Source organism: Meleagris gallopavo, chromosome 1, assembly GCF_905368555.1.
Source record: "Meleagris gallopavo chromosome 1, MGAL_WU_HG_1.1, whole genome shotgun sequence".
NCBI lineage: Eukaryota > Metazoa > Chordata > Aves > Galliformes > Phasianidae > Meleagris > Meleagris gallopavo.
In genome coordinates, this window is record NC_139404.1 from 165,217,106 (window position 1) to 165,351,962 (window position 134,857).

Here is a 134,857-nt window from a genome sequence, read left to right on the forward strand (position 1 = left end):
ACCCAAGGCAGCTGAAGAATCAATCTTTAAGATGACCTAAAAATCTGGCTCAGCCCAAGAATAAGGTTTCAGAGAACTGCTTTCCCTATGCTCAGCTGATTGCACCCAAGCAGGTTTTGGGGGCCCCTTGGCCAAGTCTCACTGCTTCTTGTTCTCACTCAGCTCTCCTGGGGTCATCTCAAGGAACAACAACCTGGGGCTGAGCTTCAAGGAAAGTCTTCGCAGATTTTCTTTTTCTCTTTTGAACAGCTGCCCTTTTTTATGTATTTCCAATGTAAGGAAGCTAGTTTCTCCTCAGTTTGGCTTTTAACTTCATTGTTGAGCTTGGCCTTGCTCCTGTTGGAACCCAGACCCTGATTCAGGAGGGCAGTTGCCAGTGTCTGCTGGAAACTCCTTGCCCTGGGATTTTCAGCCACGCTGTTTATTGGCCTAGCTCGGTATAAAGTAAATGCAGTCGGAAGTCTCCTGCTTACTCATCACAGCAGAAGAGTTTGGCCAGTGGCAAGTGTTTTTTGGTCTCCTCAAACACACACACACACTTGCAGCTCCACAGCTTGTTCCAGGTCTCCCCAGAGCTCCCTCCTGCACTCACTCTCTTGCTCAGCTCAGTTCCATATATCTGAAGCCATGCTGACCGGCAGGTCTGGAGCTGGGCGGACTTCCAGCCTCACGTCTCAGACTTGCAATTTGTTTCGGGTCCATTCCAACAGAAAACTCTCCAGAATGTCAAAAAGCATCATCCAAAGGAGAAAAGCAAGAAGTATTTCAACACCTAAGACGTGAACTTTTGTTACTACTCAAGATGCTGACTTAACGCTAAACAAGCATGCCTGCAGCCAGCAAGCTGAGTACTGCTATTCCACCCCACAAAGAATAAATAGTAATTAAACTTGTTTGTATTAATCTCAATACGTTTGCTGGAGCTACAGAAACCAAGGGCGGTAATTCCCAAATAGCCTCACTGGGTTTTTTCTCCAGCTGGAAGATAGGAAGCTGCCTTCCAGGCACTGATTTCTTCCAAAAGAATTAGGGAGAGGCATCTCTAAGGCACTGTGCTTATTGCAGTATTGCAGGTTTGGTCTCCATGCTCTCTGGACAGCTTCAGACAACAATGGTGCCTACTTCTCTTTCTGAAGCATTTACAAAGCCTTCAGAACGCAGACAATCTGGACTTGTCTTGGAATTACTTGCCAGATCTTGGCTATTGAGGTCACTTGATTTAAAGTGCTCTGAAAAATGATTCGGCGTAGAACAAAAGCAAAAATCAAAACAATTCATTCCAGCAGTATTACAACACAAGAAGCTGAGAAGTCCACTCTTTGTTTTGGTCTCAAGTGAAATTTTGGTCAAACGGAGTCTGTTTCACTGAGAGGCTTCAGTTTTGACAGTGATTGCTAACATCATCTCCACACAAAGTTCTGCTGCCTAACTTTAGCAACTTAATAACCAGCTCCAGAAGCTGGCTCCGTGGTTTCAAAGCAATTAAAACAACCCTGCAAAGAACAAATGCCCAGATTTGCCAACAGTGAAGCACAGTGTACTAAAATTATCGATGTGTTATCTAACATAAAGCCTTCAAGCTTTTAGACACTGTATTAAAGAACAGATGACAAAAAAAAAAAGTATAATAATAATCCTGAATATGCTCAGGCTGTTCTTTAAATGAAATAAACCCAGAACTCGATCTTATTTCTGAACATAAAACATTGTTACCAAATTTTGGTGAGCGAAGAGGGTGAAAAGGCCTATCTGCACATTAACATCAACTTCTTATGTACTCAACATTACTGCCTGGAAGTGCTCGAGACATTCAGAATGTAAAGGCAACTAGAGACAATTAAGCCACTTACAAAGCACCAGAATTAGCATTCCTTTTGTCAGATTCAGATAATTCAAGTGCTGTTCTGCCACAAAGGCTATCATCAATTTCTAATTTTAGCTTAATCCCTCAGAAAAAAAGCATCTAGCCTTTCCCTCTGTTGTTTGCTCATTAAGAATCCTTTTTAAATTACATACTGAAACCTTGAGAATGCAAACTACAAATTAAAGCTCACATTCCCACAGGGACATGCTCATGTAGTTGCTTTGATATGCTGATCCCAGGGAGGGTAACACAACTCTGCAGCAGCACAGCAGAACAGTGCGTGAACTTCTACACGACCTGAACCCAACACAAGGATTTAGCTTTAAGTCACAGAAAAAAAGATGGTCTATCCTGACTTTGAACCCACTGCCTTCTCATTTCCTCTGCTACATCTACTTATTCCCAAAGACGGGACCTCCCCAAGAAATGCATCTCTTCATACTTCTATACGCTATCGTGTAGAAAACTCTCTAACAACTTTATAATTAACCTTTACATTTGAAGTCAAATTCCAGCACCATCCTGCAAGTTGGATGCTTTCAAGTGCCTCCATCAAAGAGGGATCACTTTGTATTTAATTTCACCAGCGATGAATACTGCAAGTACCTGGGATTCGTATCCTTACCACCACTGGATAGGACCCACTGTAAAAGTGCAAACCCCTCCACTATCCCAGTTGCAAGCTACAGCCATGCCATATCTGCAGTCTTTCACTTGTAGGTTTAAATTTGGCCATATTAGAATCGTGACTACCAAAGAGGAAAGAAGTTTTTTGTTTTTTTTTCCAAAATGGAGGAAAACTCTCTTATCTTCATGCAGAGCTGAAGTCCTCCTCCACAACCCAAAAATGTAGATGTAGCACCGTGCATCAAGTTCACAATTTCAGCTCACAATTTCACAATTTCAGCTCACAAACAACACCAAAGAATCAAGGTAAGAGCTATGGGTGTGGAAATGAGGTATCCTTGGACATCCACAAGCTTCAGCCCGGTCTCATCATGCTGTAGATATAATGCCCCCACACTGGCCACGCTGAGCTGCAAGGTGGCTGCCAGCATGGGCGCTGCTTGTGCTCTTCTGCTCACAGCTTGGGGAAAGCACTCAAGGCTCCTGGCATTTCAGCACTGCTTCCTGGTCTGCTCATGCCAAGCCCAATTGCAACATGTTGAAATGACTGCAATTAACATTATTACAATATGCAAACAGTGATTTATCAACATTGTATGCTTTATTGAAAGTTGACAAGTGCAACAGTTAAATACATTGACGTGTTACAACTGTTTAGAGAACATGCACAAAAACATATGCATACTACTATACAGATCATATGCAAAAATTCATACTGGGAAATCAAATTTTTTTTTTCTTTTTTTAATTCTTTGCTAGCGGGGCTTGGTAATTTTTGGAGTGGTTTTTCCTGTCTTGAACCAAACTACAATGAACAAAGATTTACTTCAAGATAATCAGCAGTCAGGGAACTTCAGAAGTTACACAAACAGCATAAATCTGCCAAATTCTGAACAGTTGCGTAGGTGCATTCTTATTTATGTAGCATAAAAAAAAAAACTTCCCAAACTTCTTCAGATCAGCCAATGAAACAACTAAACCTCAATCTGTACAACCTAAATAGTTACAGTTTGCTATTTTACAAAGTAATTACACTAAATACACAAATATACAGTAGGCAAATAACCTTCATTGTAATTCTCCTATGACCCGGCTGTACGTCACCTACCTGCCTTCTATATATAATACAGCTTTATGCACCTGTCCACTGCTTCAGAAAACGGTGCAAATATTTGCACTTAAGGTTTCAGGTGACAGTTAAGTGTTAAACACTGAGTTTACCTTTCTCCCTCTTCCTCTGAGGTCCTAATGCACCGGTCCTCACTCAGAACTCAGGTGCACTATGGGGGTTGAGCCATCACTTTTGGTTTTTCACTCCAGTCTATTTCTTCACGTTTCCGAGCTGGAAAAGCACTTGTATGGGTCGCGTCACTGGATGAGCAGATTTAAAAACAAACAAACGAAAAAAAAAAATTCAGGCATGCAGCTTCGTTTCTCGGCCACCTGTGGAAGCTGCTCGCGTCCCAGCATCCTCGTGCTAATTGTCTGGAAGAAGTTTATTTCACTCGATCAACCTAAGAACGGAGCCTCCTTCGAACCAGAGGGGAGGGAGGCAGGAGGGAGGCAGATGAGTGCGGGGAGCCCCTCGCTGCAATGCGAGGTGCGGAGTCCTGCAAGATGCCGGGGATGGGCCGCACGCCACCAGCCCTTCTGCAGGCAGTCCAGAGGCCGGTGGGGTGGCGGTGCCACCCATGGCTACGCCGAGGGCCCCGAGCCCTGTGAAGCCGGCTGGGCGGGCTGCTGCGCCGTGCCCTGCGCCTGGCCGGAGGACGGCGGGGAACCAGTCTGCAGCTGCGCCTGGAACTGAGCGAGCTGCTCCGGGCTCGCGAGCGTTTTGAGCAGCGTGTTCTCCTGTTCCAGCTGCGAGTTCTTCTCTATCAGCTCCTTGATCTGCTCCTTCAGGACCTCCACCTCCTCCCGCACGGCGTACATCAGGTGGCTCTTCACCAGGTCCTGCGGGAACGGGCGGGCAGGGCGTCAGGGGGCGGCCCGGGGGCGCGGGTCCCGCCGCACACGTGCACCTCGGGGGGACGCGCAGGCCCCGCCCCCGCCCCCCGCCGCCCCGCCCCGAGCCCCGCCCCCCGCGCACCGGCTGCAGCCAGTTCTGGGCGCAGGTTGCCGCATTTCCCTCCCTCCCGCCGGCCGTGCGCGGCCGCGAGTGACGTCAGAGCGCGGGGTGGCCAATGAGCTGCCGAGTTATTTATAGCCGAGAGTTAAAGGCTCGGAGTTTGCCTAGCAACAGTCGGCGGAGGCTCCCGTGAGAACGGCTCCGGGCTGAGCTCCGCCAACAAAGGGCGGCCGGGCCGGGGCGCTCCGCTCCGCGTCAGGGCGGGGGGATGCGCGATGCTGCGGGGCGAGTTCAAAAAATAACAGCCGTGAAAGCATTAAAGCACCGAAAAATAATCACAATAAAAAGAATGAAAATAAAGTAAAAATTGGGAGGGGGAAAAAAAAAAAAAACAAAAAATCCACAATAAGCGAAGGCACCGCTCCCCACACCCCGCGACCCCCGGCGGTACGTACCATGGCCTGCTCGATCTTGTTGTCGATGGCTACCACGCTCGCACCGGAGGAGCTGCGGGAAACACAGAGAGAAGCGCACGGGGCGCGTTAGCGGCGGCGCGGGGACGCGGATTCGGGCGCGGGCTGCGGGATGCTGCGGCCCCGCGGACAAAGGCACCCGCCCGCCCGCGGCGCGTATTTACCTACTGTCGAGCCTCAGGGAGGAGCTGTCGGTGCCCAGCAGGGACGAGAGGAAAGAAATAGAAAAATGCCTCAGTTGATAAACTCCTAGATCCATTGCCACCGGTCTACAACATTGGGCATTCATGCGACCGCGGCCGGGAGCGCTGCCCTGCTCCCCGGGCACACGCGCTGGGCGGGGCGGCGGCTGGGCTGCGCGGGGCGGCCGGCGGCGGGGCTGCGCTGGGCGAGCTCCGGGGTCAGCGCTTCGCCGCGCCGCACAAAACCTGGCCATCCCGGCCCCCCCTATAATTTATGCGAGGCCGCCGCCGCCTATTGGCTGAGCCGCCGCGCGGGCCCGCCCCCCCCGCGCATCTCATTAGCCTATCGCCCCGCCCACCGGCAGAGCCCCCTCCTCCCCCCCCCCCCCCCCCCGCCACCCCGTGCTCCGGCCGGCAGCGCCCCGCGGCGCCCACGCGGGACGGCCCCGCACGCGTGGGGGGCGCGGAGATGCGGACGGGGGGGAGCGGGGGCCGTGCCCACGCCGGGAGTGTTGGGAAGAGGAGCGCGGCTCCCGTGCGTGAGGAGCTCTTAATCCCTTCCATTCTCCCACCCGCGAGAATGGAAGGGATTAAGAAAAACAACAACCGAAGTATTACGAGTAATCATTAGAGAAATACCAAATAACCAACAGTAAGGAGGCGCGGGGAAGCCCGCCCGGCGGCCCGGCCCGTGCGGTGGTGGCCGAGCTCCTTCCCGCGCCGACAGCGCCACCTATCGGCCCGCGGCTGCACCGCCGCTCCCCTGGGCACGCGTGCGGGGCTTCTGCACGCCCGCATAGCGCCCGCGCTGCCCGCCTGCTCCGCTTTAGACGCACACAGACTGCTCTTACGGCCTTCCACATCACACCAAGCATCGATAACTCAGGAAAACTAAAGCCAAAGAGAAAACCCACTTCGAGTGTTTACAGGACAAGACCTCCGGTCCCGTGCGTATCGCAGGTGCTGCTCTCAGCAGGAAGCTGAAGGCACCCAATAATCACCTTAAGGCCAAATATAGCACTTGCGTAGCTGCATCATCCACCCCAGATTACTGCCCACGCCGGCATCTGCAGCGACTGCTGCTCTGAGGTTGGCACAAATGATAAGTGAATTATCACCGTCCTGCTGCAGGACATCAGCAGGCATTTGCATTCACTTTTCATTGGCACATGTAAAAATAGAGCAGTGGCTGCATTCTAGGATGATTGCTGCTACTGCCACAATGATTGATCGTTATGAAATAAGTGGAATGATGCCATTTAATAATGACAGCAAAATGACATCATCCTCGGGCTAAATTAACAACAAACAACACTGCCCCCTTCTAATCTATATTAATAAATCCTCACGAACAAGAGAGATAGGATCCTCAGTCCCATTCCCACTTAAAGGCATTAACCATATTCCATTAACTTCAGTGAGCTTTCAGCAAATTCCTTCCTTTATTTTTAGCTGCCTACAAGCCTGAGCTGTGATTCAACAAAGCTGTCAGCTGCGCAGGACTGTGTACCCACACACGTTCTGCTCGTCCCACCCCATAGAAAAGGCAGCCTCAAGTGTCCCTTTATGGCTGGGAAAGCAGCAAGCTCCCCGATCAGCCAGGGAACAGCAAACACGACACGTGCTGCCTCCATCCCAAACATCTGGTGGAGAGGAGGAGCAAGACAGCACTCAGAGAATCATACAATATCCCAGTTTGGGATATTGGGACCCACAAGGACCAATAAGCCCAACTCCTGGCTGCACATGGGGTCACTTAAAACTGAAACCCTATATCTGAGAGCGTTATCCAAACGCTCCTTGAGCTCTGGCACTCGGGGCTGTGCCCACTGCCCTATGCAGCCTGTTCCATGCCCACCACTCTCTGGGGCAGAACTTTTCCCTAACCCCTCCAAAGACTCCTCCAAACTCCCCTCCTCCTTACCTGTTCATCGATTTGCCTCCCGTCCTGCCATCCCAACACGATACCAGCACACACTGCACTATGAGGCTGCCGTTTGGACTCGCTCGCTATCCCACAGCACCAGAAGAGAGGCAGGGAGGTGACCGTGGTGTCACCCAAAGCCTTCTCACCATCTCCAACGCTTCACTCAGGGACACGAGGCAGCATTTTAGACACAGACTCCCACAGGCTGCCCCTGCTCCTTCAGCAGAGCTCCTGTCCCATGCGCAGCCAGGCCACCCTGATGCACATCCCAGGGCACACAATGACAGACGTGTGCTCAGCAGAGCACTCAGCAAGGAGCTCATACTCAGGCACACTTCAGAAAGAAACTAGCTGCTCACATTGAAACATATGCCACAGCCGAAGATTTTTTCTTAGCAGACTTCACCACTTGCAGTGTACTAGCTCTGTTGCTCCCATTAAGTTATTTCCTCTTGTCTCAATCACGCTAAGCACTCCTTGTGAAGTGCTTTTCATTGTAAGCATATAATGAGGTGCAGCACAGAACTACTTTGTCTCTCCACAGCTCTTCTTTGGTACACCCTGGGTGCTCATTACAAAGCGCTTTACCTTGCAAGTACCTCATGAATGGATGCTTCCTTCAGGTGCCACCTCTGAACATCCCATGCAAGCATCTCCTGAACTCCACCTACACCTCATCTTCAGATTATGCCACAGAAACCACACCAGGAATCACACAAGCAATCCCATCACAGCACACCTTCATCTTATGCCATACAGACAGGCTGACATCCTGCAGACTGCAGCTTTCAACTAGAACAACAGAAAAACTCAGAAGGTTAAATAAAAAATTGGTTAATTACTCAAGAGAAGACATTAACTGGATTCTACAGGACAGTAAATGACAAAGCAGTATTCTGCTGTAATATTCAACAATTCAAAGGTTTATGTTAACAGCAAGCCCTTCAGTATTAAACTTTGGGAAGCTGCTCAAAGTAACAACTTAGAGGACAGTCTGGCTGCAGTTAAAATCAAGGGTTATTTATTTCAATAGACCATGACATTTTCCCCATCTCAGTGAGGATAAAAGAGTTAAGAAGCTGCACAGAGAGGTTTTCCCCTCAGTAAGTCAGATTTTTTTTTTTTTTAAACACTAAGGACCATGAAAAAAAGCAAAAACATTCAGAGAGTCTAAATTAAGAACACAGAATCTCAGCCAGCTTCCTCTTCCAACTCGCAGCTATGATTTTTCTTTAACGACATCAAGCCAAGGAGAACTTATTGCTCAGCTCCAATGGCCAACAGGTACTTTATCTTCTGGTTTGACTTCTGCAGATTGCTATGCCCATCTCTCTAAGCAAAACAGCACCGAATACCAAGCAGTTCTTCCATTTTTCCAATGTTTTTTCTCCCACAAAGCGATAAAGATATTTGCATCTATAATTTGGTTTCTGAGGAAGTTGGTTTTACACCTAAGAAAAACACAAAAAGGGGGGAAAGCTACGCAGGATCTTCTGCTAGTAAAGTGATGTACTCCGTGTGTGCTTTCTTTGTTTTGTTGTTGCCAGATGTGCAAGCAAAGCTAAATAAATATTCAGAGGAAAGAATACATATGCCCCACTGGGATTCTGGAAATAACCCGGCAGCATCTCTGATTGCAGTACACACACAGAGGCATCCTGCTGTGCACGCCGCATGGGAGGCAGCAGGGTGCATTCAGAAGCAAGGAGAAAGCCATAGAAGATCAAAAGATGAACAAGGAGTGGTGCTCACTTGGCTCCTCTGAGGATATCATCTTTCTTTTTTACAGGGAACTAATTGCAAAGTCAAACCCAGTTGTTTTAATGAGAGAATTATAATGAATCTACTCATTTTAATGTTGGGAAAATAAAATATAAGGTTTGTGTTATACTTGGATATAGACAGAGAACCCACTCCTACTGCTCAGAGAGCGCTCTGCAAGAAAATACGATCCACCTTACAGCAACTCTGGTGCTGGGAGAGGGACTTGGGACATTTTATGAGCTCACCCACAGATAACTTACTAGCAGCACAGCTGGGATAAGGACTCTGTCCCACGTACATCCAGTGGCTTCTGTTTCAATTTCTCAGAATCAAGCAAGGTTTATCATAATCCAAATCCTGAAACTGGAACCAGTTGCTACTCACCACCTATCTTTCAGGAAATACACGTTTGCAGGAACACACAGTCTGGGAATCAGTCTTCACTAACTCTGTAATCCAAGCTTAAAATTACAAAGTGTAAAGTATTTGCTTTAATTAGAAGCCCTCCTTAGTCCTGCTCTTGACCAGAGACTGCAGCAGAAAGACATCCACCATGCTAGCACCTTGTAAGTTCCACATATCTAGGAATTGTTTTCTCCCACCACCAAAAAAGCTGCACACAGCCTCACACCTTGCTGCTGCAATCCTCACAACGGCAGAGAAGAAAAACATTTTGTGCTGTAAAGCAGCATACACGGAAAAGTCAGAAAACGTCACAATTTTAGGTTTCACTACTATAGCAAGTGGTTTGGCAGTGACACAAGGAGTGCTTGGAAAGCCCAAGTTCTCCATGCTTAACTGCCAGCAAGGGCTGACTGGGTAATGGCCAGGTCTCCAGGACAGTGTGACATCCCCTGACCCCAGCTGGCACAGCACACTGTGATCTCATCATCATCTTCAAAACCAAACAGCTTATTTCACCTGCGACTGAGAAGTGCCACTTTGTGTTTGTGTTTGTTTTTAACTCTTACTGCTCATTTCCCTTCAGGCTGCTGAAAAGTCACCTGGCCACAGCCAAGTCACACCTGTGGGAGCACTAGCTGGTGCTGAGTGGAGGGTGGGCCACAGACCTTATTCCTTTCACCTCCCTTGTCCCTAAGCCCTGCAAAGCCTGTGTCCCTTACATTTTTATTTATTTTTTAATACCACTAATCCTTTCCTTCCCCTTTCTTCCACCTCCTGTCCTTTTTTTTCTAATTATGCCCCCTGAAGCTATATTGGAAATCCTGGACAAGCTAATAATTCAGTCACACTCATCAAGAAGTTATCTGGCCTAACAGCGGGCATATACTTCTCATGGCACACTGTTTTTCCTTTGATGGTAACACTTCAACTCAATGCTTGAAACCAAGCCTGTATTTCACACAGAGATATCTTATGATACCTTCTGGAGACCAAAGTTAGTTGTAGAGATGATTACAGTTCTTCCTGCAACTTGCATTCAATGCTGCTTTTCCTCCTCACCAGATACACCGATAGGGCTTCTCTCCAGATGTCCTACACTCCCACAACTTCAGTCTCTGGTATATTCATACCTGAATGGAAACTTTCATTTACAGGAACCAAAAACCAAGTACCTCCACCCATTCAGGAAGCAGGAGGGAATTTCCACAAACATGCAAGAAATATCAGATTTACTGCGCAGTGCACCCTGAAGACTTGCTCTCCTCATCAATCACCGAGTCAGGCATCTGCTGAACGATGCCTTTTTCCTGCCCAGCCCATGCTTTTGTTTTCCCTTCCTGTGGGAATGAGGACAAGAAGAACTGAGTGCTGAGGATCAGGGGGCACAGCTACAGCCAGCACAGGGAAAGTGATCCAAGCACACCTTCAGGGGCTTGGAAGCACAAGTCCCACTGACTCACAACTGCAAGAAACCTCGTAGTACTTCCATTTCAGTTTTCTGTGCTGAAGGAAGAAATTGTGAAGCGATACTGGTATAGAAGAATGCAAATACCTGCAAGACCTGAAGACTATGAACTGAAGAGAAATAAGTTTTTTGATCCAATCAGACTTCGCCTTGGGGCTGATCACTCTATCGCAGCATTTTTTCCCTGCAGTTCTGCCTCATGTGAACCAAAAAGGAGCCAGAACACAGATGTGCAAGCTCAGCATATTCTGAATGTGCCCCTGTAGCCCCTTCCAGGCCAGAGAGTGCAAGAAGCCGGCACAGGTTCACGTAACCTACAGAACAAAGTCTAGAACACAAAGACCTCACTCTCCTTCAGCTGGGGGCTCAGCATCCCCCAGTACCCTACAGCTACACCAGAGGAACAGAGGGATTTCCTACAAAGCTCTCAGTTTACAAACTGGAAGATGGAGACCTGTAGAAGCAACCTGAGCACTGACATTTAGCCACCCTTGAGCCAGACATTCTGCAAACAGCAGAAGATAAACTTAATCTTTTAATACACAACTTGCGAAGGAAAGATTACAGCATATTATTTCATGCATATTCAACACCTGGGTAATCATCTTTGCGCAGAGCTGGCTGAGTTTATGAATGGTGTCCTGCTTATGAAGCAGTCCACTCCATTCCCTCAACACTGCTGATGACACTTTTCTGGTAGATACCTACCTAAAATATACTTTGTAAGCTATTTGAAGAGCCTTTTGCACAAAACAAGGTCTGAACTCATTCCTATATGGTACCAGGCATGAAGCAATTACATAATCCTCCAGAAACCAGTCATTGAGATGACACCTTGAATCTTTATGGCTGAAAAAACAACCCTCCAAACAAAAACCCCACGAAAACAAAACCAACTCCAGCATCAGAAGGGTGAGATGAGCAACCCACTTAGTCATGCATGAGAGTCCAAAACAGCTCCTGGGTGCATTTCCTCAATCTCATGCACCACTCGTGCCCTGCAAGGTGCAGAGCAGGGGAATTCCTCTGTCTCTTCCCTACTGCTGCCCAATGCTGGAGGCTCTGGGCGGGCAAAAGGATCCATCAATGAGTATGTTGAGTACAAGCAGGCACGACAAGTTACAAACAAAAATATTTGTAAGTGAATGTTTGAGTCACAGGGCAGCACTGGTGCAGCTGAGTAGGCTCCTGCCTTCAGTTCATTTGCCAAAACCTGTTTCTCAGCTCCGTTTCTGCAGAGTTCAGCATTCTGAAACAAGCCACTGAAGAAGAATCACTGAAATGAATCAGAGATTGGAGTTGGAACTGACTTAACACCAATGGACAGAAAGATGTCAGCGTGCCTGAAACAATCCTGGGAAGGACTGAGATCTGGTTCAGGTAGAGGGAACAATTTCCTTTAGAGAGAGAAGTTTAAGGGGCTGTCAGATCTTTGGGTTTATGTTTACATATTAGAGGGCATCCACTTAGTTTCTGTCTAATGATGAATTAAAGCCGTCCTTTCAAAACCAGTAGGAAGGGCCAGCCCAGAAGTACGGTGGGATTTCTATCCACTGATGTGTGACAGGGCCTATCACCACAAAGCCCGAATGCCCTTCACTGAGGTACACTTTAAACAAACTGAAGATCCTCAACTCCAGACAACAGCAACTGAAATATAACAGCACAAGACATACTGAAGCTTTTGACTCTGCCTTCAGGTGTTTTTTTTTTAAATGCATTTTAATCAAGCCACCACCTTAGCAAACCCAGCAGTTGAGTCCTGCACTCAGCATTCCCTTCATCCAAAAACCACTGAGTGTTGCACCCTGAGAACTCAAAATAAGACCTGGGATTTGTTGTTCTTAGCAAGCTGCAAACAACTTCAGCCTCCCAGAAGTTGCTGTGTGTAACTTGGAGAAGGCCAAATGCTTCCTTGGATTTGGCCTACACATTCAGTAGGGTCGGTCTAGGAAGGAAAATAACTGTACTTTGCAATATTAGCCAAAAACAACTGCAAAAGTGGTTAGGAATTTTTCCTTCATTTGCAACCCATGGTGACAGTCATAGTCTTAACCCAGAAAAACAATCAGAGCGCCTCTGCAAGAGAAATAAAGTCAATAGCACCATGAGAAGCAAACAGGAAATGGCTTGCTGAAAAATAACAGAGCATCCAAACTGCCTGTATGAAGCCAGTATGCTTCAGAGGTGTCACAGCATACTGCTATCTCTATCAGTGAAAATTAGGTAAAGCACTCCAACAACACAGAAAAGCTAAAACAAAAAAAAAAAAAATCACACCCCTCTATTCTACCCTATAGAATTACAGAATGGCCTGGGTTGAAAAGAACCACAATGATCATCTTGTTTCAACCCTCCTGCCATGGGCAGGGTGGCCAACTGTTAGACCAGGCTGCCCACAGCCACATCCAGCCTGGCCATCACACGTTTTCACTACGCACTGTGTGATACGACGACTTCTGGTAGGAAATCACCTTCTCAGAACTACATTTTTTGTTCAGTAACACAGTGACAGAGTTTGTGACTGCATACACACATTGCTCAAATATAAAAGACTCGTCATTATTTTCAATTGCTATTATAAAAGATTTCCATTACACTGGTTCCACAGGCATCCAGATGAATTAATGTAGCATAGCTGAACAACCATCTGAAAGCTCATGCGTATTTTCAGAAACTGTCAGCCGCAGTAAAGTATTAAAACTTAAAAAGGAGGCTTTCCAAGGTATGAACGTCTATTTTTTAAGAAGGCAGCATTCACAGAGGAAAGCCATTCTCTGCAGGCACTCACACAAACAGCGTGACAAGGCGAAACGCATTAACTATCCGTCAGAGGTTTCTGAGAGCAAGGTGTGGCATAACAAGAGCACCAGTGCGGAGGTCTGAAGCTATGAGGAACACATTCTGTGCTTCCTCCCACCACAGGCTGTTTGCCTTTTGTGCACACAACTGTGCAATGTGCAAAGCGAGGTATTTTCTCCCGCAAAATGTATTTTAAATCAGGAGCGTAAAGCAGCTCTTCCCATTCACTGAGTTACGTGATATTTCTTTTAAATGCTCGAAAGGCATCAGATCAAAATAAAATGTGCATTGCACATTTCATTACGTGCAAAAGAAGGTTAACAAATGTCATCTGCAGAAGAGCAAGCTGCATTTCATCACCTTTCCAAGCATCTAAGAAGGCTGACAACTAAACTTGGAGCATGTGACAGTAAAGATTTTTCAAGGCTGGTAAATAAGTAAGCCACTCTGTATGGCACAGTACTCTCAACCATTAATGTAGTTGGAAACGGTTTTTACAAGTGCCAAACTTGTTAAAGTCTAAACTAAAGTTTAGAAGAAGCATTTCTACGTATTTGCTCAAAGAAAATAGCTTAAAAAACCACTGAAATAATAAAAGAGAGACAAGTAAACCAAGCATCTAAAAACATCATAAATACCTCTTTAGGTGTTGCTGCAGTTCCACGAATAACACCTTCATGGTTATTCTGCCACAGCCCCGTTTCTGGAGAAATGTCACTTTCATTGATGTATCTATTTAGTACCTGCTGATTAGCTTTCCCAGAGCCACAGCCTGAAGAAATACCTTTCAATCCTTGGCAGCCATGAGATTAGCATTAGCATTCCACTATTAACCGCGAGTGCTGAGCTCTGCAGCACTTTCAAGAATCACAAAGCCTTGCCCGTTAAAGATTATCTACCTGCTTCTATTCAAAGTTGGCACAGTTTAATAGTGGTTGGTCACGATCAACAAAAACAAGAAGGGCAAATGGTGACGACACCACAGATCTCGAGCTCACGTGATTTTGTTACATAAAGCATCAAGAGCGATTAAAATCTTCTCGATTAGGTTTTCACATCTCAGAGCAACGCATCTGCTTGCAGCAGTGCCAGTTTCTCTAATGCAGCCAGCTCCCACGTTCCGTAAAGCAGATGGTAATTGCTACAGGTTGCTAACACTGCTTAGAGAAAGAGCTGAGCTACACTATTTCTCAAAGATCCAGCACTTAGTGACAACAGTGATTAGTCACGGAACTAACAGTACTGGTTCAGCCCCTCCAAAAAAACGTGTTACCCAGGCAAATCCCAGCTCTGCTGCTATCACCACAAGCACTATCGATGACAACTACAGACACGATGTGACTGAGCCTTCCGCAGAACAGATTAAGACGACTCATCAGTTGGGCCAAGCTGTGTATCAATTCAGCAGTCAACTGAATCACAGGTTCATAGAATGGCCCAGGTTGGAAAGGACCTCAAGAATTCGTGGATCTCCAACCCCCCTGCCACAGGCAGGGCCACCAACCTCCACATTTAATGCTAGACCAGGCTGCCCAGGGCCCCATCCAACTTGGCCTTGAACACCTCCAGGGACGGGACATCCACAACCTCTCTGGGCAGCCTGTGCCAGCACCTCACCACTCTCTCTGTAAAGAACTTCCCCCTGACATCCAACCTAAATCTTCCCTCCCTCAACTTCAAACCATTTCCCCTTGTCCTGCTGTTATCTACCCTTTCAAAGAGTTGACTACCCTCCTGTTTGTAGGCTCCCTTTAGGTATTGAAAGGCCGCAATGAGGTCACCCTGGAGCCTTCTCCTCTCCAGGCTGAACAAGCCCAGCTCCCTCAGCCTGTCTTTGTAGGTGAGGTGCTCCAGCCCCCTGATCATCTTCGTGACTCTCCTCTGGACCCACTCCAACAGCTGTCTTTCTTGTACTGAGGGCTTCAGACCTGGACACAACTGAATACTGTATATTCCTCCTCACAGAAATACACCGCCATAAGCAATATTAGTGCCTTCTAGCACAAATGTAACACTAAGCTGACTACAAACTTACTTTCACACCTACCACCATCTGACCTTGATTTAGTCATAGAATCCTTAGAGCTGGAAAGGACCTCCAAAAGCCATCCAGTCCAACTCCCCTGCACTGAACAGCAGGGACATTTAGCATTCTCCATCCTCTGTCACAGTGAAAGCTTGCGCTGCAAACAAGTTTGCTGCCAGAAACTACCCCCCGTGCAGAGGCCACAGGCTACTGAAGGCACAACAGCAAGAACCCCCATAGCACAGGGACAGTGGGCATTGATGTTACACACCTCAATCAGATGGAAGTCACAAAAACAGAGGGGCAACACCAGGAATCAAACCTTGCAAATGTTATTTGGGCTCACCTCTGCTTGCTAAATCAGTGTCAGATGCGTTTCCAGTAGGTTTGTCTTGTAAGACTAAATTGCAAATGAACTAAAAGGAAGGGCCAAGCAAATCAGCTCAGCGCATGGCTATCTGTTATTTAGCTGCATTTCTGCTCTGCCTTGCTGCGACACTGAAGAGATGACTGATGGCAACAGACCCAGGTATTACATGATAAAAACAAAATCTAGCCTGGCTCAGGGGAGGGAACGACAGGAAAGGGGAAGCCCAACCCAACCTATCTGCACCAACAAAACCAGCCATCGTGTAAAGGCAATATTTTGGCTAGGAACCAGAAAGGAAGCAAATCAACAAAAATAACACCTTGCTCTGGCCAGACGGGGGATTAGCTGTTTGTTTCCAAAGCCAAGAGGGAGCTCAGATCAGTTAAACTGGCATCAGAGCTGTCGTGTGAAACAGTGCAGAATATTTCTGATTGGGCTTCCCAGAACCTGGTAAGCCTTGCTTGTAAGGACAACAGGGCATCATGTTTCTTTCAAAGTATGCCAAGCAGATTGAAACAGGCAAGTCACACTTCAAAAAATTTTTCTCTCATTACACCAAGTCTGTCTCCCTCACCACAGCACTTAAATGGGAACACTTAAATGGCAAACCTGAGCTTCCTCCTTGCACTGCCACCAAAACTCAATTTGGTAGGGTCAGTCAGATTGCAGAGCATTGTACCTCAATCCCTAGAGAAGCAGCAAGGTATAAAAAAAGCTCCTTGCTTTGAAAGCACAAATCTACCTTCAAAAGCTTCAAATGAAAACTAACATGGTACAAGAGAGATGGAATAATTTTTTAGAAGTAGCTGGACTTTCAGCAGTAAACTGGAAACAAAAGTCAACAATGATTGACATCAACAACAACTATGAGGATGAGAAAGTCTGACAGGATTGTTGAATTACTTCAATAATCAGAATAAAGTATCTCTTTCTTTAATGAGCTGAAACATCAAGTTGACTAGAGAAATGTTCTAAATTGATTCCAGAAAGCTGAACTAAGATGGAAGTTACAGCTTAAGTGACATCCGTACATATCTTTTCATAACAAGATGCTCAGCACAGGAATGATTCCTAATGAATCATGTGGTACTAAGAACCATAGTTTAGTGGACAATATTGGTGGTGCACTAGATAATCTTAGGGATCTTTTCCAGCTTTAATGACTCTATGGAGCATTCACCACATCTCTGGGCAATTATCCTACAGCCTCCCTTCCCAATGCTGTGACCCACACAGTTCAGGGTTGGATTGTCATCAGTGGCAGGCAGGCTTGGCTGAAGCCATACCCCACAGAACTGCACCAAGACCCAAAGGCTTCAGATTTCAAGCTGCCCTTCTAACAAACTTCAACACTCTTCTTGCCATCTGTGCTGCCTGTTTTCCGTTCTCCAAAGTTACACTGTTGATACCAGCAAGGAAGACAGCCCACCTCTATAAGCACTGTGGTCACAGATGTTCTTCAGAATGTCTAAGCAAAGAAATACACATTAAAGTATGTTGGCATGGAAAAGAGATGAACACACCGTACTTAGCCTTCTTCGTGAATGCTCTCTGCTTCTCCCTTTCCTATTCCAAGATGTTTATTTGAACAGGAACTCCATCATCCTTGGGCTACACCAAGACCACTACAAACCAGGTCCAGCAAGTTATGCACATCTCTCCTAGACACTGCTTAGCTCCTCTGCAGCTCTGGCTCAAACCTGGGTTTCCTCAGTAGCCAGAAGGTTCACGACATGTTAGCTCTGAAAAATCTATTTTTCAGAGACCAACCTTAACGTGCTAAATATAATTCATGAAATATAAACAGCCATAGGTACTATCAACTAATGCCCACACAAATAAAAGGATACTGTACAAGTTATCTTTTCATCATCCTCCTCCTCGTGAGCTTATGTTAAAATTTGCTCTGATTATTAAAAGTCATGGCAGAGTCAGTTTGAAAAAAAGTGAAAAATAGATGTTAGATACACACGTAAAGATACAAATTTTTATATATAGATAATATATCTTTATACAGATATAAGAGATGCAGACGTATGATGCAGGACTACCGAATAAATTCAGCTGCTTTGTCCAGCAGAAAAGCAGCTGTGCTGCTGGGCTCACAAAGAGGAGTCACAGGCAGCTCCAGCAATGCTGCGTGCCTTCCCTCATGCTTCTGCCCTATTTGTGCTGACAACTTCACAGTACGGCAGCACTCAAAAGCTCCATTTGATACTAATTCTCCAGTTATTCCAAATAAAATTGTTTCTTCGTTCCTGATTCAAAAGCACAAATTCATCGTCCCAAGGCATCATCCTTTTTATTTGGGGGTGTTTGTGACCCAAAGGATGAATCGGTTCGATTCATCACCTTCACGAAAAATAGCAAAGGATTTGCTTTGTCAGTTACTGGACTGAGACCAAATTAAATTTTAAAACATAACTGCTTCAGAGGGAGGTATTCCAATAACTGATTTCTCTTGCAATCGTTCCCATAAATTTCCCGATTCTGGTTACACAACTAATTAAAAATATTGCTCAGTTACGTGTAGGTCAACAACTTACAGGTAATAGAAACCACAAAGAAATTGTAAGTCAACTGGATTAACTAAGTGATGGAACATTTTTACTGCTTTGAAAAATAGCCTCTAGCTGCAACTGAAAAAAAAAAAAAAAAAGCCTAAAGTACAAGGATCTTCTTTCTTCTCCTGTCACATTCAAGAACTCAGCACCAAGCTATGCTTTCCTTCCTTTGTCCTGAACCATTCTGGCTGTTATATAAAGTGACAGATTGCGCACAGATGAATTATCACTGTGGGTACACCAGGATGTCAGATATGGATAAGTTTTAGCATTTAATGAAACAAAAAACAACAAGATTTCATGCGTGATCGCATCAGGGTACCTAGTCTCCCCCCAGTAGCTGCAATACCCAAAGGGGAGGAGGCAGAGCGTTTCAAGGCATTTTGCTCGCTGTACTCAACAGTTTTGCTTTAAAAAAAAGAAAAAAAAAAAAAAATACAGCAGCCTCAGTTTGGATTCAACCTAAGTGAATTAATCTGGCCTTCAGCCAGCAACGTTTACCGTTTATGTCAGTCTGAATGAAGTTCAGCACTCAAGCGCCGATCCTTGCGCGCGTCACACATCAGCGAGGAGTTAGCTGCCCCATGCCAGCGAGTAAACACTGTGCAGGTTTGGTTTGTCTTCCATGCACCAGGGAGTGCTTTGAGACAGCCCTGATAATCCAGACTTTACCATAAGAAAATGCAAAACTAACTAAATACAAGCCAGCTAATCTTCACACTGCAGCACTACAGTAAAAAAAAAATACGTTACTTTTGATATGAAACAGTAAAGTAAGGAGGAATTTCAAATTGATGTGAACACTGGTGTACGTTCTGCTTGAACAAAGCATTCCAGGTCTTCTTGAAGTTTTAAAATTACAAGCTTACAATCCTTAATACGTTTGAGAGTTTTAACCATTATAAAAACAGTGATGGAAGACTGATAAAAGCCACCACTTAGGATCTCTAAAGTCTGTTGTGTGATTACAACAGTTTCCAGAGAACACTATTATAGAAGCTAGAAAAACATAATGCAATGAACTTGCAGTGCTTGCTGTTGTAAGAGGTGTTCTAGATACCATTTGCATCACAATTTATGCATTTTTTATGCTTGGTTCCCACTACACACCTCAATCAATTCTCATGGTGTGCTTCGGCACGTTGCGTTCCGCAAGGCTGCTCAGCAGAGACAGCAGCACACAAACAAACCTGACTTCAGAAAACATTCATTAGTACCCAGCAGCGAAGAGATGCACGCAGAAATATCAAGGGAAATGAAGCTGATGAGAAGAACTGAAAAAGCACAAGAGGCTGTACATTGGCACTGAAGTGAAAGACAAGCGTGTGGATGCCAAGTCTGGGCAGTGCCTCGTTCCAAATGCCAGCAGCAACACTCATGGCTGCACCTTTGCTATCCTTGCGTTTCCAGCTGATGTTACAAACTGCAGTTAGAGAAAGAGACTTATTTTACCACTAAGCAGCTCTTCCCCCCCAAAAGAGCTGTATCTTTGGCTACTAACATCTCAGTTGTGGATCTTAGCAATAGTCTTTTAACTCCTTGATAGCTACCAACTGATAAGGTAAGGCTTTGAGTTAAAGATGAGCATTACAATAGCACAAAATTAATCTGCTCTGCTGGGCGTGCTTTATATTTTTATCACACCCCATCTACCCCAGGAGATCAGCTGTCCCTGGCACCCGTGAAACTCAAGCCAGCAGCATCTCTGATTAACAAGGACCCTGATTAACAGACTGACACAGCACTTTCTGCTGCAGGGGATAGTCAATTTATTTGGCATGTTACATCAGCTGAATCCAAAACCAGTAATGAAGGATTTATGGATACCAAGTAGGCTGGAGTAGGCAATCCCCTAACAAAATGTGCAGATTTGCTTTTTGATCTATGAGGAAGCAAAGGTTGCATCTCAGTACCCAAAACATTCACAGCCTCTAATGCAGGTGCATCACTAGATGTGAGCTAGTGGTAACCAGTGACAAATATTGCTGGATACCAGATTTGTGAAACTAAATTGGATCTGATATTACTTGAGCACTCGGTAGAACTCACAGCACCACAGTTCCATGACAAAGGCTTTCCCTTTCCTTCAGACCCTGCTCAGACAGCAGTTCAAGCCCAAACTGCTGAGGCTCTGGGAGGTTGGCAACACGTTTTCAAAAAGCCAACCTTACAAAGGCCAAGCAGTGCAGCATCACCTCTGAGCCACTACACAGGCACAAGTTCCTACAGCAGTAATCCCCCTCCAGCATGGCAAGCTCAGGAGCTGCAGAGTGACCTCTGATATTCCCAAGAAGCTGCTGAGACTTGCAGAGGGGGGGATCTCTGCCATGCTGCCTTCACAGGCAGTGAGCTGTTAGTAGCCTCTCCTTACAGCTCTGCCATCCTGATCCTTCCTCATTTAGGGCAGAGGCTCTGCAAAGTGAGATGCAGCTAAAAACAAGTTCACCAATGTCTAAACCAGAGTGAAGTGCTGCCTTTCACCTCTAGGAACCCAGGCAGCAGCAGTGCAGGTGTTGCAGTCAGGTCTTCCTACAGCACAACCAAAGCATCACATGAAGGAAGAAGGGTGTAACTCACTGCTGAAACAGAAACTCTGAAAATTCACTCTAAGCAGGTAAGTAAGAGCTATGATTTTAGTGCGGACACAGGAATTGGACTCAAAGATCCTCATGAGGCCCTTCTCGTTTGGTTTAACCTGTGATTCTATGGAGGTCATTCTGGGGAGCTGAATGCATGAAGATTTGCAAGAGTATTACTGTACCTCACAGAGAATGAGAGATTATCTTTATATGCACTATTATGAATGAGACTGCAAAGTGAACGGTTGTATTTATGATTAAATTAAATATTAAGTAATAGTATAATAGAAAAAAAGCTACAGATGAGAAAAACATGCCAATGAACTAAAGAAAGACATAACAATGAGACAAGACAATAGAAATAAAAAGGCAAACGGAAGCAGGGAAGGAATAGGGAGAATATGTGGACAGAGAAAATAGCAAGGAGAGCAAGGCATTAAAGACAGAAGGGTCAGGAACTGTATGTGGGAGTGAAGAGGATAAAGGAATTACGGGCTAAAAATACCCAAAAGAAAGGTAACAGGGGATGTTATTTTTTAGTACATTTAATACAACAGCAGGAAAAAAAATAGAACACTTCTGAAAACTCCAGATTTTTCTGGGAAAGGCAAAATATAGGAAAGGAAGGATTAAGAAACTAAATCTACGATAAGCGGTTGCCAAAGCCCTGCAATTTCCCTTGGCAGAGCTTGGCTTCTTTCATTACCCAGCACCATGACATCACTGTCTTACAGTGAGAGCTAAATAGAAACACAAGTATGCTACTCTGTCGCCCTTCTTCAAGTGAGCAGAAACATGGAAGCCTGCTATGACTCCTTACTTCATGCTCCAATCCTAAAAACACACTTCAGCCATTATACTTTTGATACCTCAGGTTAAGTCAGCCAGGACCTCTGAATTGCTCTGCTTATCCCACCAGAAAGGGCTAATGCTTGCACAGCTCATCCCAAAATGCTTCACAGCCCATGCTGTCCAGCATTGCACAGCCACACACATAAACCCCTCCCGCAGCCTATTTTGGCAGCCCCACACCAGCAGACCTGGGCTTAACATTGCAGCTGCTGTCCTTCAGTGGAGGTGGCTTACACAGGGCAGCAATTAGAAGCTAAAAGCCAGCCTACACTTGTCTTTTCATAATCACAACCCATTTAGGCACAGCAAGCACGAGGATTTTCAAGAGAACAGCACTGTGTGAGCTCCACATAATACAGCATCATCTTAATTCCACGGGGAGGGAGGGAGAGAGCAGGTGTTTCCATGGGGAGGCAGACACAAAGCTTACAAACACATCTGCATTCTGGTTTAAGTTAATAATGGCTATCGCTTCATAACACTCAATGAAAATAAAACCTGACGTAAGGATTATATGTTCTAAACGCATTCCAAAAGCCTCCAAGCTTCTGGCTTCTGAATATCAATTTATCAAGTTATAAGGACTGAGAGTTCTTGTTTCCAAGTTTATTATTTTCTCCTTCGCTGAACTGCTTGATATCCCATTCAACATTTGCATGATCCCTGTAGGTCCATACATACAGACCTAAGGCAATCTGCTCAAGCATTCATGTCAACAAGCTTTCTATTGACAGAAGCTGTACTCCATGTTTTAGTAAGAGACATGAACATAGCTAGTAAGACAAGTTCAAAAACATTCTTTTCCTCTCGCTCCATCAATGTATTCCACTACTGTATTTCTCAACGGGCTTGAATTTGTTGCATATGAAAGCTTCTATATGAAAGCTTCTCCTGCTGAGGTGTTCTTGCCTTCTCCTTTGTACCAGATCCAATGGCAAAACTAGTCTACCAAAGGTACTTCATGCTATGTACCACGTGGATGGGACAGAAGTGAAGGCAGAAATGAGAGACTGACAGAGGGAAAGAGCAAATGCACAAACATTATTCATTCCAGGCAGGTTTGGTTTCCTCTTCCTCACACATTTATACCATCAGGGTAAGGTCTTCCAGAGCACATTGGATGGTTTTGAAAGGAGGGGGCGGGGGAAGGAGGTTAGAAAGAGGAAAAAGAAAAGCAGATAAGGAAGGAAACAGGGCATCTCCCTGACTAATCTTCTCTTCTAACAATGCTCATCATGGCAGGGGGATTGCCCTTTCCCAGTCTGCAGCTAAATGCATGCAACGTCTGATTAAAGATTCATTGCACACTGCAAGCAGCAGGTATGCTCAGTAAATATTGATATCAACAGACTAATATTTACATGTGCCAGAAGATTATCAGGACAGTTAAGAGCCACATTCCAAAGAAGGTAAGTAGAAAAATAGGCAGAAAGAACAGCAGAAGAGAGCAAAAACATAATCAAAGCTGTCATGTTAACAGAAACAAAACAGCAAGTATGAGTAAAATTAAGCCTGCTGACTATTTCAAAGTTATTTTACATGCGACTGAATCATCTCTGCCTTCCCAAACAAAGACATATTGGCATTATCTAATTAGTTTTTACTAAAAAACCATAGATTTTTCAACTGCTACACTGTCTGGTCCATCCAAAGAACCCCTTTAAGAACACAGTTTAATGGGTGTGGTAGTGATGGGCTGACAGACTGGATGATCTTAGAGATCTTTTCCAACCTTAATAGTTCTGTGATCTGTCAAGATCATAGAATCATAGAATGGCCTGGGTTGAAAAGGACCACAATGATCACCTAGTTTCAACCCCCCTGCTATGTGCAGGGTCACCAACCACCAGACCAGGCTGCCCAGAGCCACATCCAGCCTGGCCTTGAATGCCTCCAGGGATGGGGCATCCACAGCCTCCTTGGGCAACCTGTTCCAGCGTGTCACCACCCTCTGTGTGGAAAAACTTCCTCCTAATATCTAACCTAAACCTCCCCTGTCTCAGTTTAAAACCATTTCCTTTTGTCCTATCGAGGATAAGATAAGCCCACAGGTAAAAGAAAAAAAGTCTGCTTTTGATATTACTGAAGTAAATTAATATACTGATACCAGTAAGTGTTTCCCAAAGCTTACTTCAGCACATGCAAGGTCAGATGTTCAGAGGACTGAGCCCAGTCTAAGGCACTTGTCTCTGCTGTTTTCCTTACTAGACATGGAAGCAGCCCAATAAAAAGAAAACCTCCTCTCGTATAAAGCAGCTTCCCCCCCACCATTGTTCAGTATAATTCAAACTCTGAATGGGAAGCTCTTAAACTAATACCAAAAAAATCCGATCAATGAATAAAGTGAAACCTCTAATAGGCAAAGCCATCAGGCACAGAATCTAATGGCACTCTGCAAGGTAACTAAGGATGATGCCCTTTTTGGGAAGGAGCTGAGTCACACCTTTGCTGTTCCTCTGCTTTGTTCTCCTGGCTGTCAGCCCATCCACTTCTTCTCCACACTCTTCTCTATGTCCTTTCCCCCCCCCCCATTTTGTGGGCTGGCACTTACTGAATTTCCCAGGTGTTCCCTCCCACCCCAGGAGACATTCAGCAGTCACCTTGCTAGCATAAAGGAAGCAAAAGGCAAAGAGCAGAGGGGAGGGCAACGGATACCAAGCATGCATAACTCACTTGAGTTGCTGATATCTCCAGAGCATGGAGAAAAATTTTGTTCTGTGTTTGTTTTTGTTGTTGTGTGAAGGGTTGAGGCACAGAGCCTGCAAGAACAGATCCATTTGACACTCTTAAAAAAGCCAAAGGTAACAAGAGAAGGAGAAAACAAAAATAATTCCTTGTTATCCTAAGTCCAAAGCCATTTCAGGCTCAGTTTTTTTACACTCAACAGCAGTCTCAGCTGCTCCAAGAAGTGCTCCAAAGAGCTGGATTCTGTTTTTCAAAGACCCAGACCTTTGCTAAATCAAGTAGCAAAACCTATTTGAAGAAAGTACCTTGTAGTCCTTATTCTGTTTCATCATTAGTCTCTATTTCCTTGTCAACCCAAATTAAGAGGAAATTAGATAGCCTTCAGTCAAAAAACTGCTGCTCGTGTGTTTAAAAGAAAGCTTCTTCTAGAATTAAATGCTCTTCCATAAAACCCATTCTCACTCTGTTTTTGATGGCGAGTGGCTGCTTTCTCCTTCGAGGCCCACGTTATGTAACAGCTTGGCTGCCTACAGAACATCACACATCGCCATCCAAAAAAAGCAAAGAAAAAAATATCTATTTTTGCTGCGGATGAACAATCCACAAAATGTACAAAGCCAGCTTTTGGGGGGAGGGGGAGGTTGTTTTTCTTTACTTCTGCACCAGCTGGATTTTGTAGCACAATAAAATTGCCTCCGATCTCACTAAGCACATAAAACAACCACGCAGCTTTTAAATATTAAAAGAAGAGCCTATCCCCTTTGACCATGTGCACAACGTTTGAGGAGAACTGAAGAGGTAAGGCGCATATTTTCATGCTCCCCATACAGCACAAGGCACAAAAACAGGAATCAGCAGTGCACAGAGCTTATGTAACCAGCGAGCCCTTGGTCTCACTGCAGCACGGCTGAGCTCTGCCCGCAATGAGCCGCCCCCAAAGGCCTCCTGACATCCTGTAATTCACTTCTGCAAGCACACTATGTCAGCAAAGCCTCCTTGCTTACAGCCGGGAACCTGAAACAAGAGAAATAAAGCCGTATCAGCACAGATAAGATCACTCACCTATTTTTCCCCCAAGCATTGTATCGTTTGGGAACGTTATTCAACTGCAGTAATAATTAAGACTGCTTTAACACTATCATACCTAAGAGAATTCTGTTCAAATACGTTACGCTGCTGGTACTGCAGCCTGAGCTATAAATAAGCCAGCCCTGCCTTGTTAGAGCAGTGCCTGCCCCCCTCTCTGCTGCTTCCCTCCCTCCTGTTGGGGTCTGGGGGCTTGGGGAGGCACCGCTCTTCCTGGAGGTCCGACGCGGAGCAGCTTCAACGGGAAAAGCCAGGCATAAATGAAATTTAAAAAGAAAATCTTGAAGCAGGACTCTGAAGAATCAATCCCTAATAAGGTCAAACAATCACCATCATCGTGCAGAAGTGAAAAACAGACAGATTTGCTGCCTAAAACAACAGCATTAAAGCAGCCAGCACCTATTTCTATCAACTAACTGCATAGAAGCACACGTATGCAGCCATCCAAAAGCTCAAATGCCCCTCAAGCAACATTACACCACAGTGCCATACATCAGCAGAGCCTGCATCACAGAATGTCTCGAGCTGGACAGACCCACAAGGATCACTGAGCCCAAAATGTGGCTGCTCATCAGGCCACCAAAAATCCAACCCTATGTATGAGCACTGTCCCAGTGCTTCCTGAACCCTGTCAGGCTGACATCCTGTAGGATACAAAAGAGCACAGCCATCCTTTCCCCAATCCACTCCTTGCTAAGCTGGGCTTAGTAAAACATCAAAACCAAGAACCCAAGTCGTGCAAAAATCACAGTATTTTCTGCCCACTTTGTGCTGTGATTTCTGAGCTCCACAGCCTACTTTTTCCCCCAAGAAACCTATGCCTTCATCTTCTCTTGTACAAAGCCATTCCTCCGACAGCCCGCTGGGCTGTAGCTGCACTTTTAAGTTTACACCACATAAAACCTCGAATTACGAAGTTTCTCACGATTCCTGAAGGCACCACTTCCACAGGAGCACCATTTCGGTTAAGCAGGATTACCCTGCTCGCGCTCCCCCGACAAAGCCGCAGCTCGGGGCAGCGATGCCCGAGGCAAAGGATCGCCGAGCTCCCGGCGCAGCTCCCCGCACGCAGCCGGGCCGCGGTCCCACCCCGCCACCTGGCGGCCGCAGCCGGAGAGAAGCCGCGGCCGATCCCCGCTGTCCGCCGCGCCGCCAGGGGGCGCTCCGGGACCGGCCGCGGCCTCCCTACGCCTCCCGTAGGGCCGGGAATAGCACGGGGAAAAGAGCTTCACATGGAACCTACCTGATGGAAACACACGGGTTCTGGTACACCAAAAAAGCCAGAAATTCCCTTTCCCTAAAATCTAAGAGTGTTTACTGACAGAATTGCTTCAAATCAGATCTCACATTAGCTTTTTCCTAAAATGTTTCCCCTCCAACACACCATCATTTTCACCATGCTAGTGAGTACAATTCTGCGTTCTTCCTTCATGAACACCGAAACACTTGAGGTATTGAGTTTTGTTTTGGATTCCTTCCCCCTTTTGCTTTTTTTTTTGTTGTTTGTTTGTTTTAGAAGAGCATCAGCCAACATGGCAAAGACTTGTTCTTCAATTGCCAAAAGCATCACTAGTGCAAAAGTGATGTCAGCACTGTTTTGTTAGGGAGCTGGCCTTCCCTCGGAAGAGGCAGAATGCACACTTTGCCAGGTCAAGCATTAATGGAAACTATTGTTAGTTTACTTAGCCCAGCAGCGTGAAAGCTCGTAAAACAAGGCAGCATCAGAAAAGGTCTGGGATCACCTCAAGCTTCGTCACTCCGGCTCACTTCCTGAGATCAGGAATCCAATTCACAAAACATGCGAGGACGTTGAGGAGGTAAACACAGAAAAGTGATGAAACCTTGACTTTCTGGGGCTCCTGGACCCCTCCCAGTTGACTTACCTATACGTGCAATGGAACATGGAGTCCCGCAGAAAGTCTGGCCCCACAAGATCAAGAACAACAACAACAAAAAAAAGGAGTTTTATGAAATCTACACTTCAAATTTAGTAATGAATCAACTGTCATAACAGGAGCTGACACAAGAGTTTGAATCTTTTGTTACTGTGCTGAGCCAGAGCTTTGTCTACTGTTGTTTCAATACTGCACAGACTCCATGAGTTTTCCTAGCAAGAACATCTATGATTTCAATTATTACAGCAGTATTTTACTCATCTAAAAGAATTGCCTTGGCTTTCTTAATTACTCCAGTAATCAAGCTCTCTACTACTGTCCACTTCACGTGAAGTTACAAGAACACTCTGAAAATAGACCCTGACTGGAACGCACAAGAACATATGGGCTGCATTAAGAGGAATACTGAAGAGCAAGTATCCTTTTGTGCCTTTTGCTATAGGCTCAACAGGTGGGACAACTGCAGTGTACATCTTTAAGGTATGAGAGCCAGTAATGACACAGCAGGCCAAATTAAAGAAAAAAGCTATCAAGAAAATTAGCTAACATTGAAGTCTTGGAAACCACCTAGTGAAGTGCAACTCAATCAAGTGCCACTACAAACCACAGAGTAAGAAAAAGTTGGGTTGGAAGGTTTCTTTGGAGTTCATCTAGACCTATGCCTGCTCAAATGAGGGCTAACTTCAAAATCATATTGAATTGCTTCAGAAGGCCACGAGCAAGCAACAGACAACACAAAATTCACAAGTGCTAGTGCCCCAGCAGATTGTCACAGTTGGAAGGTGCCATCTAACAGACACATCCTTGGGAATGCTCAAGAGCAGCAAGGAGAAAACTGGTCACAACTCTGTATGGATCTTGTAGTTTAGGTGAGCAAAGACCATCCACCAACTGAACAGAACAAGCAATTTTCTGAAACCACTGAAAGAAAGAACAAATAGTTGCAATAAGTCCCCAGAATGTTACAGCTCCAGGACATGAGGACACAGGAGAAACCACATGGCTCATGAAAAGCAGTTCAGAGGTACAGCAAGCAACCCCTCTGAACACTCCTTACATTGAAGTTATATTTCCTTACATTAAAGTTATATTTTAAAAATTACTTCACCTATTTAACTTTTGCACTCCGGGGTGGAAGCCAAGCCACAAACTCAGCTCTCCAACTGCAGTAGCCTTCAGCCTGTGGCACACACTTTCTTAAACCAGTTCAAGCTAAGAGATGCTAACAGTCTGAAAAAAAAAAGGAAATATACACAGCTCTCCTGGCTGCTTCACATTCCTTAGGTCTTCCACTGATGAGCCACCAGCTGAAGAGAAGATGCTCAGCCTATGCAAGCTTTTCAGAAGGACACAAGTGGGATTTGAGCTTTGCAGACAAAACTGAAGTGAAAGATGACAACAAGTACCAAATACACCCATCAAACAGAACGAACGTTGGAGTACCGCCCCAGGTGACGCTCTGCTCATGTGCCTTGCAAATGGAAATCCAACTCAATTCTAGCTCCAAGTAACCCTGAGACCTCAAAAACCCAACAACATAACTGCAGCATTGGATCATGCTAATCAGGTCCAATCACCTTTTTAAAAACAACAGGCACAGTTTCTGGGAGTGCAGACAGCATTAAAAAACTGTCTAAATCAGGAACAGATATCTTATTTTAAAAAAAAAAAAAACCTGAAGAAACCGATTTAAAAGGATAATGCTTTGAAGACTGCAGACCTACTACAACATACAAAAACCCACTGACTGATTAACAGGGAACTAAAGGTAATATTACAATTTTGTTTAGCAGGCACAAATTAGACTTCTTTGGTCTTAACATTCAAAATCTATATGAGTCTTACACACTCTGCAAAAGCAGTCATTTTGCCATTACAGAATTTTCACAAAGTTCAACAGCTGCACAATTTGGGACTACTCTGTTCATCATCTGTTAGAACTGCTGCTTCAGACCAAGTGTTTGGATTAAGGTTGCCGAAATTAAGCCACCATTAAGAGTTTGTTACAATGCGACGATGCAGTTACCTTTTGAACACCACACACTGCTGCCTGCATGGACAGACAGGAGCCACTTGCTTAACTCAATCTAGTTTCCTACCACTTTTACAAGTTAGAGAAGATTGAAGTTTCCACACTTTTGGTAATTCTGTGGTCAGAAAAGCTATGACAGAGCTTCATTCAATGCCAGAAATCATACCCAAGCCTGATCTCTTCAAAGCAAGGTTAAAGCCATGCTAGAAATGTTTGCAATACATGTTTGCAGAGGTTAAGAATAGCCCAAAGATAAGCACTTGCCTAAACTTGGCAGTAATGAACTGGTACTGTACACAGGCACAAAACATTCTTCTGATGCTCAGACTCATTTGTTCTCGAACACTGACTGTCCTGGCTCCAAAGCCATGCAAAAGTTTAATGAGGTGACAATCCTCTGTTGTCACAAAGTTCTGAGAGATTCAGGCCACAGAAGAAAAAAAAAAAAACCATCATTTTACACAACAGGAAAGGACTTAAATAACAGGTGGTGGGAGCTGGGATTTTTTTTCCTCAATCAAGATAAAAAACTAATTTTATTTAAAATAAACATTAGAAGAGAAAGCTCATACTTGGTGTCAGAGAAGTTGTATGAATTTGATTCTTGAATTATTAGAAGGATTTAAAGAAAAGCTCAAGTTTACCCACTCTTTTGAGGACAGTCATCCCTCACAACTTCTCTCCTGAAGACTTGAGACGCTATAATTGTCACAAAGCAAGTCTTAACGCTTACATGTAAGCCATAAACCATACTGCATGTGAAGGGAATAGGTTGGTAGAGAAAGGAGAGGCACAGCAATGCATGTAAGACTGGCCACAGTGACTGTAATTGGCCTGCCTTTCACAAATACATCTGGCATACTGAACCTATCTCCATTACAACCACAGAATTTCCCACTGCATAATCACAGAATCACAAGGTTGGAAAGGACCTGTAAGATCATCTAGTCCAACCATCCTCCCATCACCACTGCTACCACAAGCACTAAGCCATATCTCACAGCTCCTCATCCAGATGCCTCTTGAACGCTGCCAGGGACGGCGACTCCACCACCTCCCTGGGCAGCCATTCCAGTGCCTGACCACTCTCTGAGAGAAAAAGTTCTTCCTTATGTCTAATGTAAACCTCCTCTGGTACAACTTGTGGCCATTTCCTCGGGTCCTGTTTGTTGCCTGGGAGAAGAGGCCAAACCCCTCCTCATCACAGCCTCCCTTCAGGCAGTTATAGAGAGCAATAAGGTCGTCCCTGAGCCTCCTCTTCTCCAGACTGAACAATCCCAGCTCCCTCAGTCGCTCCTCATAAGGCCTGTGCTCCAGACCCCTCACCTTAGGGCTTGCCTGCACTTGAACAGCCAGTCACACATTTCAGCTTAGAAACTCATCTAAAAACATGCACAGACACCCTGAATACAGACACTAACAGTGATTTAAGTAAGAGTGATTGCACCTGCTCCACATTTCATTTACCACCCGGTTGCCTAATGTGGAAAAGTCCATTCAGTTGAGGTGTTACCATATCAAAAAATACTTCAGTTCAGCTTCATAATCAACTAAACTGGCCTTTTGCTAGAATTGATGGCCAGTTTCTGAAAGCACACAAGGCACAATTCATTGGACAGTCAGCACCAAGCCTAGCCAGAAGCATTAAAATTCTTACACTTTTTGTTTGTAGAATGCTACTAGGCAGTACCCAGGTTGCCATCAGTGATAAAAGCAAAAATCAGAAACGCTGACATTTTCTGAAAGCAAAAAAAACCCCAAAAAACAAAAACACAAGATGTTTCTACATTCAATAAAATAATGCAGTTTCACACCAATATGCAAGTCCATTACATCATCATTACGTTGCACAGCCATCAAGAAAATGGATCTTCCAGACAAACACTTGGAATATGCAGACCATACGCAGGATATATGGTGCTATGCAAGAGATCAGAATTTCAAAAGCTTCACCTCAAAAACCATCCCATACTCTGCACCCAAGAGAAACTGAAGACTTCTCTAAAACAACTTCACCTCTGACTTTATTTCACTGCAAAGTTAAGTTAGTAAGTGATGGATACCAGCGCTAGTTATTGAAAATAAGATGTTGAATTAATTGTTAAACTAGATGGAAAACTTGTTTTCTTCCTTATTAGCTACCCGATTACTTGATTCTCAATACAATAACTATAATAAGCACTACGATCCTCGCAGATTAACTAATTATTTTTGTGACTTTGTTAGTGTTAAGAAAATAAAAGATAAAGTTGGGGAAACACAGCTGTAAAAGCATGCAAAATACACTGAAACAGAGGAAAGCACGGATCAACACAAAATATTCAAAGTTATGTTTATAGCATAAAGAAAATTTCCCAGATTTTTCTTCTTTTCTTATTCTAAAGAACCTATAGAAGAGATAATCTCATTTGGATTCTCTCCTCCAGGTTTCATGGAATACAAGTTTCATGTTTTCTTCTATACAACTGCTACATTTTGTGTGAGTAACAGTGTCACCCATTTCCAACTGAAACTGATTCATTTATTAAAACAAGAGGGAAGGATTTGGGCGTCAGGTCATTAAGTATTTCAGAAATATAGGTTAGCCTATCTATAATTAGCATTCCTGATGATTTAAACATGGTCTGATGATTACTAAATTCATCATCTTTAAATAAACACTTCTGACTCAGCATCAGTAGAATAGAGACGTTTTCATCAGCTAATTTAATTTAAGACTTTTTGGCAAGCAAGAATAGGAAAGAACCAATAGCTTTTATATAACATCAGTGAAGGCAGGAATAGACATGCAGGTATCTTAACAAGTAGAAGGGAAAATATTACCATGGAATGAAATCCAGAACCACTGCAGACAGTTGTTCCCATACTGTGATGTTTTGTATTTTAAAGTAATTAGCAAGCAGACACTACACTGACAAAAAGAAAAGGTCCTTATCTAAATATTCAGGATAGGGATTTACTTTTTTTTTTTTTTTTTTTTTTTTTTTTAAAGTGATGACTAAATGTTAAGATGCCTTAGAAGGCAAGCTGTATCTTGTAGAAGACAATAATATACAATGGAAAATATTTATTTCGGTACTTAGTGGTCAAAGAGGATGAAGCTAATGACTTCTGAATCAAATATTTAATCCTCTAATGTTCAACTGCTAAGGACGAGCAGGATTCATCTCAGCAATTCATGCGCTAAGCAAGCCAGGAAACAACACCAAACCAAGACGTGCCATGTACACATAGAGGAAAAATGTGAAGACCAAAGGGATGCACATCCCCCAAGGTCCTCAGCAAACCAACACAAGATTGGCTGTCAGAATTATTTCAGTAGCTCACTACTATCTAGAATCGAGGCCTTCCCAAAGCACTCAAAAGATCCTCCCCATATTCCAAAGACACAGAACTTCACCAGTCAGCTGAATCACATCATCACCTTACTCACAATCTACTGTGTCACACAAGGTCAAACGCCAGTCTTTCTAAGCACTCAAAATGGTTTTTCCAAGATTCATGTAACCCTTCACGTTAACTTAATGACAGTGCACATCTGCCCCAGTAACTACACTAGAAGACAAGCTATCTTGTGTATTCCAGCTCTAAGGTCTGTTTTGTCTACAGACTCCTTGGAAACTTGGTTTGTGTAACACATTCTTTTCAAAAGACTCCACTGCTGAAATAAACATATGGGTTTTTCTTTTATTAAAGATAAGGCTGTTGGTTTTCAGTTTCCAAAATTCAATTTAATTTTTTCATCTTAAATTCAGAAGATGACCCTTCCATTTTTACATTGCATGCAAACATCCTTCCAACCTAAACATTTTATCTGAAGCCAATTCTTTCAAGATTCAGGATCCCTCTCAGCTTCTATATGTCCCATTGACTTATTTATTCCACACTGCACATTAAGATATCAGAGACCTTTAACTCGTTTCTAGTGCTACATCAGTATGCAGTCACTGGGCTGCATACCATTCCCCAAATAGCATGAGTCATTCAGGGCTTTAAGTTTTTTTTTCTCCTCTCACATGAAGCAAATAGTGCTCCCCATTTTTCCCCTACATTAGCAGCTCTGAAATAGTTGAGACTCTAAAATAACGTGTTAACATCCCCCTTGAGCTTCTCCAGAGAGCTGAGCATGTTTTAAAGATAAAAAAGTGCTTGTTGAAGGTGACAAGAGTATGGTTAAATACAATAGCAACTTATTTACACAGTACCTGCAACATCTGGAAACAGCCTTGCAGCAAAATATCCAAGGCTCCATGCAGCACAACAGCATCATCTGTTCACATACTTACTGTATGTAGCCTCCCACTTTTTTCTTCAGACCTCCAGCCAAAGAGGTGGCTGAGAGAATGCACCAAGGTAAAATAGATTTGAAATGCTGTTAACTTCCATAAAATTAAATAATATTACTTATAAAATAGTTTAAGCATTTAGGTTTTATGACTAATGGCTTGTTACAGGTCAAATATGATTTGCAATTTCCACTAAATCAGAGCAGAAGACTATCCCAGAAACTGATGACACTTAATTGCAGTGCTTCTCCCATCAGCATAGCTCTATTTTTGTTTAGAATAAGCATGTAAGGAGAAGGCCTCAGGTCAAATTTGGGACCTTGAACTTTACTTAAGTAGTCCGAAAAAAAAAAACCAAAAAAAAAAAAACAAGTTTAATAATAACACATAAGTGACAATATGGTACCAAAAATATCTCCTGAGCAGGTTGAAAATCTACTTAGGAGAGGAGCAGCAGAGGAACGATGCTGTTGAACTCAGTACACCCATTTAGAGTGATATTTTAAATCAAGCTGTGAACATATTATTTGGAAGACAGTCAGTTGTAAACAGCGTCACCTCATACTTCTGACTTCTCAAAAGCCACAGCAGCTGCATATCTTTACATTTAAGCCATTTTCCACTGCTCTACTTGAGTAACATTTATAATACTACTACCAAGCTTCTTATCTTTCCCCTGCTTTTCATCAGCATAGCCTATTGGAAAGCCACAGTCAGAACCTTCTGAAGTAAATGGTCTCAAACATTCACTTTGAGATGTAATAGAAGAAACTTCTCAAGGAGCCTCAGCAACTCTTCAGAGCCCTTTGCTAGGAGCTGCTGAACTTAGCAGCCTGACAGAAGCAAGGCAACCACAACCTGACACCCCACAGTCTGACTCAACAGCGAGGCCAAGGTGGCCCTGGAGCTTCTTGTCCCCAGCTACTGCATGCACAAATTCCACACTTTGTTCCCCTGAAAGCCAGCTGTTCCTTACCCACAAAATCACCCTGATCCTTCCCTTTCCCAGCTCACTTTGGTCCTTCCCCTAAGTATCCCATACTGACTTGACTGTAGTCCCAAACATTCTTCCTTGCATCCCACAGCAAGACCCGTGTGGCCTCACCTGCCCTTCCCAGGCTGCAGGTTGGCCAGGAGAGCCTTGTGGACTCATCAAATCAGGTGGCTGCTGCCCAGGTGCCTGGGATCATAAGCCCCAGGGACAGCCTTGATGGGAACCAGGTCAGGTGGATCCTTCCTTAAATGAGGTTATGGGGGGGGATGGGATCATCCCTACCACCACCGTGCCTCTGGGTTTGTGCGTGTGCATGCCTAGGGATGAGCCTATTCATCACATAGCCCACCACTCTTAGTGTTCCCAAACTGAACATCTGAAGCTATTTCAAGAGCATTTATCAAACCCCTGAAAGTAACACTTCAAAGTTCAAAGCTAGTGTGTTTGGAAAATCACCATGCTCACCACTTGCCTTATGTTGGGGGCGGGAGGTGAAAAAGCCACAAGCACATCATCTACCGGATTTACTTACTCAAGTTGTTGCTCTTAAGTGTCAGGTGCTTGCTCATGTGTAATCCCAATAAACGTTTTCCAACAGTTATCAGGACACTTAAGCAATACAAAAGCACCACATACCTTGTTAAACATATCACATTGTATTTGCTTTATAAACACTCATGACTGTTAACGTTATTGCTAAGCAACTGGACTACGTACCACGCACTAATTGTGCAGTGCTGTATCAGCAAACAAATGGTTTCAAACTGTTCTAACTCACAATTCACAACAGAATTGCATGTAACTAACACTAGGCAGATGTTTGTTTGTTCTTGGACTTTTGATAAGTTATCTAAATCATCTCACAAAAACTCATTCACTGCTAGCATTTAAAACGTTGGGACTGTACAGATTTAAAAGGATGGGAGGTTTGAGTTGCATGGGAGATGACAGCTGAAGTTTTAATTATACAGCAGCTCTGCAAGGTAGAAGAAACAAAATCAAAGGCATTAGCAAAGCAAAATTTTACGCCTTGAAAGCGAGGGGTCTCGTGCTTGCCTTAGCAGCTGTTAGAACAGCTACAAAGGTGCAAATCTGTTCACACACAAAGGAAAGAAAAAAAATTAATCAGAAAATGGAAAAGGAACACGCAAAGAGGAACCACAGCAGCACTTATGTCACAAGTGAAAAACCGTTCCATTACCTCCCACATCTTACTTTCTCCAGAAACCCTAATACTGTCCTTTTCTAGTAATGCAAGGAGTGATGGCTTTTCCATATCCTCTTCATCTCCACGCTTCTGTTCTGAAAAGCAGAGATTCATTTTCATTTTTTATTCCTATTACAACTTCAATGTTGACTGACTTACAGACACTGACAAGACAGCTACTGTTAACTGAAGTGTACTCCAACACTCCTTCCTTCACTTACGTTCAAGAAATTCCAGTAAAGTTCACTGAGAGCAATGAACAAGCTGGTTTCTCACAGGGCTTACATAGGGAGCAGAGTCAACATCCAAATTTTGGTGAGGGGTGCTGAGAATCCAATGTATCAGACAAGATATGCTTTTGTCACTGCAATGGTAAGTTGAAACCCCATCAGTCACATCAAAGGAAAGGTCAAATATACATCGGGAGTCAGCCCAGGACGTTAAATGCCCTGCATCTCTGTGCACAAGTACCATCTCTGATGAATGGTGCAAGCAGCCATTCGCTAGCTGAACAGCAGCAGGAGGAGCTCACGTGTTTCTGTTACCATCAGGTCAAAACAGTGGGTAATTTTAGGACTACTCCACAAGAGAGGTATTTAAAATAGACAGATGAATGATACTGATCTGGAGCGGTGGGTGAGACTGCAAAAAATTCTGATTACCAAGCGTCTGGAATTGAATGCTCTACTAGCTAGAGATTAACCCAAAATATTAGTTAGGCAAGTTTTCTAAGCATGGAGCTTCAGAAAGTCGACACCACCCACACAACCATATGCTTAGCTTACATCAGATATTTCCAATAAACTGCCTTTCCTCTGGATTGATCCTTCTCTCGTCGTTTCTGATTTTTCACCTGTAACTAGGACTGGGGAAGCTGTGGCACCACACCACCACTAGCAGCCTACAGCTCAACATGGACAGAAGCAACGCAAAGAATCACATACAAAGACCATACAAGAGGATACACAGACTTAAGCCACTTTTCTGCAAACGCTGCCCTGTTGGAAACATCACAGAAACAATGCTAAGAGAATGTGGTTTTCATACCTAACGTGTGAGAGGAAGTTCTAGTTCACTGGTAAAGTCAACACTGCAACAGCAGAGCTAGAGGGAGGCAAATGGCAAAAAAAAAAGTGATAGCCACCAAGTGGAAGTGGGTAGCCAAACAGAAGAATATTCCTATACTTGTTAAAAGGGAAGAAAAAGGCTTTTTAAGTTCCAAAAGGTACGGGCAATAGAAAGAACTGGAACTGACAAAGGCTTAGAAGAGACATCCGCCTACTGTGCCACCCCTAGAACCTCTACTCAACACACAGTATATTAGTTAAAGAAGAATTGCCCAGTACAATGAATTGATCACTCACTGTTTCAACAGATGTACTAAATACACATATACAGTATACATTATAACAGCACCTGGAGTCACAGGGGACTTAAGCCTGGTAACAGTGCACACATCAATTCTGTATTTGCATGCGAAGATGTGAAGTATGAAGATATCTCTGAACTTTTCCAGGGATCACTTCTAGAAGGCTTCTAGAAGGAAGTGCTGCAAGACCCTCTTCAATGCATATGTATGTTTACTTAGATCATAAGAGGCTTTGAAATCATCACAAATACATTCTTTTTCAGTATAACAGTAAGAAAGGAGGAAAACAAAGTTCCTGCTATCAGTGTCAGCGGAGAACAGCTCACATACTGACAGTTCAAGGGTAATTTTAATACTTGAAAGTGAGTGTGTTAGATTTGTACAGGTTCGATCCTATTGCCAAAATAGTAATGCACTTGGTCCTATCTGACAAATTTTGGCACGTACAGGTAGGACGGAACTTGGATATCCCAGAAAAACATGAAGGCATGAAAAGCAGCCTCTCAAGAAGATGCCTCAAGATTTACAAAGCGGTGATACGTGGCCTAAAATTCTCAGAATGAAGCATTATAAAAGGAAGTAAGCAAATGTCACCAAAGTTAACGTTGTTCATCAGAGAAACATGAACTTAAAAATCCCTAATCCAACTTCTCATCAACAAGAGCAAGTATCCCATATACTTGGGGCAACATCCTTTTAATTGTTCTGCATGCAACTTCTCCTTTCACATAAAATCACAAGTATGGTTCTTAGCCCAAATTATACATATATAAAATGCAACAGCAAAGTCTTTGTGGCCCAAAGATGATTTCCTAGTTTCACTTATACTTTCAGTTTTAATGTAAAAGACAGTGAATGAGTCAATTTCAGTGAACCGTAGTTCATTTATCTTAGCAGCCACTTTAGTAAGAAGAACTTTCATTTGGCTTACACAACATAAAAATAAGCTCTAGTCAAAGCTTTTGTAAAGAAACAAGAACTCCAACCTTAGACCTGCGTTAGTGCAATTAAAAAGTCACAATTAGGCAGAATAAGATGCACATGTAAAAGCAGAAAGCATGTACTTCTGCATGTCACCCACCACCTGCAAAAGCAATAAGCTTCCCTATCTCCTTCAGGCCTCCTGGAACATGAATAATGGCCCTGCATACACAATGTAAGCCAGGGAGGGGAGGATGAAGCTGGTGTACTTGTGTTTACAGTATCAAGCCCTGAATGATCTTTAAGAAGATCTCTCACGGAAAGCCTCTCCTGGAAACTTGCGTCTTGCTTGTCCTTACACATGCTCTAACCACACCATCTCTACTCTGACACGTTGAAACAAAAACCTTAGTATGAAACAGAAACACACCACAAGACGAGAGAAAAGGCCTGGGATCTCCAGCTGAGATGCCAGAACAGCCGTGGCAGAAGGACTGCTCAGCAAAGCATCTGGGTAAAGGAGCTGACCAAACTGTGTCAGATCAGCACATTTAGGGCCAACAGTTACCTGAGAACTTGGGTGCAAAGTATAACAGCCAGTCCAGGGAAGTGGTAGAGTCACTGTCCCTGAAGGTTTTCAAAAAAAAAAAAAAAAAAAAAGCATATGTGGCACTGAGGGACATGGGTTAGTGGGCATGGTGGGGACAGGTCAACAGTTGGACTTATTAATCTTAGAGGCCTTCTCCAACCTTAACAGTTCTACGATTCTAAGGCTACCAAGCCACACCAACACACCTTTTGAGAGCACATCATTTCATAAAGTAAAATTGAGGCCCATGAGATCCCACGGGTTGGTTGCAGTGTTAGAGAGAATCTCTTAGTCCACGAAGACCAAAGGTGAGGGTGAGAAGGGAGCAGCCATCTCCCAGAGCCAGGCTGTGCTGCAGGAATGGTCCTTGGCTGAGCCCCGCAGGGGGCAAGAGATTTAGCTGCTCTTATGGCCCTGCCATGAACAGGAAATTAAAGTGGTATTAACGAATCCTCTTGAGTTCTCAGAGGAAGGAAAGATCCTTTATGAAAGTCTTTATAAAGGTAGCTTCAGGATTTAAAAGCATCTCCTCAAAATAGAAACCCTGAGTTGATACTCTTGTAAATATAATATACAAGTAGAAGAGCCACTTCAGCATTCAAACCCACTTCTAATGCAGAAGGATTTCAATACTTTCTTTCCCTCCCCCCCCCAGTGGGACCTTCAACCTTACAGACTGCTGTGGCTGTGACTGAGAAATACCCACTCTGCTGCATTTAAATTTTATAAACTGCTAAAGAAACAAGCTCCAGGTCACACATAACTCATTTTGTTACCATTTCTAGCAGGCATCATTCCACCTTCCTCAAGTCTGAACACACTCTATTTCAGTTTCCACTGAGCTGGTTTAGGTATGAGATACTCAGCCACAGGATTGGCAAGGCCAACACTTGATAAATAAATACTGAGTTGCTTTGTAACCTTATCTAAAAAAACGCCACAAATTTATGAATACTCACTACGAACCATGCTTGCACACTTCTGCATATACATTAACAAATGTTTTGTCTTTAAAATTAGTAGAATTTCTGCTTTTCTTCATTGCAATAGTTACGATGAGCAAGCAGATTCAGCACAGAACTGCAAACTACCAGCCACCACAAGCAGGTTAAAAAGCCATACTGCTTACATAAGCCATCTCTTTTCCTTAAAATGCAAATCAGAGGCTACCAAAACTATGTTAATACTTTATTTAAAAATGAAAGAATTAAATGACTTAATGCCTGTTAATCAGTCTGTGCTCAGCATTTAAACCTTGACAGGGCAAGAGCATTCAGGTCAAGTCAAAAAAGCAGCACACAGGAGTGACAGATGGCACAAAGAAGCTTCCTACAGCCGTATCTAATGACAAAGGAGTGCCACCACTGCAGTGACAGCACAGCTCCTTGCAGGGACAGAGCCATTAAACATTACTGCAGATTCATTAAGAAGTAGACAGATGTAACACAGTAACATTGCAGGAGGACAGAAATCAGTTACTTTAAAGGTTCTTTTTAAAAATCCATCCTGGTTTTGGTGGAATTTAAAAGTCAGAAAGAAGAACTACAAGTTGAATCTTCAAAGCTGCCCATAAAACAGTCTGCATCAGCACTGCATATGCACACAAAATATACCTGATACTCCAATACGCTCTTGTAGGAGTTTGAAGTTGCTGTCAATTCACATTCTTAACTTTTGAGCAATCAGAAGTATACACAGAGGAAAGATTCCGAAGCTGCAGGAAGCAACCATCTCTCTCACAATGCCCTCACTTTAAAAACAGTCATCCACACCCTTAGCTTGCCTTACCTATAAAGCTGTGGTGCAACTTCAGCAGGAATCCTCACAGCAGAACATTATCTCAGTCAGCTTTCTGCAAGTAATCACGTTAGGTGACTTAGCACGGGGTTTGGTTGCATTTAGCTTTTGTTTTAATGGTCATCACAAGCATCAGCATCTAATGCAATGCCACAGCAGCTCTTTAGGACAACTTAAATGGATGACATGTACCACTTCTGCCCTTCAGTATAAATCCCACACACTGTTCTGCCTCACTGTCAGAACTCTGCAGGGTACAAACATAACATACTACACTGTTACTCAACTGCAGATCCTTTCAGAACCTCATTGACACGTACTCATGCATACTGGCACACATGCACGTCCCTGCACAATATTCATGGGCTACAAAGATACTGACCTGCTCTGCAGACAAGAGTATAAAATGTTATGTAGAAGACTACAATAATATGCAGTTAGTTCTTTTAAATGTTTATCTAAAAGGCTTTCTGCTGCCTGAAAGGAGCAAGAAAGAATACCACAAACTTAGTCAAACAAATAAGATTGGTGTGATGAACAGACAAGCTAGGCAACAAGGGGAGGCAGCCTATTTTAAGCAGGTCTTCATTAGCAAAGCTTCACAACACTTGCAAGAACTACGTATTCCTTCTTAAAAATCTCAGCTATTTGATATAATAGAAAATCCCCAATCTTCAAAGACTTGGTCATGTTAAAAAGAGAGATCTATCATATTTTACTCTATATTTTAGGCGTCTACTGTCACCTTAGTATGATTTTTGTTTTAAAGAAGTGCTTGTACAACAGTCTGTCGTGCTGTCTGACCTAAACCAGAGCTTCAAGGGAACAATTTTCAACTTCAGGTATAAGGAAAGATGAGTTTGTCCAGAAAGTAGATAAAAAAAAAACTCTTGCCTTATAAACCAAGCTATTCTAATTTGTACTGAAATACCACCCATGGGCTCATTTAATAAGCAAAACCTCATTCTTTTGGGCATCATGCAATAAAGGGGGAAAAAAAAAAACATGCCTTAGTCACTTTATACAGACTAAATATAACTGTAGATTTTTGGGGAGAGATGGAAACAGCATTCACAGTATATTATAGTCACTGTAATTCTAGAAGAGAAGTTAAATTCTTGTATGATGAGGGGTTTTGTTTTGTTCTGAGCATCAGCGTTACTGTATTTCATAAACAATGTCATTAAATAAAATTCCATACGGTCAAAGACTTAACCAACCTGTTCAGACTCACAGAAAAGCAGGGAGAGTTTGCTACATAAATCATCTCTTCATTATGACAAAAATTGAAGAGCAAACAGAAAGAAGACAGGCAAAAGAAATAAGAGGCTCGGGCAGTACTGATGTAATTGCTTTTAGTTGAAAAAAGCTCCTTTGGGCAAGAAAGCACCTCGCCCTGCAGAAAGCCAGTCAGTCAGTACACTGACTACTCCAGTGCCATCAACTCAAAGTTTTTCCAAGGAGTGTCCTCAGGATAGCTGAGTATCACATGCCCATCAAACTGGTGAGACTAATCACTGAGCACAGGCCTTACATGTATGTGGTTCTCAAGCATCCCCAACTACACTCCGTGCAAAGAAACAAATATAAACAGCTCAAGTCACAACATCTTGCACTCACTTCAGTATTTCCTTAAAGGCAGACAAGAAAAATTCTCTCTAAAGTGCACCAAATCACAGAGTAAGCCTGACTTTGAAACAGCAGGAGTTCCAAGTGGGGGGGGGGGGGAAACAGATGGTAATGCAGGGGAATAAAGTGTGGCAACATAAAACCATTCATTTGCTTAAGTGTACAGGCAAGTGAAGATCCTGGATTTATCTCTGATCCATATATGGTATACAAGACCTTAGAAAAATGTTTCATTTGCAGTAAAGTCAGAAGGAATAACAGGAGCACAGTCCTTCTTAGCACTGTCACATTGCCTCCAAGTTTAGAATTTTTTAAAAAGCATCTTAAGGAGACAAAGTTGATGTCAAGCAGTCGTGGGAGTCCAACAATAAGCAGGAATCGGGGTGCTAAGATTACCTGGGAAGGAAAGCAGAACGCCCTGCAGCCAAAGCACTCCACTACAGAAGCACTGGTTTGACTGCTAGCCACAGGGAAATGCTCAAGTCTTCTAAGTTGGGTGATCTCCAAAAATACAAAGGAAAGGCTACCACGAAAAAGTTTCCTTGATTTTTCTTAAGCATTTATTCTCAGGAAAAATGTGGTATTACTGTTCATCATTCCCATTCCAATTTAATAAGAAGTGAAACAACCATTTTGAACTGGTTGAGGGAAGTACGAGACCTGACCAGCATACTCTTATTAAAGGAGGATAGATGGGAAAAGTCTGCATCTGCAAGTATCGGGGGGGAAAAAAAAAAAATAATCATAGAATGATAGAATGGCTTGGCTTGAAAAGGGCCACAGTGATCATCTTGTTTCAATCCCCCTGCTATGTGCAGGGTCACCAACCACCAGACCAGGCTGCCCAGAGCCACATCCAGCCTGGCCTTGAATGCCTCCAGGGATGGGGCATCCACAGCCTCCTTGGGCAACCTGTTCCAGTGCATCACCATCCTCTGGACAAAAAACTTCCTCCTAAAAATAATTGAAATTAATTTGATAAAATTTAGCATTCATACAGGGGAACGACACTTGGAAGATATTACCAATACCAGCATAATTTCAATATAGAAAATTCTTGCTGGAATGCTCCTCAGCATAATACAAGAAAGTGCTACTGCTCCCCAAAATACTCAAGGAAAACAGTGTCAGCATACTTTATTAGGCACCAAAGAAACTAACCACCTGGCCATTAGAATTATAGCAATACAGAATAGGAATCAAATGAGGAGAACAGACAGAACTCTCCAGTTTGATAGTAATTTCTGTAAAATCTGATATTCAGTCTTTCCAATCTTTCTGCAGCCCCACCTTGAAGGGGGGAAACAAGTATAGTTTACTTTGTATTAAAAAACCTTTCCAACAACAAAAACCAAAACGTTTGCAAAATTCAACTACCTAGACAGTTAATTTTTAGTCAGAGTAACATCTCAAAAATATGCAGAAGCTGCATAAAATTCCAACATATTTTTAACAGTATTAAAGCAACAGAACTAAGAAAAGTACCAAGCCATCCATATGCCTCTGCAGTCACTAGAACAAACTCTTACAACGTTAGAATAAATAAAGCCATTTCTGCCCATAAAGGCGATACCTGTTTGTTTAAGACAGATTTCTTCATTTACTGTTCTGTGACAGAAGCCCCAAACCCACACATTTTCCTGGCTTCACACTCAATACATAGAAAAAGCAGAAGTGTCCATTTCTGCTGATGAGAAGAGGCAAACCAACCACTTGTGAGAGCAGACCACAGGAATGAAATAACAGGACAGTTTGTTAGAACAGTAACGTCATACTCTTCAAGAAAAGGTGCTGGATCAAGGAAGTCTCACTGTCATTAGAAAAAGAAAAAAAAAAAACTTATTAAGGTCTTCAAATCCATGTTTCCAAGAGTTGGTTTGTAATTACTTGCATGCCATTTTGACAATGCAATTTCTTAAGCAGCAAAGCCCGACAGTTCCTGAACCAACCCATCAACTCACCTCGCACTGTTGATATCAACCTGCATCATTTACTGGCCTTGGCCTAGGAGCTGTGCTGCTTCCAGTTCTTCAGAAAGTCCATGTAACAAACAAACCTGGGACAGTTCAGCTGTTTGTAAGCACTGTTGTTCAGATAATGCCTTTTCCAATTTTCAATGAAAAACACTTTTCTCAGCTAACCCTCAAATCACATTCATTCTTTCAGGGATCACTAACAAGCAAACCAAGGTATCTGCTTTTCTCAATAGGCAAAAAAAGAAGCTGGGTAAAAAAAAAAAAAAAAAAAAACACACATTTTCATCATTTCTACTTGACCAAATCCCAACGCTCTGCAGACAGGGCTGGAGAGATGAAAGTGAGAATCTAATCCAGTTCACAGTACGCTACTGCTGACAGAGTCTGTCTGCTGATGGTTTTGTTATGCACCTCCCTCACTGCAAAGCAAGGAAACACACACACACACACACACACACAAACAGGTTTGGCTCTGGCAGAAGCAGCAGTATTAGCAAGTTTTTTTCTGGAATTTCTCAATCTTTACAGAAGGCTCCACTGCTTTCAAAGCATCCCATAACAGAGTTGCAACACAAAGTCACAAAGGGTGGAGATGGAAGGCGGGAAGAAGAAAGCAGATCTTTCATGTTAAACAAGATAGCTTTTCTGAGAGAGAAAAAAAAAATGAGATGTCAACAGGCAGGATTTTATTCACTGGATATAAAACAGTGAGGAGCTGGCATCTGGTAAAGAAGATGTAAAAGATTACACAAAATGAGTCAGGAAGCTCTAATGCTCAAGGAATCTTAAAGGGAGCTGAAAGAGGAAAAACAGAAATACTGCAAGCCTATCTTCTGAAATTCCATTAGTAGCTGGGATTAAAAAAACCTCTAAAACCATACACTCTAAAACCACACCATGCTTTTCCATGTTTCCTGACATTCTGGGGCAAATCAGAAAAGCGTCACTCAATGCTCATACAATTGCATTAGGTACAATATAAACAAGAAGAAAATGGTTTTAGACATCTTTATTATTTAATAAACACAAAGGCAGGAGTTATCACTCTAAACAACTTATTAAGAATCCAAGATGCCAGCTGCAAAGCCCAGAGCACAACAGTGGTACGCTAACAATGCGGATACACAAGTAGGATTAAAATGCTGACTTGATAAAAACAACAGATTTTGGAGAGTTTTCTGTGTGTGTGATTTTTGGTTGGTTTTTTTTTTGTTTTTTTTTCTTTTTTTTTTTCTTTCTTGTTCTTTAATTGTTACTATGGAGGGGAGGGGGATGAGTGAAGTCATTTTATGTTTCCCTAAAGACAGGGATTGAGACAATAATATTAGTAAGCTCTCAGTACCTCTTATTTTACTAGAAGTATTTAGTTTTCACAAGTGTTTAATGGTCTTAAATTTGTGTTACACTGCAGAACAAAACCAAGAACTGCGGCTGAGGAGATGCACCTTTTAAGGAAGGCACAAACCATATCAAACCTTAAGCAGACCAGAAGCCAGAAACACACAGGTATTTTCAACTAAGAGAAGAGCTGGCACAGATCTCAAGCCACAGATGTTAGTATTTATTTCTAAGACTCACAGATCTTCAGCTTATAACCTCCAGATTACTCCTGTTAAGCACGCAATTTATGCCCAAAGATCTGTACCTATGACAACTACTCCATTTTGAAGTCACCATATGCATACACACATACTTCCACTTTTTTTTTTTTTAAAGAAACATTTGTCACATTAAAACAGTTCCTTTAAACTTCAAAGTGCACAAGTGTTACTGCAGTTGCATAGTTTAACACATGTATCAGACTGTTTCCTAAAAATATCAGGTCATAAATTTAGCATTTCACTTGATAACCACAGAAGAAGCAAGACAAAGTAGTCTGATATTCATGGAAAAAGAAATAAAGATATTAAAGGCATCCAACAGACAGCCAAATTTCAGAAAGTCCAGTGAAAATGGCTCACTACATAAGAATGTACTTAAACAGCACCATCTGAACAATTATTTTTAGAATGTACTAAGGCTGTGATGCATTCCAGCATAATAAGAAGTCATAACTGCCATGAAGCAGTAGCCTCAGGGCTACGTTAAGACCACTCAACAATGTAAGCACGTCGGTGCATTTAATGAAAGATCCAGGCAGTAGTTAAAAACAGTGTTAGCACAGTAACCGATGTAAGAAATTAATTGGATTCAAGCACAAGTGTCTGCTTTACTCCAACTGCCAGAAGCAGAAAACAGAAAAATGGAAGAGCTCTTTACCTGCCAGAGGGTCCAGTTCACCCTCCTGCCAGCCCTTCTTCAACTCGAGTCAGAACAAAGCTTTCCTCTTTCCTAGTTAGAACGTTCAAATGTCCTATTGTTCAAAATTAATTTCCTACAGTGAAAAGAACAAGAGTAGACAGACACGAATGTGTCGTACACTACTGCCAAACATAAGGTTTTTATTTGAGATCTCGCAAGACATTCAAGTTTGACTACAGAATCCCTGAGGGGAAAAAAATTAAAGCATTCTGCTTTCTAACAACTTTTCCATCTTGAAGAAAAAAAAAAATCTATGTTTTTCCACTTTCAACACTTCCAATATACCTTTTTTCTACAGAAGTAACATGAAACCTCAAAAGACCCAATACTTTTTATATAGCCATGGACATTTGTCCTTTTTTTTTTTTTTTAAATAAAATTGAAGAGGTAGAAGCCTAATTAAATACCATTTCCGTAAGAATCCTCATCAATATGCTTTGCAATCATTTAAATAGACTGTAAGTAGAAAAGGCTTTACAAACATATCAATCCGAACCACAGCAGAACCCAGTTTCACATGGCATCTCCTATACAGAAGTTAGCAAGACCTCATCACGTTATGAGACCTGTAAACTCCTCAGGCTGGATTTACTGGTTTGATCTTCATCAGATAGCAAGATGCCAGGTTTAGGTTTTTATAAAACATCTTTATGACGTCGTATCAAAAGGACCATGGGAAGCCAAACACACACCCTAAAGAATCACGCGTTAGAAGGAACGTTCTGCCTACGCTTCCATTTCTAGGGTGGCTCTGTATGATGGAAAAAGGAGTCATTTCTTTCCCAATCCCATTTTTGTCAGGAGATCCTGCTTAAGGAAGGCCAAGATCCAAACCCAGTCATCTTCCAGCAACATAAATGGCTCTCAATCTTCTGCCGAAGGCTTGTGAAGCAGTATAAAGGTTACAAGGTGTCCTGAAGCAAGTTGGAGGGAATGAAGAAGGAAAGAATAGTCATAAGATGCACCAAAGTAATAATGCACGTAAATAGTTCCAAATGACTTCACTCAGCATGGAAGAGGACCTGAAAAACTCCTTAAATTTCAATGCCAGTTTTCAGGTGACATCATTTGCTAATAATCAAAAATTTAGAATAAACTTCTTGTGTCAGCAATGACAGGGCGGGAGAAAGAAAAATCTGACTTTGGGCTACTGATGTTTGCAAGGAAGAGGCTGCTGCTCTGCACAGCATGAAGCAAGGAAGGCAGAGTTTTCCCAAAGCTGATTTTACTGATATCCCTTATCTGGGCCTCAGGAATTGCCGATTGAGTCTGTTAGCTGCACATCCCCTTCCTTACTCAGAGCATCCCAGTCTGTTTCCTTCACAAAGAACCAGGACTTAGACCCAACAGCCACAGACTCCTCTGAAGGAAAAGCATATTTACACATTCAAAAATGGGGAATGTTGTCACTATTGGGAATCAAGCAGGATTTCAAATCCTTTTGATGACCTCCACCTCACTGTGTATCCAAAGCTAACACTAGTGTAAAGAGACAGGGAGGAGATGAAAGTTACGTGTCATGAGGTCATATACAATCACTGGCCTTATTTATGCCCTCGCCACCAATTTCTGTGACTTTGTCTCCTGCACAGAAAAGGGTCAGAAGAAGATCATTATCAGAGCCTTAAAGAACTCCTGTGCAAATATGACCCCATGAAGAGGAAAATTATTTAGAGGTGTAAAAACATTCTTTCCAAGCACCCATGGAATTTTTTTTTTTCTCCTCTCTCTCTCTCCCACATTTTTTCTTTAAACCCTTACTCTCTCTCCTCTCAGCAGCCTAGAGAAGTAGAAGACAACATCAACAAAAAAAGCATAAAGAAACAGTATAAAGTTCATCCTCCACACCTGAGTGGATGGCAGTTTAAAGGGGCCCTACCTACCTGCAACCCTGTTGTTTGCTTCAAGAACTCTGTTTGCCCAAGGAAAAAGAGACGAGCAAATCCTGGAAGCAGATCCTTCCCCAAAGGAAGTTTCTTTCTGAGTCTGCAACCTGGAGCTTTTGCTTGAAACTCAGTCCTCTGAGTGGTTTCTTTCTTCAAACTTTCACACTGGTTCTTTACTTTTGTGGGCAGCTGGAAAAAGAATGAAGCCGTAGGCTGAGGCAGGGACTCCATACTTCCAGGATAGGGAGGCAGAAAGACTGGAGGGGAAGGAAAAGTGCTAGTTGGTAACTTCTTGAATAATGACCTGCATTCCCTCATTCTTGGCCACACAGAGACATACACAGAGTCACTGCAATAGGGAAGGATGACAAGAGATGAGGACTAGACATGCAGATTTTTCATGCTCTGATGCCAAAAAACAACCCCACCCCAAAGCCGAACTGTGAACTTTCAAGACTGTTAAGACATCTACCAATAGATGAGATCAATAAGATTTTTTTGTCCAGAAAGTTCTCTCCTTTGTTACAAGAAGATGGAAGGTGGGCAAAAAAATTTATGAGATTATTTCTGGGAAAAAATTTCCAAATTTCTCTGTTCTCTCAAGAAAATTAAAAATGGCATCTACTGCAATGTAGTGAACACCTCCCCGCGATCGCAGACAGAAGGCTCTTTAAGAAACAACCATACTTACCTGGATGTTTCCCTTTTCCTAACCCTACTTCCAGCTCCTCTGTAAAAGGCCTTATTCCAATCTCAACTTCTCTACTCAACGTAGGTACCTCACGATATTGCTGTAGAAGCTGAGAAACCCAATTTCTCAATGAGCTTCTCAATTTGTAGGATATTCCCTTCTTTCTAAGAATCTAGCTGCCCTAGGAGTTAACTTTTATATACAAAATATTAATGAATAAAAGCAGAAATTTTCCTCTTCACAAATCCTGAAAATTGGTAAGACTTGAGTGAAATTTTACCAGTAGTATGGAGCCAATGAGCAATAGAATAGTAGAGAAGTGGAAGTGGCAGGACTTAAGACAACTGCATGTATAGCTTCGTATTTGTTTACTGGTTATTACTCATTGCAATAAGCCTTCATACAACAGCAGTAGTGTCCGGTATTTGTATACAGGATAATTGTTGAGCTGCACATCTACTGTTTTACCTGCAGCACTTGCATAACACCAGGTAAAATGTGATCCAACAGTTAAAGAAGGCAATCTACTCATGTTTGCTGCAATTTCAATTATCATTCATCTTGGGGAAGGTTTACCGTGCTTTTTTTTTTCCTCCCCTCATTCTCTCTTTCAGACTATATAACTAACCAAAACATTTTGTATAGTTAGATACCCAAAGTGCCCTCCCATCCTCAAAAAACAAGTCTTCATTCTACAAATAATATAAAAAGAAGTTGGAACAAAAGACAGGTTTTGTGATTCAAATCTCTTCAATAATATATTCTCAAAAAGGCATCTTTAAGCTTTTGCAGTTAGAGTAGTAAACAGGAATGCATCATGTGAGATGTGAGACACTGACAGAATCTGATATCCCACACTAATTACAAAAAAAAAAATAAGAATCAGTAAATTAGTTCCAAATATACTACTTGGGCACACAGAAAGATATTCTGCCTCTTGATTCCTCCAAGGACAACAAACATGGTGATATTATCTCAATTTAAGGCTAAAGTTTTTGCTCTAGATAGACTATTTCATAAAAAAAAAAAAAAAGGTAGGATTAATCATCCTTTAGTAGAATTCCACGACATCTGCTTAGCTATTTCCATTTTAACATGAGACCATGTGTTCCTACATCTTTCAGTTTGACAAGATGCTGACTTTTCTATTAAGATCAGCTTTCAAAAGGTTAGAGAGTTGGGTTCAGTCTTCTCATTCCACATGCATGTTTCTGTGACAGAGTTTGTCTGCAGAGAAGAGTAACTGACCAAAACATAAATGTAATCTGCCATTAGATGTCCCTAGGATTATATTTATGCTCTTCTTCCAGTAAGGCAGGTGGTACAAGATAAAAACAAGAGAGAAAAATATAATCCACAGGATGTGCTCAAAGAAAGAATTTCTACTGCTATCTACTCTCTGACTGAAAAAACAGCAGGACAATACAATTTTTCCTCCCAGATGAAATAGTAAATTATAAGGTTCTTTCTTCTTAGGTTGCAAATACCTTGACTCAGTAACTTTTCAAGTTGCTAACACTTACTACTTGCCAACACATTTGGTGCAAGCACAATGCCATATACAGCATTACAGGCTTAATTTCAAATGATAGGTGTCGAAGTTGGAAACACTAGTAATATTCTTAAGTCAAGATTCCTTTCCAGCTCAAAGAAACAGAAGATACCAGAGACAAGTCAAATGAAGTAGCGTGACCCAGCTTTGTGTAGGCTGCTTGAAACAGGAATCTGTCCATGTCCCAGTATGATCAAAAGGCTGCCTTTGAAGGATCCTCTATAATAAAAGATCTCATTCACTGGGAAAAGACGACTCCAGAAAACCTTTGGTATACAATCTACTATGAAATTATGTACTCATGCTTCAGGGGTGCAGAGGAGACTACTTCATCTAATTCAATCCATGCAGTAGTTCAGGAGAGGATACAAAGATCCAACATAAAACTTAAGGAAAAGAGGCATCCACGAGAACATCGTGCACTGCTGTTTTCCTCATGAAAATAGATAAGCAGCAGAACAGTTTCTGGGAGATCATCCTGAATTGTGCTGTTAGGAATAACTTGTTTGTAAGCTCCTGCCTTGCATCAAGGTCATAGTACCTCTTTTTTCTAAAAAGGGCCAACCTTTTGTTTTCACTTTTTATCTTTTTGCATATTTTTCTTTCCATGTAGACTTGCACTGAACTCTAAAGATTGGTCATGTTTGTGATGTAGCTTTGAAAAATACCAGCCTGATTTCTGTACAAATACAAACTTCAGGCCAGAACCACTGCATCACTCTGCATTTTGAAGAGATAAATGCTAATAAATGCTCCTTAGTTCTTCTAAGATTTAGAAGAGCAGAACAAATCTAGAACAGATCATCCAAAAAACACGTGAACCCCCCCGTTAGGGGAATTCTGGGAGAGGTTTTTTGCTGCCTCAGCAATCATAATTGATTTCTGCTAAAGAAATGGGATATTAGGCCAGAATAAGGAGCTGAACAGACATGGCTCTTCTCAGTCTGTTGTTTACTGATCAACCTCAAGTGATGGGATCCTCTCGGAAAAGGCAAAATTCTGGCTGAGATGACACAGGAACAACTTATGCAGATAATCTCCAGAAGATGAAGTTGGGAAAGGCCCTCATGTCCTCGCTTGTAAGCATACAGAATGCAGTTACAATAAATGTTTCCATCTTCTCTGAAGGAAGAAAGGAATCTTTGCAGGATCTCTGCCTTTCCACAGTGACCTAATTGTTGATAGAGACCCCAAGGTAACACAGGGAACACTAAATCCACGCATTTGTTAGGTGGTACAGAACAGAAACAGCAACACATTTTTTTGTTGTAACACTGCAGCTTCAACAACTCCAAGACCTAAGTGAAAGAGCATGGAATGGAATAAGCAAGCTGCCTTATCTTACTCAAGATACTTGCATCTCAAACAACTACTTCTCAGTCCTGAAACAAGATGTATACAAGTTTTATATTTATTATCATGCAAATGTTTTAAATTTGAAGTGGTGCTGGTCACATGGAATACTTGCAGCTGCAAAAACAGAGCCTTCTTGGTGGAGGAGTCATCACTGCTCTGTTGCTATTCATTGGCTTGGTCCTATCTCTAAAAACAGGCTGCAAACCCGCTGCAGGATCTACGCACCAACATCTGGTTGAACTGTTATACAAAATGAACATTACAACAACAAATTTTAGCAAAGTACCTTTCTCTGGTAAACAGCACCAACATGACATGGATACTGAAACAGCAGCTTTACATCACTGGTGTTATCTGTTTAAATTTCAAGCGCGACACTGAGGAAAACAAAAGAGACTGCTTTCCCAAAGCTTCCTGCTGAATTTCAGTTTGGGAGAATGGGAGGGGGAAACTGAGGGGACAGAAAGGAAGATGTCACTGAAGATTACAATTGCACCAGGAAACATTGCTATCAAGCCTCAGTAAAGAGAGAAGTCGGCAAAAATAATTTATCAAAGTGTTGATTTTAAAAAAAATTATCATGCAACCCATCATTAAAAGCTAAACCTGCAGGCAACTGGAATTACAGGAATCCTGACTTGCAAAATTTTAGTTTCTTTTATAGTATTTGGCTTTCTTCCAGAAATACTTCGTGTTTAACTTCTTTAACAGCATACTACACACCACTAAGGGCCACAGTACTGCCTAGGTTATCACCAAAGGGGTTCTGACCTATTTGAGATCCACACAGGTGACATTCACTGAAAGACCTTTCCTGTTTCCATTTTAAGAGCAGTAATAAGCTGTGGCTTCTCCAAATTCAGCGTGACAGAATTCCAAAATTGCATACAGCTGTCAAAACACCACGCATTTGAGAAATGCTCCCTGCATTTCTTCCAGCACATATAAGAGCAGGAAAACCTAATGATTGGTTGATTGCAGAAAAATAGTACTTGGTAAAAATCATTTCCTTTAACAAATGCATCCATTTTGCAAAATTAAAATGAGCATTTGTTAAACACTGATATAAATATTTCCATTTAAAAAAAAATCCTTTACGTTGCAAGAATAAGAAAGCTAACTATAGTGATACAGATTACAGTAATCTAGGAACTACATACCTTGAATTTATTTGAAGAAATGATACAAAATATATCTTAATATTATCTTTGTGTTTTCCTTTTCAGCACTAAATACATGGGTTAGTTGATTTGTTTCAATTTAAATGCTACAAACTTATATAAATATGCTGCACAATTATTTTAGAGCATTCTTTTCCTTAGTTTTCAGTCTTCACATAACTTCTGGGCTGGGTGAAAGACCGGCCAGAGAAGCAGTCCTGTGAGACTTGGAAGCTGAAATACTACATGCAATCAATGTGAAGAGGAAAGACCCCAGTACTGTTCAATAGCCACACCAGACTGAACCCTGGTGCTGGTTTTAGACTGATTATTTGCTGGTTTGGATTTTTACTTTTCCCCAAACTGAATTTTCAGTTGAAAATGGCTCAAGGCTTTTTCTGTATGTTTTGACCCTTGCTGCTCTTCACAACTCTCCCCTGGTCTCTGGAGAACTCCAATACAGCAAAAATGAAATTCCTTTCACACAAGTATTTACTCAAATACATACTGAAACTTAATGGGTTAATGTTAGTAAATGGCAACATGGATGCACTGGAAAAAAAATGAAAGCTAAGTAAGTAATTTGCTTTCTTTTATTTATTTTTAATATGAAGTCCTCAGTTTTAAGAAGTTCTACAATGAAAAGTGTTCAAAGGACCTACTTCAGAACCGAATCCTTACTATGTTACTTTCCATATCAAATATTAATTGCTACATCTTTTTCTGTTAGATGTTCCTAACTCTTGACCTTATAAACACAGCACAATCTGATCAGCAGGTTTGATCTTCTCTTTTTTTAGCAGCTATAAGAACTCTACAGCCAAAACTGGACTGAGTGTCCTACAAACAATTGTACTGCTGAGGCACAACCTGAGGCCAAATGCTATTGTAAGCTGTGTTAGCTCTCCAGTACTGAGCAGCAGTGTGATGTAACTACGGCTTATTTTTTGTCTAACATGAGCTAGGGACAGTGGAGACAGACACCAATTTCGAGTCCTTACTTGCAAACAATGCGCAAGCATACCGTAACACTTCCACAATGGGAAGTCTGGCCATTCGGGTCAAAATTCAACCAAAAATGTCCCATGGCAATTCTGACTTAGATTACAGCTACATTACTTTTTTTTTTTTTTTTTTCCCCTAGCAAGTGCTAGCAGTACATGGAAAATGTGTTCTTGATTATCTTGTACTGCTACCACCACACAAAAACACACTTTCTAAAGGTTTGCTGATGATTACTTTCCTTACTAGACCAGTGCCCAAAATTCACCCATATCTTAATATCAAGTTAAAACTGTCTCATTCTCTCTAAACATTACTTGAAGTAAGACCACCACATGCTTCATAATAAAACTCACATAGTTCAGCTGAAATAAAGGACACCTGAAACATATTGTCTCTGCTTCAGTAGAGTTGTGTTTTCACTGATTTCCCCTGCCTTTTCTTCATGCAAACACCTTCACACCTACCTTTCATCAGCCACAACTCCCAGCTTTTGCACTAGACACCATTAACTTTGCCAGTGCTTCTTCACAGGCATACCAGTGTGCAATGTCTGACTGTCATTCTGTATCTGTTGAAGTATTAGCACTTGTTTTAGGTTGCGTGAAAGAAAGAAAAACAGTGTCAAGTCACGTACAGTGATAAAGCAGAGATGAACACAAAGATCTGTTCCTAGGCCAGGCTCACTGCTTTCACAGAATCATACAGAACATGGAAAACAAACACCAAACGTCCATACCAAAACAGAAACTTACCCCACTGACTGACCTGGGCTGGAGATGTTTAACCACACCCCGAATCTCACAGGATCCTCCTTTCTTGATTTAAGACTTCGTTGACAAAAAAAAAAAATACAATCCGGGACAGATAAGAAGAGCTTCCCACACACTCAGGCAAATACGTAGAGACTATCAGCCATTTTGATAATAAAACATCATTTCAATCTTAACCAAACACCTCTGTATATGAGTAAGACATACGACGTGCAAAGCTTATTTTGAAAGTAAGTTTGACAACCACATACAGCAAAAAAATCTTGACGAGGTTCATTTTTAGCATAAAATTACTTGTCTGATCACTTCTTTCTTTTGTACAAAAAGATTAAAAAAAAAAAAAAAAGAAAATCGGTGTTTCCCCAAACTAGCTGTTAAGTTTAATAAAATGCTTCTGCCTCTAAGTTCTTAAGGTCAGTTCTCCTATAAAAGACCAGCAAGACTCCCTTCCTTCCATCACATTTTCTTTTTAAGGCAAGATTCTAAAATTAGTCTGCACCAGGGTGGGAAAAGGTCTGCACTGAAGATTTTAGATTTTAGCTGTATGGTACACACGAACAAAGTAGTTTATTTTCAGCTGAAGGGCTTCCTAGCTAGCAAGTAAAACCCAAAATCTCAAGTATTGCATGATGCAATTATTTCTGCATAAAAGAAAGTTTGTATCAGATCTAATCCTACAGACTCTTAAAGTGTTACTAAAATAAAACTCCATCTTCTAGTTTGCCAAAAATGCAAAAAGGAAAGCACAGTGCACGTGATAAAGCTTGACACAGCCAGCTTAAAGGAAACTGCACTCTGCTTGTCTGAGCTCTAGTCTTCCCCCAGCCCCCAAAGTCATCAGGGAATTGCCTTCTACCAGTCAAATTTTTGCACTCTATTTCCTAAAACACAGCATGCACACGTATTCCAGCAGTCTGCAGGACAGAAGACTCACACACAGCACCCAATAAAAAGCCTTTTAAATGGTACTTGCATAGGCAACTGTGTAATTTTGTTGAAGAGGAGCTGTAGGAAGTATTTTGGTGAGAAATAAGTGGTAAGTTACAACACAGCATTAAAACAGCCTTTATGACATGAACTGAATGTAGCTTTCAGAAACACGGCATACTCAAGCCTGCACTGAGAAGAAATCTGGTTTTCAAGCAATGTATCTTGATATTATGACTCAACATTTTGATTCAGTTTTTCCCCTCTTCTTGTACATTGAAAATACGTAGACTGAAAAGAAGGGTGTGTTAGCAAAAACAAAAGCACTACCAAAATATTGATCGTCTCTCACCACCACGAGCAAGTAAAAATTTGTTTTCATCTTTCTGCAGATTGTTACCAAAAAAAAAAAAGCAGTGAAGCACATTCTGAATTCAACAAAACAAGGAGGAGGATGGATCCTGTCTCTCAAGTGGAGGAAAAGGGCTGGGGAAGGAGGGGAGAAGAGGAAGGTGGAGGGAGCAATACTCCACCACTGCAAAAGAAGCACTTCACCACCCCTCCAGCAGCATGCATGCTAGCAGTGTTGCACTGTCAAAGAGCAAGCATTTTAAACACAACAACCCCGTCCTCTATGGAAAGGGATCATAAAATGGGGTGCATAGGTTTCTGAGCTCTGCAAAGAGCTGCTTTAGCTTTCATAATACCAATTAAAGCCAAAAAATTACATTAACATATGATGAATCTAGCTGCAACTTCATAAGCAGCAGAAGGTATTACTGACAAAGTATGAGACTTTAAAAGGAAGGTCAAGAGAGAGAATCAATGTTAAAATTCCCACTACAGACAACTGTTCCATGTCTTCTTCCCCTGCCCATTCCCCAGCACGCATTGATGCAATGCATATTCCTTCCCTCTTCTTTCTCACCTAAGACCTACCACAGCAAATGGCTATTTGAGCAGTGTCCTACATACTAATACACAATTACGCCTATTTAGCAGCCAACAATCAGAGATGCCAGTGAAATCTGACTCTCCTTCTTTCTATCCATTGTAAACTAAATTTAAACTATTATTAATTCAGAGCATAAGCGTGAAAAATCATAGAATGGCTTGGGTTGGAATGGACCCCAAGGATCACCAAGACCCAAGCCCCATGCCACAGGCAGGGCTAAACAGTGTGAGGTAAGGGACACGACACCGTAGACATGGATGTCAGTGTGAGTAAATCCATCCCCACACACACAGATGAGCCACAAAGCACAAAGCTCAATGGGAAGAAGCTCAGTTACTGGGAGGAAAACGAATTCCAACAAGCTTAACAGCCCACTTCAGAACTGCAGCTAATTTTACATATCAAAGAATCATAGCATGGTTTGGGTTGGAAGGGACCCTTAAGACCATTTAGTTCCAACCCCCTGCTATAGGCAGGGATACCTCCTCTAACTACATAAATAAACTATCTTAGGAAGAGCGGGCTCAAAGCTTTTGTAGCTATAAATCCTTCTACAGATTTTATTAGGATTACTCATTTTTTTTTAGCCAGGGACTAAACATTACCAGGAGTTTAGTTCACACACACAGTTCAAAACTCAATGAACTTGCAAATTACAGCTACCACACTTGCATGGTTTCAAGCAATAAACCATCCCAGACTCCACAAGATTATCGCTGGTGTCGCTCTACCATAATCTCAACAGGGTCATAAAAGAAAGAAACTATTTCTGCTGCATCTTTGCAACAGAACAGCTACTTTTGAATCCAAAGTTCAATTTACATCCAGTTGGGAAGTCCCAAAGAAAAGGCAAGTCGCATGAAGCATGACAGCAGAGCAGACAAGCAGGTCTGTGCTGCAGCAAAGGAGGGCAAGGAGCAGGGCAGCACTCCTCCTGCGTGACAGCACGCAGCAGCTGGGCAACGTGCCCTGAGCTGAGAGCAGCACAGCCTGCCTGCATTGGGCAGCTGTGAGCCAAGAGGCACACAGGGCCAGAGAGAAACCAGAGCCAGAGGGAAACCGCAGCGGGGAAGGAAGGGGAAAGGGATGCAAGGGAAACTATGGGGGGCAAAGGGAAGGGAAAAGCAGACACACGGAAGTCAAATCCTTTCGTTTGAGTTCCTACATCCTGTGCTCCCCCTGCAGCAGAGCCACCGATTGAACCTTACTGAGCTACAGCCACAAGAGCAGCAGTGTCCATCTCCATTTGTTAAGCCCCTTGGAGGATGGAGCCCGGGTATGGTACTCAGGCTTGAGCATGAACCTGAGTGTTGCATCACCCTTACTATTTTTTTTTTTGGGGGGGGGGGGGTTGGGTTCTTTTTTTAAATAACACTGCTCAAGTGCAGTTTGTTCAACGCATTTGCCAAATAGTTTTGAGACAAATTTCATGTAGCAATGCCAACTGCAGGAATATCTTATTAAAAGCAGTGATTGTTATGCTTGACAAGAGAAATACTAACATTAACTTTACATATTCCTTAGGAGGATACATTTAAGAACACTTTTGTTATTACTCCCATTTTACTTCTTCAGGTTGCATGAACAACAGTATGGAAAGTCATGCATCATGTTACAAAAAACGTAAAAGGCATCATAGCAACCAAATCCTGATGCTTTGCAACACAGTATAACACACTCAACAAATAAAAAGCATGGCTATTTACAACAGAAGCAGTGGAAAAAAAGAAAATCATTAACAAGAATTAAAACATATCACATTAGTGGGATTGCCAGAGAACCTCCATGCTACTTTAACAGCACGTGCTGGGGGAGAAGGCCACTAACATTTGAATTTAAGTACCTAAATTTTCATTAATCCCCTCACCTTCAATCAACCAAAGCACAGACAAATATTTTGAAAGCATCCTCCAACTGCAAATGGTTTTGAGTGCCCAGTTTGAAGTATCCTCAGCTCAGTTTCAGAAGCATTCCTCCTTTGAGACCACCAATAGAAGTGCACTTTAGAAAAATATGAAGTGAGAACTGTTCTGCGCTAGAATTACTACTACTTAGAGACAGCATGAAAAACAATTAGCTAAAAACAAAGAAGGTTTTATGAGAACATGAAGCTGTGATAAAATGGAATGCAACAAATGAGTCAAAAGTACAAACGAGAACTACACTGAAGAAATGTTTCTTGGCAATCTTTTGGTAAGGGGAACAAGTGCCCCTCACTATTACCTTATGTTTGTGTACCTAACACAAATCAAAGCTCAAAATATTTCTACAGAAGCAAAATCCCATTTATACCAATATTTATGAAAGCTTTCCACAGCTTTCTAAGCAGTGTATCAAAAAGGGGCCCTCCGGTTTTCAGACAGTTTGGTTGGTTGGGTAATGCAACTGCTACAATCACTGGTTTGTTTTTCAAGCTGACTTTATCCTGAGACTCACTTTCACCTTGTTACATGCAAGATGACATTTAAGTATAAGAAATTTCTCAGTCATAACATCAATGTATCTTAAAAAAAAAGTATCATGGGAGAAAACCAGATTTATCATTTATGAAACTCCTGCTGTCATGGTGATATTACAAGATACAAAATACAGGACCTGGCAAGAGTTACAGATATCTGCTCTCCCTCATTGATTGTAATATTCAGTATTCTAGCATTTTCAAAAAGCTTCACAGAAGTTCATGCAAAGGTAATCATCAGGCTCTACGCAGAATGTATGAAGAGGGCAAGCAGTTGCCAACCCTTCCACCTTTGTTGTGCCTTGAGTTATCTGCCAAAGTCATTTAGCTCTCTCATAAGCGGGCAATAAAATAGTTTGAATAAATCCAAACAAGGATTCAATAGCATATCTCATTTTCTTGGCTCCAATACACCCAGCTCTGGTCTGCTCACTGGCCAAAGTCAAACCACAAAAAAAAATACTCACAAATTCTGAATTACTACTATAACTGAAGCCTGAGCATGTTATTTTCACTCTAGCACCCAGCTGCACTACATGCTCTACAAATTCAGAAGATGCAAACTGAGAAAAGGAAAGTGGTAAACAGGTGCTTTCCAATGCTAAAATACCTCAAGCTTGAAACATGTGTTAGATGAAGTCATTGGTCATCCTAGGACTTTACTTTGATGCAGATGGCAAGTCCAAAAAGTACATCTCACTGTTCCTCTAACTCATGTACATACACCCAGCTGCAGCTTCCTCTGCAAGGACTTTTGTACTTGCATAGGTTGAAAGCTGCCTGGAAACTTGCACAGAAATTTGCAGGCTGCAGCCTGAACCAACAGGATAACAGCATGCCACACAATAAAAAAGTTGGCACACAGACAAAGCCGGGACAACTGGTTCTCTTTTGATAATTTTGTCAAATTTTAGTTCAGGCTTCCGCCCTCTGTAAGTACCAGTGAAAGAGTTTAGAATGCAAGAAAGTAAAGCCAAGACTGTCCGTCCCCAAAGATGCCTCCCAAAAAGTCAGTGTAAAATCATTAAAGCCCCTCAACCCCAAGGAGCTGAGCTGAAGGCAGCTTTGTTGATTGCACTGTAGATTCCAAGACTGAAGGAGCCAGGAAGAGGAACACGATATGGCTCTAAGGACGCAAAGGCTCCAACAAGAAAGAGAGAGTTGTGGACGGCAGACAAAACGGTTGGTTTCTTTCCTTATGGCCCTTTAGGAAAGTTTTGTTTACTGAATATTAGATACTCTCCCTTGCTCAAACTAAGAGCAGTAAACCAAATTCATTCAAAATTGCCACCTGCACATCAAATTAAGTTATTTAAGACTTCCAGTTTCAATCTGATGGAGAAAGAATGGCATCTCTGTTTCACAGAATCATTAAGGTTCAATAAGACCACTAGGATCACTTAGTCCAGCAGTCACTCCATCCCCACCATGCCCACTAACCACATCCCTCGGTGCCACATCTACACCCCCAGGGATGGCGATTCTACCACCTCCACGGGCAGTTTGTGACAAACTTTCATTGCTTTCTGAGAAGAAACTTCTCCAAATATCCAACCTGAAGGTATCCCACCGTACTGATCCCTAAGACTGAGAAACAAGTACGGCGAGGAGCTAATCTAGCCCCTACCTTCCTCTCCTCCTGCCCATTAAAGATGTGTAACAACAGTGTTTCATTAACAAAAGCAAGAATTGCAGGTAGGAGATGTGTATCTCAATCTTTGGAAAAGGAGGCTTTTCCTTTACAGGGATGAGCACGCATTCAGTGAAGTACAGTGTGTCACAAGGTCAGCTGTATAAGTAACTATATTTAACATATCTTTCTGACACCTGATTATCAAATCTGCAAACTTTCTTGTTTATACAAGTGTCACAATTTGGTATTTCCCAATTTAGGCGAAGCCTCTTTCTATTTGCTGAGAACCTCTTCCAGGCAACATGTCAGACCTTAACTGATGGGAAAAGCTATGATTGATTCATAACTCAAAAATCTATATCCAGCAAGTCCAAGGCTTCACACAAAAAGCTGCATCTCAAAGCTTTTATTCTAGAAATGTAAAATTCATAGTGAAGACTATAAATCCTCCTCCAGTAACTTATTTTTTTCAATTGCTAACTACCTGATTTGAAGAGAGCCAAAGAGGCAGTATAGAAAACGTTTATCCATCTATATGGCTTAACTCAGGAAGCATCAAAATACACAACAAAAGTGAACAGAAACAAAAGCTTTTCAAGAGCCAGCTCCAGAAATAGCAAAAGATAGCAAGTAATATTCAGAGACTTCAGCTGAATTTCAGCAGGATGGCTTTAGGACGCACTGTTTTTGGAAAAAGAATATGCCAAGAACACTAAATAAACTAAAAGAGAAAAGAAAGCAAATAACATAATCCCTGTTGAAGTATGAATATTAACAGTATCTCATACTGAAGTGTTGTGTTTTTAATTAATATTAATTAAAGTCCATAAGCAGAATTAAAAGGATTATCAAAAACAGATGACTAAATTGCTCATCCCTGCTTCTTAAGTAAATGCTTACAGGTACTTGGGACCCTTTGAAGAGGCTGAAATTAACATGCACATTTCATATTCCATTTTTGTACTGCTATAAAATAATGCTTTAAACATCAAAGATCTGGAGACAATACCACGAAGTCTGTTTTAGCTTTTATAAAGCTAATAGTCTTATTAATGACAGAGAAAACAAACACTGCAAACATGGAAGAGATGTAACACAACCAATCACTCCACTGATTTCATCAGAAACTCAATGGGTAAAATTGTTATTTAAGCCAAAGCCACGTCATTAAAAAACTTTAGGATATGCAGTTTGTTTTAAAAATGAAATGTTAGCTAAGTAGAGTGAACAGTAATGAGAAACTACTCAAAATAATGGTGAAAATTGTGAAAAAATGAGGAGCCCCTAAAGAAAGGCATTCAACGTCTTGTCCCTAGAGTTGATTGGTACAAAAGGTACAAAACACATAAGGTTCAAAGAACAAATATAATCAGCTCAGTGTCAAATTATGGCAACTCACATTTTTCTTAGCCTTTCTGCTAACATAGATAAAAGCAGAAATAGGCAGTTGCGGTACAAAAGCTTCATGAGTTTTCAGACAGCTATGAACAAATTCCAGTTAAAAATTCTTCCCTGGCTACGTCACTCTTCCTTATCCTCCAGAGAAAAATGGGTCCAATATATCTAGAAACAATAAGCATGTGCCAGGGCCTTTGAAATTAACCCTGCATCGACACAGCACAGAAATAACCATCGCATCATATCCGAAATATGTTAGCAACCCTTTTCCTACACAGATGCAGGATTGCAAGAATGAACAAGTATCGATTAAAAAGTTAAGCAACAGGTTTGTTTGTTGATCTCTTTCCAAAGCAAACTTCCAAAACCTCAGTTGCTAGGATTTTAATTTAGTTTTTTTTTCTTTTTTACATAGTTAATTATTTGAACTGATTATATTAACCTTAAAAGGACACAAACTATTAGTACAAAGAATTTAACAACTTGTTTTGATGTTGGAACACGATGTAGGGCTCTTTTGTGCAGCAACTGAAAAGCTCAGATAATACGGGAGATCAGATGAATCCAAACACAAATGGAAAACGTAGCACACAACAACCTGATTCGGGTTCAACAGTCCTTAGAACAGTTCACATTTCCCATATAAGTTTCAAACAACACAAAAAATATTTGCATTTCAGTCTCATTTCAACAAATATAGAATTACAGAATCATTAAGATTGGAGAAGACCACTAAAATCATCAAGTCAAGCCACTGACCCATCCCACCATGTCCACTAAACCACATCCCTCAGTGCCACATCTACACGGCACAGTAGATGTCAGCTACCTCCAGGGATGGTGACAGCAGCATGTTCCAAAGCATTACCACTCTGAGAAGAAATTCTTCCTAATACCCAACCTGAACCTCCCCTGGCTCCACCTACAGCCATTATGTCCATTCCACATATATAGTTTCTAGAAGTGTCTAAGCCATACCAACTAACCAAACCAAAATGTTTAAAGACTCAGTGATTCTCTTTATTGTTTTCTTCTATTAGGCTCAAGCTCGTGATTACAATATTAGGATTGTTCCCCAAATGCAAACGGCTGTGACAATTCTTTTTCAATGGCAAAACAGAGCCACCACACCGTTGTTTTTGGTTTTTTTTTTAATGACTTATAACTAAGTGTGTCAGGAGCACCTCGCCTCATGGAGCAGGAATAACATTCCATTCATCTCCACAACCATCCTGCATACTTCAAGCAATCACATCTGATGAAATCGTAACTGATTGGGTAATAGGAATTTCTGCAAAAGCCAGCTATTAACATTATTGGCACTGCATTAATTAGGCTAATTAGATGTATAAACTTATCCAGCCCAGCAGAAAACGACCTACAGAATTACTTGGCTAGGAAGAAGGAACTCATTCTGTGCTGTAAAACGCACATCAGAGCAGTTCAGTCCATTTTTACTCTGGAACTGTTCACTTAACACAGGAATATCCTGTCGTACACAAGAAGCAGACCATGTACATACAATCCTTACATGTATATCTTAAAAATGTTTCCAATCATAAATATTAAAGATTGAAGCTTGTAACATCAGGAAAAAAGCCTGCAGTCAATGCTGCAATGGAAAATGCTTCTTGAAAAGGAGCTTGTCAATCTAATTTGATGGATTGAAGCTTGTGAGATTGAAACACACTGTGTAGGTATCACAGCTTAAAGGGCTAAAAACAAAGCTTATTTCTACAAGTAACATTTGGACAAAGATGATATATTTACAGCCAACGGACATGCTTGATCTTCCAACCCACCCCTCCTTACCCACCAACATTCCTCACCAAAAAATTTATTTTTCTAAGAACATACCAGATCATCAACACCCCTTCCTCATCCTTTATTTTGGCTATTTAATCATCCTCAGGAAGACAGCTTTCCCCTTCGGTCAAACGCTTTTACTTCTGATCCTCAAAGGCCGTCTTGCATTGTTCAGCAACATTAAATAAAATTGCTGTCTTTTCTATGGCACAGATCAGGTCATCAAAACACTGATTAATGAAGTCACCAACATCTTCAGACTCCTTCTCCCAGGATGTTTTACAGAGATAAGTAAAGTTGTATCAGACAAAGATACAGTCAGGTACAGTTCCTTGAGAGCAAGCCACACAAAAGTTCATACAGTTGGTCACATCCTTCTCCCAATCCTTTGGGCATATTTTATCTTGCACAATGTATTTTGTACACATCTGTCCCTCTTCCTGTAGTTGCTAAGAAGACATTATATGTGGAAAGCACCGACATAAGAATTAGGACTAGATCAACAGGCTTCCAAAATTTCTGAATTTATCACTCATTTTACTGTTAACTTGCAAAGTAATTGCATTATTTTCACATATCCAACATCGCACTGAATTGGAATCAAGTACCTTTTTCAAACACCAAACACAGCCCCTGGGGTAAGTTTGCAAAATTCTGCTTCTGAAGTAGGGTTCCTCTGCTAGTGGGACAGGTGCTGTAATCAAATACCACACAGATAAGCAGCTGGTAGCCATGTGAAGAGACAAAGAGGCACTGATATGGTAGCTGGGGTCTGCCTTCACCCAGGCTTTGACTCAAGTCCTCCCCACAGTGGTACTCCTTTATGGAGCACACCCAGGTCTTGCCTAAACAAATTCATTAAGCAGAACATTAACTTGCACAGAATGACTGGACAAGATATATAAATCTACTCTGTGTAAATATTCTGCTGTTGAATGGAGCAAATGCAACAAAAAGAAAGTTACTGTGAATATATCAGAAACTAGGTGCTCTAAATAAAATCATAAAAAGCTTAAGTCGATTACTTGTCTCCTCTAGGATTTAGCAACCTCTGACATTGCACTGATCCGCAGAGCACCTGACACACCAGCTATCCTGGAAATCTAGAAGTCCTGAAAAACATGTTTGAGAAGTTACTAGTAAAGTCAATTTCCTCCCCAGTGGTACTTGCACGTTCTTGTTATGCCTTATTCTAGCACATCTTTCTTTCCAAAACAGTAATAAATGCATCTGAAAAAGAAACACCGATGAGGAAACATTTTGCCAGACCTCAGCATCCTTGTAATGTCCTCAAAGTAACTATTAGCACCTCGTTTCCCACAGCAAGCAGACAGTCATGAACCAAATGGAGACAGCCTGTTCTCTTTCTCACTCTGAAGACACAGTTCACAGCAGCTTTGGTAACAGCACTTACCTGGCAGAATCAGGAAAGGAAGCATGGGAAGCATTTCATCTTCTATTCAGAATCCTGTATGTGCAGCAATAGAATTGAGAAACAGGCAATTTTACATGCTCACTAGCAACCTATTTATGCATTAGCAACAGCTTCCTGAGTTATTCGCAGAAGCTTGAAAAGGGGCTATCAACCAACAGAAGGCGTCTTTCCCTCCCATGGGACAGGAGCAAGGAAGGATGTGGAAGGACTTCCCTTCTCCTGACACACAGAAGGACAAACAGCACACTTCAATTCTAGAATATAACCACTAATTATACTTCCAAGATGATGAATTTGCCTAGAAATGCCTACAGCATATCCTGATAAGACAACCAAGCGTTTGGAATATAGGCAAGGAGGGAAAACAAAGAAACATAACAGCTGAACTTTACTTCTTTTGACCTTCCTTACAGGCGCAAGTATCACTTCACTCTGAACAACTCCAGTATTCCTTTGCAGTTAGCTCCCTACATGCTCTACCTACCTATGGTCAAGTTATTTTCATTTTGCCAATAAGAATGGTTTCTATAAAGTGGTTGTTCATAAGATTTTAAACTTAGCAGTATTTTTGTTAAGTGTGCACATCATTTCAACGTTTTTGAGAAATTACACATCACAAGTTATCATCTGAAACTTAAAGCATTTTTCTTCTTTTACAGGCCTCTTAGATGTTTGCCAATGGGGCTCTAAGGTCAGTGCTGTGTCACACCAAGTGCTATTTTAAGTCACTGCTGTGCTGACCATTACATTTTTCAAGCATGAGAACAGCTTCCTGAAAAATAACGATTGTGAATGAGTGCTTTTGTTGTTAATGAAACCGTAAATATCCTACTTCATGCCTACACAACATCTCAATTTCTGAGCTATGCTTTGAAATGGTATGGCACTTGTTACACCTTTCCCCGCTTCAAAAGGTACCACAACCTCACAGCTTTTGCTACTCCATGAAGTCATCAACACATCCTTGCATCCCAGCAACCTCTTAGAAGCCACCGGATCAATCGTGATCATTCAGTTTTCTGTAAGCAGTCACAGGTATGGCCTTCTTCCGCACCTCTTTTTCCATTTGACTCTATCAGTTTCCTCTTCTGCCCTCCTCATGCTTCAAACTATTCTCAATACAAAGCTTCAATTAAAAGGCAAAACATATGAAGGTATGAAGAAGTACCCTGTCTTCAGTAACTGACAGCACCAGATGCTTCCGACGCTGCTGCAGAAGGCAGCCATAGCTAACCTGGCTCAGATAAATACATTTCCTTTCCCCACATGAGCTACAAGTAGCCACAGGAGCGTAAGCCCCAAGTCATACACCTTCCCACATGCTATTCACAGTTTTGCATACCTCCCTCTGCAATCATACATACGTACACACATATATTCTCTAGCACTACTAGCTGCTGGGCCTGCACAGTATCCTGCAGCAATGAGTTCCACAGACAAAAAGAAAAACCTACGGTCCTTTACTTCAGACTTGGAATTAGCCAAGGTAATTTCACCTACATCTTCTCATTCCTGAATTATGTGACAGAACATAAGATCCAGATCTTATTCTAAACTAGTTTATTTATAATTTAAAGTATAAAAGAAGTATGTTATGACAGCTTGAGGTTCCTTCGGAGTTACCACCTCAACCAGAAGTCTGACACAAGTTTACTATTCAGCTTTAGAGATTTACATTTCTTGTTTTAGGTTTTACTTTATGTTATTTTGAATTCTTTTTAATCCCAGTAGATCACACTCAGTCATTAAAACAAAATACAACACGACGTGAATTCTGCAGTGTTCTAGTCAAGTCTACAGCAACTCTCCAGCTTTCTGCTTTTGAGTTAGGAGCAAGCAAGCCTACCCAAGGACAAGACAAAGGATTTCTGATTAAGTGACTCTAGGAAAACAAAGATGGGAAAACAATACAAAAGGAAGCCTTCCCACTGTCTGAAAAGACAAGCTAACTGACACAAACATATCATTTGGTTAATCACAAACATTATCCTTTCTCTTACCTCTTTTCATTGCCTCTGCTGTAAAGATCAGAGAGCCTCGTTTTCCTGAACCAAAGTATTCATTATTCTACTTCGAGAGTTCCCAAGCAAAGAACAAGAGATGCTGAACCAAATCCCAAAAGAAAAAGAACGCAGTGCTGATGTACAACTGCAAGACACTATTCCAGGCTTAAAAATAGGATGGTGAGGACTTCATTTTTCTTAATGAGTTCCCATAAGCAGCATAATCCAGCTCTGTAAGTGTTACGTTTTGTCAGTATTACAAGGGAGGGGGCAGAAGGAAGGCTGCATGCCAGTATTCAGTATGTATTTGAAGCAATACATTGGAGCTACCACAGTTTATATATGAAGAAACAAACTAGGAAGTCCAGAGGAGGTCTACTAAGATGATCAGAGGGCTGGAGCACCTCTCCTATGAGAAAAGGTTGAGGGAACTGGGCTTGTTTAGCTTGGAAAAGGGAAGACTCCAGGAAGACCTCACTGTGGCCTTCCAGTACTTGATGGGAGTGTATAACCAGGAGGGGGGATGGCTGTTTACAAGGGTGGATAGTAATAGGACAAGGGGGAATGGTTTTAAACTGAGACAGGGGAGGGTTTAGGTTAAATATTAGGAGGAAGTGACACATTGGAACAGGTTGCCCAAGGAGGTTGTGATGCCCCATCCCTGGAGGCATTCAAGGCCAGGCTGGATGTGGCTCTGGGCAGCCTGGTCTGGTGGTTGGTGACCCTGCACATAGCAGGGGGGTTGAAACTAGATGATCACTGCGGCCCTTTTCAATCCAGGCCATTCTATGATTCTATGAAGTCTTAAAATGCAAGTTGCATGCACATTAAATATGTTAATCCACTATATCTCCAATTAGTGCTGACAACTGCCTCCATCAGCTACAATTTGTGAAGGTGTTGGCCACAACAGTTAAGCAATAGGAACAGTAACTCCCAAAAAATCCATGGTACCCTTCACAGCATTACATCATACCAGCAGACTGACCAAAAGCTTCTCCAGAATTCAGCTCTCTCAAGGCAGTGGACTTCTGCACCCATAAAACACTAAGAGGGAAAAAATCAGCCTTTTTTTCCCCTTTACTATGAGAGTGGTGAGGTGCTGGAACAGGCTGCCCAGAGAGGTTGTGGATGCCCCATCCCTGAAGGTGTTCAATACCTGGTTGAATGGGGCCCTGGGCAGCCTGGTCTAGTATTAAATGGGGAGGTTGGTGACCCTGCCTGTGGCAGGGGGGTTGGAGATTCATGAACCTTGAGGTCCCTTCCAACCCCAGCCATTCTGTGATTCTGTGAACAATACTGAAAGAAAAGAAAGCACATACATTTCTCAACGCCTTTCTCGTAGAAGGCAGCAGGCTCAGAAATTCCCAGTGCACAAACTCCTCCAGAACATGGATCTGAATGGAGGGCTGGCAACCTCACCATCTCATAGGCCTATGCGTCACTTTTGGAAGTCTGTTCTATTAATGTTGTCAATTACTCAATAAGATGAATTAACACAACTTTAACTTCAAGACAAAGCTGCCACGTTAACAGCTGCCATCCTGACGTTATAGGTATCCATTGCCTCAGCTACAAACATTTTTGTATTTTATTTTAGTTTTCAGAAGAGCCAGGATGCCAGAGATGGTCTTAATTTCCATAGTAACCAAGATTAAAAACAACCTTTGTTAACTACCTAATGACAGCCCCACAGAAACCGGTCACAGTCACAAACACTATAATTACATAGTATTTAGATAAGGCTGGCTTTTCTTTCATTAAGAAAAAAACCACTTATTCTTACCAGCAATTACGTTTGGTACATTTCTTTGGTAGATTAGATCACTCGTGGGAGTTACTACTTTTAATTCTTAGTTCTTTCCTTATTACAGTCATCTTTTAAGGATGTACAAGAAAGTGAATCTTTAGAAGTAGTAGCATGTTTTAAGAAGTTCTAGCATAACTTACAAGAGCTCTACACAGACATACTGCCATTTACTACAGAAAATTAAAACATGCATTTGACCATTTCTGAACACAGATCTCACACTGCCAACCTATCCATGCCAAACTGTGTAAAGTTTCAAGGCAATATTAATAGGTGAATGCAGCCTATGTTTCTGTTCTAGCAACCAGAGCAACAAAACTATGGAAGCAACTTTGAGAAAGCAGCATTAAAGGGCACTTATGTCACGGAGTTATAGGATTTTTAAAAGCTAAAGTGCAGTAAGAAAGAAAATGTTTGAGAGATTGAATAACTGCATGTGTTTTACATTGATTTGAGTTCGTCTTCTTTCTATACTCAAATATAATATGCACAGTGCATTTAAAGAGCTACCCCAATGCTCAATTTATAAAATGTACAGAACAATTATCTAAAATATTTTATTCACTTTTGCTTTATGTTCATGAAATATGAAGGATGGTTTAAGACTGTCTTGTTTGTAGGCTGGAGTAACCTTCTAAAAGGTACAAAAGCTTCCTTATACAGCTATTCAATTAAAGGGTATTAAGAGAGAAGGTTGCATGGCTTTCTTAAACACTTTTTTGTTAGTAAACCTTGCCACAGTATTTGGAAACATACTGAAATTGTACTGGAAATGCTCATAAGCCCCTCAAAGAATTCTTCAGAGGACACCTTTGGGCAAAACACTTCCATCCAAAGCTGCACACTATTAGAAATGCATGTTCTAAGTAGTTTAAGTATTTTGACAGTAAATTACACATACACTGAAGACTCTCAGCAAGCATATTATCAGTCAGACGAATGCAAAAGAGAAAACTACTGCTAGCCACAACTGTCTGCTACAACTTGTTAATATTTATTTTTCCTCTTCCGCAGATCACAGTTCTCTTCAGAAGCTGAAAATATCTTCATGCAAGTCATCATCATCCACTTACATGTTAATTTCCAACGAAATAAGACGACTGCTCAATTACACTGCTGTGCCTCAGCACAAAGAACACACATCCCAAGAGCCGAGGCAGTGCAACTTTACAGAAGAGGCTAACCCATGCTTTCAGGACATAAAGACAACTGAAATAATCCAGTTCTGGTGCAGCAGTATGACAGAGTGTGTCCTTCACTGCTGGCAGGATATACCTCGACAGGAATACACAGATTAAGATCCTGCATTACTGTTGTTTCTTCACAAACCACAGAAAACTCTTGAAATGTTCCCAGCTTTAAAGCATCGTTATCTTAAAATCATTTCAAAGTGAACACAGACATCAGACAGCATGTCTTTTATGATCCTTTTCCTCACTCTTAGTTATTAAGCAGCCAGCAGTGAGGAATCCCAAATGACAGGGCCTTTCAGCTCCTATCCCACCAGTAAGAAGCCGCGTTGCCAACAACTGCGTGCACTTGGCTCAAACACATAAAGGCTGACACAGTTTCACAAGATTGAAATCTCCTTCCCTGCTAAGAAAAGAAGAAAACCAAAACCATCATAAACATTTCACACCTTCTTTCCTCCCTCCTCTCTCTCCAATCAAATCCACGCTCGGGAACTCCTCTTTTACAAGCAATTACGGAATTGGAAAAAGCCCTAAAAACTTGGAAAGAAAGAACAGAACATGAAGGCACACGCACATCCTGCCCCATTCCCTGAGCATTTATGAGTAACTTGCCATTTCACCTAATTTAGGATATTAGGCCTACTAAGGAAACACTTGGCAGCGCAATACACCGATCCATTCTTAACATAATAACCTCATTCAATAGATTAAAGAGGTTCACTTATGCCTTGAATTCAAGCAGTATGGTAAATTATTTAAGAAGAACTTAAAATATGCAGTCATTAACTCACGATTGCTTTTATTTTCATTTGGTCTTATTTTGTACGAACGCAAGAAATGAAACTGTAAGAGCAGCAATCACTCCATTTCTCTCCAGCTGGTTCTGCTGTTGTGGGGTTTTATTTGGTTTTGGTTTTACTTATTACTACTACCAAATCCTTCCTTGCCAGATATCAGAGATGCTCAGAATTCATAAGAATCTGGAACTGCAAGTAACACAGGGGGATAATGTCAGTTACTCCCTTGCCAAGTCCCCATATACACACATTAAGGACCCCAAGCTGCTCTGCTTTCCATGAGGCAGGCATGACGAAGCCTCACAAGAACTGAGACCAGACCCAACTCCTCTACTTCTACCTTAACACAATGCCTAGAGCCTGCCACCTGACTTCATCGGAGAAAGAAGGCACAGCACCGTGTTATAAGACTGCTCCACATTCATGCATTCAAGTGGGAAATCATCTTTCAGGAAATCTACGGACATTAATTTTTTCACTAGGTTTATGCCCATTTGGCTGTAATACATGCCATACAAGTCATGCACAATTTTGACTCTGCCTGAAAAGTTTTTGTTCGATCTTCCTTGACAGAAAAAAAAGATTTCAAAACTGCAGTCAGAAGGGAAGTCAGAGCAATCACACAAACGATTGGGTTTTATCACAAAACTCTCCTACTAACAGGACTCAATGTTTAGAAGCATGTGTTTAAGTTAAGTTCCTAACACGGATTTTTTCTGTTTCTTACACATCAGTTATGGCTGCCAGTCATCATCCCTCTTCTATCTATACACAACTGTGACAGAGCCGGGTGAAGAGAAGGTCAGGGGAAGCTTAAAAGGCATTTAAGTTCTCTCTCATCTTGACAGGGATTTCAGTCCTCTGCAGTGCACGGGGAGTTCACAGTTGCTGGATGAACATTAGCAGGTTTTTCTATGCCATACATTTGTTTACAGCGATGTAAAGGAAAATGCCATTCATAAACCAAGCACAAAACTCACCACTGGGATTAAGAACTTCACATTTCATGGAATTAAAAAGAGCAGCTGAGCAAATTACACAAGCACTGAAATAACTTTACCTTCCTAGCTCATCTTTAAGAGCTGTGCTACAACAGCAATAAAAAAAAAACAACAAAAAGTTATTATTAAGGGCACGAAGACAGAGCACAGTTGAATGCGTATCCACATTTTCAGCTGCTTTAAGTGCTGTCCTTATTATTTAGCACTGTTGCTTAAGCAACTGATAGAGAAGTTCAAATCTCCATTGCACACGAAGAAACCTGAAAAGTTCTGAAAGGTTCCTGCTGGATATCCATGCTAATTAAAGCTACAACAATAGGCTTACAAACAGGAGGTTGGACAAGTCACACAAAAACTCGAGCAGTTTGCTTGGCCAAATGAGTTAGTGCACTAAACAGCACAAGAGAAAATACTCTACAAACAACCTCCAGCCAGTATCGAATGTGCACCTTACCTTCTTGCATGGTACTCCATGTATCAACTCTCCTCAACACCGTGCATCTCATGATAAACACTTCCAAACAACATTTTAAGACCACACACCAGGCTAAAGAAATCACTGAGCAATCATGTGAAATTACCAGCAACATTAAAACAACTCAGAGTAAAAACCGTTGAGTTAAGACTGGAGTAAGAAGAGATCAGGAGTCCCTTCTGAAATACAAGAAATGTAAAGAAGAACAAAGAAGTTGTTTGCTCAAAGAAAAACGGTAAATAAGTTTACTGTGAATTCTTCAGGCTACCTAACCAAGTGTTTTGCCATTTGCTTTGCAGGTACATTTTCATGGAATTGAACAATATTAGCACAAGTGCTGCATTTGAGCTGTGATGAGTCATCCTTAATGTCTGCACAGTATCAAAGTGGGAAATCCTCATTCAGCAGGTGCTAACAAGTCATTCCATCCAGAAGGTAACCAGCAACGACAGAATATCCAAAATATCACAGCATTTGCATGGAAAGGATCGTTACAATCCCTGCCTGTCAAACAGCAGTAACTACTCAATCTCTCCTTTAGCAAAGCCAGGCTTCAAAGGAAGATTGAGACCTTTGCATACAACTGCAACCACAAACCAAATCCTGCTTCAAACGCTGGTAATTCAGGGCAGGTGTTAAAAAGCTTGCACAAAACGAGCTGATAAAGGCTCCTACAACACAAAAGACAATAGCACGATTTCTATTTTCGTTGGTTAATTTCCTGATACAGGCCAAGAGTTAAATTTTGGTAAGACATCAAAACCAGAAGGATGAGGAGCCCAGCACGACACCGTATTTTACTCTGCACTTCCATCATTCCAATCAGAAGTCTATGAACGTTTTAGAATAGACTGAAATAAACAGTGGTATCTCCAGTCACTCAGGAGCACTTTCCACCTGACTTATAGGCTACGGTTTCTTACACAAGCACACTGAGAATAAAATAGTTCCTTATTTACAGTGATCATAACCATGAAATAACTGACTGACTGTACCCTGTGCTCAGTAAGCTGCCATTGCTTCACAGCACCCCCTTTGGTGGCCCACGTGCAAAAGAAGGCCCACTTTTTAAAAAGTTTCCAGTATTTGTTGAAATATAATGCTTACTTATTACACACACGGCACATTTTCTTCTCATATATTAATCAACAGAAGAGAAATAGCTCATAAAAATCAATGGGAACAAAAACACGCTGTTCAAATCCTGCTTATGTGCACAGAGCTGCATACACTAATCACACCAAGAATACACTTATTATTATACTGATATTTCCTTTCTTCTACAACGCTACACTTGCAGCACTTCTATTTACAATTGATCTATTTCCTACAACTCTCAGAGCTGTCTAATAGCTCATATTCTTTATTACTCTTTGTAAACCAAACAGCACTGTTACAGCTGTCATCTTAGCACAGGTGTGCTATCCATACATCTTCTTTCTTGCATTTAATCTAGGTGTATTTTAATGGTTACCCCCTTGTCTTCAAAACTTTGCTGGCTTACCAAGAATAAGACAGACATTGCTCTGCTATAGCATTATCCAGATCACAGTAACTTGCCAAGGTTGACACTACCAAGAGAGTGATGGATCTAATTTCTAGTTCAGCCTGTAGCTTAAGGAATGCACCTGAAAGTAAAAATTGCTTTTCAGTATTGAATTAAGAACCTTTTCTTTGCTTCCACATCCATAGCTATTAGTCTGCACCTACACCAACAATTTCCAGAGAGCAGACAAAACTACAGAGCTAACAAACATCTTCTGGAAATCACAGCACCTCAGCATTCCATTACTGCTTTTACAACCCCCTTTAACCTATCTGTCCTTCCTGTCTTTAAATACAACATAATACCAAGCTCGCAGAAAACGCACCTATGAAGAGGCACCTGAGAGAGGTCCATCCAAAAAGAGGTCACCACTTTTCTGCCTGCACTGAGTTCACCTTTCCAACCACACAAAGGCAAAGCAGTTGCTGTCATTACACACACAGAACAGTGCTAACTATCCCAAGCTGTGATTTGGGATAACCACAGCCCAAGTGTCACCAAACTCAGCTGATGAGGCAGCAGAGAGAGCAGCACTCTTCTGCTTGCAGCTGGCCAGCAGACGCCGCAGGCTTTACATCCCTCACTCTTCTTGCCTTCCAGCAGAGAACTGTCAAACTTAATTCTGCCAACGGTGGCTGTTTTATTTCCTCAGCTGAAATGAGAAGCTGAACTTGTCGGCACCACGTGGCAGCAACCACATTTGCTTTGCCAAATCACTCTTTTCACTCATGTGATTTGCCATTACTGAGGGCAACTATTTTTTCAAGCTCCAAAAATAACCAAGTTGAAAATATGAAGAGACTTTTTACGAAGTCGATATTCTGGAAATCAAGTTATGCCATTTTCAAATTGGTGGTAAGACTTCAAAGCAAGCTTTAACATCTGAGAAATGGAAGACAGTCATTAGGATGCACCCAGGAAACCCTCCACACATCCATGCTCTGCCACCACAAATCCTTAGCTGGAAAGTATCTTCTAAAAGGATCTTCCTCTCTTTTCCTTAAATACACAGAAGCAAAATTAACAGCAAATAATGAATTCCACATAAGCATCAAAACAACTTACAAAATAAAAAGGCATGCAAATTAATTACTGCATCAAAAATGACATTTAATTGCAGCTCCCAGTTTTACTGCAGCATGTTCACTTCGCTGCTAACATCTTCAACAAGTATTAAATTACACCTGTAAAAATCCAACCAACCCTCCTACTGTACACTCGTGTGCATGAAACTCCATCCCATCTCCTGTGAACCTGCTTTACAAGCTGCTGCTACTAGTTACTGCTACTAGAGTCTCACAACACTGTTCACAAGCCTTTCAATTCTTGCTTTCAGCTACAAGCTCCCAGACGTTGCTCCACTGTCAGAATACAAACTACACAGAAAAACATCCTCCAAGAATTTGTTTTGCTGTCTGTCCAGTGATAAAGAGATCTTCTGCTTAAAATTTCCCTTTAGAAAGGGAACTGTAGGAGAGGTTGACAGATAATAAAGGATACTTCAAATCTCTACACAATTTGACGTGTTTATCATCTTTCTCTCCTTCCCCTTTTGCTTTGCTCTGGGATGAAATGCATAAACAGGTGAAAACAACTTACATCAGATGAAAGACTGAAAGCAATTCTACAGAAAGCATCAAGGACAGGGAGACAGCTCTCTCATCTTTCATTCATAAAATCTGCTTTTGAGTAAAGGTACTCAGATGAAGTCATTTTAAACCTCATTTACAGCAGCCCATATAAGTGCTGTAAATATGCTTTAAAAAAAAAAAAAAATTTTTACTTTCCAGTTAAAGAATTGTGCAAATGAGGGTTTGCATGGATTTGCAAGTACATATAGCATCACTGAGCATTCTCTATAAAGATGCAAAATTAATCAGTTTTGCAACGCAGAATAAATACACAAAAGAATTTGCTGCAATACGAATGCATATGTTTCCATACTTAAAAAGATTTCAAAAGCAATGAAATTTGAACTAGATTTCTTTGGTTTTAAGATGAAATACTGATCTCAAATTACCACGTCTAAAATTGAAAAGAGATAATAACTGAATAAATTCAGGTAACTGCAGCAAATTTAAGGGAGGAACCATGTGAGAATCATGCATTAAAAGGAGCTCATACCAGGATTCGAGCTAAAAAGCAAAAAAGACAGTTAATACCCAAAAAAAGGGCTGGCATTTTTACAGACTGAAATAATAGAACAGCTACACCAATATATGGCCATGATGGCATACCTGACAGGCTGAGGAAACACAGGGTGGAATTCATTTTTTAAATACAGACACCAACTCTTATTTGTATCCTCTTTCATAAATGAAGTTTGCAAATTAATTTTCCATAGGACGCTCTGCCAAGTAGTTCATTTTTAATATCTCTTCAAGTCACAGCGGTGAGGAGGAAAAAAAAAAAACCCTGATCCGTACAGGGAAAATAAAGGTTACTGTTTTTCAAAGCAGACAGGCTCCACAGTGCCTATAATTAAAAGGACACATCTTGATAACAGGCACAAAAAGAGCTGCAAACGGTATTCTAAAATCAAACGGGGCTAAAGACTTAAAAGATACTGGTCTTTAAATGCAATTACACACAGGTTTAAGGAAAGCTGGGAGTTAATCTAAACAAGGTATTACATGGGTCAGATGTTTCTTCAAAGGCACACTACATGGAATTTTACAGCTTCTTCACTGGCCCAATTATGTCATCACTTGCTTTTTTCTCCCAGATCTTCCCTTGCGAGGCTCAGAATCACTTGGGATGTATTGATAAAATCTTAAATGATATAAATATGTGCATGCATGTGTGTGCAAGAGAGACATTTTATATGCACGCACCTGCATATATATTTACAATACGTCTTCTTAAATGCTCACATACTTCCAACAATTTTACATAATTGCGTACAGTTTTACAACACACTACCCCTTTATCTCCTGTAAAAGAGAAGGAATAATCTAACTAATCAGCACAAAATTCCCAGGAGAGCTCTAGTTAGAGACGTTCACTGGCCAGAGATACAAGTGAGGAGCCAGGGAGCAGCAGCAAACCCTGCACTGCCTTCAGGGAGGGACAAGCTCTGAGCTCCACAGCTAAAGAAACGCCACTGTCGAGACAACACGATCCCCTGTCCAGAGACACTTTGGCAGTAGAAACAGAAGCAAATCTCACAATGTTTTTAATTTTACAGGCAGATATACAGAGAGAAACATCACTGCCTGTTATCCAAGCCAACTGACCGCTGCTGCCACGCAGAATAATTATTTTTGGTCTCCATCTGATAGCCATATCCTGCTCCATGTAAAGCATCTAAATGATTTTCCAACTGCAGCTAAACAAAAGTACAGTCTACCTGGAGATGACAGATAGAAACAAAGACACAACGTGTATAGGAGAAGAAAGGATGTGATCTTTAGCTGGCCAAATAACAGAGGAAGGAGGTATTTCTGGCTATTGTTACCCAGAGGGATTTAAACAGGCTGGGAAAAACTGCCCATCGTGACGAACAGCCAACATATGCTCTTAAAATCAGGGTACAGTCACGTGCTAGACGTGATTTTCCAAAACACTGAGTATCAATGAGCTTAAAATTCTTACTTAGCTGGCATCCCCTGAAAGCTCAGGGTTTGGGTTTTGGCTTTTTTTTGTTTTTGTTTTTTCCATTGGTTGATATTAATTAAAAAAAAAAAAAAAAAAACAGGACCAGCAAAGAGAAGGATCAGTGTCCGAGTTTAGAAAGGTCAGAGGAAAGAAAAGCAAATAAAAAGTTCCTGAGAAAATTGACTGCTAACAGCACAATGGTGACACTGTGAGCTGCAATACCTCCATCTGTCTTCCACCACCTTCATGTAAGTATTGACTAAAAAATATAATCAAAATGAAGCAGTGTTGGAACTTGTCTTCCAGCACTCCTCAAAGACAAGCTGCTACTCATTAGAACTCTCTGGCATCTCAGGAAGACGTGATGAAAGCCACTAAGACAGTCAACACCTCATGATCAACATAATCAGAGACTGCTGATAGAGTTAATATTTTCAATATTAAGAACCCAGCCTCTCCCAGAAACCTGTTTATTAATACTTTTAAAAATAGAGTTTGGCCACTGCTATTTCTTCTGATTTAAGCTACGGCACCAAGAAAATATTTAAACATTACCTCGCCTCCCATCACCATAGCAGTTCTTTCTCACCTTGAATGCATTGGGTTCTTTGTTTTGTCTCCTTCCTCAAGTCTCAGTTTTTTTTTGTTTGTTTGTTTGTTCTTCCTTTCAGTATTCCTTTCTGTCCTCTCCCCCATCTTCAAGGCAGGCTATTTATTTTAAAGTTACCTCCTTCTCCCATTAGCACAGTTTCTTCTTAAACAAGGTTTTTGGAAAACCACCACAGCCTTCCTGTCCACTTGTAAGCACTATCACAAGAGGCCCCCAAGAGAGTAAGGAATTTCCAGACATAATTAATATTAAACAATCACACTGCAGATCTGCTGCTAAGATCACTTGATCCTGCAGACTCGAGGGCCTTTCACAACTGACACGGCTCCTTCGCACACACTGTGAAAGAAAAGAGAATATTCACAAGCACATACCAGTAGGACCAACCAGCCCTCATTTATCAGAGAAGCGGAGGTGGGGGAAGGCGCACAGTTTGTCACTGACTTCACAGGCTCACCGCCCTTTGCAGGCCTGAGCTGCTCCCACAATGCATTAATGCTTTGAAGCAAAACCACCAAGACCAAAACTGCCCCAAGTTCAACTGGAAGAGCCACAACAGCATTGCTGACCTTCCTTCTCCCACCATACTCACTCTCCTACAGCACCTCTTGGCTGTCAAAGAGAAGGCACACCACAGCTTCGCAACAAGTTCAACCTGAGTGAAGGCAATACTTAAAAAAGACAAGCTGGGGCAGAATGAAGTCCAGGTTTGGGAAAAAAAAAAAAAGAAAGAAAGAAATCTACCTGAGAATAAATATTAATTATTTCATTATGATAAATAATCTAAACTACAATCACCACCAGCATACCCACGTTCCATGGTGTTCTTTTGTCTTCCTCTATACAATGGGAATATACACACTGTCACAGATTGTTAAACACAATTTACCCACGCAGTAGTTTCAGAACATAATCAATACAACCCACCCCCTCATGAGAAATACAAGCATTTTCACAGGATACCTGCAAACGCAGGGACCTGACAAACACCATTTCTAGTTAGACAAAATCATTGCACCGCTCCATCTCACAGAACAGCTGTAAGGAGAGCTGCAAGTTAGTGCACATCCAACTGTGCATCACTGAAATAAAGTTACAGGTGGCCTTACCTCTCATCTTCCCCATCTACGAGGGGCGTCGCCAGGGGCAGCACCTTCAGTGGGAAGAGGGAGGCCGAGGCTGGCACGTTACTGCTACTGCCATCACCGATGGCCGACGCTCCAACGCCGCTCTCCCCGCTGGCAGCTTGAGGTAAACCAACGAGGGAAGGTTCTGTAGGGCGCCTGCCATCTTCCATTTGGCTTACAACTGGCTGGCCTAGTGATTGTGCTGGGAACTGGGTAGAGCTCAGCGGTATCTGCTGCGGCACGCTGGGTGCCACCGGCATACCTATACTTGTTGATACCAAAGGAGGCTGACTAACGCTCTGAGCCAGATTCCCATTCTGCACAGCTGAAGCTTGGGCTATGCTCTGTGGCTGTCCCAAACCTATAGAAGCAGAAGGTATGCCAGGGGGCACAGCCGAACCAGCTTGACTCGGTGCAGGAACAGTACTAGCAGAAGGTATGGGGCTAACTGCAGGCAGCTGCTGGCCAGTCATTCCTTGCACCACTGACTCCACCGCTTGTGCCTGCGGCTGTACAGGTAACAAAGTGTTTTGCTGAGCAATAACCATTTGCTGAGGAAGGCCTGAAGCGCTAGCCTGTAATCCCTGCTGCATTATTCCTGTCTGCACAGGCTGCACCACTTGCGAAGATGGAGGAGCAGCGGTTGATGGCATAACTGGAGGTGGAATTTGGCTTGCAGCAGGTGCTGGTTGCACCACAGTGGCCACGTTTGCTTGCTGCCCAACGCTCAGCATCTGCCCACTGGTACCCACACCTGGTATCGCTGCCGGGGCGTGCGCAGCAGGCTGAGCCGGGGCAGTGGCTGGGTGCGCTGGGACTGCAGGCTGCATGCTCGGGACCTGGGCAACAGGAACCGGTGGCCCTGCCCCTACTCCTGCAGGACTGGGCTGCATAGCAGGTGCCGGGGGCTGAAGGATCTGCTGATGCTGAATATACTCTGGCACGGCCCCTGTAACAGTGTTTTGGTTCACCGACTTAACGTGACCTGTGGCCATCTGTGTAGGAACCGCTTGCTGCTGCTGCTGCTGCTGTCCGTACTGCAACTGTTGCTGTTGTACAACTGGCAGAGTCTGCACAGGCTGCGCCGGCTGAGAATAAGGTAACTGCTGTTGAGCCATACTTTGAATGGCAGGTTGCTGGTGGCCCAGAGCTGGGGATACACCTAGTAGATTAACTGGGGCTGGCTGAACCCCAGTAACAGTGGTTAGACTGGCCTGTGCAGGAGGTTGGACCCCTGGCTTCTGCTGCGGATAGTTTATCTCTTGAGAATGCAGCTGGACTTGTGCAAGCTGTGATTGGGAAACACTCTGTGGTATACTAGATGCTGGAATTGCTGGAGGAGCAGCGCTGCTAAAATCCATCTGCTGAGGACCCACACCTTGAAAGGCTTGCTGCTGTACCACAGTAGGTGCTCCCATTTCTCCACTTCCCACACTTTCTGTATAGTGACTCAGTGTGCTTACATTGCTGCTAACAGAACTCCCACTGGTGCTCTCCCTTTCAGAAGTCGCTTCAAGCGGGTTTTGTTTTATCGTCTCTACTGCTTTGTTTACTGCTACTCCTTCCGAAGCTGCAACAGTGTTTTCTTTATCATAGAACTCAGTGCATGTCCATCTACCTTTTTTGAAAGGTTCAGAACTAGAATCTAATTTTACAACTCTAAACCTTGAAGTGCCAGATGCGGGCTGCTGCTGGCTGGATCCCGCGGCCACTCCTGCACTCGGATTAGTAACATTGTTAACGACACTAGAGGAAGCACTCGTACCATTGCCAACACCACTCAAGATATTCACATTAACATTGCCACTAGTTCCAGACAAAGCATTTACATTACCAGTACTTGTGATGTTGCTTAAATTCATAGTACCAAGCACACTGCTTGCCACACTAGAACTACCTCCGCCCATATTATTCAAGGTACTAGTTCCAGTAGCAGAACTTACACCTAGACTGCCAGGAGTACTCGTAGTGCGGATATTAGACACGACAGATGCAGGGGGACCGGTGGATGATGCAGCAGAACCTGGTGCAGCTGATATAACATTGTCAGAGCTTCCAGTTGTCGATAGCTTTCTAAACGATGGGCTGGGTGGTGGTCCTCCAGAAACTGGGGCGCTGCCCACCCCAGGATGCGATGGGTGATGGTGTCCATGATGGTGGTGGTGAAGATGATGGTGGTGATGGACGTGATGGGGGTGAACGCTTCCGTTGATCACAACGCTCTGCTGCGGATGATGAGGCAGAGAAGGGTGCTGCTGAGGAAGATGAGGCTGGTTTGGAGAAACGGCCCCGGGAGTCTCTGCCTCTTGGAAGTTATTTAAAGTCTCTTCAGAAGAGCTTCTCTCAGGTTCACCCAAGTCAGTGGCCCTGGATAAAGAAACATCCAAGATTTCTGAAGAAGACAGGTCTTCCGTGTGAGACTCATCCAGGTCATCGTAGCTTTCCGTATCTTCAGCTATGCTGTTATTAGAGCTCATACTGGCAGATATTTGAGCGGGGGTCACGCTGGTAATCTGGAAGCCACTTTTCTTTTTCATCTGAGCTCCGGTCTGCGCGAGAGGCTGCGGCTGGAGCTGAGACTGCGAGAGGAGGTTCAGGCTTTGTGGAGGAGGGGGTGTCGGCTGCGGGCCCGCCGATGAGGATGCTGCAGGAGATGGAGGCGGCGGCTGGACCAGCAGGGGCGGCTGGTAATCCTCGGCGGAGAGGGCAGCGCTCCCAACGCCGGTACCTGGTGCAGTGGGAGCAGTAACGCAGCTGCTGCCGCTGCTACTGCTGCTGCCCCTTCTAGGAAACATTGCCGGGTGCGCCATCTTCCTAGCACTAATGTCTGCGGCTGAGTCAGGCTGGTGCATTGTATCGGGCGTATTTTAAGAGCGATCCCCCGGCATGGAGAGAGACAGACACGCACACAGTTAGCGGGGCGCGGAGCCACGCAGCACCCCGGCACCGCCGCCACCCCCCTCCTCCGAGACAGGGAGGGGGCGAGGAGCTTTCCTCCGCCGCCTCTGAATGTCACACTTCCAATCCTCCGCCATTCACTTTCTTTCTCCCTCTCCTCCACCCCCCCCCCCCCCCCCCCCCCGCCGCCCCCCACCCCCTTTTCGCTCCCCCCTCCTCACCTCCCCACCCCCCGCCGGCGCCTCTCCGCGGGGTGGGCTGAAGCCGGAGGAAATGCCCGCGTTAGCCCGGGGCCGAGCCTCTGCCCTCCCCGAGCCGGCAACCGGCAGAACCGCCCTCCCCGCGCCGGGCCGCCGCCTCAGCGGAGCGAGAACAGCCGGCGGGCCTCGGGGCAGCGCGGCCGGAGCGCGGCGGAGATACGTACGGGACTGGCGCACAGCGGGGCGGCAGCGGCGGGCTGAGCCGGGCAGGGACATCCCCGTCAGTGGCAGCCATGGAGCTGAATCATTTTGGGTAGGAGAGAGACGGAGCGAGGAGGAAAGAAAAGCGACAGCAGCCCGACGAGAGAGTCCATGAAAAGGAGGAGGGAGGGGGAGCCGGGCGGGCAGCCGCTCTCCTCCCTGTGTCTGGCTGTCTCTGGAGGCGGCTCCGCTCCGCACGCTCTTCCTTCCCCCTCCGCCTCCTCCCCTTTATAACAGGCGGCACCACTCTTCCTCCGCAACGCCCGGCCTGCCCTTGCCTTCCTTTCTTCTTTCCCTCGGGCTCTCGCGGCTCCCCGGCCGCCGCGGGTCTCTCCCCGCCCGGCCCCGTCTCCTCACGGAGCGCTGAGGAGGAGGAGGAGGGCGCTGCGCGGGGCTGCGGGGGGGAGGGGAAAGCTCGCCAAAGGGGAGGGCAGGCGAGAGACAACGTAAGATGGCGGCGGCCGCGCATGCGCGCCCCGCTGGCAGACATAAAGCCCGTCTGGCTCGGGCTGACGGAAATAGGCTCGGCTCGCGTGGCGGAAATTGCCGAGCGGCGCCGAGCCCCGTGCGGGAGGAGGAGGAAGGGCGGGGGTGTCCCCGCGTGGCGGCGCTCCTGAGTGGGGAGGGGGCGTGAGGTGGACGAGGGGGCGCGCGCCGTGGAAATGGCGGGCGGGCGCTTCACGCCCCAGGTGCTTCTCCGTCCCGCAGCATGACTCTGCCTCACATGACGCGCCCGCCCCCCCCCCCCCCCCTCTCCGCCGCAGATTTATTCAAGTTATTCATCACCTTCGTCTTCCTCCCCTCCCTCGGTCCAGAATATTCCTCCATCCTCCTCCCTCCCGTGCATGGGGAAGCTGGAGCCGCCTCGCTCGGGGCCGCGCTCCCTTTGTGCCGCCGCGCATCCCCCTGGCGGAGCGTCCCCCGCCCCCCGAAATGGCTGCCGTGGGGACGGCGTCTCGGTGCCCCCGGGGGTGGTGAGGTGAGCCTGGTGCCGGGCGCAGGCAGCTGGAGGCTGGTACTCTGGGTGAAATTGCGCCTGTGGCTTTGTAGAATCGATCATAGAATTACTAAGGTTGGAAAAGACTGCCAAGATCATCCGGTCCAACTATCAGCCCATCCCCACCCTGACCATGACCATCAGTGCCACATCCACATGGTTCTTGAGCTCAGCTCCAGGGATAATGAGTCCACCACCTCCCTGGGCAGCCTGTTCCAATGCCTCACCACTCTGAGAAAAAGAAAATCTGGAATTCCTAATCTTCCTACATTTTTTAAGCAGTGTGTATACAGGAGCTTCTGAAAAGAACATGAGAGAGAATGTTTCAAAATAAAATGATACCTTTCTAGGGTATTTTTTAATTGCTCAATAAAATTGAGGTGACATCCTACCTACTGATACGCGCTCTCTGTTTCAGTGATGGTGTCTCAGCGGGGAAGGAAGAGCTCCTATTCCATCCCGGAATCGGGTGACGAAGCTTGACATGGTCCTGGGCCACCTGCATCCTGTCACGTTGGTGCTGCTTTAGCCCTCCCCTGTCCAAAACTCAACCTGACATGGCTGCCATCAGATTTCTGAAGACACTGAGTGCTTGTGTATTGGCCTTGAGGTTTCCTTTAGCATCAACATGGCTGCTAGTGTGCTCTAGTGAGTGCCCAGCAGGTAGGTAGGTACCTTGTTGCAACACAAGCACAATGAATTCACACCCCAGTCATTGCTCCACCTCTCTTCAGCAGGACTATCTCCAGGAGCACTTTCAGAGCTTCATAGATTGGGTGTTCTGCTTTCCTACAGAGAGGAAAGCTCTGTACCTCGGTTGCAGGTGGGAGTTGAAGATGATATCCTTAAAAGCATGCAGGTTTAGGCTTACCCAATCTGAGTCTGTGCTGCTGGGGACCACACTTAGGAGTGGAAGTGCTTGACAGATTATTTTTGTCAGAGTTGGACTCAGTGAGCCTTTTGGGTCACTTCCAACTCAGGATATTCTATGATCTATGATTCTCTTGTTCTCGAGGTGGATGGAGTATGCATCTGTGCCAGGAGAGGTGCTCATGTTTCCCACCTTCTGGCAGCACATCCTCATCTCCAAATGTGGATTTTCATGAGCTGGCATTGTCTCAGTCACGGCTTTGAAATTGTTTAGGGTTCATGAAGGGCAGAGCGTGACTGACTCGGGGTATTTCTATAACCTGACAGTCAACGGGACAAGTGGGGAAAAAGGCAAGAATTTAGTGTTTACTGCAAGTGAATACGTAAATACATTGTGAGGAGTAGTAGGGCTTTAACAGGAGAAGTTGGGAGAGTCCAAACTATGATATCACATAGCTGAGTCAGTAGAGTTCTTGTGGGAGATGTAAATGTGCATTCCTTCAGGCAGAGAGGAGATTTGAGTCTCCCATGTTCAGTGTGTGGTGCTTAATCACCAAGCTACTAAAAAAGCTGATTTTCTAGTCTGTTTCATGAAAAGGGTGAGGATTCAAGGTCACACACAGTGGGAGCTTTTTGCTGTCCCTTCCTGAATTTCAGCCTTCCATCTTGGCTATCTCTGTCAAGTATATTATTCAGTTCTCAGTCAGAGTGGAAGACATGTAGTTCTGAGAATATCCCACCTTTTGCAGCCCAATTGCTTTTATATCTGTGCAGATATTCAGCTCATGTCTCTACCTGAAAGGTAGACCTGTAGCCCTTGCTCTCTCCATGCCTCTTGCATGCTGCCTATTTGCAGACAGCAGTGCATTCTTTGAAGCACTTGGCATGTAATTAGGTAAGATTCTTCCTTTTCTGAGAACAAGGCAATATTATTTTTTTAAAGATGATAATCAGAACAGATTGAACTACCTGAACATGTTGTGAGTTGCATACAGGAAGGCATTTTCATGTAACCCTCACAGGTTTCAGGAAAAGTCACAAAGGTGCCCACAATCTATCTACATGGAAATTGATGCAACGCTGAGGACTTACAAGTCTTTGAGATGCTAAGTGTGTGTAAATATTTTTGGGATGAGAGCCTGAGGTTGCAAGCCAACTGCCATTATAAATTCCTGTTCTGTCTGCTTACAACTTTCCCAGAACGATTTCCTTGAGGGATTAAGCCTTCTATGATTAGTCTCAGCTCAAAGATGATATTTTTGAATGTTTGAACAAAGGCCAACTAAAAGCACGTGGTCTATGAAGATGGAGAAATCTCTTTTTAACCTTCAAAATCTGTGCAGAAGTTACTCAGATTGAGGTATGGCGTTTGTATGCACCTAGTAGACATCAATAAGCTTGCAAAAGCTTATTCAAGTAAGTTACCTGTCATCGTTTTGGGTTACACACTTCTTAGTACAGCATGTGAAACATCTTTAGATTATCTCCACGTAGTTATTTTATTCCACAAGAGGAACTGAAGAAACAGAAAATGATTTTTAGACAAGTGTTAAGTAACTTGCATTATATGATCAATGGTCAGTTAACAATCCAAATATCCGTTTCGACTAGACAAAGCTCATCTGAAGTAGCCTGATGGAAATATTTTATAAATGTTATTCATAAAAATTAATCTCATGTAGGACATATTTTTCCTTGCTTATCATTTTTCACCTGGGTACACACATACAAGTATGCTGTTTTTTTGCAGACCTGTTTCAAAATGGATTTCTCAGTTCAAAGATTTATTTTCATATTCATTAGGAATTGTGAAATTAAAAATAAACTGTTGAAATTCATAATTTGTTTGCTGTAAATTTTGTTCAGTTGTTGTTCGAAGTGGGAAAAGAAGTTGCTAATTTAAAACACCAGATAGTTCAAAATCAGGCAACAACAAAATTAACCACCTTCAAGCAGGGAGTGTTGGGCTGTTAGTGAAATTACTCTGCAGTTATTCCAGAGAAGTCCACCTGCTGTTTGTTAATAAGCTGTATCAGTCTAATTTTGGAAGCAAAGGTGCTCCATCGCTTGGTGGATCCAGCACCTTGTCCACCATGGTCAGTGCTGGTGACTACAGGGCAGCAAGTAGAGAGGAATCCCCTCAGATTGCATCTCGTGTGTACACACTTCCCAAATGAGCAAGCGCAGGTGGGACTGATGGAGTTCTTGCTGACAGACTGGGAGAGTGAGTGTCTGGAAGAACTCTGTTTCAATGTTAAAATCTTGTAATTGAGGTTAGTTCAAGAAAGCACGATCTTCGCAGTGTAGATATTTACAACTCAGCCTTCCAAATATGCAATATTTCTTCAGGCAGGAAACAACAAGCTTTGTTGCCACCACAGATTCTTCAAGGATACCAGAAGAAGTAGTGTTTTAATATTTCCTTTCTTTGGCTCCTTTACTACGTGACGTTGTGTTCTTCCAGCTATGTGCAGTATTTTATATTTTTGTATGTAGTTCCAAAACCAGCAAACAGGAATAATACTGTGGTTTTTTAACTCAAGATAGAATCAGAATCATAGCAAATCAATCTGACAAGCATTTTAAATCAAGTGTAGCTACTCATAAGTATTTTTTTTAAAACTTTAATGTAAAGAAATTTTTATGATATTAATCTACTGTTACTTTAAACAGAAAGCTTTTCCGTGTTCATTAATATTGCTGACTATAGTCTCCTACGTTGATTTGCAGAGATGTATGCAACTATTTTCTTCCTTCTTAGAGTAGTATTCATAAGAAAACTCACTTTTCTGTTGAAAAAGATGTAGTTCTGTTTCTATGTTTTCTTGGAAAGTTCAGGTCAAATCCTGATCTTCCTTTCTTGTTTTGTTTTCCGCTGGCTGATGAGTTGGTTGATTGGGTTTATTGACTGGTTCCAAACACCTACTGAGATGTTTTTCAGTCTTTATTTTAATTCTTATGAAATAATGTCAAACCTTTTGGAACGGGAAGTTTTCTCACAAGTTTCTATTAAATGATCACAGAAATTGACAATTTTAGCACTATTTTTTTTTTTAATTAATTTCCCTTATGTTGGTCTGTTCCGATGCCAGTATCCTCAAAATCGTATCTTTGTAGATCGTCTGGAGAAGTCATTTAAAAACATTCATTATACCTGCACTTGGGGAATGAAGCCAAGTCGGTAGTCCCTTTCTATTTTACTTAAGGATTGCATTCAAATTCATCTTTTATGAAAGACTTACAGAAGCTTGTATCATCACTTTAAACTATACAGACCACATGCATAGCAACACAGTACAGAAACAATGGATAAAAGTAAATCCTCTGCCATTCCGTGTCTGACGCATTACCAACCAAACCAATGCCATAGTTTCATGACTGTTATTGTCTTTCTTTCCTTCTCCGTTTCCACCTGTATTTGTAGTCAGCAGAGCCAAGTTCTGAAAAGTCTCTCTCAGGTACTTCAACCTGTAATTGTAATAGGTGCAGTTCTATTGTAGTCTGAGGTCATTTAATTAAATTTTTGTAAAATATAGTTTGTAGATTGTTAACTGTTTGATCTTTGATTAGTCAGCCAAGTGGTACATGTAATTAAACTGAAGATCAAATAGAACAGTGACCAAATAATTTAAAAATTGTCCTGTTGCTAAATAGGCCCTCCCCTTTTTTTACCTCTGTAAAATCTGTGAGCAAAGTAGAAAGTCCAACAGGTTTGGTTTGTTGGGTTTTTAGTTTTTTGGGATGTTTTTTTTTGTTGTTGTTAGTTTTAGTTTTCATGAGTTAATCAGATTTTTTTTTCACAAGGCCGTTAAATACTATTGGAAAGTGGAGCCCTTTTAGGTCTCTGTGACAGAGACTGTACACAGTTGTTTTCTTCTTGCAGATCCTAACTCTGATAGAGAAAAGCATTTCAGAAAAAAATGATTAGTTTAAGAACACGCTCATTTCCACTGATTACACTAGAAATTCCGTGATGTGTAAAAGTTCTGCAGTTTCTGGTAAGATAATAAGGTAATAAGGGTAGATAACAGCAGGACAAGGGGAAATGGTTTGAAGTTGAGGGAGGGAAGATTTAGGTTGGATGTCAGGGGGGAGTTCTTTACAGAGAGAGTGGTGAGGTGCTGGCACAGGCTGCCCAGAGAGGTTGTGGAGGCCCCGTCCCTGGAGGTGTTCAAGGCCAAGTTGGATGGGGTCTTGGGCAGCCTGGTCTAGTGTTAAATGGGGAGGTTGGTGGCCCTGCCTGCAGCAGAGGGTTGGAGCTTGGTGGTCCTTGAAGTCCCTCCCAACCCAAGCCATTCTATGATTTATGATTCTGTGTGATCTTCTTGATGAATGAGAGGCAGAAATCTTAGGATTAGGAATAAATAAGTAGATTTTTGAATTATTATTTTTTCCCTCAAACACCAAGCTTGTTCAATACAGAATTCTTTACAGAATGTGATGCCAGTTGGTATTTAGCACAGTCACATAATTTTTGCTGTTATAATATAATAACTGGAGGCAAATAATAATTCCTAGTTGTGAAGGGTACAGAGCAGTTCTTCTTGAACTCATTTAATTGAGACTTGTGTATCTTCATCTCCATCTCCCTTTCCACTGTGTCAACACTACGTCTTCCCACCTAAAATATATTCTGTGGAAGCAAATATTTGCTTGTGCAAATCCAAAATTTTCTATTGGACTGTGCTTGAGCAAACTTAAACTTTGTTTTGTATATGCATTAGTCGTAGCATAACCGGACAGCTTACTGAAAGCAAGCACGGACTGGTCACGAGCACAGCAGAAATAACCATTATTTTTGTGGGCATAAAGTAATAAAAATCATCTATTTCTGAACTGTTATTTCACTACTGAAGGACATACAGGCTTGTTCACAGTAATAGTAAAAGCGGACTATTTGATTCCTCTGCTTATCTGAGGTCTTTGATTTTCTTCCCTATTTTATAATTGTTTAGGCATTTTCTCTTGGATTATTCCCGCATTTTAAATTGGTGTGACACTTTTGCTTCTGCACATATTCATGACATACACTGAAAAACTGAATTAAATGTTCTTGTAATAAAATTTAGTGAGAAATAGGTTTGGGATTCCCAATTAAAGCACCAAAAAAACTTGACTCTACCAATTTTAGTAGGGAAAAAAAAAATCCAGGTGATTCAAACATTGTAGTCAGAGGCTTAACTTCAGTCAGGTGAAGTCTCTGACTATTAATTTTTAGTCACCAAACCCCTAAAAACTTAACATAAAATCTGTAAATATTTGCAGACTCAGAAGACAAAAAGATGAAGTATTTGCCTAGGTGCGGCCTTTTGTAGCCTTAGGATTATGCTGATCTTCTGTTGGTAACAGCACTGAGTCCTTTTTTGAGTTACTTCATGTACTGCTAGCTCAGGGATTCTCTACTATTTTTGAAAGATGCTAGTTCTTTGTTTTATATAAGCTTTGTGTATTAGTTTAACAACCAGCCCTGAATATTTTACTGCTTTAGCGTCAAGTCACATTACCTCATTGCCGGTTTTACCAATCACTAAGGCATTTTAACTGCTTGAAAATTAACTTTTTTAAATGGAGTATCACACTAAAAGGTATGTTCCTGTTGATTGGAGTATGCTTTATTTCTTCTTGTATGTAATACCTCTTATAGTTCAGCATGGAACCACTGATGAGAGTTTGAAACCCATCAGCGTTACTTGTCACATCTTTCTGCAAGGTGAATTCTTAGATAACAAAAGAGAAAAGCAAGAAATGATGTCAAAACATACTTCAAACTGTGCTGATCAAGGAACCTATCCTACTTTTATGCTACTGCACCTATCCTGCGGGACAAAATACTGCATTGCCCTAACTGAGGGCATTGTTTCTGCAGCTATCACTCCCTGCCTGGTGTCCCCCAGTGACACAGTTGTCTCATTCAAACCTTCTGTAAGAAATGAGACAAACATGGACAATCTGCACATTAAATCTCATTCAGGAACACCCAGAGTACTTCCTTTTGAATTGGCAGGTATCTTTTCAGCAGCTACTGAGGATCGTCAAAGGAGAATCCTTGTGAGATGGCTTTTAGCAGCTCTCTATCAGCTTGGGATGCAGTACTTTTTTACTTTGTGAATAGGAAAAGGAGTTAATAGGATATAAATGATATTCACAGATATGAAGCTAAGGCAGTGTGGAAACCAGACAGGTGCAGGATAAAACATGGGCACTTAGTATTCCCAGGAAAAAAGTTCAATTGCTTAGTTCACACATTTAGTAAACATAAGAGTAGATATGATTTTATATTAAATAATGTTTGATGACATCTGCAAAGATGCTGTTGCTAGTATACCTATAAATTGTAATAATTTAAGGACATAGTGGTACTAGATGTCCAGAGAAATGCAGCAAAAGATATTGGAGAATGCTGGAGTTTTCTGGGGGATAATCTGTGTTTGTGTTGCATGTGGCTGCAGGTCAAAGCATTCAACCACATGATAGTAATCTCTGGCTGTTGAAAGAAGAGGGGAGATCTGTCGAAGCAGGAAAATATTTCAGACCCAGATTCAGCTGCCCCACATCCCTAGTAAAATACGTGATTGAGCAGTGTTGCTGTAAAATTTGTGGTAAGGGACAGGAACCTTCACCTGCAACTTCTAATCTTCTGAAGCTGCTCATTTCTCTCCATCAGCTGCGAGGAGAGCCCAGGGTAATTAGGTGTTTAGTGTATGTATCTAAACAGGGACCTAGAGTAAGGTGGGAGGCATTTAAACTGAACATCAGAACAAAGAGTTTTGAAAATATACTAGAGATGCTCACAGTGAAACACAGCCTGTATGAAAGTGATAGAAAAATCAACTATGGAGGAACCCCAAATCAGCCAGAATATACCAATAAAACATTCCTGTAGAGAACAATCCTGTGCTGAGAGATCTCGTATAATCTGTAAAATTATTTCTATTATTAATAAATACAATAATCTTATTTGGGAAAGAACAATAATCTGTAATTAAAGGTGCTTGCCTGATACCAGGATTACAGATGATTATCCAGTGCAGGAAATACTGTGGTTTTATTCCCCAGCATAGTGCTGAGAAATGAAATCACGTTCTTTATATATATATAAAAATATATGCATTTTATATACATAAAAAAGTGTTTTTAATGTTGCATAAATAATAAAGATACCTACTTTTTATTTCCTAACTACAATTTGGTGATGCTTTCAGCACCTGCTAATTGACGCTTCTGAATCCTTGTGCTGTCAGATGTCATAAACATCTTCTCTGAGTCAGGATCAGACTCTCCTGGACACCTGAGACCTCCTTCCTCTGTTTTTTGTCCTCATTCACGCTGAACTCACTACCATTCGCATAAACATGACCTCCCAAAGCAAACACTGGTAGGTAAATGAACACAGATTTGTGGGCTGTGCTCTGGCTTCAGTGGCATTGCCTGTTCTTCTCTACTATTCATCTGCTGTGTTTGAATATGGTGCTGCTTCGTGTTGATTTAAAAACTGTAGAAGACCAAATCTGAATTCTGCAAACTTCTTCATTGCTCAGCTTGTATCTACTATCATAACATACATTTTACCTGTCACTTACATTATTTGCTGTGTTCCCGAGCACGCTGAAATGCATTCATTGCTGTGCTGTTAGTTTCTTCTTTTTCTCATTTGTCTTCTATCCTACTTTTCACTTTTCTTTCTCTTTTACTCTTTCTCTTTTTTGATGCTTGGATTATTTTCTTTCTTTGTAAAACTTCCCCCGAGTTTAGATCAGCTGTATCTCAGGTACCCATAACTGCCACCACTTTCAGAGTGCTGCTTTCAGACTTCCAGTCAGACCAGCTTCTTCTCAGAGAGGGTCACAGAGAGGTTATGCTGCCTCTCTGCTTCTCAGCTAATCCTCTGAGGCCTAGAAACAGGTTTTTCGAGCAGAATAAATAACTCTGCTGAGCCATTACACTCATTACAAAGTGTTAAATAGCTGATTTCAGTGTTTTTGTAGACAATGATGAGTGAATACTGCATTTTGTTTCTTTTTTTAGCCTGCTTTCCTAAGAAAACAAAGCTTACACAACTGTTCTGCCTGGCTGTCCATCTGCTTGTCTGTCAGCTTCTCTTTAATAACTTTGAACCTGTTGGCTGATTTCAGCCTGGGATAGAGAGAGATCATAAAGGTATGCTCACCCTAAAGTTCATGCACTTTTACAGTTTGGCAGTGGACAAAGTCCTAACACCCTGCTTTTGTGGGGAACAGGCATCCCTGCGGTCTTTCTGGGCAGCAGCAGCCCACGGTCTCATAGTCGGTGCTGTTGGCTCTGGTCAGCCACCACACATCCCTTCAAGAGGGGAATTCTGCTGCAGAACAGAAAAACTCCAACAAACTGGGAAGGAAGGAGACCTACTCAGTATGGGGTACAAAGTTGTGTAGGCAGTTGAGCTTCGTTATTGCTGCTGTTTGTGAAATGTATGTATTTATGACAAAGAAAAAAAAGCTTGCTAAAAGGGTTTTTTTTTAATAGGAGTCTTTCTTTTCTTGGAAAGAGTGTGTGCGTGTAATAGACTCACGGTGTGTGTATGTATTCATTTTTCAGCTGAATGGCTCAGTCTGGGATCTGGGTCACTAGGTGCCTCTGAAATACAAACATGAGATGTTAATAATATTGCAGGAGGAATGTTAGACTCTGTCCTTTGGTATCCAAGAGAAGTTGCCTACTGCTTGCAATTTTCAGAGTCCTCCTGGGCATTCAAGTTTCCATCTCCTCTAACTCTTAATCTTCTGCTCAGCATTGAAACAATTTTCAGCTGTTTATTCTTGCAACAGGCTAGTATCCAGATATCCAGTGTCCAGATACTCAGTATTTGTCCTCTGTCTTCCTTTGTGCTGTGGAAGATGAGACTTTGCAGCTGCTGGTTAACAGATTTCATAGTCTAAGATTTTAACATCTTTGTGCTTTAGCTCTGGAGGTCATGGTCTGAATTCTCAGTCATGGCCACAAATAGCAAATACGATAAATCATCTGATTCACATGTTAAGCAATAAAGGTTCACATAATTGCAGTGTCTGAAACACCAGTCGTGGTAGCAACTAATACAAATGAACCGGAGAACAAAATATGAACAGCTAAATGTGGCTCATGCATCTGGCATCCAGGGCTGAGAGTTGCTATATTATATCTGAAGTGGGTTGCTAGTGGGAGTGAATTCTAAATAAGGTGCCATCAGCCAAACAAGTCATTCTGTCAGCAACAGCTTTAATGAGGCCTATTTCCTGGGGATTTGCACTTCATACTTGGGTTCTCCGTTGTCTAATATGGAACCAACCTTAAGCCAAGCTTTTGTTGTGGATGGGGCACACCTTACGTATTTCCTGGAGAGTTTCTCTGCCGGTGAACTAAGTTGAATAGTCCCAGAGAACCTTGCTGGCCACTGAAGTTCAGTCATCTGTGCTATTAAGATATCCAAATGATTCTTGGCACTGTTCTGGCCTCTGTTCATCAGCAATCAGTCCGTATTTGGGGACTTGTCTGGAGAGCAAGAGCTTTTATAAGTATCTGGCATGGGCTGTTCATTGCCAGCTGACTTTAGTGCCAGAGAATGGTCTTGGGAAAGTTTGAAGTAGGAATGTTAAGGTCAGGCTTAAGGTGTGCTGCCGTTTCTCATGGCACCTAGCCCCTTGAATTACATCAATTGAACTGAATCTTAAGCAGAAAGAAGGTCACTAAGAACTAACACATGCTTTTGAACATATACGCTGTTTATGTTATGTAGCAAACAATCCCTACTGTGGTATGGGATACTGTGGGTATGTGTATGTGTACGAGCTGCTACTTCTAAATCAGCTTGGGGGCCCTTAGAAGTGTAGTAATCTGAAGCCAAGCACCAAGAGTAGAAGACATTTGACTGTTGGGATAATTTCTTGTCTGGTACTCCTGTCCCAAGCTCAAGTGAATGCCTATGTTAGCATATGCAGAATGGCGAACACAGAGTTAGGGAAGGAATGTTGCAGTGTCTGAAAGAGCTGCACCAGGACAGTAGCAGAACCTCTGCACAGTCCAAAGCTCGCGCTGTTGCTGCTGTCCATTTCCAGCCTGAAGTACCCTCCTGCTTTTTGAAAAGAAAACCTTGCAAAGAAAAACCTTGTCCTGCTGCAACCTTGTGCAGCAAATCTTCCCAAGTCTGCAGGCAGCTGAAGCAAAGATTTCAAGCATCAGGAGAATAGTTTGTACTTTCTGTAGCATGAAAACATGAATCCTCAAAAGGAGGATTTAAAAGGTCAGCCATGTTAGGTGGTTCATATCTGGGCTCTTCAGAAGATACAGCTTATGCTCATGGTCTGAACCCAATTCTTACGCTTCCCTTGATACACCCTCCCTCCCTTTCATCTGCTTCCCCCAATGCCTGCTGGGGCTAGTTTCTTTATCATGCCCAAAGAGAAAGAAAGAACACATCAACCTTGTGATTTTTCAACTGCATTCCGAGTAATTTCCAAACAATCTGCTCTTGAAAAGGAAAGATGCCTCATGAATTTCCATGACCAGTCATGAAAATCCAGATTGCTTACAACTGCAATGGTGATTCTATTTATTTGTTTGGGTTTGGTTTTTTTTTTGTTTGTTTGTTTGTTTTTAAGAAACCTCTGTCAGGAAACAACATCAGATCAAAGTGAAAGCATTAAATATAGGATGGTGCAGCCAGCAAGGGTACAAGACATTATGGACTGCCGAGATTAAAGACAAATTTTCCATTGCAAGGACAGGGTAAAATCAAGGCCTTGAAACTACAGAAAAACCTAAACATCATAGTAGTCCAACTGCTAGAAATATCTCATTGACTGAATGTTAATGCATCTGTGGGATTTTCAGGAGTGATCTTTGAGGGCAGCAGAAAATGGAATGAAGTTTAATCTGGAAGGATGCAAGAAAATTATGTCTTTCTCTGTTAGAATCAAAGCCAAGGAGAATTTGGACACATTCCATTACTTAGAACTGACTCAGCCTCTTTTTTGAATTTAGTGTAGTGTCAATTGCAGAGATGCCAACAATGCTAACCATCAGAATGCTGGGAGGAAAAAGCACAGGTGCTCTCCTGCTCCAGCTATTTATAGGGAAGGCTTGCAATCATGTGTGATACAAATGCCCTGGTTGAGATTTTACATTCCAGAGCCCCAAACCCATCTCTTCAGCTAAAAAACACAGCTTAACAATTAAAATAGTCTATGAGTTGCAGCTGTTTAACAGAGTTGGAAAAAAAAATAGGTAAGGTATTAAATTTAGATGCAGGAGAATGGGAAAGCAGAAGTAAATTTAGGAGTCTTTGTAGAAAGTATGCAAGTTTGTGAGAAAAATATTAAGGCACTGGAGAATTTGCACAGTATGTTGGGGTATTTTATCAGAAGCTTTCCATCCACTCTTTAATGCATTTAGGATGCAGAAAATGCTTCTAAATACAGACTGGAATTTGGCTCAGCGCATCTTTCACTAAACATCTTAGAACTTTTCTTGTTGTTTGAGGACATTTCAGGTAGACCAAGTAGATTAGTTTTTATAGAGTAGTTGGTGTTACTGTTGGCTTTTGAAATTTCTCATAATTTGTTAGATCTTCGGGCAAAAGTTTGTAATGAATGCAAGAAACATCTGGGATTAAATCAGAAGCATTTGCAATCTACTGGAAAAATAATTTAGACCTTTGCATAATTATATGAACGTGTTGCTTCTCTCTTCAACACGACTGCTATTGCCTCAGTTGCCATAATTGTTATTACAGTGTATTTTTAACTGCTTCTTTAAGTAAGACAAAGCAGATTGCAAAGTAAGCAAGAAATAAAATGTTTCCAGTTTCTTACCTCTTTCAGGACTCTTCTAGGAGTTTTGCTAAAATCGATGTGCAACACTTTGACCTACTTTGGCAAAGATCATAGAGTCTTAGAGGACTTAAAGTCTGTTCTGTTGATATTTCTTTGGATATTTTTTGAGCCAGTAACTTGTTAGAAAGCCACATGATCAGTTGTTGAATTCCTGATGGACAAAAAAAAAGTGTGTATTTAGCAAAAAAAAAAAAACCCAAACTCTCAGGCTCCATTCTTGCTGTGTGAGGGCTTTTGTTTGTTCAGATGCACCAGACCCTGCACAGACTACCTGCTCACTTGGGTAGTCTACAGTTAGTAGAAAAGACAGCAAAACCAAAAAGTGTAGGCAGCAACTCCCAGGATATCCACAGTTCTGTGGGAACACTTGGCATCTTAGAGCCTCTGCCTCCGCTCATCTGAACAAGTCACATCCCAGCAGTATTATGTCCTCCCTTGTGCAAAAGCCTATCATTCAGACAGACACTTGAATAGCTTCATAGAGCTATTAAGGTGAGCTATGGCAATATTCAAGTTTTGGTGGCAACATACTACAGACTGCATTCAGTCCTGTGCCTCCTGCTTCTGGTGTGCCCAATAAATAGGATTGTTGGGAAATGATGAAAATCAGCTTCTCACTGTTGATTTTCTGTAGAGCACAAGTGTCCCTGCCAGTGGGGTGCCCAACACCACTGCCCTAGCACTGGCTATAAATAAAGTGCTGTTACCATTTTACTCCCTTTGTTCAGCAATACAGTAGAAAGTGAAAGCCTCGCATCTAGTATATTACTTTTTTAACCTACTTTCCATAGGTCTTGAAATTTGGATAGTTGTCTTCTGTAAATGCATATTTTTTCCATTTTTTTCCTCCTATTTCTGAGCCATATGCGATTTCCACAATTTTTGTCAAAAACATAGAGATCCCAATCGTATTGGGTTTGTACAAGCTTAGTATAAACAAAGGAAAAGGGTTACAGTGCAACATTTTGTTCTGATACGGCGTGAGGATGGAGATGAGTTGAAGACGGAGAGAAAAGGCAAGGATATTGCATGAAAACCCTATAGTTAAAGCTCTCCGGAGTTTCACAGCTGGAAGACACACAACTGCAGGGGACCAGGCTTTACTAGCCCTGCTGCAGACTGCAGCCCTGCACAGCAGCAGCTGCAGAAGGTGACTGTACAGCCATTGCTGACACAATAGCACATGTTACGATGGCTTTGTAATACTGACGTAAGGTGGGTGGGAAGGTGACAAGCCGAGCTCCACACCTACCATAACATCATACACAGTGTCTATGGAAAGCCAGCACTAGTCTCCTACAAATCCAAGAGGCTTTCAAAACATTGTGTGTAATTCTTTCTGTGATAAGCAGAGTGTACATTGCTGTGACGCTATCAGAAATCCTCTGGGCAAGTCATGTCATCAGTGAAGGGCAATCTAGGGTGAGTTTAACTTCTGGATCAGGAACATTAGCCTTGCACTAACATCCTCCATCCAGAACACTACTAAAACATGCCTTATTCTCACAAAAACAACATAGGTTTCCTTCAGTTGCTTAATAGAAGAAAGGAACCTGTGTACTCTGAGATTGTGAAACCCTGACACAGTCAGGTTTAATGGCAATCTTGGAATATTGGAGTGCCGAAAAAAAGCACCTCCAAAAACGACTTCTCACTGCTTTGGGCTTATTCTCCAGTGCTCAGTGATGCTTCAGAGGAGGTTTAAGTGATGGCATGGGCAGAGGTGGCTATCAAACATCCTTTAACTTTCAGTGTGCTTTTTTGTTTTTTTGTTTGCTTGTTTTGATTTTATGCATTGCTTCCATGGCAGTGTTTTCAATCCATGAGTTCAAACCTCTGCTTTGCTGTAATGAAACTAGCTGCTTTCGTTTGGCAAGTGTCCACAGTGTCCAGAATGGATTCGAGTGATTCTGACAGAGTGTGACACACGTTGTTTTCTCTGGTGGAACCAAGCCAAACAAAGAGGCATTCGCAGACCGATGCTGTGGGTACCTCCAGCCATCGAGTAGTTTGGCAATCCCAAGAGCCTGAGCACATCTCTTCTTGGAAAGGTCAATTTAAGTGCCAGAGTCTTTTGCCTGGCTGATGTAGTGTGTTTCCAATGAGGGCCAAGCAGTAAAATGGCATCCCGCAGCTCTGAGAAATAAATTTTGTCACACTGTATGTGCAGCGTGATTATGATGAGTTGCTTGAAATATACAGACCAAGAAATACATGATTCTGAAAAAAAATATTAATATTCGTTTCTTGGAAGTGCTGAAACAGCACAAGATAAACTTCTCAAATGAAAGCCTAGCTCCACTGAAATCAGCAGGAGTTTTGTTTGTGTCTTCAAATAAAATGATGATTCCGCCATAAACTGGGTTATAGCTTTCACTAGGTAGGGACTGCAAAATGAAGCCATTTCCCTGTACACTAGATAGATATTTGCCAACTGCATTTGGGTTGGGATTAGAAAAGAATAAAATTTGCTCTGTTCTTTCCTTTCAGTCTTTTAATTAATTTGTGCTTAGCTACCCTGCCTTCTTTTGCTGCAAAGAGCAGACATTAAATCAGGATTGTATGTGTTGACAGTCCCGGCTTGAGCCTTCTTGCGGGTTGGCTGAGATTTAACAATACATTTCTTCCCATGGTATTTTCTGTCACATATTTTTTAAACAAGTGCTATTCTGTCAGCTCTAGAGGGCATGAAGAAAAGATGTACTATAAAGCAGCAAACAAAAGGCAATTTCAGGTTTAGCATTTGCAAGATTGTATTGGCAACTCTCCTTCTCTATAATCTCTTTATGAAATGGATAGTTTGTTTACTGTGCTATTCAGTGAAATAAAGGAAATTAAGGAATACTTCATCAAGATGAATGACTCAACTTACCTTTGACCACAGAAGAGCAAGCTCTACTGACATTTTATGGAGTCACTGCCAACAGAGTTGGACTTTGGCTATGACCTAGCGGAAATGGGCACCTGAAAACGAGCCCAATTGGGCACCTACTCTGCAGCACGCTAGCTGGGAAGCCTCCAGCACCAGCTGGAAGTGCGTTGAGCTGCATGGTGTGTCACAGGGCAAATATTTGAATGGTACCATCACTGTGGTGCTTCACAGTTAGAAGTAACCTGATACAGTAGCCTATTTTTCCACCAGAAGAATAGCCTTGTAGTGCAGTTGCTATTGGCTCCATTGCTCTGAGCTTGTTCCCTTTGAAATCAAAGATGAAATTTGTACTGCCTTGAACAGGAGCAGCATGGGGCCAGGCTAAAGCACCACACATTGCTTTGAAAATTAAGGAAGCGTTAAGGACAGAATAATAACTGTCATTAAGTATGACAAAAATCAGCGCAATTTGCACTGTCCAGCTATTCAGCTTGTTGTACATACAGATTATCAGAATCTGGTTATCACATTTAGTAATCCCAGCCTGGCACCGACTGAAAAAGTGCTTTACAAAACATACACCCCAGGGCAGGAGACTCCATAAAGTCAATGTTTTTATTGCTTTCCTTATTGATATAACAACCCTCTTGTCATGAAGCTTTTCTCTTCTTTATTCTTTTTTTTTTTTTTTTTTTAAGAGGATGGAAACCAGAGATGATACAAGATGATAACTTAATGCAGTGATTCCTGTTTGTCCATGGAGAAGCATAAACTTCAGCCAGGATTTGGAATAAAGCCAAGACAACTGCTGAGAAGACAGATCCTTGGTATCACGTGCTGTAGGTCATCATGGGACCCATCGCAAAGCCCAGCTGTGCAATGAGCCCTGTCTCTGCAGGCACCAGTGTCTCCCCATGTAGGCAACCATGGTATTATAGGCACCAGGAATCAGTACCCACAGCTCTTCATGTGGAGAAAGGTTCTTACAATTAAAAACTGTAGGTGTAATGGCAGCTTAAGAAAATTTTTTTTAAAAGATGGGGAAGAGGAGGAAGGAAATGTCCTAAACGAAGAATCTGGATTCCTGCTATCACAAAGACTAAACAGAGGTAAAACAAAACCAAAAAGAGATAATGTAGAGAGGGTTGAATAAAGTCGTACTCTAAAAGGGTTTTCTGTTGGAGGGGTGAGGCTGCAGCTCTTGATGCTGCTCTGATTGCTGATGGCATCAGTACTTAACTTGGGATGGTGGGCATGCAGGAAGGTTTGCCTTACTGTAGCTTGCAGGAGTACCCCAGGCCCCCACATTCCTGCGCTGGAGTCCCAATAAAGACCATTGCTTCCTGAAGAAATTTCAGAATACATGTTTCCAGAAGAAAAGGAATAACAGGGAGAAGGGCAAGCAGCTCTCAGTGCAGACTGGGGAGCCAGGGGTGCATTGCAGAGTGTGGATGAACAATCCCAAATGTGTTGACTTCCAAGTTTGTACTGCTCTCTGGATAGAAAGGTCAGCACTTGCAAGTCTTGCAAGTATTGCAAACTGTGGTAGCAGAAGACCTGGTTAAATGATGAGAAAAGCTTGGTGGGACTGATCAGAGAAAGGAACATGTTTCTAAAACACATTGGACAAAGCCTGACTGGCGAATTCCCTGCTTGGCTGACTGCGAGGGAGGATGTGCAACGCCTGCACGTGGACTCTCCTTTCAGAGGTCACATGCTGAAACAGTGTTTTGAGAGGGTTTCCACGAGCTGAAAAGCCATACTTTATTTCTCTGATGATATTAGTATTTGTACCCAACTGCCATAAACCACGTAGTATGCACTTTATCCAGGGTTCATCATAGCAGTGAGTCCAAGCAAGTCAATTATGTTTTTGTGTGCTGAGAGCCTGCTTACTGCAAGATGTATTAAGTTACAATTAATGTAATGAAATGTTGTAATATATGAGGCAGGGCTGAGAAGGCACTTGGAGGGAGGCAGCCCATCAGCAGGAAGAATCAGGCTGCCAGCGTGCATGGTGGCACTGGATCTTGATGCTCACCTAAACTCACTGATAAATTAGCTTGTTATTGCCTCTTCCCCAGGCACAGCAGACAGTTCTTATTGGGTATGTCTCTTAGCTGAATTAGGTTGGTACGTTGCCAGCCCTGGTCACAGAACTTTATCTAAGACATCTTGTGCTGTTGGCTGTAAGGAAAAATGCTTCGTAAGTGGGTGATCTTTATTATCCAGTGTATTTCAGTAGAGGAGTTATCATTTAAACACTGCACTCCATAAAGATAACTGAGCAAAGATGACTATAACATTGGTGTAAATATAAAAACATGTATTTTCTTGCCTAATATTATAAAATATGAGAATTAGTGTCATCAGGATTTATTTTCTATACCAGAACAAAAATAGCTTGAATAGTACTACTCAAAATTTTTCATGCTTTATTAAAAAAAAAAAAAAAAAAAAAAGGAAAAAAGAATCCGTCACCAACTATCTGTTATTTATGGCCTTTCCAGCATTGTATATTATCTGACCATTCAGCACAACTTGTCTCTAGAAGCTCAGTTTAAAGAGGCATTAATTAGGAGTTGGAAAATCTCTTTGCACCTCAGTCTAGAGAAGTTCACAGCCATTGTGTCTATGTCCAAGGAGACTGCAGGATTCTGGCTGAGTATGAATCACTCTGCCATAGAGGTTCATGGAAGCAAGATGACAGTGAGTGCTGAAGGGTGGCTTTGAAGACTTGGCGTTTAGGAGCAGAGGTATTAGCTGTTCTGCTTTACCCAGCATTAAATGCGGTGCTGCTCTGGCATCAAGGACTCAAACCTCAGGCTCTCCTTTCCTATGCTTTCCTTCTTCACTGTGTTATTCACAATGTACCTCTGTGAGATACACCATTTCACATACGGTCAGAAACAGAAAAACTTTCTTCTCAAGGCCATTAATTACAGCAGAACCAGAACATTCATGATCTTGCTGGGCATTTTCCTTTAAGCTAGAAGGATTTACTTGAATTATATCCCTTCTGATTTCAGTTTCTAGGAAGTGAACATCCAGTTCTCAATTTGAGGAGACAAACAGCTTTGTTGTATCCTAACTACAGGCCGGAAATTAATTCACGATGTCTATCAGAGTATTCTCCATTTGTATTAGTATAAACCCAGAATTACTCAGACAAGATGGAGCAAATCGCAGTAGATTCCGTGTACATGGTTTTAAGCAGTTCCTGCCTCCATCCCAGTGTTTTGCCCTTCCAAGCACCATTCTACAGGAGGCTGGCATCTCCATTTCCAGCTGGGGTCCAGCCTGCCGCTCACTGCAGTTGCTGGGAAGTTTTTCATGGCTTCAGGATGCGCTGGAGCTGGCTCGCTGTCTGTTCTTTCAAAGCTGCAAACTGGTTTAGCTAGCACAACCAGCACTTTGCAGACAACTCAGCAATTACGGGATCATATAACTACAGTAAGAGGCTGAGCTGCAAATTACTGTAATTATGAATATTTCTGTTGCAAGGCAAATTTACAGCCAGATATGTCATGTCAAAATTATTTCATTTTGTGGGTAATTCTAATTTTGCAATACATTTCTAGAACTTCATTTTCCTGTTAAACAGCATTTTAATTTGAAGAGTCTATTACAGCGGTTATAGTGGATTATTGGAAGAATTTAGAGGCAGATTGTGAAATGCAAACATTCTCAATCACAGGCTAAATCCATCCCAGACAGCCCAGCCCAGGTTGGAATAGCAATTAATGTCACTATGAGGGTGCTGGACAGTGTTTCAGGAGAGGCACAGTTTCCTGATGTGGTACAGCTTTTTACACACATCTCCCTGAATCCAAAATCTCAGAATGAGAGGTAACGGCCTTAAGTTGAACCAGAAAAGGTTCAGGTTGGATATTTGGAAAACTTTCTTCTCCAAAAGACTGGTAATGAATTGGAACAGACTGTCCAGGGAGGTGGTGGGGTCACCATCCCCGGAGGTGTTCAAGAAACAAGGAGATGTGGCACTGAGGGATGTGGATAACAGGCCCAGTGGTGATGGGTTGATGGTTGGACTAGGTGATCTTGGTGATCTTTTCTAACCTTAATGATTTTCAGATTCCAGCTCTCTCCGGAGCTCACCTAAGCATTGCTGTCAATGATGAGCAGCACCACAGGGGACACAGCACCCATGGCCTAGAGGACTGCATGGCCTTTCCCTGCCCTATCTGTGATTGACATGAGGCAAATGCAGGGATTTAACCAGGCTCTCCCTCCTGCACCGGCTGCCAATGGAAAGAGTTGTGACTCGAGGCTGACCGGGTCTCCACTAAAAGAAGGAATGACCTTGTCACCTTTATCCTCATATCTAGTTACACGACATGGGAGGAAGCCAAAAAACGCCCCTCTCTTTGCCTGTTTGCTCATTAGCAGTTCATGGGACGGGCTTGACCCTTGGTTCCCCTGCAGCCGCCCCTGCTGGGATCGGAGGCACGCATGGCATGCAGGGCCAAGCCCTGGGGCACACTCCAGGTGCAGCGGATGACTGGGGTGCTTTTCTCAGCGAAGAGCTGCAGCAGTGGTTCATGAGATGTGAATGAGAGGTGCTGCGACTGCTCGGCCCTCAAGATGGTGGCTCAGGACATTCTGCCCCTCATCGCCGAGCGTTGGCCCCAGTGGATCACAGCTGTTCCCTGCACTTTGTGTGGTGTTCACAGATTATTTTCGCATACCTCACGGGGGTCAGTGCCTCCCCAGGCTAACTGAGATGAAGAAGCCTCTGTGACACAGGCTTTCATCTGCAACTGCTAGGCAACAGTCTTTGCATTCCCAAACACTATGAAGTCTGAGAAGCTTCTGAGCAGAGCTGGAGGTGGCCTTTGCTGGATCCCTCTTGTCTGCACAGACACTGCTTTGTTCCAGCAGTAAGATGTGGAGAGCCTCTCCAAGAATGAGCCCTGAATGGAAAGCTCTACCAAGTTCCATAGTGACTGGGGAAAAATGATTTTTCAGACACTAAAAGGGTTTAATGAAGAGGAGACAGTAAAATGGTATATGAAAATATTGATGCATCATTAACTTCTGCATTATGTCGTAGTCAGACACGTAGCAGCAGAATTGCATACAGTCTGGCTTTGTCCTGCAAAGAGGATAATTCCCATCAGCTTGATGCTGAGACCTTATAGTCTGCTTCATGAGGTGTCAATTATTTATTCCATGGGCTCCAAAAGTCAGCAAATCCTTTTGGTGCACAGGAAGACTGCTAAACAAGCTGCTGAAGGACTAGTGATGCCTTTCCAGCTCCGGCCTCAGCAAAGGATGTTTCTCACCTCATCACTGCTTCGCTTCCCCAGGTCCTTGTGCAACAAGGCTGGTTTAAGTGACACCTAACCCAGGCCACCACTCACTGTCCCCTATTTGTACCAGTGTGATCATTCATGGGATCAAGCAGTAAATCGTGGAATCCTAAAAACATAGACTGTCATGAGCTGCAAGGATCCTGGCTGCAGGATGCTCTCAGTGTTTTCAACCAGGAGCTGGGCTAGGAGGAAATGTGCTGGCTGTCCCAGCATTTCCTCCTGATGCCCACCTATGCAGCAGCTTCTCAAAGACGCCTTTCCAACTGCCAAGCAGGTCCACCCAAACCAACTAACAGGGCACAGCACCTGCATAACTGCTGTGCTTCTTCCTTATATGTGACAAACTAGATTAAACTCCTCATTAAATTAGCTGGTGATCTTTCACAATTAAACTCATAATTAATGTAAATAGCCAATTTAATATACCCAAGAGGAGATGTATTTAAATGCACACTTTCTCGTCATTTATACTGTATTGCATTACATTAGTCTGGGAGATCCATCTGTTGTTAAGCTTGCCCAAGACTTCTCATTAAATAAAATTGTGACAGTGGTTACAATGCAGATTTTTTTCATGTTGATTATCTGCCTCAAGCAAAATAACCAGCTATTTTAATTACCTGCAAGAGTAAAAATAGAAAAAAAATTTACAGATGATCTCTTGTGAAATAAATGTTCCCTGTATTCCTTTGAAAATATGATAGGAAAAACCTACGTATTTTTCAAATTTCAAATATGGCATTGATCTCCTTGCTTTTGTCTCAGGTCTCACAGTTGTGCTGGACTACTCAGACTGGGAGATAGGTATAATGGTAGCTATTTTAGTTGTACAAAAATTACTCATCTCAGGATATGTCTATGGCATATTTTTTGTTTGCAGCGATGGAGTGCTCCTGGAATACATCTCCCTGTCACCCCTCTTGACTATGCTATGGTTCACACCATGGAGCGGTCTCAGAGCCATCAGCTGAATGCTTTGCTGATGAAACTAAACCAAAAGTTGTTCCCTGGAGACATATCTGATGTGGCAATGAGATGAGTCTGGAGTGAGACCAAAGCAACCCACACCAGTAAACATCGAACTTTCAGTTCCTCCCTTTTGCAGTCTGCTCCTATCTCACCGCATGCTAAAGTTTCTGTGGCTTAAGTCAGTTCTAATTATCATAAAATCATAGAATGATTTGGGTTGGAAGGGACCTTGAAGATCATATAGTTCCAACCCCCTTCTTTAGGCAGGGACACCTCCCTCTGGACCAGGTTGCTGAAAGCCCCATCCAATCTGGCCTTGAATGCTTCCAGGGAGGGGGCATCCACAGCCTCTCTGGCTAACCTGTTCCAACTTCTCACCACTCTCACAGTAAAGAATTTCTTCCTAATATCTAACCTAAATCTACCCTCTTCCAGCTTAAAACCACTTCCCCTCGTATCCTGTCGCTACATGCTCTTATAAAAAGTTCCTCCTCAGCTTTCCTCTAGGCATCCTTCAGTACTGGAAGGCTGCTATAAGGTCTCCTCAGAGCCTTCTCTTCTCCAGTCTGACAAGCCACAGCTCACTAAGCCTGTCCTCATAGTAGAGGTGCTCCAGCCCTCTGATCATCTTCATGGCCCTGCTCTGGTCCTTGTATTGAAGGCTCCAGAACTGGGCACAGGTGGGGTCTCACAGGAGCTGAGTAGAGGGGCAGTTCACATGCAAAGTTGACATGTCTGAACATAACATGGCTAGGTAACTTAGAACACTCGATTCTTGGCTGTTTAGATTAGAGAAAATGACTTCACCCATGGGCATGCATCTATCTATCTATCTATCTATCTATCTATCTATCTATCTATCTATTACCTACTTACTTACCTACCTACTTAACATCTACCATCTAGGAGCGTGCCCATGGACACAGCTTAACAGAATGTGCTTTTGCACAACATGCATAGACAAATAATAATCTCCTCTGTTCTGCGAAGTGGAGTCACAGCTCCTGAGTCCTGCTTCCTGGCATGGCACAGCTCGTTGTGTAGGCATAAAAAAGTAGCCAGGACTCAGGACATGAGCAAAAACACTTCCTAATGATGCTGCATGTACTAGAAAGTAATTTCTGGAACCCAAACTATGTAAATAAAATCTTCTACTGACCTCTTTCTCCCCTCTCAGTTCCCAACCTTATAAATAACTCTTACTTCCACCTTCAGATTTTTTCCAGAGCTCTGCTGAGGCTTTTGGTCTGCCTATTTTTAGCTTTGCATTTATTGACAGTGGTTTCCTCCTTGTCTGCTTATTCAGGCAGCAGTCTAGAGAATGCAAAGGTTATTCAATTTCCCCAAATTGGCTTTTCATGGGTAGATCTGTAAAGTTTCTGAAGACAAAAAGAGAGGTCATCTCTTCTTTCCATCACACTTGCCTTATACATCCTGTGAGAGTCACCTGAAGACGCACACACTGCTTGCCTTCAAAGCTTCCTACATGAGAACATTCTCTCTGTTACTCAGGTACAATTGGTTATATCTGGGGAAGCCAGCAAGGAAGACATGGGTACATAATAAGGAGTACATAATATGAGCACATAATAAGGAGTAGGGCAACGGGATGCATTAGATAACTGAAAAAAATATTATCATTAGTGGCTGAAAATCTGTAGGGAAATACTAGAATAATAACATGCTAGCCTGCATGCTTGAAAAGTGGAAGCTTGTATGATACACCCATAAACCTTAAGAGAAGACACAGAAATAGACAACTCTCATAAAATGTGGCTTTTGCAGGTGTTTGATTTAACCATTAACATCCAGTAGGTTAGAAACAGCAAGTAGTCTTAGCAGCAGTTTGTTTTTTTTTTACAGCAGTAGTCCCTTCTCGAAGGATAATAATGCAGAAAAAATGGAAAGTGATTATAGTGTTAATTTAAGCCATCAGAAAGATAATTGTTTGACAAACTTATTAATTTATGTGACCATTTACATTTGCTTGATGCTTTGCTCCAGGCACAAAATTGTAGAGAAATCCAACACGAGGGCTAAAATGACAGAAAAACTTGCAAATTGTTCTAAAAATTTATTTTACCAAGGTACGTGCCTGATTTTCAGAGACATGCCTAAAGTAGGACACATGATTAAAGAACTTGCTGAATCAGAGATTTTGTGTACAAAAGACCAGTTATGCAGCTAAGTGGCTGTGCAAATAGACACTGTGATTTCCTTATGCAGTTGTAACTGCATGCAGGAAAGCCTCGTGTTCATTGCTGTTACAACTTACAGGAGCATTAATTAGGAAAATTCATTTAGTATGGCCATAGAGCCAAAGATTTTCCACTGTGGATTGAATTTTAGCTTCCACTTTGTGTCTACTGGTAAGATCTGCCTTGAAAAGCCAGCAGATTAGATGTGGCCTGTGGTAGATTGATTCTCCGAGACTTGAAGTAGCTCACATATTTGATCTGAGAGAGAAACAGATAGCAGCAGAAGGTTGCCATCCAATCCTTGGACCAGTGAGAAGATGAAGGTGACAACACAGCCAATGGGTGAGTTTCATGGCTGTTTCTTACCAATGGAGGAGTGCCAGGATGGGCTTTGTCTTTCCCAGAGCCTGGTGGAGAACACGCTCCAGATTCTTCTGGTCCCTGTTCTGTTTCTTTTCTCATTCCTGATTTCCTTTCCCAGCCTCTCAACCTTTCCAGCCTTTCCTGTTTTTCAGTCTGTGAGCTCTTTACCCTTGCCCTGTCCTCTCCTCCCAGCTCTTGGTGTGGTTTCTGCACAACCCTGGCCTGCAAAACTTTGCCCCAGTCACAACCTCTGTTCCTCTGAAATGTCTCTCCCTTCCTCTCCCTGAGAAGCCTCTGGTCCTCGGAGACTTATTCTGTTAAGGTCATTGGGGCATCAGGCTATGCATTGAGCATGGTGAAAAGCAACACACTGAGCTCAATTAGTGGGCACCATCCCTTCTGTGCAAGCAAAGAAGGAGGGGCTTGGTGGCGAGTATTGACAGTGGCTGGAGATGTCACAGCAAGCTGACTCAGGGTCAGTTTAGAGGTCAGGTCGGTAGTACCCGTGTACCTCAACAGGAGGTGTGAATACTCCTTTGTAAATGATCACACAATTACTGGAAAGATTTCACAGCCAGCTTTCACACTGATATTTCCTAGATGTACCCTTCTTTGCAACTCAGGGCTCTTTCAACAGCTTTTTATGTGTATGCACAGCATTGTATAGATTCCTCCTACCAATAGCTTGGACAGTCGATAAGGCAGATGTGTAAGATATTTGCAGTATGAAATGCTACTGAATAAGCAAGCGGCTGTATACTGTATATCTGGCTTCATTTTCCAGATGGCCACAGCAAGCAGCATCCTGCAGAGAGCATTATAATGGTCAAGCTCTGAGCTGACAAAGGCTGAGTAAGTGTAATAATATCTGCAACTTGAAAGAAAGGATTGTACAATTGCTGCCAAGAACAGATGGCAAGATAGTGTTCTTAGCCACAAGTGATACTGACCTACTAGCAGGAACCACTAGTAGATTTTACTGCAAACTTATCTTATGACAATTGATGCAATCCCTTAATCAAAGAACATTGACTGTTCCTCTAGTTAATTCCCCCATCCAGTCGGCATTACCAAGCAGTGTCTGGTATAAGGCTTAACCACATAAGTAGCTCCTAGATTCCTATCTTGTGAAGATGCTGGCTCATATCGTGCATTACATCAGTCCAGTCAGATTAGATAGAGAAAAGGGCTTTATTCAGACTGCTATCAGGAGAGCCTCACATATGAGCTGTGATTCTTAAAGGATCAAAGCACTGATGAGTGATCCAGATCCCAGACCTTACGGCATCAAGAGATGTACCCCTGGCACACAAATTAGGTAGATCCTCTGCTGAAAGTGCCTAACAGGATCACAGTGACTGCCTGTCCCACTCATCTCGACAGAATCTGTGGCTAAGGCTTTCCATGAGGGTCCCCTTGGAAAAATCAGGTGAGTTCGATGTCAGGATGAGCTCAGAGCAGGCGCCTAACCAGTGCTGCAGGTCAGCTGAGGAAGGGCAGCTCCTCCAGCTGCTCACAGCCACAGACCTACGCCCTTCATCCAGGCAAGGGAACTATTCCAGCACAGATCAGCCAGCTGGAGAAAAGGTGCCTCCTCATTAGCCTTTGCTTCAGTCTGAGCTGTACTCTTAAATATATGATAATACGTTGCAGTTGAAAATGTTCTTTAATATGAATGTTAAAAGGTACCGGTTAGAACACGCTAGCTAATGTATTTTAGAATAATACCTTTTGTCTAACGCTAAACAAGCACTCACCAGCAGTAAGGAAATCACCTCCAGTATTTCATTTTTCATTCATCTCAGCCTTCCTTTTTGCTATATGTGTGCTCTGCGTTCTTTTCCCACGAGATCTTCCATATTTATATTTGCTTTAGAAAGCTGTTGCTCTCCAGCCTACCATACATAATACCCAGCCTGTGAAATTGAGTTTGCCCTTGACCATTCACCCTGAAGCCAGCAAAGAAAGATGTGAAAGGTGAGAAGAAAAGGGAAGAAGAAATGTCTTTTAAAGAGATACGCCAGTGCTGTTTTAAAAACTGTCTACTGTATCTGATGGCTAAGGGATAGATATGACATGTAGATGCACACTGAAATGGGGATGAGGAAAACAGTCCTCTCCAAAGGAAAAGAGAGGATCCCCATGCAGAGGGAATGCCAGGCTGTCCCAGTCTAAAGCTGCCCTTAACAATCAGCTCCAGTCAGGCTCCGAGTGTCCTCCCAGAGCCCAGCACATGTTGGAGAGATCCCACTGGTCCTGGGCAGAGCCCCGGGCTGCTGGCTGTCCCAGAGGTCACCTCTCTATGCTCACAGCAATGCCAGGCTGAGTCTGTAACTCCTTTGGGCAGTGCCTGCCTCCCACCCACCCATCTGCGCAGCACCAAACTGACCCGCTCCGCAAAAGTAATCTTTTATAACACTGAGTAGCATTTCGTTTCCAAAACCCATAAATTTAAAAGCAAAAGCAGCGTCTGAAATGCCAGTTGTGCTTTTACGAGGGCTGGCTGCACCTCTTCCATCTGCAGCACTTTTTGTCTTTGCCCCTGTGCATTTCTACAAACAGTTGGAGCTGGGGGTCATCGCTGCTGTTGTTTTCTTTTCGGATTAAAACCTTATCCTCACAAATCAGGCACAACCTCAGCTCAGACACCCTTAGTGCCATCAGAGCCCGAGCCCACCGCTGAGGTCATGGGCAGGGTCTTCCCATTTCTACAGCTCAGTGGAGGCTTGTGTACCCCAAGTCCCACAGGCTTGCCTTTGGTAGCCCTGCTCTGCTTTACTGAGATGCACAGACAATGCTGCTGCAAACACCAGTGGGGATGGAAAGAGTCTGCACATACCGGCTGAAAAATAACAAGTGACATTCACTCAGAAAAGGAAACATGATACATCTGGGGAAAAAGCAGCTGAAACACAGATGTTCCATCCAGGGGATGAGAATCCTAGAAAGTTGGAGCTCAGGAGGAGAGCTGGGAGTGATGGGAAGCAAAGGATGCAGCTGAAGAAAACACACCAAGTGATTCTGACCTGTGGTTATGTGACACCTGAAGTGATGGGGTCTGGTGGTGGCACATGCTGGAGCCCTCATCTCTCAAAGTTTCTCCCTTGAGCATGGTGCTAGGGCCATGGAGCTGGGTGAAGCTCCTCCTTTCTGGAGCCAGGCTGCAGCCAGCTTGCCCTGGACCTTCCCTATGTTATACATATTGCCCTCCTACCCTTGAAACCCAGACAGTGTGTGTAAGGTCTACAGAGGAGCTTTTATACAATCCCTGGGGATAATCTAGCACACTCAGATCTTTCAGTGAAATAAGGCCAATGATGAACCTTTACGACAATTGTAGAAGTCAGAAAATGTCCATGAATCCCAGCCAAAAGGAACAGTTTTGTGTCTTTCCGTGTGGCTGAGCTGCATGCAAAGGGTAAGGCACCACATTTCCCAGCCCTACCTCTGCTTATTGTGCACGAGTATCTTTGGGACATGGTGAGAAAAAAAGGGGAAGCCATACTAAAAGGCAACTCAAATGCTCTCTCTGTCTCTCTTGTGCATTTATTATATTATATTTAATATATTTAATTTAATATAAAAGGAAGAAGAGATTTTACACCAAGATTCTTCTCATTTCTCTCTGCTAGAACCTCAGCCTTCTCTTTCTTGGGCTATCCTTTGGGCTCCCTCTGCTCATGGTTGTACTTCTCACTGCACAAGGCCCTTCCTGCATCTACATGTCTGGATGTCTGGCTGCCTTCCCTAGCGTCTTTAGCTTGCAAGGGCTTTGCAACACCTACAACTTCTTGGGGAGAATTTCCTCATCCTGGTGCAGGTGTTCCCAAAGCTGCATTCCTATTCAGAGCACTTTTGCTCATTTCAAATTATTTTTTTAATCACTTCCCATCATCCTAATCTACTTTTAAAAGCAGAACTGAGAATGCTATATATAATAAGCATGGTTTAAGGAAGTTGGCGTAGCTACCTTTAATCTCCTTTTTTAAAGAGGAGCTTGGATTGTGTTGTCAGATGAATGCTCACAGTCTTCACTGCTTTTTATGAGCTCCTTCCAAGCCTTTCCCTGGTATCCAGTAAAGCAGCGCACTTCACTTTGCTTTGGGGAAAAAAAAAATAAAAATCTGAAGACGGCTCAGCATTAATAAACGCTCAGGCCCAAGACGTTTGAGGAAACAATGTCTTCTTTCAGATTCCCACCATGGTGAGCGTATGTCCGGCTGCGCGGCCGTGCGGGGGTCTGAGCATCGCATGGCCCAGATTCCTTTCCTGACTTGCAATTGTTCTGCTCCGTGACCTATCTCCGTCATCGCTCCCCATAGCCCTGATTGCTGTCGCCCTCAAGTCCTGGGAAAGGCACTTAACCTCCCTGCGATTCAGTTGTGACCTCTGTGAAAGAAACTGTTCCACAGCCTCACGCAAGAAGTGCTCTGGAAGCTGGGAATGAGCTGCTTTTGCTCGTTAACGAGAGCTCAACGGAGTTAAAAGTGGAGAAAGAAATAGCATATGACCCCGATAATCCCTTCTGATGCCTGCGCTGTGCCCCGCTACCTGACCTGCCTGTTCTGGGCCTTCGCGAGGAGCCGTGGGAGCCGCGCATCTCCCGCCATTGGGGCTGGCAGGGCCCCCCTGCTCACGTGGCATTTCGGCGCTGTGCTCTCTCACACCCAGATGTTTGCAAGGAATGTACCAAACATTTCAATATCTTTTCGCCTTCATCCCGAGGCTTTGCTGAGCAACTGAGTTCTCCCCTGCCCTACTGCTGTGTAACTCACCTCCTGGTGCACTCCTCATCTTCACTGTGTGAATGAAGCCCTAGTTGCCCGCTCTGAAAAATTTCAGAATTCCTGAATGAATTTCTTCCCTTGCTGCAGAGGAAGTTGTCTCTTTTGTTTGAGAACTGTGGCACACTGCAGCAGGCTTCCTGTTAAAATGCCTTTCTCGGCCCAGTAACCCTTTGTGTCATCCAAAACTCATCTCATGAGCTGTGCAAGGAATGCAGTCCTACACATAATCTTGTCAAACATTTGGTTAGTAACAACTCATTCATCTCCACGGAGTGGGATAAATGCAAACAGTAATTACCCCAAAATCATCTTCTACCAATAGTCTCAATTTCTGCATTTTATTGTGTTGCATACAGATGTGCTCCTGCTTCGTTCTTGAAGACTGAGATGAATCAGCTGATGAAGGAGGGGAAGCATGGGTGTAATTTTATCTTTTTGGTACATTGTGAAATGAAATGTTTTTAACTTGATTCTACAAGTTCAGACTAATATTATTTATTCACTCTGTAGGAAGTCTTCCGTAATGGGAATATATATGCCTGACATAGACAGAATATTTCTTGAGAATCAATCAATTTGTTAACACTATCACACTCATTCGATGTCTTCATTTTTAAGAATTCATCAAGTATCTGATCAAGAAGCTCACTTCACAGCTACCATTTACAGTAACAAAATGCTGATTTATATCTTTCTAGATTATAAAATGCATAGAGAAAATATGAGCTTGACTCACGTCCCTTCTGCATGCACTATTTGGATCACTGCACACTATCCTACAATATATTTTCTGACAATTCAACTTCTGGAACTATAAATATATGAGACCACTGCATTTCTGAGAAGGTCAGCATTATTTTTGCTATTTGAGAAAAAATTATTATTATTATTATTATTATCATCATAATAATTATTATTAGAGTCCACTGAGCCACAAAATCATCAAAACAAGAGTGAAATCTTAAACAGAGACTTTTTTTAGGATGTAATGATGCTGCTGAAAGACAAGTAGCTATCACCTATGTGTAAGGCTTTACTGTTTCTATTGTCTTCTCTTACTCTTTCCCACTTTATTTTCCAGGTTCGGTGAATGTCAGCAAAGCAGCCAGCCCCATCGTAAATGTTAATATCATATCAGACAAAAGGTACCTCCAAAGCAACATTGATGGAAAAATCCCTATGAATAATAAAATCCTATAACAAATAGATTTGCTTCCCACTTGAAATACAATGAAAATGTTGCATTAGCAAGTAATCTAGGGGCTCATAAATATATGCTTCTTAGCATTAAGAGGTAGAAGAAAAATGCAGTATGAAACAACTCGAGGTCAATAAATATGGCACTGCAGCTTATGGATGAAATTAAAATCAGCCTCACAATATTTAAATAGTGGTGCTTTTAATAAAAGTTGCTGGGTTTGTTTTTTTTAATCTTGTATTGCCTATTATGTTTCAAAGGCAGAAAGACTTGCATTTTAGAGCTTCTCATTTCAGCTTGCAATTGGCGTATTCTGTGCTTTTCCACTTTCATTCTGATTTTCAATAGTGCTTTTTGAAAGATAATTAAAAGATCTGAATTAGCTGAGGGTGAGCATTATAGCCAGCAAGCTTGCTGGAAGAAGATCTGTAAAACCACAAGATGGATGAGAAGTGGTACGGATGCATGCTAGCATTATTATTCTTTCCAATAGGCCATTTACTGTTCTTGAGCTGTGACAGAACTCCCACTGATGTCAAATGAAGTTGTATGCATTGATCCAGAGGGAAGAAAAGTCTCTTGCGGGAGGAATAGAATTTTTTTTTTTCCCTTCTCCCTCTGTGACAGAGAATTGATCAAAGTGCAAATATTTGGGCTGGGAAGCTCGTCATGGCAAACTCGAGGTCAGAGCCAAAGGGACTTGGACATTGTGGGGAGAGGTGCTGCAATGCTTAGCACTTGGGTGGCCACCAACCAGCTCTCTCTGATGACCCAAGGTAGGAACTACATTGCCAACACAGCATGTTTAGGGGTGAGTTTGGTGTCTTACAGCTAGGCCAGCAAATGGATGGAGCCCATGGATTCAGGCCTACACCTGAGGGGCTCTCTGAAAAGCTCCTGCCCTTTCAGTTACAGGACAGAGGTGACACCAGCAGTGTGTCCTCAAAAGGTCTGGCTCCCCCCTCAGGCTGAGGATGCTGAAGTCACAACTCCACAGGGAAGAGCATCGCCATAGTCTTCCTTTGCAAACAAGGTCACTAATGAAAGGAGAAATGCAAGACCTGGATGGCCAGAAAGGGAGAAAGCCAACATCTATAGGCACTCAGGCACCAGCCTTTACTCCTTTTAACAAGAAGAAATGTGGGCACCATGGCAGTGGATGGATGAAGTTGTTGAGGTGGGGATGGGAGCACCCAGGGCCTGGCTGTGGCTCTCAGCAGGCTTTGGTGCTGAGAGCTGCAGTGTGTGGTGAGGAGATGGCAGAGCAGGAAGGGAGGGCTCCTCATGCAGCACTTTGGGATGAAGCAGATGGAGCATCACTGCCTGCTGTATGGACCACACGACCCAAACCATATCATATATCTCAAGCTCTGTAACCACCAGCACAGAAAGCTTGCATGGACTGGAAACCTGGCAACATGTAGAGCCAGACATGGCCAAAAGGGTGAGGTGGGGGCATCATCACAGCCATCCCCATCCCACGCAACCCCCATTCTCCAGAGATTTCCTGGCCCAGAGAACTCCATTTGGGCATTTTGCCTTTAGAGTAATGTCTGATTTATACTCATCCCCCACATGTATAGCATTTGTTTATTTCTGTAATATATTAAAATACAGCAACATTCCATACTTGGGGGGGAGCTTAGAGGGAGAGTAATGACTTACACATGTTCTGTGCTACACTGGATGTTTTCCAGTATCATAAATAAGAGGGAAAGCGAGATTTTACAGCTCAACCATTAATGAGAACAGTCCACTATCACATATGGAAAAATACTTTAGTCAGTAAAAGCTGACACAACACTGATGGCATTTAGCTGTCCAATATGATTCATCTTCATAGAATAAATTCCAAGAGAAAATATTATATCATTAGTTGATTTGTAACCTTATTGCAGGCACTGCAAATAAATGTTGGCATCGGCATGCACTAAAACTGGCTAGCACGGATCTATACATATGTTAATTAAACTGCAAGTCTGTATCAAGGGTTAAACCTCCTAGGTATTATTCTGTGCTACCTGCAGGTGCGTTTTGCCCCCTCTCCATGCTAGGTGGTTTTCAGAATGAAAGACTGGATGAATATTGCAGATGAGTCAGTGCTCTTTTGAGGATCATAGAATAGAGTAGACAAGACCTCAAACATCATCTAGTTCAACCATCTGCCCATTCCCACCATGCCCACTAACCTCAGTGCCACATCCACACGGTTCTTGAATACCTCCAGGAATGATGACTATACCACCTCCCTGGGCAGCCTGTTCCAAGAAATGGGCTACAAAAAAACAAAAAGAAACAAAAAGTGAGGCTTTTAAAGACTGAAATGAAAACAGTATGTATGGCAGAAGTGGAGATTAAAGAGAAATTCATCTCCTATATTTGGGTCACACTGATGCATGCTGCCATCCCCAGGGAGTCAAGCACTACACTTTTTCACATTTTTGCTGTGAACAGAAGTGCTTTCCAGCCTCTCCCGTGAAATTCCTCTCCAGGTTTGTTTACGAACTCCCCAGGACATGGTTATCTTCCCCCGCCATCTCACAAAGCACCCAACCCGCTCTGAAAGCCTCCAGGTGCCCAGCCCAGCAGCTTATTCGAAGTAGCTCCTCCATGGAGATGTGTGCCTCTGAGGGCTGTTTGAACCTGAATCATGCCCAAAGTGCCTACTTTTCCCATTGTCTCAGGTGACTAAGCTCCAAGCACGGGCACCTCCATGATGTGGAGGTGGGCAGAATCTGGCCACCAGTGACCATGTGGGTCCTGAGTGCCTAAGCACCTGCACAGATCTGAGCCCTTTGGCCATCCCTAATGAAGCCGTTCAGCTTCAGGCCTGCCAACACATGCAACACTGTTGGTAAAACAGGAGTTTTCAGTCATTGACACTTTCTGCAGCTAATTATTAGCGTTGCTTGCATGCATTTGCCCATGCCTCGGGAGAATCAAAGGACACATTTTGCATAAGCATATTAGCGCAGCCTCCAGTAAATTGTCATCTTTTCTTAGCATGCAGTGCACGCCTTTAAACGCCCTCCAAGCCGTGCCACGTAGAGCAAGAGAGAGCAAGAGCTGGCACACTCCTTCAGCTGCAGTAACTTGCACCACTGTAACTGTAAGCAAAGCCTAAGTCCACAATCAGATTACATTTGGAGCTCAGTCTTTTCTCACTAGTTTAATTTCACAAGGATATTTTCTTCCTTCAATCTATACAGGAAGGGAAGGGGAAAAATACCATATTTTTTTTGAAAGTGTTACATCGTGAAAGGCTTATACTTGTAAATAGCACATAGCTTTTAAAAACTGAGATGTTCTGAATTGTTTCTTGGGCTTTCATAGGGAACTGGTCTTACTGCACAAGCACTGATCTTCAGCAAAGAGCAGAGCACACCTCATGTTATTATATGGCGGTACCTCAGGGATTTGGGGCAAATTGAGCTAATGGATTGGATGGTCTTTAAAGCACCTTCCAAACCCAAACCATTCTATGATTCTATATCTCCATGCTTGGGCCCTTTGTTTTGTTGATCCTCAAGAATGAGTGAGGTCGACTGTCCACTTGCAGGCATATTGAGGGACTTGGGATCCACAAGTGATGGAAAAATCCGGAGAACATGGATAGAGTGGGATAGTCTGCTTGGAGGTTTGAGCTTTATGTAGCACAGAAGCAGCTCTCAGATATGAGCTGGCCTTGATAGCCATTTTCATTCTTTTTTTTTTTTTCTTTTTTTGCATGAGATAATCAGCCCAGTTGAGCTATAGAATCATAGGATCATAGAATGGCTTGGGAAAAGATCTCAAAGATCATCTAGATCCAAATCCTTGCCATGGGCAAGGTTGCCAACCAGTAGATCAAACTGCCAGGAACCCATCAAGCCTGGCCTTGAATGTCTCCATGGTCCTGCATGTAGGAAGGAGTTTGTGACTTCATGTTTCTGACCTGCACCTTGGATAAAAGACTTCAGATAGTGGAGTGGTTTTTGTAACAAGACATACTCACTCAGTGCCAAAGACCTAGGTATGTGGCAAGTGATAGCAGACAGTGGAAGTAGAGAAAGGGAAAGGACGTAGCAATGAAAGCACAGATACTTCTGCACAGCGAGCATCCACATCATCTTTTGTGCTAGCTCCATCAAATCAATATAAGGGCTGTGTTGCCAATGACAGAAAGTCATGGGCTCTCAAGAGAGCTCTTGCAAACAGTCACTACAGCAGAAGCTTTGAGAAAAGCCAAGCTGAGCATCACTAAGTAGGTACACTAAACGTGGGAGAAGCACTGACTCCAGAGAGCCGTATGGGTGACAAAAAACAGGAACAGGAACAGAAAGGTTAAACATATAAACAAAAACAGATGGGTCAGTGCATCAGGCCGAGCCATCTAATTCATTACAAACTTGTTTGAATCCAAGCCAGGAGACTGCAGCCCATTGAATCTGATCTATCAGTGAGGACAGGCCTACACTCAGCTACAAACCAAGAAGAGTATTCTTTTTCTCAAAATAGCTGCTAATGTTACTCAGGAGAGTTACAATGACTTTCTAGCTCTGCCCTGCTAACACAGAGCATTTCATCCGCACAGGGTCTGTAATATACTTTGGGTATCTGAAGCCCCTCAAGTCTTTTTCAGTTCACAGCAGTAGTTTTATCAAGAAGCATGCAGCAGTACATTTGCTGGGATACATAATTACATTCTGACAAGATTTCCATATAAAGGCATATTATTGATTAAATTAAAGATATTTTTCTATAGAGTCATGTCTATATGTTATGCCAGACCTCAGATTTATTTTGGGTACTGCCCAGCAGGAACTTTCATTAATGAAACAGAAAAGGGAATTGTATAAATTATTACTTCACACTATTGAAAAAGATTTGTGTTGAAATCGTGTTACGTTTCAGACAGATTTGATTACTTCACCTCTTTTTCTTCCTTATCAAGAAGTACTAAGACGGAGCAAATCAGCTTCCTGCCATGATGGAGCAGAAATTACCAACTCAACCTTACACCACTGATACCATGACGAAATGTCAAGTAAATTGGTCAACATACTCCAAAAGAATCCCTGACTGTGAAGCAGGTAACCAGACACTCAGCCTTCCCGTGCTCTGCTTTGTGAGACTGTAGGAGCTTGGGATTGACAGCAATGCACGTTTTTCATCCAGCCATTTTTCTTTCAAGTGTTGCCTGGCTAATTCACCAGGTAATTTCTACCCCCCTCCAGCTTCTGCAATTTGTTAGGTGCCTGAGTGTTCTCCTTCTTTGATTCAGAGTGCAAACTTTGGAAGACACACAATATTCCCTTTGTTTTTGTGCAGCACAACGTGCAAGAATAGGACCCGATAGGTAATTAGAATAATGATGGTAATGGCTTAGCAAACAGAATGAGCTCTTGACTGCCATCGTGAAGTATCACTCACATTAACTATTAAGGGGGTGCTACAGAGCAGAGGCCTCTGCAGGTGATCAGCAGTTGAACAATAGTGCATTACACGCGCCTTCCACCTCCACCATAGCTAAGCATGCAGCATATGTTTTGATGAATCGCCTTGGAACGAGTACAAATCTCTCTTTCACGTCATTCAGATAGACAGAGATGTCTTGGTGTACCAGGGATTTTTTTTTTTCCTCCAGTCAAGTAATGAGGTGATACCAAGGATTGTTGTAGAGCCTTTGATCTGTAACCCACTAAAAATAATTTATACCTCCTCACTAGTGAGAATTATGGTTACAGAGCCAAAAGAGATGGCTTCTGTGACATCTCTGATAGCATTTGCTGCTTCTCATGGGATTGGCAGTGCAGTCAGCCCTCTTCCATCCCTGTGCTGACTTATCCAGGAGTGAGTTTGCTGTAATCAAGCACATTGCGTATTTACATCATCCACTGTGCGTTGCTCTGTGTGTAGCAATTCATAGAGTCACGGACCATTGAGATCATCTAGTCCCAACCCACTACCACCATGCCCACCAATCCATTTGCCTTCTGCTTGGCCAGGTGTGGCCTGTACACAGGCTGGAATACTCAGCTCATCCCAGGACATGAGGAAGAGAAAGAGCTGCAGCGAAATGCGCTCGCTCAGCCCACAGATTCCTTCTGCACGAGCTAAGTTTGGGCACGGAGCTCTTAAATAAGCTCTTGAACTTTCCATTCCCTTTTTGGGCTAGATTATCCGAGAGGCTGCGGCACATAGCTACCTGCCTGCTCTCATCAGCAGGGGACGTTCAGCATCCTGCAGACTCAGCTGCTCACATATACATCTCCCATGCGTGGAGGGCAGGTCAGTTTTCAGCAGACGTGGGAATTTGTGCCTATTGCTCATGTGTGAAACAGAAAGGAAAAAAAAAAACTTCTATTCATATCTACCACCAATGGGATGTCACAAAAAACATCGGACTAATGAGGCACTTTATAACAAAATACAGCCGAGACTTTTGTTGTAGCCAAATCAGTCTCCATTTTAACAATTCCCTGTGGCTTGTACATGCTTGTGATTATGTGGGTATGAGTGCGGTCACTGAGTCCAAACAGTCCAAACACTGCCGTCCGACTGAATACCCCAACTTGGAGGCATTCAGACACAAACCCTGGATCTGCTGAGAACCTGCAATGTGAGTTTAGTAACTTCTCACATGCAAATGCAGGGAAGTGGAAAGCATTCAAACCCACTTGGGTATGCTTGCATAAACCTTTTATGGCACACACTGAAAGTCTGCAATTAAGTACATGGAGGAAAAATAGACTGGCCCTGTGATACAACAGCGATGTTGTTTTATAGAGTATAGGGGAGGCTTTAAAACTGACCTCAGGATGTGGGTAAAGAAGTCATTCATTTTTATATGTACAGTGAAGCAGTAGGTAAGACCCTGACAGCCCAGTTTTAACTCTGAACTTGTACCTAGGTGCATGGGTCTATCTGACTGAATGGGCACAGTGGATGCAAACATCTGGATGTCTGGATTCACAGAGGAGAGAAACGGACTTGTTTTAAGGTGCAGTTGCCTTTTTACAAAGTGAGATGTGTGACACATCCGAGGTGAATGGCTTCCAGAATGGGCCCAGTCTCACCCACAGACTATGGCCTGTGACCAGGTCAGGCACAGGTCAGCTAAGTAATAGATTTTATTATAACACAGTTAAGAAAGGTGAATCATACCCAATTCTTACAGTGTCAACCCTGGAAGGATTTCAACACAGTGGTCTACGCTTAGTTGAGACATTCATCTTGCTCTCAGTGGGAGGCTTCAAGGCAAATTCCTCTCTGTTGACTTTGGAGGACAGCTCCAATGGGTGACTGCAATGTCAGTGCAAGCTAAAGGCCCAAAGGAAGCAGCCTTCTTCCCAGGCACTGGCAATCTAAAATGAAGCAGACAGGAGAGCTCCTTCATCCCTTCTCTTATACAAGGCATTTAACTGATTGAGGGAAGTTGAGAACCAGAAAAGGTCAGAATTATAGGAGGAGCTATTGGAAAAGCACTCTGTCAGCTGAGGACTCTAAAACAGCTGCCACACATGTAGCCTTTATTCATGGAGTTAAGCAGTTCTTTGACTGTGTGTAAAGGACAGTGTTTGCTGGATTTGATCCCTTTTCATGTGAAGAGTTACTATGCACAGCAGTTTGCCAGGGCACCCTCTTGAGTGCAATCACACAGTAAAAGTTGCAAAAGTAGTTTCTACTCTATAGCCTTGCTTTCACAGCATGCCAAAAACGTTGTCTTTTCAGATGGGACACTTCATGGTTAATTGTAATCCATAGGTCACTGCTGTAAAATCAAATCAAAGTTTTTCAGCTAGTGATGAACTCAGCTAGTGATTGTCCCTCAGTGTGCAAGGAATTCAGTCACAGTTTCCTCCAGTGTCCTCCCAAGTAGGTGCCACAGGCCAGTGCTGCAAAGCCATGGACCACCAGGTTGAGTTGGTAAATTAAGGGTGTTATTAAAACCCTATCACATTTATAAGTATTGCTGTGAACCCAGGAATAAACCTTAAAATGACAATGAAATAACAGTTCTAGACATTGTTCAAGTTTTTTTTCCTAATAAGGCTGAGTACAAGACACTGGCTTTTCTGACAGCATGAACTTTCAAGGAACATTCCATACAAAGTGTCTATCAACTTTGCACGCTTCCCATGAAACCAGAAGTCACTCTAAAAAGACTTAAAATGGCTTAAATGTTTTAGGAACATTGAAGACTTAATAGGGATTTGAATTGGCTTTAATGCTTACATTGTGCTACCTTAAAGATTTAAGGGGGCTTAAATGCTTATGTGCCTTAAGAAGTTAGGGTAACAATCATTGCGTCTGCACAAAGCTCAGATACTCAGGATTTATTTGGTGAAACACTTCAGGAAAGTCTTCAAATCATCTCTTTTGTACTAAAATTACAGGGGAAACATAGCAGCAAAGCTGAGGCTGTCAGGGACCTGCCCCGTCTCTGGGGGCATTCAAGGCCAGGTTGGATGGGTCCCTGAGCTACCCGTTCTGGTGCCCAATTTAGTGGTTGGCAATTCTGCCCACGGCAGAGAGGTTGGAACTGGATGACCTCTGAGGTTCCTTCCAACCCATGCCATTCTGTGGTTCTATGATTCTATGACATCTGGGTCCCTCTGCTTCAATCAGGGACACCCAGAGCAGGCTGCCCAGGACCACGGCCACGTGGCTTTGGAAGATCCCCAAGATAGGAGAGTCTACGACATCACTGGATAATGCATTTCCACTTCAGCTCCCATCTTCTCTCCCCTTTCTACTTCACTATTCAAAAGTCATGGAGGCAACTTTTGCCACCTGGCTAGAATAACCTCCAGCATCTTCTGAGAAGTCTTCTCCCTTCCCTCCAAGCGTGAGCCCTCCTCAGAAGCCATTCCTGCCCAAGTTTGGGACTGAAGTCTGGGTACATCCCACATGTCTGGGGAGCTTGCAGCAAATACAAAGAAAGCTCATTTCTAGAGTATGGTTTTGGCGGTGAAATTCCACAATATCTGCTGTGTAATGATTGCAGTCAGCCCAGAGAGAGGAACAAACAGCACAAGATGGAAATGTGGTGGGGTCCAGGAGGCACTGCTGAGAGCAATCGCTAGCAATCATCCCCATTTGCATGTACTTATCTAGTATTCTGAGGTCGTTTCCTTAACACATTCTCTCACCCTTCCTGGAAGTGTCTGTTATATAAAACCATAAGCCTGGCCCTAAGGAGTGGGACTTCGAGCACAAGTGAAGCATCCAGGAGCTGCTGTCGCTTCCATCAGATGTTCCCAAGGTAAGACAATCGCTTTGTTATGTAGATGTGGTATTTACAAACTTGCCATATTTTATGTTACAGTTAATATTTAATGATAATCGTTAGCTATAATGAATGTTATGGAGATGTCTTTGTCTATTATTAGGGTTATTCATTATTCTATTAGGGCCTCACTTTAAAGCTGTCTGCCACTCCAATATGACTAATCTTCCATCTATTTTTTCCTCTAATGAGCAGCTTTGGAGAAGCAGCAAAGTGGTGAGCATCACTGTTTGTAATAGTGGCCTTGTTTCAGTGTCTTAACATGCAAGAGAGACATCCACCGTGTGGGCTTGGTAGCAGGTGATACACGCTCCAGTAAATATATACACACTGGAGAGGAATGTGGAAACTCTTCCAGGGTTTATTTAATACCGTACAAAGATACAAGGTTGTTACTCTTCCAGAAAAACTAGAGAAACTAGCTCTGATCCTTCGGAGAAGAAAAAGGGTCTTTGAGTGGTTTAGAAAATAAAGGTAAGAAGGGAGGGCTCGAAATAACCTTTATTGCCCTCAAATGCCGCATTTCAACTGCACAAGTTGGGGTCCAGTTTCACCTGACCATTGCCTTTCATGCAAATCCCATCTCTGTGTGCTTCAGGGCTCTAATTAGGGTGTTACAACCGAGAGAAAAAAGGAAAATCAGAGATAAGAGCAACCCCGGTTTCAGATAAGCTTTGAGTAACAAGGGAGTGGCAGTGAAGCGGAGAGCTAATGTCATCTCCCAGTAGGGGTCAAGAATGCAAGCCCAGCGCGTGCAGGATGGGTGGGCCCAGAAGGAATGCCAGATTTTAAATAGCAGAAGGAGCTAATGTACAGGACGAGCCACCATGGGAGAGAACTCAAGAAGCTCACAAAGCTTTTAGGATTTTAGGTGTTTTTTTTTGTTTGTTTTGTTTTTTTTTTTTAAACAAGTTACAAAAGGCAGGGGAAAGCACTCTGTGTAAAATGCAGAGGGAACAGATTCATGCAGACTTCTTACCTCTCTCCCCAGAGCATGCTGCCGTGCAATTAGTTCTTGAATTAATTAGAAAAATAACAGCGGCCCAATCTCCCTGTGGTCAGTGCTCTGAAGCTCATTAGCACCAGCGCACATCCCATTAGCAGAAGGCTTGCACCATCCAGCCCTCGGAAGGCTTGCTGGGGAGCTGGACGGGATGTGGCAGCCTCCAACAAGCACAGAAACTGCAGGCAGCCCAGCTGACAGCGTGCCATGCAGGAGGGACCCGGGACACCATCAAAGCCCATGGAGAATACCAACCATTTCCTCACGCTTTTTCTTTCAATCACACTGGAGTGTGTTGGCACTGCTTTGGACTGCATGGTGCTCGTAGTCTTGGGATGTGCTGTTTCCCAGGGGCCAATGAGAGAGAACTTGTAAATTGCTGATAGCCAGGCAAAAAAAAAAATACCGTGCAGTATTTGGCTTCACAGCTTATTTTCTTAGGAAGGTGGTTTGGGGTTGTATTTTCCCCCAGAATTTTCACACGTAGCTGCATTAGTATAATCTGAGTCATGTCTGTGTGTTTACAAAAAAACAGATCCCCAAGGACTTTATGGATATGTCATCCTGGTACTGAATCTCTGAGAATGATCCTTCCAGACCATAATGAGATATTGTGTCTGCTCCTGGAGACAAAGCCTGTCTTTGGACGTCTGTCCAACATTTCCAGAGACGTGAATAAGAGTCATGTGTACATAACCTTTCTGCCAGGGCTTCATGGCCCGCAGTGATGGCCAAGCACGAGGGCACTGTGAGCTCACACCTGGGAAATAGTCTCAGCTGCCTGATGGTCAGTCATCCCTGCACTTTCTCCAACAGGAATCAGATGGGCAACACAAAATATGCTTACTAAAGGAAGAAAAGTGGAACAAGGAAGGTAAACACTGTCACAGTAATGAATTCCTAGCCTGTACCGGTTTCAATTTCTCTTCCTTTGGGATAAAACTGTTTGGCAACTTTCCTGCTGCTGCGTAATCAACTTCCTCTTGCAGGAGAGCAAAGTTGCTCTGCAAAAGTGTCTCCTGCTGCTCTGTGGGGACTTCCTGCCACTGCAGCTCTTGGGAGGCATCACGGAGTGCTGGGACCTGATTATCTGAAGCAGCTTCTGCCTGCTCCACACTCCTTCTAAGAAATAGTGACCCATGGTCTCCTGCAATTGCTCTCTCCGAGAGCCCAGTCTTCCCTTTGCAGCTCTGATGCTGAAAGCTGAGGATTTGGGTTGGGGGAGTCACTCGCCTCAGGCTCTCTGTGCAAGATTTCATTGGCCCACGCTTGTGCACAGTAGTGCAATCATCAGCTTCCCTGCATGTCCTGCTGTTTAAGTAGGTGTGCATCTCTAATGGAGTAATGCATTGCTTGCAAACACCAGCCCTGGACACTGGGTCTTTCTTTCATTTTACCCAGCAGCAGCCCCTGGTTTTGGGCACTTTTGCCTGAAGGGCAAGGAGAAGCTTTTAAAACATCTTTGGTTTCCCATAGTATGTGTAGTATGTGTGCTGCATCTCCACCTGCCTGCAGACATGGGCTAAGGACGCAGGAGCCAAGCCAAGTGGATGCAGTAGTTAGCTCAGTTGCTTGTGTCCAAAAATGTCTAACTCCAGAAGTGCAAGGATCAAGTAGACCTGGAATACAGTACTTATGAGAGGTTTTTTTCCTAATCTTTGGCAGTTAGCGATTGGATCACACCTCAAACTGAGATGGCTCATAGACCATTTCTTTCTCTTGATGTTCCTGCTGGGCCTGTTAGTCATACAAACACCTGCTGGTTGTGGGACCGGGCTGAACTGTCAGTTCCAACACCACCTCATGGAAAGCTTTCCCACGAACAGAGTATTTGCTGTGAGTGTCATGGGAAACGAGTCCCACATCCATAGACTGGACCCGAACACAGGAGGAATGAAAAAACATCTGCTCACTCATGGCAATCAAAGTATGCGTTGTTCTCCAAAAGGAACATTTCACTTCTGAATGTTGGTACCTGCTGTCTTTCATTTTCATCTGATGTCACTTTGCTCTGGTTGCAGCTCTGGTTAAACAAAAGCAAACAACGTGTTCAGCTGAAATTCTCTATATTACTCCAGCTGACATGTTTTGTACTATCTCGAGTCATTCTGTCAGGTTCCTTCATACCCGCCGTCACTCCCACATGAGTCTTTTCTCCTACCAGCCTGTCTGTGCCTCAAACTTTTTTATTGTTCTTTCTATAACCCTTCAGACTTTTTGGCCTCATCTGTGAGGTATCTCACAGGTTTTTCAAGTTTCAATTAACATGGGCAAATCACCTGGTTTGTCCTCTTCTCTACTGCACCAGACAGCATTTCCTAAGCCTTCCTTCGTTTGTGGAAATAGCCAAAGAGCCATCTGTTGCTTCAAATTGTCCTTTAAAAGTCTTCTACAGTGCAGCGGCTATGACAATTACAATGGAACAGCTCTGCCTTCTGCTGCCTGTTGGGCCTACCAGAAACTTCCTCCACTCTGTCCACCGGTACATCTGCAGCCATTTCTCTTTGCCTCATTCAAAGTGCACTCTTGAGTTTCACATTCATATGTAATTTTTATCCAGGACAGAATTTTACCCACGTGCCTATTCATTTTTCTGAGGGACACTTTTTAAATGCTGCTGAAAATGTAGATACATTTTTAATTGCTTCTGCTGCTTACTCTGGGTGGTGTACAAGATGATGGGAGGACAGGATCTGTCCCTGCAGAGGCTATGCTGCTGTCCTGCTGTATTCACCGACTTGCACTAAAGCAGCATTTTGGTTATCAGTTCATCCAGAGCTTCCTGTTCCTAATTCAAGACTTCCCGGCCCTCAGCCTTTATTTTAAAGGTTGGTACAATCACTGTGCTTTGGAGGGTCTTAGCAATTCAGAGAAAAAAATATCCCAAATTCCTTTAGGACTTGAGAGGGATGTTTTTGCTGGCAACTCAGTCTCACATTGACTCCAGCCATTGCTTGTTTGATACACAGTGCAGGAAGGAGGAAAGAAAAGGGGGTTGTGGGTAACAAGTCTCTGAAGCATTCAGGCTTTCAGGCTGGAAAACAACATCTGAAGTTCATCCTCCAAGGCCATTCCCAGGGAGCATGGAGTGACAGAAGCACTCCTGGAGACAGAGCCAGCTGCTCAGAGGGTTTCTGAAGAAGCAGCACCTTCTGGTGATCAGAGCACCTGGCTCCTCCTGGGCCCTTCAAGGACCTCAGCCAATAGAGATGACAAAGTGACCACAAAGTGCCACCAGGCTTTGCTAGAATCCTCTGCCATGGTTACAAACCCTTACCAATTCATAGAATCATAGAATCATAAGGTTTGGAAAGGACCACTAAGATCATCTAGCCCAACTATCAGCCCATCCGCCCCATGCCCACTAAACACATCCCTCAGTGCCTCTCCTACACAATTCTCAAATACCTCCCTGGGCACCCTGTATCAGTGCAGGACTGCTCTTTCTAAGAATAAATTTTTACTAATATCCAATCTGAGATTCCTCTTGTGTTGCTTACTTCTGCCAGCTGTATCAGTTTCTCTTGAAAAAACATGCATCATGACTTCTCAATGGATGCACACAAAGAATGCAGTTTCAGGGAGAGGGAGAGCTACTCAGTGGTTGATGGTTGTGCACATAGGGACTATGTTTGTACACAGTCACAAACCAGCACAAGTGACAGCTGGGACTGCCCAGCAGGAGACTCTCCTGCAGGATGGTTAGTCCTCTAGAAATGCTCTAGGATAGGGAACATTTTGTCAGAACACAGCAGAAGGCATCTGAAGATGTTTCTGCTTAAATATTATGATTTATTTTAACAGAAGAACAGAGTGAAGGCCACAGAGCATTGAACAAATTGAAAAACAAACACACAATTGCCCGTAGGTTTGTGCAGCTGAAGTGATTGCCTTGCGCTGGGGTAGTGACAGCATTTAGCCTTTTCTGAAAGCTCTTAGAACCATTGAATCATAGAATCTATGGAAAAGACCACTGAGATAATCTAATCCAACAATCAGCCCATCACCACTATACCCACTAACCACATCCCTGACTGCAAACTTCACCCCCTGAGCACCTCCTGGTTATAGATATAGTATTTACTGTATTCTTCTCATCCTGAAAGAAATTGTTTCTTTTCTGTCTTGTACACAGTCTCTTTGTTTTTTGAGAGAGACAGAGGAATAGTACAATGCCTACAATCTTTTTGTTTTTGTAGTATTCAAAGAGTTTGGCTTTCCTATATCCCAATAAATAACTAAAATATTCCATCAGTCCAGTAGCATGGGGACTGAGAACAATGTATGATCTGATAATTAAATGTCTTGCCTTTAAACTAGAGACAAAGCCATTTTCAATAGAGGCTGCTAGACCAAGTGCCATTGCTCATCTGACATGCTTTCTGGGCTGTGTTTGGTATTATGTGGCATGTGATTGTGTTGGGAATTTGCTGGATGCAAATACTGGGAGGGGAAGAAAAAAAAAAAAACAAAAAAAACCACCTTGTTTATTCTGCTATTCTGGGTTACTCATCCCAGATAGGACCTTTCCAGTCCTGCTGGAAAGACCATGGGTAACACTATTGGAGATCACAGCCAGAGATCATGGACAACTCCATTCATCTCTGCCTTAAGCCCATGCAAAGAAGAAACAGCATACTAATGGCACCCTGCGGGCAGAGGCATGCCCTCATCCCATGTCTCACAGGAGAAGACAATGAGCTGTTCTGCAGCTCCTCTGGTAGAATGTTCTACAGGGCACATGGAAGCATCCCCTGGCCACTGGGCAGCGCTGGTCTGAATGGTAACAACCTCCTGGTTTAAGCAAGAACACAAGTGAGTTGCTGGAATTTGAGAATTGACCACTCATAGATTTCTTTTTCAGTAGGCCATCTATGTGATGATCTACATGGTATCAAGCATCTTTTAGATTTTATTTAATAAATGTGCAACAGAACTGGTTACACCAGTAGGTAAAGTAATTAACCTCAAGAAAGAAAACCATATACAGAAGGAAGAAGAGCCAGTTTCAGTGTGGAAAGGACAACTGTCATAACTCTTTGCACATCTCAGCAAATAAAAGCAGATGTACCATTTTGGCTTGGATATTTGTGAACGAACAGCACATGCACAAACAAAAAGTCCATAAGCAGGTTAAATAATGAGTTGGCAAAACCTGCTAATTACACTCTGCTTCCAGATGACTGAAGGCTGTAGGGAATTATGTAGGGACTTAACAACTTGTAGTCACAGGAGTAGCACAACACTGTGTGAAGGCCCCAAATGCGTGTAGATGTGGTGCTGAGAGACATGGTTAGTGGGCATGCTGGGGATGAGCCGATGGTTGGGCTAGATGATCTTTTCCAACCTCAGTGATTCTGTAATTCTGTGATTCTATGATAACGTAAAATCAAGAAGCCATCTTGGGTCACCATGCCATAAAAAATTGTTAGGATAGATACTCCTCAAGAAGGATAAAATGTTTAGAAACAAGAATTTGACATCATCTGTTTTTAAAAAGAATCTCATCTTTCTGACATCAGAAGAAGTTGTTATGAGAAGGAAACTTCACCTGAGATATTAATCTCTAATTGTTCTTTCAAATGTTTCTTGCAGCCACTCTCCAAACATTTGTCCCTGATTACTCTTGAATATCGGCTATAGAGTCAATAGGTCCTGGCTCTGCACAATATGATGATGGCTTTTACTCATGTCAAAACCTGTTTGCCTGCATTCACCAGCTATATCAGATAGTTTACAATCCCTCTAAATTCCGAATTATTGAGCTATTTTCCAGCTAGTTGGATCTGAGTTGCACCTGGACCAGTCAGGAGTCCAGCCACCACCACGGGAAATTTCCTCCCAAGCTTCCCTATCCTCTACAACCCTTCTGCAAAGTTAGGAAAGGAGAGTGGGGAGAACCCAAAACCTTTCCCTGGGATGCCAGCTTTACCAACCAGCTGATGGAGCAGTGCAACACCAGAGCCCGAATGGAGGTGACGCTGCTGTGGCCCCACACAGCTCAGCAATCCGCGCCAGCTGCCTTGATGGGCAGAAGTGAGGCTGTCAATAAACACCCAAGTGAAAGGAAGTTGTTGGGCTGTAATTAACATATGCCATTAGTATCTGTCGCTCTGGCCAGACGCAGCAGACTGGCTGAACCCATACATACAAATGAATGTCTGCCCGAGCTGTGTGGAGGAGAGGGAGAGATGATTTCATTGTCAGAGTCTGGTGCTGTCAGCAGCTTTAAATCACACTGGCACTTACCAGCGAAAACAGTAACGACCATTGTGTCCTGCAACAATAATACAGATTTGAAACTCTGCTTTATTTAATAAACATTTCTAAACCCTGCTTTGCTCCCTTCCTTTTGCCAGTGATGCTGAATTTAAAAGATATTTCAAGGGACAAAGCTCCACCAAAGGTAATGTTCAGTGCAATTCACTTCTGAAGCTCCCGCACCTGCAGCTCTTTTTGGATCTTTCAGTGCTGCTGCAAAAGTGGAAAGGTGATGGTGTTGGCCCCATGGGAATCATTATCAGCTCCTTCCTAAGAATCATAGAATCATTTGAGACGGAAGGAACCTTTTAAAGTCATCTGGTGCAATTCCCCTGCAATGAAGAAAGACGCCTACAGCTCCATCAGGCACTCAGAGACCATCTAGCCTGAGCTTGGGTATCTCAACGTACTGGGCATTTATCACATCTCTGGGCAATCTGGGAACATGAGCAATAGTTTCTTGAAGGTCTGAAATGAGTTCACGGCCACCCAGCAGCTGGACCGTATTCTGCTTAATCTGGGGCCAGAGCGGGCTGGGATGAGTTCATCCTCATCTTCCTTGGGTGAGATGCGGGCAGAGATGTGAAGCGCTCCCCTCCCAGACCTGGGATGCCCATGCATACCCATACCATCAGCATCTCCTCACTCCGTAGGGTGTGCAGGATGCCTTGGGTGAGCATGACACCAATAGGCAGTGTTCGCTTCTGGTACAGTATGCTCAGCCACTTCCTAAAACAACATGCAGTAAATCAACTAAGGTAGCGTGTGGCCAGGGGTTAGTTTCTCAAAGTGGTCACAGAGCTCAGATTTGGGCTTATTTATTTTTCTGAAACCATAACGATGCTGTTCTCTTTTCGTTACCAATAATTATCTTTGCATAGCATTGCACAAATTCCTCTTTCTCTGAGGGGGTTGAAATCTGAAAATGCCCAGACAAGCCTCAGCCCATTGGCAGTGCCTGAGACTTTCCCATTAATTGCTATCACTCTGTTCTCACTCCAAAGAGAAATGTCAGGAACTGAAAGCTTAGCAGTTTTTTATATCCCCTCTAAAAATAAAGCCTTGGCAAACTGGAAAAATAATGATAATTTACAACCCCTATGTACTACTGGAAGTTAATTGTGATTACTTTTCACAGTTGCCCTAGCCTTCCTGTAGGTTTAAATGTTTATTTACATAAGCGATTAGTTCAAGTAACATCCCTACCAAAACCAGTAGATCCAAGGCTGCAAACATGATTCTGCTGAATTGCTAAACTGCAGCAAAAAACAACAAAGTCAGAAACGTCTGGGCTGTGCTCCAAGACACTGGATTTATGTGATCACATTCTGCATCTTGGTTCAGTTTGACAGTATTTTCCTACTTTCTGCATTAAAATAGCTTCAAAGGTCTCTGCAGGAGTTTCTCATTGGAGGCATTTGAGATGGCAGATGATAATTAGACATTTCTATAGTGCAGAAATTATTTTCTTTGCATTTCCCAGTTTGCAGGCAAAGCTGCGGTCAGCAACACTGTCTGACTCACCCTCCCATCTTCCTACTTTTAAAACCCCCAAATTCTCTTATTTATTGGCAATAAAATAAAAAAAAAAAAAAAAAAAAAAAAAAGCCTAAGAGCCTGACTATCTCCAAAAAAAAATCCTGTTTCATTGTCCTGGCTTTCTGCAGTAAAGCTGTTGCTGTAGTCATTGGCATAAGAGTCTAAGGGAGCAGAGAAAAACCCATGGAGTTCATCCCCTTAGTGCACTCTTTTTAAGGACAGAGGCACCTGGGCACATCAGCTCTCATCTATCAGCAGACTCAGCTGTGTGTTGCCAGTGGTCCCTGAAACACCCTGGGCAAAGCAGTGGGACTGGCCCTCCAGTTGGCCTTGCTCTGGTAGAAAGGCCAAGGGCCAGGTGGGCTAGGGAGCTGCCAAAGGAGTTGTTTCATTTGATGATTTCCTCGTATTTCATATTAAAATCCCAAGAGGTGGATGTGACAACACATCCTCCTGAGCATGCAGAGAGGGACCAGCTGAATTGGGTGTGCTCAGCTTGGATGTCCCCAGTGTCACCAGATGCTCAGTAAGGCTGTCCTTAATTACAGCTGCCCTGCTATAATTTTCCCCCTTTTCCTCCTGCTTTACACTGTGTTGTGGGCAGAGGCCCTTCACAGCCACTCATCATCATCAGGACCACTCTATGGTTGTCCTCACCGCCCTTCATCTTCATCAGTCAGTGCCCTCTACTGGAAAGAAGCCCCAGGCTACTATCGTAGCCACCACCAGTTTCTGGTCCTATCTGAAGCTAGAGATAACCACTGTGAAGAACGTCCTCACATGGAGGCCTCAACCTACTGCCAGATCTTTGAATGGAGAAATATCCCTGTAACACCACATCGTGAAGCTGTTGCTTCTTTTCAAAAGACTGCAACAGCATTTAATTCACCATATCCTTGGGGTGGGCTGCAATGTTTGGTGAACTGAGCACCTGCTGCTGGAGCCCAGTTCTATGAGGGATGTGGTATTGAGCATGGTGGTTACAGGCTGATGGTTGGATTAAATGATCTTAGAAGGCTATTCCAACCTTAATGATTCTATGATTTTATGATTCTGTTCCGAAGCCTTCAGACAGCCAGGGAATAGATGTCAAAAGATTTTTGTAGCAATAAGAAAAAGAGTTAATCTCATACTGTGGGTATCCCCAACTGCTTGTTATAGAGTTCCCAGGGAAAAAGATCATCTGCTTTAAAACAGATTCCTGGATCAAGACCTAAATGCGAGGGAGCTTTGTGGAAGCTAGTTTCACTGGTTTTATTCACACAATGTTTTCTGGATGCTGTGAATTTTCTTCAACATTTTGATTATGAAAATACCCTATGTATTTTGGCTTAGGAGGCTGTTCCACCCAGAAGCAGTAGTTCAGCTGCAAAGTTCAAAGGCACAAGAGGAAAACGTTGCCAGTGAGAAGTTCCCTTACGAATTATATTTAATCTTCCAATATGTATATTAACCACTGCTTAATGGATTTAGTGCAGCACCCAGGGCAACTCATTACATCAGGCAGGGATACAGCTCCAGCTTTGTGTTTTTGCTCACTATGGGTAAAACATCCATCAGTATTAGATGGAGATGCTGCTGTTCTACCACCCCTCCACCCCCATGCTCCCATCCCCATGCTCCCACCCCTTCTACGGGCAAGTGCTGATGCATGCCTGGCCCCATAGTGTGCACCTTCAAGGAACTCCACCTGCAATAAACATCTCTGCAAGGAATGGGGAGTAGTTTTCATCCTGTCTGCCCTGGTAGCTCATCCCGAAGGGTCAGATGGTGGTGGGACAGAGGTGTGGAAATGCATATGGGTCCCTGAGCTGCTGACAGCAGGAATCAAGATGCAGTGGAGTCATGCTCTCAGCTTCCCTCAGGGCTCCTGAAGGCTTTTCTCATGCTCCATGTTAAGCAGCCTCATTCCTTATGCTTCCATTCCGTGGTCTCTAAATATTCTGATTTGCTTGGGTGGCAGTTTCGCCATGGTCAACGCAGCACCAGGTATTAAGCAGCATTGTTAGTTTCCAAAAGGTTTGATGCTTAGTTTTCCTTTCAGTATTTCTCCATCTGAATATTT

At 42.8% G+C, this 134,857-nt stretch overlaps 1 protein-coding gene and 1 long non-coding RNA gene across 7 annotated transcripts; one reads left to right on the forward strand and one right to left on the reverse strand.

Annotated features, from left to right (window-relative positions):
* Positions 1-3,073: 3,073 nt before the first annotated feature.
* TSC22D1 (TSC22 domain family member 1) lies at positions 3,074-83,750 on the reverse strand. Of its 6 annotated transcripts, XR_014880989.1 has the most exons (5): positions 83,249-83,750; positions 79,909-82,769; positions 48,619-48,878; positions 5,015-5,066; positions 4,360-4,444 (listed from the first exon to the last, which is right to left on the reverse strand). XR_014880989.1 is itself a non-coding variant. In XM_085215822.1 (4 exons), the coding sequence occupies exons 2-4, from the start codon at positions 82,734-82,736 to the stop codon at positions 4,187-4,189; spliced, it is 3,138 nt and encodes a 1,045-aa protein (XP_085071948.1). In that variant the 5' UTR covers positions 82,737-82,769; positions 83,249-83,726; the 3' UTR covers positions 3,074-4,186. The 6 variants fall into 6 exon arrangements, 3 of the variants coding, with proteins under 3 accessions (XP_085071948.1, XP_085071947.1, XP_085071949.1); XM_085215822.1 differs by lacking the exon at positions 48,619-48,878 and having other exon boundaries at positions 3,074-4,444; positions 83,249-83,726; XR_014880988.1 differs by lacking the exons at positions 4,360-4,444; positions 5,015-5,066 and adding an exon at positions 27,200-47,649.
* A 24,622-nt stretch (positions 83,751-108,372) lies between these two features.
* Positions 108,373-114,951, forward strand: LOC109365404 (uncharacterized). The gene is made up of 3 exons (XR_014880991.1): positions 108,373-108,712; positions 112,926-114,366; positions 114,602-114,951. It is a non-coding gene; the product is annotated as an uncharacterized LOC109365404 (long non-coding RNA).
* The last annotated feature ends 19,906 nt before the right edge of the window (positions 114,952-134,857 follow it).

Excerpts from the sequence above, each read along its gene's own strand:
- TSC22D1 (XM_085215821.1), bottom strand. The coding sequence starts at position 82,778 with ATGCACCAGCCTGACTCAGCCGCAGACATTAGTGCTAGGAAGATGGCG. Across the intron at positions 5,067-79,908 it reads GTAGATGGGGAAGATGAGAG|CTCCTCCGGTGCGAGCGTGG; the intron begins GTAAGGCCACCT and ends TGTTTCCCGCAG. Across the intron at positions 4,445-5,014 it reads ACAAGATCGAGCAGGCCATG|GACCTGGTGAAGAGCCACCT; the intron begins GTACGTACCGCC and ends CCGTTCCCGCAG.